We start from the raw sequence: 112438 nt of genomic DNA on the forward strand, positions 1-112438 counted from the left end.
ATATACAGAGCAATTGGTTGGTAATCTCAGAAGGGGAAGCATTAGCAGTTGGAGGGACTGGGAAATGCCTTTTACAGAATATGTGGTTTGAGCTGAATCTTAAAAAAAGCAAGGAAAACAGAGGCAGTGGTGGGAAAGGAAAGTTCCTCGCCATGGAGGAACAGCCAGAAAAAGGCAGGGAGATAGGAAATGGAGTGTCATCTTCGAGAAAATGCAAGTAGGCGGGAGCAGCTGGATCATAGAGTGTATAGAGGAGAGTAAAGTACAAGAAAAGAGGTAGAAAGGGGCCTGGTTGTAAAGAGCTTAAAATGCCAAAAGAAGATTTTATATTGAATCCTGGAGGTAATATTAGGAGCTGATGAAGTTTGTAGGATGGAGTGTGTGACATGATAAGATTTATGTTTTAGGAAAATCATTTTGCTAGCTGCATGAAGGATAAATTGGAGTGAGGAGAGACTTGAGGTAATGACCAATCAGAAGCCTATTTATTGTAAGACTCCAGGCAAACGATGAGGCCTTGAACTATGTGTAGTGACTAGGGAGTATAGGGCTGGTTACATAGTTTGCAGCTATGCATGGGTGGAGTGAGTTTCTATCTCCAACCTTTGTGACCCTATTTGGAGTTTTTTTTAGCAAAGACGCTGGAGGGGTTTGCCATTTTCTTCTCCAGCTCATTTTACAGATGAGGAGACTGAGGCAAACAGGGTTAAATGACTTGCCCAAAGTCACACAGCTAGTGAGTATCTGAGGCCAGATTTGAACCCAGGAAGATGAGTCTTCCTAATTCTAGGCCCAGCACTCTATCCACTGGGCTACCTATACTGCTGAAATCACAGGTCCAGACCAAAACTGATGAAATCTGAGATCTCTTCCATCTCACACATTCTATAAAGGAACAAAGGATACTCCCACTTGATCTGATATTTTCTCTCTAAGGCAATAAGCCAGTCTCTCGAAGATCTTCCTGTGACCTTGTGAGCATGTGTTCTGGGAGACCCTGTAAATCGTTAGAATTCCTGTCCCCCTACAGCATGCCCTCCCCTGCTCGCCCCCTATCCCCGCACCGGTGCCTCTCAGATGAATTCCTAAGGAACCAGGGAGACTGGGTCCCTACAACCCCGCCCCTAGCCCAAGCTCCCCCGAGTTGGCGGAACCCTGGTCCCCAGAAGAAGTTGTCTTCAGTTCAACCCGACAAAGCCCGGGATGGGCCCACTCTCCGGCCACCAGGGGGCAAGGGCAGACCACTATGCGCGCTGACTCTGCTGCTGCTACAAGACCCGATCTCCAAGCGCTGGTTCAGCCAAAGCTCGATCCTTCTCGAAGCCCAGGGGAACCCAGAGCAGCCCTGTTTTGTCCAGCCAGCCCTAGCAGTTCCAGGGGAGAGGGAGTCAGAGGAAGAGGAGTTTCACGACCCTCTCCCGGACAGTTCCCACTTAAGCTCGCGTCCCTTTTGCCCCGCGCCTTGCGCCACACGGGCTCCCTGCCTCTTTACCCGGTCTCATCTTTCTCCTACTTCCAGCACCCAGGGGCAGCTGGCAGGAAGACGGGAGCTCAGAGCTCGCCAGGGTGGAGAGGAAGGGGCGTCTCTGGCTGGGGACTCTGGCGCCAGCGCCTGATTAATATACTGTGAGACGGAAACCTCCTTTCCTGGGGAAGAAAGGATGGGGATGCCATGGGGATGCGAGGTCTAAGGGAAAGGTCAGACCACTGTTAGCTGGGGAAGGTCAGATCCCTGGGGGATTGAGAGATGAATGATTCCCACCATTCCCTCAGCTCAAGGCCACTTCCTTCAGGAGGCTCTTCTGGATTTCCTCCCATCCCCAAGCTGTTCTTCCTCCTTCAATTTGCCCGATAATAATTTTGTGTTTCTTTTATTTGTAAATATTGTATTTCCTGATAGACTGTAAACTCCTCGAGGGCAAGAACTGCTTCTCTTCTGTCTTTCCATTGCCAAGCACAATACCTGGCACACAGTAGGTGCTTAATAAATGCCCATTGAATGATTGGTTTTTCTGTATGCCTACCAGCCTGGAGGTAATTAATGAGTGGCAGGTACCACTAAACCTTTAACACTTTATGGTCTAAGACAGAGGTGTCAAATACTGCCAGGCCAGGGCCCTCAACTCTCCAGCTTAAAATGCAATTGGGAAATATTTAACAAAATTAATAAAAATACAACAAAACATAGATAATATTATAGTTTAAAATTAACATAATATGCTGCCTACAAGGATCTTTATTTATGGCTTAGTGGCCCTCATTTCTGTTTGAATTTAAAGGCCCTGGTTTACGATGCCTTTCAGCTCTGACACTCTATGTCCATAGGAGCAGAGATTTAGATCTGGAAGAAATCTTACACCCTGTCTAGTCAACTCCCCTCATTTTCCAGATGAGAAAACTGAGGCCCAGAGAGGACAACTTGACCAAGATCACATAGTTTGTGTCAAAGTCAGGATATGAACCCAAGTCTTCCTGTCTCCAAGACTAGCATTCCAGCTACACTAATCTGAGGTGTCTTTAAGTCCTGATGTTCCGTGTTCTAATCTCCCTTAAAAGCTTCAGTTCTGGAAATCCATGTCTTCAGGTCCCTTCCAGCTCTGACATCCTAAGTTCTAAGGTCCTTAGCAGCTTTGCCACCCAGTGTTCTGAGAGCCCTTCCCTCCCTAACATTCCGTGTCCTAAGGTTTCTTCCAGCTCTAATATTCTCATCTCTGGGCAAGGACCAACAAGTTATAAAGTCACACCCAACTCACTCTGAGAAAATGAGTCTGGTAGCTTGTGTGAAAGAATTGGAACGTGGCAGGAAAAGCCTTGGAAATAGAGTAATAAGACCTGGGTTATTACTTGTTACTTATAATGTATGTAATAATTACTTACTATGTCCAGACTATGCCATTTATCACTTTGTGTGATCTTAGGCAAGTCACTTTCCTTTTCTAGGCCTCAGTTTGCTTTACTTTTAGATGGACTTGTACTAGATGCTCTCTAAAGTTCCAGCCAGCTTTAACCTCTGTGATCTTATGACATTCCCTGCAAAGGAAATCAGAAAACAAAGACATCTGATGAAAGATAGTTCACAGGTTCTCCTTACAAAAGGGAATAAAATATTTGAAGGAGCTGGTTTCATCACGTCCACAAAAGCAAGAAGCAGCATCCTTTGGTCATCCACCCTGTAGTTCTTATGATGGACGTAAGCAACAAGCCGCCATGAAGAGGCAGCCAGGTGGAGCAGAGGATAGAGTGCTGGGACAACCTGAGTTCAAATGTGGTCTTGGATACTTCCTAGTTATGTGGCCTGGGACAAATCATTTAACCTGTCTGTTTCAGTTGTCTCCTCTGTAAAATGGGGATAACAACAGAACCTCTCTGTGAGAATAAAATGAGATATTTGTAAAGCTCTTTTTAAATCTTAAAACACCCCATAAATGCTTGTGATGATCATGATGGTGTTGACAGATGTGATCAAACCAACTCAGCCATTGTTCCTGGAAGGGGAAAGTCAGTCCATTCTCTTCTGGACCCATGGGTAACATTCCAAAATGCCCCTCCCTGGGATCCTACTAGACGTAGTCCCCTGTCTTTGCTTTGGGATTTCCATCCCCAGTGCTTAGCATAATGGCCTAGCACATAGTAAGTGTGGAATACATGTTTTGTTTTTCATTCCTCATTTATGTATTCATCCTTATTCAAAGTTATATTATCATAGGACCAGAGATGTAGAGCTAGAAGGGACTTTAGAGGTCATCTAGTCCAACTTTCTAATTTTACGGGTCAGGAAACTAAGGCCCTGCCCTGAAAGGTTAAGTGACTTGCCCAAGGTCGAATAGGTAATAACTGGCAGAACCTCTTTCTCTAGTCTTCTTTCACACAGCACCATGCTGCTTTCTCTGAATGATGCAGGGAAGTCTTTTTTTTCTTGGCTTTTTGGCTTTTTGGTGAGGCAATCAGGGTTAAGTGACTTGCCCAGGGTCACACAGCTAGTTAAGTGTTAAGCATCTGAAGCTGGATTTGAACTCAGGTCCTCCTGACTCCAAGGCTGGAGCTCTATCCACCTAGCTGCCCCAGAAGTCATTTTGTTGTGGTTGCTGACCTGTGTCGACTCTTTGTGACCCCATTTGGGATTTTCTTGCCAAAGATACTCAAGTGGTTTGCCGTTTCCTTTTCCAGTGAATGAAGACAAACAGAGGTTAAGTGACTTGCCCAGAGTCACAATTAGGCCCAGCACTCTACCCACTGATCCACCTAGCTGCCTCCTAGGCAAATAGGCATTTAATAAGAACTGGTTGATACAAACAGTGAATGTGAAAAGCAGGAGCAGGGGTGGGAAGCCTACGGCCTCAAGGCCAGATGTGGCCCTCTAGGTCCTCAAGTGTGGCCCTTTGACTGAATCCAAACCTCACAGAACAAATTTGAGGATTTTTTTTTTGCAATTAGAAATATTGCTAGGGTTTGTGTGTGTGTGTGTGTGTGTGTGTGTATGGTTAACTTTTTTTTTCTCTTTGAGAATAGCTTTAGGATAGGCTTTTAATAATGGAAGTATTGGAATTATTTTACTTATACTTGCCTTTATGCTATTTATCCTATTCTAACTTGGATTACAGTTAAATAATCTTACTTCTGCTAGACTGTAAACTTCTTGAAGGTAAGAACTGTGTGACAGTGAACTCTAGGGACCCCCTAGAGTGCCTAGCACAGGGGCTTACAGAGTCTTACATTTATTCTCCCCCATGCACTCCAGTAACAGTGACCCATTGGTTATTCGTCATACGCTTACCCCATCTCTAGCATCTCTGCCTTTCCCCTTGCTGTCACCAATGCATGGTGATGTTCTCTATCTCCAGCTCTTAGCTTCCTTGACTTTTTTAAAGACTCAGATCAAATCTGTCCTTCTGCAGAGGCCTAGAAAGGTAACCATAATTGCTAGTGTTTTTCCCACTGAGATTATCTTCCATATAGTATCAATACCTATATCTTTTCCCAATTATTTACATAATGTCTTCCTCATTAGAATGTGAAGATGTAAACTTTCTTTGTATCTGTGCCTCTTAGCATAATGCCTACCACAAGTAAAGGCTTAATAAATTCTTGTTGATTTGACTTAATAGGTAGATGCTCAATAATTGTTTGTTGAATTGGATCCAGTTGTTAAATGTGCCATCTAGAACAGTCCTTGGGAAGTCTGAACTTGTTATAATCTTTCAGGATGATTGCTACAAATTATCAGTCATCAGGTTCTGTGGTCAGACTACTTGAGGGCTCCCACAGAATCCATGTTCCATGGTTAGTTCTATGAATGGGTATAGACATTTCCAAATAAGCATATAGAACATATAGGTGATAGATAAATTAAAAAATTAAATTGAAACAAAGTATTAAAGATGGTTTTGAAAAATTGTAAATCTACCCTATAATTCAAACAGAACAAATTGTTCTGTGAAGTTTGGATTCAGTCAAAGGGCTGCGCTTGAGGACCTAGAGGGCCGCATGTGGCCTCAAGGCCACAGGTTCCCCACCCCTGACCAAGAGCAATCTGGCAGGTAGGAGAACCAGGAGAAAGAAGTACCTCAGAAGCCAGAGAAGGAAAAAGTATTCAAGAGGAGGGGATGGTCAACAGTGTTGTCCCCTATGCTTTCTTCCCCGCAATGGTCAACATATACTTAGAAATATTAGGTATTCACTAAGGGGAGCAGAGAGCCCCATGTGTTATAAAACTGACTTTTTAAAAGCTTAGTGTAGTGCCTTCTGGGATGGGATCTGGGTGTCCCTTGAGGTTCTGTTGTTGGCCCACTTCTCTCCACACTTTCTTCCTTGATGACTTCATTCTCTCCTATTGTTTCAATTATCTCCTCTACATTTAGATGACTTTCAGATCTACATCTCAGATTGGACCAAATGATATAATATGTGTAAAGCACTTTTCAAATCTTAAAGCCTATTATTATTATGTTATTATTTAATTCTCATCTTTTTTTTAAAAAATGGTTTTCAGTGAGAAATTATCATAGAACAAGTTACTCTCTTGCTAATATTCTTTTACATGTAATGTTCTATAGACTGTTGCCCAAGTATATACAATAACTACTCTTTTATAAATGAGAAAAGTCTTGGAATATATATTTATTTTCTGTAGGCTCACTGAAAACACCTTCTGGACACCTTCAGTAGCAAATGGGATGGCTAGGCTGGTATGTGCCTCATCCTGCTCCCAAATGGTTTTCTTCAGTTAGATCTCTACATTTTGAAATCTTTTCATTCAATGTAAAATGGAGATTATGTATATTCAACATGGCAATATCTATTTAAGGGACTGATTAACTTTTTATGGACTAGTGTTATAACCTGATGATTTCTATGTATAATAATACTCAGTTCCAACTGCTTGTTGAATTCTCAAGGATAGTTTAGGGTCTGAATTTCTAATATGGAGATTCATCTGTTAGCTTATGAAGAATAGCATGTTTCTGGTGTATAATATCGTCCACCCGATAGTATCTTTTTAAAAATTTATTTTGTTGGTATCTTTTTAATTTTAATTAATATTTTATTTTTCCCAATTACACGTAAAAACAATTTTAACATGTTTTTAAAAATTTTGAGTCCCAAATTCTCTCCCTCTCTTTATCTCACTTCCCCCTCCCTGACACAGCAAACAATTTGGTACAGGTTACACATGGGCAATTATGTGAAACATATTTCTATATTAGTCATGTTGTGAAAGAAAACATAGAACAACAAAATACACAAAAAAGTGAAAAATAATATGCTTCAATCTGCATTCAGACTCCATCAGTTCTTTCTCTATATAGCATTTTTCATCATGAGTCCTTTGGAATTGTCTTTGATCGTTGTATTGCTGAGAATAGCCAAGTCATTCACAGTTGATCATTGTTACAATACTGCTGTTATATGCACAATGTTCTCCTCGTTCTGCTCACTTCACTTTGCATCAGTTCATGTAAGTCTTTCCAGGGATTTTATTGTTATCTTTTGTTTTACATTTCCTAGATTTCCTCCTTTATCCCTCTTCTTTCCCTTCCCAGAGGACCATTCCTAAAGCAAAGAATTTTTTTTAAAGAAAAACAAGAGGAAAATATCAGCAAAATCAATTGATGCATCAAAAAACATCAGACAATATGTACAACGAATGTCCTATTCCCCAGGACTCTGGCCTCTGCAAAGGAGCAAGGGAAAGTATCTTCTTATATTGCTTCTCTGGGGCCACATGTAAGCTCTTTGTAATTTTGCAACCATCAGTTTTGAGCATATTGTGGTTGCTATTCTTTGCATTGTAGCCATTGTGCATATTGCTTTCTTAGCTCTGCTCACTTCAATTTGTATCAGTTCATGTAAGCTTTTCCATGCTTCTCTGTATTCATTATGTTAGTTGTTTCTTACAATACAGTATATTCCATTACATTCATATACCACACTCTGTTTAGCTATTTCCCAAATGATGAGCATCTACTTTGTTTCCAGTTCTTTGCTACCAAAAAAAAATGCTGCTATAAATATTTTGGTATACAGGCACACCCCATTTTATTGCACTTTGCCGATACTGTATTATTTACAAATTGAGGGTTTGTGGCAATCCTGCATCAAGCAAGTCTATCGGTGCCATTTTTCCAACAGCAGGTGCTCACATGGAGTCTCTATGTCACATTTTGGTAATTCAATATTTCAAATTTGTTTATTATTATTATTATTATTATATTATTATTATTATTATTATATCTATTATGATGATCTGTGATTAGTGATCTTTGGTGTTACTGTTGTAGTTGTATTGGGGCACCACAAACCATTCTCACATAAGATGGCAAACTTAATTGATGAATATTATGTGTGCTCTGACTGCTCCGCTGACCAACTATTCCTCATCTCTCTCCCTCTTCTCAGGCCTCCCTACTCTCTGAGACATAACAATATTGAAATTAGGCCAATTAACAACTCTACAATGGCTTCTAAGAGTTCAAGGGAAAGGAAGACTCAATGAGAACTTCATTGTTGTCTTATTTTAAGAAATTGTCACAGCCACCCCATCCTTCAGCAACCACTACCCTGATCAGTCAGCAGCCATCAATGTCAAGGCAAGATCCTCCTCCCTTACGACTCACTGAAGGCTCAGATGATGGCTAGCATGTTTTTAGCAATAAAGTATTTTTAAAATTTATTTTATTTAGACATAATACTATTGCACACATAATAGACTACAATATAGTGTAAACATAACTTTTATATGCACTGGGAAACAAAAAAATTCATGTGACTCACTTTATTGCAATATTTGTTTTACTGTGGTGGACTGAAACTGAACCTGCAGTATCTTCAAGTTATGCTTGTATAAGGAGACTTTTTTTTTGTCATTGATTTCATGGGGTATGAACTTAGCAATGGAGTCTCTAGTTGCATATTTCCAGAATGATTGAACCAATCCTCAAGTCCACCAACAATGCACTAATATGCCTATCTTTCCACAACCACTCTAACATTGATTATTCTCATTTTTTCTCATCTTTACCAATCTAGTGACTGTGAGTTGAAATTTCAAGGTTTGTTTTGAATCGCATTTGTGCTTTTATTAGTTATTTAAGGTATTCTTTCATGTGGTTGTTAATATTTGCAATTCTTCTTCTGAGGATTCTTTATTCATATTGTCTTTCTAGATATTTGATAGGTGCTAAATTTTTGCAACCTGCAGAGATATGTTACATAGTTTCTACTATTATTTTGCATAATCTTCATTGATCAATAAATTCAGGATCCTTAAGGAAACCTTTCGGCAATTTTTGGTGGTGATTACCTGTGATCATGAATTGCCATCATAAATCTCTCTATTTCTATCAACAAATCCACATGACTTGGCCATTTGTTCAATATTTCCTTGTCCACCTCTTATTGCCCATGGAGGGTCTTTTGATTCCACTCTTGGCTCTTAGGCATTTCATGGGCTCTATTCAGAGGTAAACTACTTCCTTTTACAATCAACAAACCCAGTGACCTATACCTGTTGCCAGTCTATACTATTGCGTAATAAAGTGATGGTCATTCCCTACAATATTTCGTTAAGTTTTTAAATTTGTTGAAAGTTAAATGAGTCAATTTCCTTTTTACTTTAGAATCACCCTGTATTTGGTTAATCCTGTACGTATTTTGTTAGGATACTTGACAAATATGTCGTGATCCATTTTGCTGTTCCGAAAGCTTACGTTATGACAAGTATCATGAAGGTGTTTATGGTTTTAAGTGCATTCTTCTAGCTTTGAGTTCATTAAGCTTGAGTTCAATGTACTAATAATTCTTTTGACATACTCAGTCATAGCTTTGTCCCTCATAACTTCAATACTTCACGTGTCTTACTTGGAGAAGACTGACATTTGTAAGTATTGCCTTAATTCACTGGTTCAATTTGACCTCCAGATTACTCTTTTTCTAGCCCTAATCTCTCCCAGGACCTCCCTACCACATCACCAACTACCTGCTGGTTATCTTCACCTGGATATCCACTGACATCTCAAACTGAACATGTTCAAAGTTAAATTCATCATTTCCCTTTTAAATCTGTCCCTTTTCCCAACAACCCAGTTTCTGTTGATGGAACCACCATCCTTCCAGTTGCTCAAGGCTTAAAACCTTACAGCCATTTTTGAGTCTAATCTCTTCCTCATTCCCCATATTAAATCAGACATAAGTCCTATTGATTTCACAGCATCTCTTGAATCTGTCCATTACTACCACTCTCAGTACTACTTACTTAATTCAGGACCTCTTTTCTTCAAGTATGGCTCTTTGGTTTTGCTATGGGAAAGGATTATATAAACACCCGTTTTTAGGGTAGATGTGATGAAGATAATGCACAGGGGTGAGAAGGCAGAATTATTCAACTCTTCTTTTGATTTTGCTTTCTCTACTATGAAAACCACTCTTTGAGTTGGAAAAAATAAATAAAGAGATAAGGGCACACCTCGATACTCTCAATGAATTCAAATCACCTGTTCCAGATAAACTGCTAATAGCATCCTAGAGTCCTGAAAGAACTGATAGGTGGTATTCCTGAGCCATTGTCAGTGAACTTTTAGAGATCAGGAAGAACAATAGAAATGCCTCCTAGGACTGGAGAAAGGCAAATGTCATCCTGGTTTTCAAAGAAAGGAAGTGTCTGCAAACTCTCGATTGGTGAGTTTCAATTCCCAGAAAAAAATTTAGAATACACTCAAGAAAGGTACAGTTTGTGAATATCTGGAAAAAGGAGTGATGTGTGTAACCAGGAGGCTTTATCAAGGACAACTCATGATAGGCTTTCTTTCTTCCTTCCTTCCTTCCTTCCTTTCTTTCTTTTTTCCACAGGATTACTAGAAAGATAAGTCAGTCTGGTTTTCTCATTTACCTATGACTTCTCCATGATCCTAGCAGATGACAAATTTTTTGTACTTTGCATAATTTCAAATTGTATTTATTTGTCACTTTCCCATTAAGTTTTCTCCATGTATCTATTTGATCTAGTTTGTTTAGCACTATATTTAACTGTTTATCTTTCTTTTAGAGCTGTCATATTCTTGTAGTAAGATATTGAAATATTCCATTATTAATCACTTATTTATTGCCTCTTAGAAAATGTCAAGCTTTTCTATTAACAATTTTACTGCTACATTATATGGTGCATAAATCTTCAAAATATTTATTTGAATGGTACCTTTGAAAGAAATATATAATTTCCTCATATTTTCCTTTTTAGAGTGTTTTTCTTTGGATTTAATTTTGCCTGATATAATCAGCGCCACTTCCTCTTTTTCAAACAAGCTATAGAATGATAAACATTGGTAAGATCTTTCTGCTTAAATTTACAGGAAGCCTCATTTACATGGGGGTTCTCTCAAAGATATCCACATCCAAAGTATTTTGTGGGTCAGTATCCATTCAAAACTTTATTGCATCAGTCTCCAATGACTTGTTTCTTGTGCCAACCAGAAGACATATTAGTTCAAATAGCATTGCATAATAGTGACAAAAAAGGTCCCCACACACATACAAATAGGTGTGCTCTCACAGAGGTTCATTTTGGGTTATTATTAAGTAAATGCTTACTTATTATTATGAGCTGCTAGTTGTGTAGATATCACATATTGCTGTGAATTTCAATAGCCTGCTGGTGGATCTGCCTGCCTCAAATCTCTCCCCACTCCAATTCATCCTCCATTCAGCCACTAAAGTGATTTTCCTAACATCCAGGTACAGCTATGTCACTTCTCCATTCAAATTCCAGTGGCTCTTTATCACTGCCAGGATAAAATAAAAATCTTTTTGGCATTCAAAGCTCTTCATTACCTACCCCTCCATACCTTCCCCATCTTCATACACCTTACTATCCCTCATTATACTCTATGATCCAGTGACATTGGCCTGGTGACTGTTCCATGAACAAAATAATCCATCTCTTGGCCCTGGGCATTTTTTGTGGCTGTTCTCCATGCCTGGAATGCTCTCCCTCCTCATCTTCTTCTCCTAGCTTCCTTTAAGTCCCAACTAAAATCTCATCTTCTACAGGAAGTCTTTCCTACCCCTCTTAACTCTAGTACTTTCCTTCTTTTAATTATTTCCTATTTATCCTGCCTATAGTTTATACATTTATTTGTTTGTATGTTATCTCCCCCATTAGATTGTAACTCTTTGGGTAGGGGCTGTCTTTTGTTTCTTTTTGTATCCCCAGTGCTTAGTACAGTACCTAGAACATAGTAGGTGCTTAATAAATGCTTATTGACTGACAGACTGATGCCCTTTGGTAATATCATCTGAAAAGCTTTTCTTTCTTCCATCTGTGTTAACATGGTCTCCTCTGAACTACTGCTCTTTGCTGCCATCTGCTGAGTTTCAAATGCTATTTGACCTCTTAACTATTAGAAGGAAGTATCAGCATTCATTTTTTATTTTTTTGCTCATTGCCCAAGGGGCTATTTCAGTTCTTTTGCTATGTAGAACCCAACCAGCTGCACCTAGCCAGCTGGCTATAGAGGGCATTAGACATTAAGGACCATCTTTTGTCCTTCCTCTGCATATACTTAATCTTCACTCTCTGGGCCAAATTTATCTCATTTCAGCTCCAGAACTCACATCTCATTGGTATCCTGGGGTGGGGGATGGGAAGAAGGGCTCCTTCTGGAGGATGGAGAGCTCCTCCCAGGACCTTCATTTAAGAAGAATACCCTGGCCAGTTCTCTATTTCCCACCCAGCTGCATTCCTCTCACTTCTCCATCACGCCCCACCCCTCATTTCAGCTTCCTTTTGTGTGTTGATATGTTATCTTCTTCCATTTGAAGGTAAGCTCCTTGAGGACTGGGACAGTCTTTGTCTTTCTTTGTTTGCCCAGTGCTTAGCATAGTTCGTGACATATAAAGTCATTTAATAAATGTTTATTAGCTGATTGACTGACTTGGAGTTACAAAATTCCCTTCAGTTCCTTTCTACTCCAGTTATAGCAATTGTAGTCCATGAAAATCTCACGCAGCAGAAAGGAGGTTGGGAAGAGCTGATGGCCCTTGTCTTATTTTCCTGTCATAACAAAGTTGCTGTCCTCCTTGTATCTACACACTATTCTCTGACTTTGCTACTCCATCTCTCACCCCCATATCTTTGCATTGGCAAATAACAAACATTTAGTAAGCACCTACTATGTTCCAGGCACTATGCAGATATATATGTAGATATAGTGTATAAGTATGTACATATGTATGTATGTGTATGAGCATATGTATATGCATATGTATGTATATCAATAGGGCAGACCAGAAGATGGGAGTATACTCTCTTGGATGAAACCTCTCTATAAGTGTATGATTCTTACCTCTCTACTATAAGTTCTTTGAGGACAGAGCATGTATAATTTTTTTCATATTTGTATCCCCAACTACCTAGATCCTTTAATGGTATAAGTAATAACAAGCTGGGACATAGTAACACACGTGTGTATATGTGTAAATAAAATTAATACAAAGTAATTTTGATGGGAGGCAGTAACATCTGAGAGGTCTGGGAAAGCCTTCATGAGAAAAGTGGTGCTTGAGCTGAGCTTTGAAGGACAGTAGAGATTTTAACAGGTGGGGAGGGATGAGGAAGAAAGTACATTCTTGGCGTGGGAGATGGCCAGTGCAAAAGTATAGAGATACCGGATGGAATATTGTGTGTGAAGACCAGTTTGGCTGAACCAAAGAGTACATGAAGATCAGATAAAATTCTATGTCAGAAAAAAAGAGAGAATTAATTTTGTTCCACCCTTCATGCTGTTGGTTATCAACATCAAGTGAAGTATAAAAGTATAAAAAAGTATACATATATATGTATATATGTATATATATATATACATATATATATGTATATATATGTGTATATATACATATATATGTATATATATGTATATATATATACATATATGTATATATATGTATATATATATATATGTATATATATATATAGCCAAAGATTTTTGTCACTGTCATGGAAAATGTCCTGCTCAGAGTCTATATGGAAGAAGAATTCCCTATGGATGGTGAAGTCACCCTCCAGATGCTCGTGTTTGCAGATGACATTGGGTTAAGTGCAGTGAATCCCTAAAGGGCTCCCCACCAAGATCCATAACCACTCAGAGATCAACCTAGAAATCCACATAGGAAAGACCAAGTGGATGGATGATATCTATTCCCCCAGATTTTGTGGTGTAGTCAGATTGATCAAATCAGTCTATCAGTACATATATCTTGAGCACTGCAGGTTAATGATGAGCCACCCCATTAAAACGTAAGCACTTTGAGAGAAGGAACTGGTTTTATTTTGTTTTGCTTTTATTTGTATTCCCAGAGCTTAGCACAGTGCCTGGTACATAGTAGGTGCTTAATAAAGGCTCATCGACTGACTGACTAATCGTAAATGTATCTGAGAAAGAGAACAAACTAGACCACATGTGGGAAATTACAAAGTACTTTCAACAATGCCAAGCTACACACTGTTGCCAAAATCATTCTTTAAAAAAAAAACACTAGTATTTCCTGGTTCTGATGAGTCAGAGGGCTACAAATCATGGAAAACCACAATATCAGAAAAGTCAAAATGGTGAATGACCCAAATTGCAATGGACAGAACGATGGTACGTGCAAATAGGCTGCAGCATCTCATCGACCATAACCTCCAGATAAAAAGTGGCCTAGAAAGATCATCAAAGACAAGAAAAGGAGGTGGACCAGACATGTAACAAGAGTGAGAGATAATAGCTCACTATAAGCACTGCATTGTATAGGTGAAATATTAAAAGAATCAGAAAACCCACAAGCACTGGGCTGATCTTTTATGGCAGACATATGAAAAGACATGGACAAGACAATGTGAAGCAATTAAGTACTCACATTGCTAACAGGAATTCATCAAAATATATTCTATCATCCCTTGCTTACTCTAACATTCTCTGGTCTGTGTTCTAAGGCCCTTTCCAGATCTGACCTGTTATGTTCTAAAGCAGGAGACATTAACCTTTTGGGTGTCATGGACTCCTTCTGATGAAACTTATGGACCCCTTCTCAGAAGAATGTTTTTAAATTGACAAAATAAAATATGTAGGATTACAAAGAAAGCCAATTATGCTGAAATACGGTTATCACAATATTTTTTTAAAACTGAGTTCATGGACACCAGGTTAAAAGCCCAGGTTCTAAAGTCATCCAAGAAATGGTCACCGAAGGGTCTCCATGCAGTAGCATGTGTAACCTCACTGCTATAATGTTCTTCCCTTGCTATTCCTTTCCTGGGTAGCCAGTAGACCAGGGGGGAATATCATCCATGGATGAAATATCCATATAAATGTATGATTCTCATCCCTCTACTAGAAGTTCCTTGAGGACAGAGCATGTGTAATTTTTTTTCCTATTTATATCCCCAATTACCTAGATCTTTTAATGGTATAAGTGATAACAAGCTGGGGCATAGGCAGGATCGTGTCAGAGCCCACTGCATTAGCTCTCAAGAGTGACTGTTACATTTTCAGTGTGAGCATTTATACATCCGAAATCAGCCAACATTACAAATCAAGGTTTGATTTATTGTTCTGTTGATTGTCTAGGCTTAAGAAAGGGATGGAGAAAATGTTAATAATGGGGATTAACTTAAAAAGCCCAAAGCCAGGCTGACTGATACCTGGGTGGGTTGGGGGCAATGTCAGAGGAAGGCTGAGGCCAAAGAACAAAGGAGGGGAATCCTGGGGCTGGCACAGTCAGATGACAAAGAGGAATAAAATTCTGTTCCTAATCGTGGAGAGTCCCCCTGGGGCTGCTTTGGTATAATGAACAGCACAGACAGCAGCCTGTCCTGCTGCATCAAGGAGAATAACAGTTTAACAATCTGATAATATCATTTTCCCCATCCCCCCAGGCATCTTCTTCCCAACGAGCATCCCAGATTCCCCCGGGGCTTGTGTGAAGCTACACAGCTTGGCCAGCTTGGGGGCAGGGGGAGTCAATACTTTCTGTAGAGGAGGAAGAGAAGACAATAGCACTAGCATCTCCTTTTACTCTTTTTCATGGTAAGGCAGAAAAGAACACTGTTCCAGAATCATAGGGCCTGGGTTCAAATTCTGCCTCTGAAAATTGTTACTTGTGAGGCTTGAGCCAGTGGCTTATGTACATTATGCATATAATATATAAAATACGTTGTAATTATATATTGTATAATATATTAACTTTATATATTATATATAATTGTATATAATATGTAATTATACTTTATGCACCTATAGTCCTAGGATCCGTTACTCACCCAGACACTTCATGTATTTTTATGGTTATTTGGAATGGGATTTTCCTTTCTATTTCTGCTTCTTAGATTTTGTTATTGTTATAGAGAAATGCAACTGATTTTTGAGGACCCTTTTGCTCATCTTAAGATAAGGGGTTTGAACTAGATGGCTTCTCTTGCAGCAGTAAATCTATAGTACTAGGATCCATCACTCACAAATTGAGGATGGCTGAGAATCTAGATTTCATTTTTTGATGGAAGAACCAGCCCACAATCTATATTTTGTTGTTGTTTTTCAGTTGTTTCAGTTGTGTCTGATTCTTCAGGACCCCATTTGGGGTTTTCTTGGCAAAGATACTGGAGCGGTTTGTCATTTCCTTCTCCAGCTCATTTTACAGATGAGGAAACTGAGGCAAACAGGATTGAGTGACTTACCCAGGGTCACACAGCTAGTTAAGTGTCTGAGGCCAGATTTGAACTCAGAAAGATGAGTCTTCTTGACTTCAGGCCCAGCAGTCTAACCACTATGCAACCTAGCTGCCCGCAGTATAGATGCCTCTCTGTTATTCTTTTCGTAGCCTGCAACTAATTCTTCAGAGACTGTGATACTCCATAACTTACAGCATGACCAGCAGAATATTGATGTTAAAAAAAGATGGGCCTTTGTTTCTTTGTCCCGCTTTTATTCTTTCTTCTAATTGGTTATTGATCTCAATCTATGAGCTAACAAGTCAATAGTAAGGCTGTATACAAAGTCAGCTGATTCAGAAACGATTCCCCCATCAGTAACCAGTCACTTCCTGCCCGTTCAAATATAATCAATTTTGGTTTTTCACGGCATTTGGCACTCACTGCATTGAGCACCTCCAATTCTTTTCTCATTACTTTGTATGTACCTTGTAATTTACTTATCTATGTAGGGCCTCAAAGCAGAATGTAAGCCCTTTGTGGGAAAGGACTAATTTGTTTCTGTCTTTGTACCCCAGTACACTGCCTGCTTTAGAGATGTTGGCTGAATTTTATCAGTCCTTCCATTTAGCTACAACTTCCTTTTATCTCCAGCTTTCATGTATAGGGAGAATGTCAAGATGAATATGGTTTTGTTTTTCCAGTACTGTGGTTCCTTAGGCACTGGATAAGGAGCTCCCATTTATAGTATCAACAGGTAAATTAATGTTCACAGACAGTTTAGAAACTATAGATTAGTAACCTCAGGGACCCTCCCCTCCCATTACTTTGATTTCATTAGCGTTGGGAACACCCGGTGAAGAACAGAACTTCCTTTCCCAGTTCAGATAAGAGCCATCTCTGCGCCACATGTTCTTTGACAGTTGCCTGGGGGAGGTGAAGCTGCTGGCCCAGTATAACAGGGAGTTTGTGACACAGTCTTCCTGACTCGTAAGCTAGCCCTCTGTCCAGGGTGCTAGGTTTCTTCTTCTCTGCCCCCTTTTCTTCCACTCTGCCACCATTCCTACAGAAGCAGAGGGGGCCATACTATACCAAGCACCATTTTGTATTTTTCTGTTTCAGAGTTTGCAAGGTCAATGAATTGGTGGCTACTGCCCTGGTGAAGGGCCTCTTCATACTTAGGCAGGCTGGCCCCAAGAAATAAGCTTGAGTGCAGAGCTCGTTCTGTCCTCAAATCCTGTACATCTTGGTGTTAAACCTCCCAGTGCTTGGACTCTACTACTCTCCTATTGTTCTGAGCGCCCCATTTTAGTAAGGACGTTAACTAAGGAACTGTGTTCAGAGGAGGGTAACCAGGAAAGGAAGGGAGTGGGAACCAGGTCTTTTGAGGATCAATGGAAGAATCTGGGAATATTTAACCTGGAGAAGAAAAGATTTAGGACAGACATTATCAGTATCAAAAAGTATTTGAGGGCTTCCCTTAGTCTAACATAAACCTGAATAGGAATTCCCTCTGATACACCCTCAGGATGTAGTTTTTCACCCTCCGCTGGAAGAGGATCCCACCAGCTCAGAGGCAGCACATTCCACTTTTGAAAAGTTCTTATCAACCATAATCTTTTCCTGACATCTCTCCCTAAATCTTCTTCAATGCCATTTCTGCCCTTTGCTTCGAATTCTATAGGATCATGGTTTAGAGCTAGAAGGGACTTTTGAGGCCATTGAGTCCAATCTCCCTCCCCTTTTACAGAATCATAGATTTGCAGCTGGAAGGGACCTCAGAACTCATCAAAGTCCAATCTTGTCATTGTACAAATAAGGAAACTGAAGCCCCAAGAGGTTAAGTAATTTTTCCAGGGTCACACAGGGAATAGTTAGTAGTGGTATGATTCAAACTCAGATCCTTTGACTCCAATTCATTGCTCTTTCCTCTATACCAAGTAGAAAAATGATTGTTAGATCGAAGAAAGACCCTCCTAACAATGAATTATCCAAATGTAGACTGGGGTACTGAGTTCTCCATCACCAGAGGCATCCAATCAGAAGCAAGATAACTGCTTACTGGAGCAAAAAGAAGCTGAGAAGCTAAGGCTGCTGGCAGGGCCCAAGGCCCCCAGGGAAATCAATGACCTTTTGGCTCACTTACTTCCTCACCATCTGGGGTCTGTCACTGAATTGAATTGCTCCAGGGAATGGAGGAGGGGAACTAGCCAAGCCTGTCAAGAGGGGGAAGGGTATAGGAAGGAAAGATGGAGAGGGGCAATGAAGAGGAAAAGATGGGGATGCCTGAGCAAGGAAAAAAAGAAGGGGAAAGGAGCCGGGGAATGGCATGGGGGGAGTGGGAAGGGGAAAGGGAAAAGGAAAAGAAAGGAAGAGTTGGATAATAGCCACCCAGATGGTCTCAACTCCCAAATTAGTGCTAATGCTTGAATCTCAACTAATTAACTCCACTAGAAGCCTGTCATTGACCTGGGGCTCCTGCTTTTAATTCCTAGGAGATACCCCTTGGATCAGGACTGACTTTCCCTTTCCCCCTTGTCTTTCTCCTACAAGCCCTAGGTATTAGCCACCTACTCCTTTCTGGCTGCCATTGTCTAGTCTAGTCTCTCCTCCCCCTCCCCACCCCCACCACACCAAGATCCTCCCTCCTAGGACCAGGAGCTCTTTAGGCTTCTCAGTTCCCTCCATGCTGTCTATGAAGCAGTACCCTCTCGAGACAGATTCTTAGAGAAGTTCTTGCTAATGCAAAGTTAGACTGCACTGAGAGACATAGTTTCTCAGGATAAGGAAGTGGTAGTCCCTCTATATTTTTCCCTGCTCAGAACACATCTAGAGGATTATGTTCAATTAAGGGCACCACCTAGACAAATCTAATTTTTAAAAATAGGCAAGAAATAAGTTAAGGTCCTGAAAAGAAGTTTAGAAAAGTTAAATATGATAGCACTTTAGTGATTATTGAATGGGGATAGAAAAGAATGTACATATTTCTCAGCTGCATACCTTTACAAAAACTGACCATGTATTGGGGCAGAACAAGCTCACAAAGAAATGCAAGAAAGCAGAAATAAACACATCCTTTACTGACCACAGTGCAGTAAAAATTACATTCAATAAAGGGCCACTGAAAAAAGGCTTAAAAATGAATTTGAGGTTTAAATAACTTAATCCTAAAGAGCTGGCGAATCAAAGAACAAACCAAAGAAACAATAGATAATTTCATTTAAAATAATGAAAATAATAATACAACAAAAACTTTGAGGATGCAATCAAAACAATTCATAGAGGAAAATTCACATCTCTAAACATATTCATCAACAAAAGACATAAAGAACAGATCAATGAATTGGTTGTGTAACTTTAAAAACTAAAAAAATGCAATTTTAAAACCCAATTAAACACATAAAGAGAAATTCTAAAAATTATTGGAGAAATTAACAAAATAAAAAGAAAAAATCCTACTAAATTAAAAAATAAAACTAAGTGCTAGGGTTTTTAAAAATAAATAAAATAGATAAACCATTAGCTAATCTGATTTTTAAAAAGAAAGGAAAACTAAATTACCAATATCAAAAAGGATTCACAACAGATGAAGAAGAAAATTATTACAAACTATTTTGTCCAACTATATACCAATAAAACCCACAATTTAAATGAAATAAATATTGTTTATATTTTCAAAAATATCAAATGCTTATATTAACAGAACAATGAATAGAGAATTTAAACGGCATAATATCAGACAAAGAAATTGAATAAATCTAAGTAAAGTCACAAAGGAAAAAAAGCCTAGGACTAGATGGATTTACAAGTGAGTTCTATAGAGAAAGAACGCCATAAATCAATATCTCTAATTAACATTGAAGCAAGAGTTTTAAATAAAATTTTAGTAAGGAGGCTACCACAACATATTTTAAAAATGATATGCTATGACTAAGTTGGATTTATACCAGAAATGTAAGGTTGGTTCAATATTAGGAAGACTATAAACATAATAGACCATATTAATAATAAGAATAACAAAAAACACATAATTATATCAACAGATTCAGGTAAGGCTTTAGGACAAAATACAATACTCATTTCTGTTAAATAAGTACTATAAAACATAGGAATAAGTGAACTTTTAATTAATGTGGTAAGTAGTATCTATTTAAAACCCAGAGGTAGCTTTTTATGTAATGGGAATAAATTAGAGGCCTTTCCAATAATATTAGAAGTAAAGCAAGGATGTGCATAACCACACTACTATTTCGTGTAGTGTAAGAAATGCTAGCTATAGCACTAAATTATGGGTGCCAACTTTTAAGAAGAGTGATAAGCTAGCAATCCCTCAATTGAATGTAAACTCCTTGAGGGTAGGGACTATTTCATTTATGATTTTGTATCTTCATTGCCAACTAGAATGCCTAGTACATGGTGGATGACTAATATACACATATCAATTGATTGATTTGATCATCCAGGGAAAGGAAATCAGGATAATGAAGGGATTGAGTACATCTCATTTGAGAATTGACTGAAGGAACTTTGGTTATTTAGCTCAGAGAAGAGACAGTTCAGGAAGAACATGATTACTGTTTTCAAGTTCTTGAAAGGTTAGAATGTGGAAGAGGTATTGAACTTGTTTTCTTTGGCCCCAGAAGGCTTAGGTTTGATGTGAGGAAAAACTTTCTAATGATGAGAGCTATCCAAAAGTGAAGTTGCTTGCCTTAGGAGGAAGTTGGTTTCTCCTCACTGGAGTACTTTTAAAAAAAAGTCAGATGGGCAATTATATTGTAGAGGGATTATATTGGGGGAAGAGGTTGTACTAGATGGCAGTTGAAATCTCTTCCAAATCCAAAATTCTGTGATTCTGAGCCTGACAGAGAGGCATGAGGAAGATAAAGTCAGAGATGGCACTATAGTCTCAAAGCCAGAGGTCTCCCTATATGTCATGAAATCTCTAATCTCTAAGATGAAGCTCAAAAGCCATTGGTCCAACTTGTACCTAAAGAAAGAATATCCTTTACAAACTTCCCAACAAATGGTCATCCAACCATCATTTGAAGAGCTCTAGTAATGGGGAACTGTGACCTCCATTTTTTCATTTTTTGATACTGCTCATTTTTTGAAAGCTGCTCTTTAGATCAAGCCTAAATCTTCTGTTCTGTAACCTCCTCCCATTGCTCTAATTCTGCCCTCTTCTATATGACAATCCTTCAAATACCTGAAGAGAATGATAATGACTTTATATCTTCACTCACCCTGACCAACTCTTCTCATCCCCATAACCCCAATATTCCTTCAACTGATCTTCCTGGAATAATGTTCTCCAACCCTGTCACCATCCTGATTGACCTCCTCTGGCCATATTCTAGCTTGGTAGGAGAGTGGGTAGGGGGTTGGGCTTGGGAGTCTGGAAGACTTGAGTTTAAATCCTGACTATATGACCTTGGGCAATCATTTAACCTCTCAGATTCAGTTTCTTCATAATGGGAGTAGAAACAACATGTACCAAACAGGGTTGTTGTCAGTTAAGCATTTATAAAATGCTTACTAGTTGCCAAGTAAGTGCTGAAAATATAAAGAAAGGCCAAGAAACAGTCCCTGTCTTCAAGGAGTTTACATTCTAATGGGAAAGACAGCATACAAATAACTAGGTACATTATAGATAGAAAGATAGATAGATAGATAGATAGATAGATAGATAGATAGATAGATAGATAGATATGGAAAGTAATCTAAGAGGGGAAGGCAGTAGCAGCTTGGGGAGTGGGGGACCAGAAAAGGCTTCCAGTAAACAAAACCCAGCAAGAGCTAGGAAGAGAAATTCCATTCAAGATAACTATAGAAGCTATAGATTACTTGGGAATGTATATTCCAAGATTCACCCAGGGACTATATGAATCTAACTATTAGACAGTCTGTGCAGAAATAAAGACAGTCCTAAATAATCAGAGAAAAATTAATTGCTCATATGTAGGTCTGGCCAATATAATAAAAATGACAATACTACCCGAATTAATTTATATATTCAGTGCTATACCAATCAAACCTCTAAAAGAAGGTTTTACAGAGCTGGAAAAAAATGATAATGAAATTCATATGAAGGAACAAAAAATCAAGAATCTCAAGGATAATAATGAAAAAAAAAGTATGAAGGGAAGGGGGTCTATCAGTACCAGGTCTCAGATTATACTACAAACCATCAAAAGGGCACTGGTTTAAAAAAGAGAGGTCCTTCAGTACCTAATCAGTTAATTAGGTATTGTTGTTTTTAGTCTTTCATTTTCAAAGAGGACCAATGACATCATGAGTGATGTCTTGACTTGCTCACGAATTGGATTAAAGTGAGGCAGAGCTGCACAAAGTCCTCAACCTCACTTTTCCTGAGTCATCAAAGGCCAATAGCAGGACAAAAGTCAAGATGACTGGCAATGGCCCAGCATGAAGTGGATGACCTTAGCATCTTTGATGTCTGACCAAGCTCTAAGCACTCCACAGGACTGCTTCAGCCACCCTCATGGCTGTTGAAACCAATTGTTCTCATCTGCCTATTGCACCAAGAGGAAATCTTCACATGCTCGGGGTGGACATCCCCCTAACTCCCTGACAGGTTTGAGGCCTGTCAGTTACCCTTAACCTGGTTTAGTCTGTCTGCTGAGATGGCCACACCCTGGTAATCAATTCTGTACACAACATACAGAAGCAAATATAATAGCAAAGTGTTTGATAAACCCAAGACTGCAGCTCCTGGGGGAAAATTCATTATCTGACAAAAACTGCTGGGAAAACTGGGCAGCAATCTGGCAGAAATTAGGTTTAGACCAATACCTCACACCATATACCCATATAAGCTCTAAATGTATACGTGACCTAAATTTAAAAGGTCACATCATAAACAAATTAGAGGGGTAAAAAAGAAATATCCTTTCAGGTCCAGAATATTAAAGGAATGAATGAAAAGAAATGCAAAAGAAGGTGGCCTGACCATACCAGATCTAAAACTGTATTACAAAGCAGCAATCATCAAAACTATTTGGTACTGGCTAAGAAGTAGAATGGTGGAACAATGGAATAGGTTAGGTACACACAAGACACAGTAATCTACTGTTTGATAAACCCAAAGATTCCAGCTTCTGGGATAAGAACTCACTCTCTGATAAAAACCGCTGGGAAAACTGTAAAACAGCATGGCAGAAGCTAGGCATAGACCAACATCTTACACCGTACACCATGATAAGTTCAAAATGGGTACATCATTTAGACATAAAGGGTGAAAATATAAGCAAATTAGGAGAGTAAGAAATAGTTTACCTGTCAGATCTATGGAGAAGGGAAGAATTTATAACCAAATAAGAGATAGAGAACATCACATGAAGTGGAATATTGATAATTTTGATTACATTAAATTAAAAGGGTTTTGTACAAAGCCAGTGCAACCAAGATTAGAAGGGAAGCAGAAATCTGGGAAACAATTTTTACAAACAGTGTCTTTGATAAAGGCCTCATTTCTAAAATATATAGAGAACTAAGTCAAAGTTATAAGAATATACGTCATTCCCCAATTGATAAATGGTCAAAGGATATGAACAAGCAGTTTTCAGGTGAAGAAATTAAAGCTATCTATAGTCAAATGAAAAAATGTTCTAAATCACTATTGATTAGAGAAATGCAAAATAAAACAACTCTGAGGTACCACATCACACCTATCAGATTGGCCAACATGACAAAACAGGAAAATGATAAATGTTGGAGAGGATGTGGGGAAATTGGAACTCTAATGCATTGTTGGTGGAATTGTGAATTGATCCAACTATTCTGGAGAACAATTTGGAACTATGCCGAAAGGGCTATATAACTGCGCATACTCTTTGATCCAGCAATACCACCCCAGGTCTGTATCCCAAAGAGATCATTAAAAAAAGGAAAAGGGACCCACATGTATAAAAACATTTATAGCAGCTATTTTTGTAGTGGCAAAGAATTGGAAATTGAGAGAATACCCATCAACTGGGGAATGGCTGAACAAGTTGTGGTATATGAATGTAACGGAATACTATTGTTCCATAAAAATGGTGAACAGGCCGCCTGGAAAGATTTGCATGAATTGATGATGAGTGAAGTGAGCAGAACCAGGAGAACACTGTGCACAGTAACAGCCACATTGTGCGATGACTGAATTTGATAGACTTAGCTCTTCTGAGCAATGCAACAATCTAAGACAACTCTAAAAGACTCATGAAGGAAAATGCTATCCACATCCAGAGAAAGAACTATGGAGTCTGAATGCAGATCGAAGCATACTATTTTCTCTTTCTTGTTGTTTTGGTTTTTTTTTTCTCATGGTTTTTCCCTTTTGTTCTGATTCTTCTTTCACAACATGACTAATGTGGAAATATGTTTAACATGATCATACATGTATAGTCTATATCAGATTGTATGCCATCTTGGGAAGGGGGAAGTGGAAGGAGGGGGAAAAATTTATAATTCAAAATCTTATAAAAGCAAATATTAATTACTTAACTGAAATTTTTTTAAATGTCCTTTTGGATCTATGTATAAGGAAAGAGTTCATGACTAACTAAATAATATCATGGAGCTGTTGTTTCTGAGGGCACAGTGAGGTATATCTGTAGTGGGACATTTGGAGGAAGAAGAGTTGAGATGGAAAAGAATGAGAGAGTGGGCAGCTGAGGTTGGGGGAGGGAGATTTATTCTTTGGTATTTGGAGGCTTATTATCATAGGGAGGGAAAGAGTAAGAGGGTGTGGGAGTATGCTAACCATTGAGGAATAAGTTCAGGAAGGGTAACAGTGAAGTCTACTGATTAAGGCAAGGGATCAGAAAGTTCAAAGTCAGCCCTCCATGTCTTAGCACAGCCCTTGTTGTGGCTCTTAGGGCTTCCTGAAGCCTAGTGAGGAGTCAAGGGATGGTGTGTTCCTGACTCCTCGGTACTTTTTTCCTTCCACACTAACATTCCTGGATCTCCTTCCCTTTGCTAAAGTCCCCAGCCTTGGTTACCTCCCAACACACACTCTTTAGGAAAGACAGAGGTTAATGTGGGGGGATAACAATGAGTCTCTGGATCCAACAGAGAATACAGATTCACTTGTTTCTCAGAGGAAGCTCCAGACAATCTGTCTCAGTAGCCTCCTGTTCCAAATGGGAAGATTATCTCAGGACATGCAAGATCCCTTTATGCCCAATCTACCTGTTCACTGACCCTTGAACCTGGAGAGATATATGCTAATGCTCTTTTCTCCCCTCCCCTGCCTCTGCATGCACGGCTCTATTGATGCTCTCCAGGCTCTGGATACCACTTTATTCTGGAATTTAGATCCCTAATCTGAGGCAATAGCTGGCATTATTAATTGACAATCACTTATCTCTGTGGATCAATGCCTCTGACCTCTGGCTGCCTGCTGCTCTAGCTGTGAGCAAGGTCTGCTCCTGCTCACTCCAGCTGTGGGCAGCTGTGGGCTCTAGTGGTTTGGAAGAATGGAGAGGCAGGGCAGGATGATAAAACTAATAGAAAAAGTTGTCACAGGGCATTGCTTAAGAAGCTCAGATCCAGATCTCAGTGAAAAGTCACTTCTCCCATGCCTCCTCCCCTATTTCTCCCAAGGACCTCAGGGTCTATTGTCCCCCAGTACAGTGTCCACAGTGCCAGCCCCTGAGCCCCCACATTTCTTCCCATGTGGTCTCCATCTCAAGAGCTGGTTCTCTGCCCAGAGCCATAGGCAGAGGCCAGGCCTCAGATGGGGAAGACACAGTCCTTGCAAGTTAAATGCAATGCAGGCTGGAGCCTGTCTTGGAGAACTCTGAGGAAGCTTGGGCAGTGGGGGCCAGGGTGATAAAACCTCCTTCTCTTGGACCTCTGCCGGGTGGACAACATTCTGAGTCTCTGAACACCCCCAATTCACATGCCCAGCCCAAATGGGCAAGCTAGAGCCAGGCTGCCCCTCCTGCCTGCTTAGGTCGAACAACCCCCACCCTGCCCCCCATCCTCCTGCCCTCATAGCTTCCTGGGCCTGTGTGCCTGGCTTTATGGCAGGAGCCAAGAGCTTCCCTGGCTTCTCTTTCAGTTTATGAATGAGCTTCTTGTTTCCCAGGGGAATTAGATGGATCAGAGTCGGCCACTCACAATGCGGCACATTTGTATGGCCGGGAGCACAGGGAAAGGCAGCAAGGGCCTGGGGAGACTCTAAGAGAGGTGTCTTCACTGAACTCTCCCCATCCATCCTTCACACTCCGCCAGAATAATCTTCTTTATGCATAGATATGGTCACATCATGCCTCTCTTCAATGCCTTTCAATGGCTCCCTATTGCCTACTGAGTCAAGTTCAAATTCCTTAACTGGCATTTAAAGCCTCTACAACCTGGAGTCAGAAAGACCTGAATTCAAATCCAGCCTCAGGTACTTGCTAGCTGTGTGACCCTGAGCATATACAGTGTGCCTCAGTTTCTTCAATAGTAAAGCGGGGATAATAATAGCGCCTACGTTCCAGGATTGTTGTGAGCATCAGATGAGGCAATATTTGTTAAATCCTGAGCATAGTGCCAGGCACAAAGCAAATGCTTGATAAATGTTGGTTCCCTTCCTTTTCCCTTTTCCCCAGATGACTTGCTGCCCTCCCACACATACCCTCTTCAGTCTCCCACTTTCCTGCCTCTGTGCCTGGAGTGCTCCAGCACTGCAATCTCTCCCACCACCTCTTGCATTCCTCCACTCCACCCAGACTCCAACAGCTCTCAGATCTCATCCCCGAGAGCTCCCCTCTACTGATGCTGAACACAATGTCTCTCCTATCTTCTCCGAAGTTTGCCACAATGTGCTGAGCCCCTCCCTTGGGTTCTCTTGACATCTCAAAGATACCGATGTAGAACACAGGGCTGGCTATTCACTGGGGATCCCTCGTTTTTCAGTTCAAATTTTCCTGCTCTTTAAAGTCCAAGTCCAATGCCAATAAGAACTCCTCCAAGAAGTCTTTTCTGGTTCCTTCAGTAAGTAATGACCTGCCTCCCGTGGCCCTCAAGTAGCACTGCACCTGTTCCTCTCTAATGTACATATTATATAGAATTTGTATTGTAGTTTTCTGAGTCACTTAGCTTTTCAGTGCCCCAAGCAACTCCCTAAAGGTGGATGTAAGCTGGGGAGAAATGTTTGTACTTCTGTGATTATTCTACTTTGAAATAAATATCCCTTTGCAAAACATACATAAATATAAAATAATATATGATATAATATAATTATAAATTATCTCTTATATAATATATATTAGTCACAATACCTTATATAGTATTTTATATAGCACTGCACTCTATGATCTGGCCAAACTGATCTCTGTTACACACACACACACACACACACACACACACACACACACACACATACTGCTCCATCTCCCACCTATTCACTTTTGTACTGGCTGCACCCTGTACCTGTACCTTCCCTCCTTCCCCCCACCTCATAAAATCCCCCTGTTATTTTAAGATGCAACTCAAATACCACCTTCCATGGGAAGCTTTTCCTGATTCTTCCAAGTGCTAGTGACTTCCTTCCAAAAATGCCTTATATTCCACTACTTTGCATTTATTTATATTTATTCACTCCACATGTAGGCTGTGTATATTTTTGTACATATTTGTCTCTCCTATCAGTATGTAAACTTCTTGCAAGCAAGAATTGGTTTAGTCTGTATTTATATACCCAGGGCCTAGCACAAAACCTGACTCGTAGTAGGTGCTTTGTGCATACTTATTGATAGTTCCTAAGGAGTTCGCAATCATCCTCAGTGGTAGGAGTTTCCTCACCAAGAACTCTCTCCTTCAATGAAGTCACAGATCCACCGCCCCCTAAAAAAAAAAATCATCTCTCTAACATCACATCCTTCTACTGGGAAGGCACTGCGGAAGGATGGGTCTATGATGTCAAGAGCCACCTTTTATCTAAACTTTCTATCTCCCCCAACCTCTAGCATGGGGCTCTGTACACACGCAGACATCTAATAAGTGTTCAAGGTACAGGAGAAGGGGAAGCCTCTCTCCATATTACTGCACATAGATCATAATAAAAAAATAGCTTGCATTTCTATAGCTTACAGTTTACAAAGTGGCTTCCTCACAACTCTGTGAGGTCAACAATATGCAAAGATTATTACCCCCATTTTACAGATGAGGAAAGGGGGTTTCTAAAAGCAGTAATGACTTGCCCACAGTCACATAGCAAGTTGAAGGTCAGGATCTGATCCCTGGGTATCCCCTCTGACTTAGAAGAAAATAGGAGCGTGCAGATTTCACATTGCAAGATTCTTGCTTGACTCTGGTCATTAGAAAACTCTGGGCAAGTGGCTATTTCCCTAGATTAAGACCTCGGAACACCAACTCATTCTTTCTTCCCTGATTCAGTATGAGGGACATAGGGCCCTGAGGGTGGCCCAGGGAACTTGAAGGGAGAGGGTCTAGGATAGATGTCCATACAACATGTTGGCTGTAAGTTTAGCCTCTGGGATTCAGTCCTGAGCCTTGCCACTGTCAGGATGAGAATCTTGTCTTCCCATACTATTGTCTTCACTGTCTTGCTTTTCCCAACTGTTGGGGTTTGCTTTTGTTTTTTTCCTCACTTGCCTTCCTCTATCCCAACCCAGGATATTACCGTCTTCACTGTAATCATTGACATCATCTTCCAGGAAGGCCTCTACATTCCTTCCACATGCCAAAAAATAATATCTCCCTCCTCTGAAACCCCAAACACTTTCTACCTCTCTCATGCTGCTTCTATTGTATGAATTAGGCAGATATCTACCCCAAACATGTGAAGACTTCCCCTGGCAGAGTGGGCAGATGAGAACAATTTGTTCCAATGGCCATAAAGGCAGCTGAAGCGGTGATATGGAGCACTTAGAGCTTGGTCAGACATCGCAGACGTCAAGATCATTTGCTGCATCCTGGGCTATAACCAGTCATCTTGATTTTTGTCCTGCCAACATCGTGATGTCATTGGTCTTCTTCAAAAACAAAGGACAAATAACACTTACCTCTATAAGTACCCTTCCCTATTCCATGGATTGTAAATTACTCAAGAGCAGAAGTGATTTGGTTATTAATTTTTGTCTACTCCAGTACTGAGCACAGAACCCAAACACAGGAAGTGGTTAATAAATGTTGATTGTTGAAAAAATCCATTACCATTTTCATCATCACCAGCATCTCTATCTTCATCACCATTGTCATTATAGAACATCAGAGCCAGGAAAGATTTAGAGATCATCTATTCCATGAACTTCATTTAATGGAGAAAGTATTGAGCCATATCAGTGGTCTTTGTAAGATTATGGAGCACAAGAAAAATACCACAGGACCAGAAAAGGACAAATGTCTTGATTTTCCACAAAGGAAATACAGCACACCTTCCAGGGCAAATTCTCCAACTACCATTCACAATGACAGAGCAAGTCTCCATCAAGAGGATGGCTACTTCATCCCTCAGGGTTTTAGGGCTCATTCTAAGGGGCTCAGGTTTCCAGTACTGTCACTCACAAGTCCCCTTGTATGTACTCCCCATCAGCCAAAGCTAATTAGTTTTTAGAAAAGGTATTTACTAAGCAGGTATAGCAAGGACAGTTGTTACAGAAACATCCCGCCAAGCAGGAGCACCCCCACCCCAGTACACACAAGATTCCTCAGGAAAGTGGGCTCAGATTTAGAGAAAATATGTGGACAAAAGATAAACTCATAGCTTCTGATTCCTAGACATTCTTTTATTTTTTTAATGGAGTCTTCTCCTTAGATGTAACCTTCTAGGCACCAAAGACCAGTGCTTTTGTAGAGACCTTTCCTCAATGTGTCTAGTTTGTCCTTCATGATTCTCTAAGCTCCAGATGCAGACATGGCCATCTGGGACCATTGCAGTTGCAGGGACACTGCTACTGATGCCCATGGGAATCCCAGATCTTCCAACCTTTTGAAATTCACAAGGCTGTCACTTTGACAGTAGGGGAGGGGGAGGAGGATGTAGAGAAGGAAGAGAAAAATTCATGCTTGCCTCCCCAGGGCAATTGCCTTTCAGAAGTTTTTTACCACTGGATTCAACAACTATTCAACTGACTGGCACTGGAATACACAACTTTGAACTAACCTGCCATGTTATACACTACTTCAGATTCTTTCAGCTAATCACAAGATATTTCCCTATCTGCTTTCATCTAATGACCAAAGCTTTACTCCTCCAAAATTTATTAAAGATTTGTTCATACCAAGTTTACACATTTCATTGATTGTTTCAATTCAGCTATTTGAGCCTTCTGTTAACTGGGGTGAGGGGTGTATGGAGTGTTCAGGGAGGACTAGACCCTCTGGTGTGGGGGCTTGCTGAGCCTTTTTCAGGGCTGTTCATCTACATTTGGTGTCCACCTATCACCCAACTCTCACATGTGGCTCCAAAAACTGTAGCATATGCAGCAGCTATACCCTGGTAAAACCATCTCAGCAGGCAGGCTAAACAAGGTTGAGGCCTCAAACCTGTCAGTGAGTTAGAGGGATGTCTACCCCAAGCATGCGAAGACTTCCCCTAGTGGAATGGGCAGATAAGAACAATTTATTCCAATGGCCATGAAAATGGCTAAAGCAGGTGCTGTGGAGCACTGAGAGCTTGGTCAGACATTGGAAACACCTAAGTCATCCACTGTACTGTGGGCCATCACCAGTGATCTTGAAATTTGTCCTGCCACTGGACTTTGATAACTCTGAAAGAGAGAGTGAGGTTGAGGACTTTGTGCAACTCTACCTCGCTTAAATCCAATTCGTGTGCAAGTCAAGAGGTCACTCATCATCCACTATTTTACCCCAACACCATGGTGTCATTGGTCCTCTTTGAAAACAAAGGACACACAGTGGATAGAGCACCAGTCCTTGATTCAGGAGGACCTGAGTTCAAATCCAGCCTCAGACACATAACACTCACTAGCTGTGAGACTCTGGGCAAGTCACTTAACCCCAAATGCCTCAAAAAAAAACCAACAACAGAAAACAAAGGACAAACAACAATAATTAGAGTGAGGTAGAAAGAAAGAAAACAGTCTTCAGACTTTAGGCTAGTGAATTTGAATTTGATTCCTTGCAAAATTCTACAGCAAATGATTAAAGGGATGGCTAATGAACATATAGAAAAACAAGAAGTGATCATAAAAAAGCAGTATGGCTTGAATAAGACCAGGCCATGTCAAACTAACTTTACTTCCTTTTTTACAGGGTTACCAGACTATTAGATAGGCATAATTTACCTATGTTTAGCAAAGCATTTGACAAATGCTCTTATGATATCTTTGTGGAAATGATGGAAATATGTGGGCTAAAAAGTAGTGAAGTAAGTAAAATCAGAATTGACAGGGACCTACAAAACAGCCATTAATGGTTCAATGTCAGCTTAGAAAATGGTCTCCTATTTTCTCCCCACTGCAATCCATTCTCTGTGAGTTTGCTACAGACTCAGTCTGACCATATCATCCCCCTACTCAGCAAACCCGAGTAGCTCCTAATTCCCTCTAGGATTAGATCTAAACTCCTCTGGATGCCATTTGCTGTTCTTTATAACCTGGCTCCTTCCTATCTTTCCAGTCCTCCCTCCATGTATTCCATGATCCATGCTCTATGATATGGTTCCCCACATACGATGCACCATCTCCTATCTCCACGCCTTTGTGAAAGCTGTTCCCCATTTCTGGAGTGTTCCCTCTCCTCACCTCCTTAGCTCTTAGAATCTTTGGTTTCCTTCAAAACTCAAGTAGAGTGCAACCTTCTTCAGGAGGTGTTTCCAAGTACCAACACCTGCTGGTACCTTCCCTTCTAATATTCCTTTGTCTACCTTTTTATGCATAATATACATGTATATGTATATGTATGTATGTGTGTGGGGGGGCAGCTAGATGGGCTGGGCAAGTCAGGAAGACTCACCTTCCTGAGTTCAAATCTGGCCTCAGACAATTACTAGCTTTGTGACCCTGGGCAAGTCACTTAACCCTGTTTGTCTGTAAAACAAACTGGGGAAGGAAATGGCAAGGAAACCCCAAATGGGGTCACAAACAGTCTGATATGACTGAACAACAAATATACCTATATTTAGTTATATGTTAGATCCAATTGTTACATTATCAGTATAAACATTTGCACCTCAGAAATCTGCAAATGCTACAAATTAGGATTTGATCTATTGTTTTGTTGGCTATCTAGACTTAAGAGAGTGATAAAGAAAATGTTAATATAGATTAAACTTAAAATTGTGTCTTTCATACATTTACCCCCCAGAAAGTCAGTTGTTAAACATTTACCGGTACACTCCTACCTACAGGTTTACATGTCATTCCCTTCATTAGAATGTAAGATCCTTGAGGGCAATGACTGTATCGCTTTTTGTCTTAGCTTAGCACTGTGCCTGGCATATAGTAGATAGGTGTTTAATAAATGTTTGTTGATTATGAGAGCCTCAGGGATCTGGGCATTGCCCTGTGCTGTTTAACATTTTTATCAATGACTTGGATGAAGCCATAAATGGAATGCTTATCAGATTTGCAGATGGTACAAGCTGGAAGAGATAGCTAACACATAAGATGTCAGAGTAAGGATCCAAAAAAAGAGCTTGACAGCCTGGGATACTGGATCAAACACAGTAAGAAAAAATTTAATAGAGATTTAGGGCAAGAAAAAAAAACAAACTACAAATACAAAATGGGTGAGGCATGGTTGGACAGCAGTGTGTTTGAAAAAGACCTAGAGGTTTTGGTGGACTGCAAGCTCAATATGAATGGAGAGAATGGGATATGATAACCCGTAAGAAAGCATATGCAATCTTGAGTTGTATTAAAAGAAGCCTAGGGAGGTGATAATCCCTCTGTACTTTGTCCTGGTCAGACCAAGCCTGGAATACCATGGTCAGTTCTAGGTGCTACTTTTTAGGAAGGAAAGTTATTAGTTGGAGTATATTCAAAGGAAGGCAACCAAGAGGGCAAAGGACCTCAAGATCATGCCACAGTAGGATAGGGAGAAGGAGCTGTTTTTAGCCTAGAGAAGAGACACGGAAAATGGCTATGTTCAAGTACTGTAAGGACTATCATTGTGAAGAGGGGTTAGACATATAGGACCATCAATTTAGAGCTGGAAGGGACGTTAGAGGCTAGCAAATTTAACCCCCTTATTTTGTATATGAGGATACTGTGGCCCAGAGAGTTTGAGTGACTTGCTTAGTGTCACACAGCTAGAAACTGGCTGAAGTAGAATTCAGAACAGGTCTTCCTGACTCTAAGTCCAGTGCCCTATCTCCTGCACCATATTACCTCTCCACTTCTGTTTGGCCCCAGAGGACAGAACTGTAAGCAAATGTTGAAAGTGGGAAAAAAGGAGAACTGAGGCTGAACAGAAGAAAAAACTTCCTAATAATTAGAGCTAACCAAAAGGGGACTGGTCTGCCCCAGTAGGTGATAGGTTCTTCCTCAATGGAAGTCTTCAAGTAAAAGCTAGTTGACCGAGTGTAGGGGATGTTGGAGAAGAGTTCGTGAGTTTGTACCATGCAGACTGGATTAGATGCTCTCTGGGGTCCTCTCCAAATCTGAGCTTTTTAGATTCTGGGAGTTCTAATTCTTCATTTTAAAGAGTCTCTGGCTGGACAGAGGTGCAATAAAAGATGTTTTTATTCTGGAGCATTAGAGATATGGTTCAGGGGTGAAGTAGCTGCTTGTCCCTGAGGTGTTTGGGAATTTGTTGGAAGGAGGAGAAGTAGGGCAATGGAGAGAGATGAAAGAAGGAGCCATTTAAGAATGGGGGATGGGGAGGAGGTGAACAAAAGGATAATTGACCTGAATGTTCCTAACATATTGGCCTTCCGAGTTGGGGCAGGGAGGCAAATTTTGTTTCTCTGTGGGATTCACAATCTCTCCCTGTTTTACCAGGGCTTAGGTTGGGACTTCAGACACTTGATCCCCAAGACACCTGCTGACAATGTCCCATACAGAGTCAGCCATGATGACCATATTCCTTGCTTAAGAACCCCTGGGACTTTGCCTTCCATCTCTCGCCAAGCCTTTGCCTGGGAATCGGGCTGGGGGCCAAGGCTAACAGTTTGGCAGAACTGGAGGAGGGGCAGTCTAATACAGCTTTTGTCAGGGGACACCCCCTTCTAGGGAAAGGATTTGGGAGCCTCAGGCAGCCCAGAAGAGAGTTCTGTGGTGGAAGGAATGGGTGATCAACACCCTCCTCAGGGAAAAACAGAGCCCTTCAGCAATCCCACTGGGGTCCAGCTTGTTGCTCAGGGACAAGAATGCGTCCAGCTATAGAAGGGGGAGGAGGGATGCTAAAACCTCTCAGATTCTCACACACCCAGTCAAATACCCTCCCTCACATATAGAGAGGACCACAAGCTCCCTTCTTGATCCAGATGGACAAAGGTAGGCACCCCCAGACACACATCCAGACTTCTATTGATTTAAATTTTTACAGAGAGCCATGAAGAGACCTCTAGAATCTTAGAATATCAGAGTTAAAAGACCATTGAATCTAGCCCTCTTATTTTACAAACAAGCAAACTGAAGCCAGAGCAGTTAAGTAACATACCAAGTTCAGTCACACGACTGGCAAATGTGGCTATGTAAAAAAGTCCAGACTTTGCTCCACACACCAAGGCAAGAGACAAACAACACTCCCCTTTTTCTCCCCAAAAAACATCCCCACAACACACTTTCTGACAAACACAGGCTTACAACCCACACACGCGTGCTCTAGCACCAATACATAACAAGACTTCTACCAACAGACTCACAGACACAATACGGCCAACACATATCCGTTTAGAAGAGGTAAGAATGAGGCTCCTTCGGTGAAGCTTGGGGCCAGTAAAAGTGAATGGGACCCTGGATTCTCAAGCTCAGTCCTCAGAGCTTTCTCAAGCTTGGCCTTAAGGTAGACACACCAACCCAACCACTCATCCCTCTCCCTCCTTTGTCCTTTTGCCTCCCTCCAACTCCTGGTAATTGGGCTAGGGAAGCCTGAGGTTTGGGTCTCAGCCCCTCCCGCCACATCAGACCAACTAGGGGATGGATTGAATTGGGGGATAGGGGTGGAGAAGCATATTCGGTCCTTCCTGATGGACAGCTGGGATGGGAGTGAGGGGGTCTCTCCATCACTCCCAGAGCATCTCCAAGAGGAGTCTCTGGACTGCAAGGAGGGAGGAATGGGGGTAACGAAAACAGAAGGAGGGGGAGTTTAGAATGGGGAAGGGGTGTGCGGGGGGGGCGTGCAAAACTGGCAACGCATGCGCAGTACAGACCCGAATCCTCCTTATAAAAAGGGAGAAGGCGAGGAATCCGCGGCGACAAACCCTGGACGCGAGGCCCCCAGCGCCGCGGCCACCTGCTGGGAGTGGGGAGTGCAGAGCTAGCTGACAGCCAGCTGGGCCCCGGGCGGGCGGACCAGCGGGCAGCAGTGCAGCCGCCGCGGGCGCCCCTACTAGGGCGCAGCCGGAGCCTGAGCCCCGGCCGCTTTGTGCAGGGCTCCCCTTGGCTCGCTTTTCTCCCCTCTTCCCTCCCCCCGATGCGGAGTCGCCTACCAGCCCGGGCGCCGCTCCGCCTCGCAGGCGCTGCGGGGATGTGCCGGCGCTAGGAGCGGGCGCCGCCGCCCCCTTGGCCCACGGGCGGCCGGACCCTCGGACGGCGCAGCAGGAGGAGCCCATAAGCAGGTGAGTGCGCGTCCCAGCTCTGGGCCTGAGACGGGAAGTGGGGGCAGACGTGGGCTGGGGGGGCGAGTGAAATACGTCCGGAGTCCCCCTGTTTGGCGGACAACGCAGACTCGGGCTCTGGCGCCCGCCCCGTCCTGTCCGCCGGCTGAATTCTGCTGGCTTTCCCGGACCGGATTAGGAGTGTTGGAGGTGGGTATTCTAGAAGTGGGCCAGCTGCAACCACTGACTCCTTCTCCTGGGACCCTGGGAAAGGGGAGTTGACAACTGACCCGTCCCTGGAGGCGACTGACTCCTGGGACCCGTCACTGGCGCTCTCCATCCCTATCCCTCTAGCACCCCTAACGTGTCTCCTTCTTAAGGAGAAGAGCTTGGGCCATGTGTTCTCTTCCTCCCCACTACCCTGTCAATGCGCTCAAGGGTCCGGGGCGGGGGGGGGGCGGCGGTATGAAAATGGAAAAGCCCGTCAGCTAACTGGGGTAGGAAGGTGGAGAGGAAGAAGAGTTTGGGAATTTGGGATTGTTAGAACAAGAACTGAGGGAGGGGTTTGAGGTCAGCGACTCAGGGAGTGGGGAACACGGCTGATTGCCCCAAAAGAGAGGAGGGGAGAGAAGGAAATATCATGGGCTGGGAACAAGGAGGGGAGGGGAGAACCCTGATTGAGGGCAACACCCAGGTGATCCAGGATCCTAGGTGATTTGGGTTAGGACTACATTCAAGAGACCCCGGAGTGAGATTGGGATTCGGGGAACAAGTGAGTGGGAGAACAGGTCAGACGTGACAGAACTGGACCATGCTAGCTTCCTACAATGGATTCTTCACTCTATTGCCTCCCTGGGTTAGGAGCAGGAGTTCCTTCCCCTGCCTACACCAAGGCAAAGGAGGAACTTTGAGGTGGTCTGTATTGTGTTCTGTGTGGTCCAGGGCCTGGCGAAAACACTCCTGGGATAGGGAGCATGGAAGAAACCTTTCTGGGGATGGAGGTGGAAAGTGTGAGGGGAGCAAATGGGAAGTGCACCAGAAACTCCTTCCTTTCAGGACACATCTAGCTGGGTGCCCTTCCAGCAGCAGCATTGGGAGCTGGAAGGACAGGTTTTCCAAAAGGAGAATCAGTCCAGACTGCCTCAGAGGAAATGGGAGTGAGACACTCTCCGGACGGTTTATAATGTATCCCTCCGCCTGCTCCCCTCTCCCCCTCTCCATTTCTCACCCTATGCTGTGATAGATATCGTGCGTGGAAGGCAGAGGTTGATGTTGAGGCAGGGGCAGCCCTAAAATACCAATGAGAAAGAGAGGGGGAAAAGAAGGGTATGAAAGGGCTAGCGAGGGGCTCAGGCATCGCCACCTGGACTCTTCCAACCATCACCCTTCTTTCTCCTTTCCTCCCCGCTGCCTAGACCAGACAGCTCTTCCACGGGGTACCCCTGACCAGAAGTCCTGGAGTGGACCGAGCCTGGGCTTTGTTCGCTTATGGGGCTTCCCTGGTGGTGTGCCTGCCTCCTGATGGTGGCTGTGATTGGAGGGGTGGATTCCTTAGACTGGGCAGCTGCTGCTTCGGCTTCTCAAGCCATTGCTTTTGGGTGAAGGAGGGGGATGGGATGGGGGGAGGCGGAAGAAGGAAAAATAGTGTGTTCCAGGGTATGGAAGAGGCTAAGTCTAAGAGAAGAGGTCATAGCTTTCAGCAGCCACCCCTTCTCTGAAGACATAGCGCCCTCCCTCCTCCCCTTCCGCACCCACCCCAGCCCTCCTGGTAATCTCTGCATGGCTGTAAGTGCATATATGGAATCACTGTATGTCCGTGTGTGTTAAAAGGAGTACCGTAGTAATAGTGTATGTGGTTGTGACTGTGGGTGTGCGACACTGCAGCCATGTCTTTGTGTGTGAGAGGGGATATGTCTGCTGGGGTGTGACTGTGTGTTAGGATGTGTGGTAGTGTTTCTTGTGTTGGAATGGACAGATCCCTGGACTTGGCGTCAAAGAAACTGGGTTTAAATTCTGGCTTTATTGCCTTCCTGACCTTGAGCAAATCACATAACCTCTTTGAGCCTCAGTTTCCCCATCTGAGCCTTTATATTCTCATGTAAAAATGAAAGGCAATTCTAGATCCCTTTCAGCTCTAAATCTCTCTGTGTCTGTATGTGTGGAATTATGTGTTTCTTGGCTTATGACTCTGTATGTGTATGTGAAGAAAATTATCCATGGGTTGTGACAATGTAATTCAATTGTGTCCAAGGAGAACTCAGAATCTGAGGGCCACATCTTTCAGCCTGGTATTTTCTGAAGTCAATTTGGCCCCAACATGTCCCTGGCTTTCCATCCCTTAGGGGTGACCAGTCCCACTTCCAGCATTTGTCCTGGGACCTTTTAAATGCCATCACCTGCCCAGCCTGGGGTACAAGGGATTCCAAAGGGACTATGGTAAGCTGAGAGAGATGGAGGGGATCAGGAATGTCTCCTCTCTATGCACCAGCCTGAAGATTAAATTTCCCTGTGCTCTACAGCTTGTACCCCTCTCCAGAGTTGATTCCAGCCCTTCCCTGCATTCTTTCATCAACACACATAAATACAGATGCAAAGAAAGCAGTATTCATACCTACAACTGCATACCAACAGAAATGCACCTTCCTAACCTCCTCCACAAAAACACATTAAAAAATATACTCTCACACAGAGACACATGGACATTCACAAGTGTTTCCCCAAAAAGGTACCTTATGGCACATACCCACACTGTAATCCCTTCCTTCCTCTCAAATATACACACCTTCAGAATTAACAGGTCAGGGAAACCCAGTTTAGGAGAGGGAGCTGAATATCTCCTCTAATCCTCCTCTCTTACCCCCACCCAACCCCCCAGCACTGTTATTTGCCCAGAATTGGACTGGATTCCAGCTGAGGCTGGTCTCTAGCTCCCTCTTTGCCTCCACTTGCATATGCATGAAGTCTATGCATTATTCATGAGATGACAAAACCCTTCACAGCTGTGAAAATTCACCAGGACTCTGGAGTGAGGGGTTATTTTAAGAGTGTGACTTTGGGTGACTTGTGCACTGTGTGTGTGTGACTGATTGAAGGTATGGGGGGGCACCACAGAATGTGGAAATGTGACTGTATGACTAACTGGATGATTCTGTGTCTATGATGTCAACTGAGTGACTGCCTGTGACTGGGGTGGGGTGAGGTGGGATACGACCCTGAAAGAGTTTGGCTGTGTGTGTCTGTGTGATGAGGTTGGAATATACTGGATGCCAGCATTTATTAGCACCTGGGGGAGACCCCATCCTACATCCCCATCAGTCATCAACAGCCTGACTCATTGCCTGCTTGCCCCTGGCCCTGAGCAAGATGGATTTTGCAAATTGATTTTCATTTTAAATGAGGATTAAAGAAACCTATGGGGACTCTTTCTGTAAAGTGAACACCTTTCCCAACTCCCATCATCACCACTTGTCTAGTAAAATCCTAACTCTTATTGTTGCGTTTCCCTAAAGCAAAGTCCACCTTCATTTTAGATTGGGAGAGGGGTGTGATTTGGGTCCAGATGGAGTCAAGTGCTGAGCAGCACCTTGCCAAGATCCAGAGGGAAGACAAAGAGAATGCACTATCCAGTGGGATGCTCATAGGTTAATAGTACTATAGTCTGGAATCTGGACTAGGGACCATTAGCACTGCAGGCACTCGTGTCAGAATGTCCACCTCCCATGCAGAAGTTAAAAAGGACCTGACTCTGGAGTCAGGGAATCCAGATTAAAACCTTATTTCTAATATTTACTATCTTGTGACCATGAACAAATCACTACAACTCTCTTGGCCTTTTTTCCTTATCTATAAAATGAAGGGGTTAGACTGGAAGTCCCCTGAGCTGCCTTCCAATTCTAGATCTATAAGCCTCTGATCCCATGAGAACTGGGGACATATAATGGAGGCAGGAGAGATAGAAGGGTTTGTGTTGGTGGTGGAAGTTAAAGGACTGTTCAGGTCCTTGGACTGCCAGTCTAAAGGAACTTGAACTTTATCCTGTAAATCATCAGTTTAAAACCTTTTGAGTATGAGGATCCTTTTTTAATGTCAGCATTTTTTTCTTTTCTTTTCTGCATCCTTCTAATAATGCAATAGCAACTGCGGTTTTAGTATCTGTTGATTGAGAAAATACAAAGTGGGGTCAAAGCTGCTTTGAATGCAGTAATACTTTTAAATGAATTTATATTTTGTTTAAAAGGCAACTACATGCTTTTGGAAAATAGCAATGCATATTTCTGTGAGACAGTCAGCTTATAGAAGGTAGATTTGCTTATTTATGGATTTGAATTTGGATTCAGGGAGCTCTTGCAAAAACTCCCCTGATCACAGGTTGGGAATCACTGCTGTGAGCAATGATCAGCCACTGTAGTTCCTCATTGATCTCTCCCCCAACCAAACAATCCTGCAGAAGTAATCAGATTTGTCCTAGAATTTCAGAACATAAAATGTCAGAGCTGTGAGGAACCTGACAGCATAGAATGTCAGAGTTGGAAATGACCTTAGAACACAGGATTTCAGAGCTGAGAGGAACCTGTGATGTCACCTAGTTCACCCCAATGATTTTTTAGATGAGGGAGCTGAGACCTGTAAAATTAAGTTTTATAAAGTGCAACTCTGATAATAGCAAATTCTACCCTGCCTGCTACAGTCCAGATTCCTTATCCTTATTTTCAAGGACTTGTACACTGAGGCCTCGACCTTTTACTTATAATCCATGCCATTGATACCTATGTTAATATCACAGCTCAGAAGTTCTCTTCAAGAGAAGACAGAAAGGACTTCCCAGCATCAGGTGCTCCCTCAGCACCATGGACAGGGTTCTTCTGTTTAGGCAGGACTGGCCACCTTCCCCATCCAGGAGCTATACAGTGATGTGCCATAGCAACAAGACCTACAGAAAGTCTTTCCCCTCTGTTGGGTGGTCTACCCAGTCCTGAAAGTTCCTTTCTCAGCACTTCCTCCCCTCAAACTATAACTCTGCTCCTCCATCCTGCCTCCTCCCCAGTGCCTCTTTCCTTTTTGTCAGACAGGGGAAGTGAGGCCAGTCTCAGGTGCTGGTTTCAAGGGAGGAGTCAAACTTCAAGGGACGAATCAAAGGATTGTAGACATATGACTGAAATCATAGATTTCTAGCTGGAAGGGACCTCAGAGGTCATTGAGTCCAAAAACTTCATTTTACCGATGAGAAAACTGAGGCCAAAAAATGTGAAGTGACTCGCTTGGTCACCCTAGGCTTTCCTGATTCCGAGTCTCATACTTTATCCACTATGGGGTCTGAGCCAATGCCAAATGCCTTTTTTCTGCTTTGGCTTTTTTTTTTAAGTAATTCATTCTCACTCAACCCACTTCCACTTGCTATGCCAACCCCTCCTACCTCACATTCTGAGTGCCCTCCCTTTTCCTATAGCCAGGGCAATCTCAAGGGCCCTCTCTAGAAGATGAAGGAGGGGGGCTAGTTATAATTTGCCCCTATATCCAGGTAAAATTCTGCAAGTTGGTAATAAACAGAGAGAAGCCTCAGAAGAGAAGATCCAGGAGTTCCCAAGCGGGGGTAGTGGTGGCAACTAAGAGTGGTTTCAACTCACCAATTACAAGTATGTGACCCTCAGATCTGACTATGGCATCCACCCCAAAGCTGACATGCCCTTGGACTTTTACCAGAGTCTAAATTGAAAGATCTGAACAGGAAGGGTCCTTTGAAACAAGAACATCAGAGCTAGAAGGGCTGTGAGAACTTGGAACCTAGAATGTCAGAGCTAGGCTGAGAGGCCATCTAATCTAGCTCCATTCCCCTATTTGAGAGATGAATAAATGGAGGCACAGAGAGGGAACATGATTTGCCCAAGATTCAATGGCAGAGCAGAGACCAGAATCCAGATCGCATGACTCTCAGTCTAATGCTTTTTTTTTCCCTTCCTGTTGAACCACTCTGACACCCTGGGTATTTAAGGCCAGGGTGGGTCCCTAGCTGAGGCAGATAGTTTAGACAGCAGAAGCAGCTGTCCTGGGTGGCTAGTCCCTTGTTAATTAAATGGATACCAGAAAGCAGGCTCCCTGGGGATCAGGGTATGGATAGAGAGGGGAGGATTACAAACCCTTAGTGTTGCCTGGTGTTATGAATGAAGGGAAAGTCTTTTTGTCCTATGAGACATTTCTTCCTTTTGTCATTCGCAGAACCCTGGAATAGAATGCTAGAATCTTAGATTCATGGAATAGAACCTTAGAAAGATGGAACCTTAGAATGATGTAACAATTCATTTGTTCATCAGCAGATGTTTACGAAGTCCCTACTCTATGTAGCTTGCTATGCTCATCACTGGAGCAGATACAAAGATGGATAACAATAATAAAGCATTTCTCTGGCTCTTTCAGCTTTACAAAGTGCCGTCCTTAAAATGATCCCATGAGGCAGGTCAGCTGAGTGTTAGGAGGAAACTAGGACCTAGCAAAGGAAGTCACTTGGCCAAGATTGCCAAGCTAGAGAGGAGCAGAGCTGGGCCTGGGATGCAGACCCTCTGACATCAAACTGATCTTTTTCCACTACCCTACCCTGCCCTTCAGGAACTTGTGGGGGTAGGGAGGAGATGGAGTGGGGAAGAGAGAAGGGAGTATTAGCCTTGTTGGACTCTACCCTGATCAGACCACACCTGGAGGCTTGGATTCAATAAGACCAACAATAATGATAGCTTTAAGGTTAGCAAAGTAATTTACATGTTACATCATTTGATCCTTCACAACAACCGTGCAAAGCAGGTGCTATTATAATCCCCATTTTTACAGATGAGGAAACTGAGGCTGAGAGTGTTTAAATAACTCGGCCAGTATCTCACAGCTAGTAAGTGTCTGAGGTGGGATTTGAACTGGGGTCTTCTTGCCCCCAGGTTTGTTGCTCTAGCTAGCCACTCCACCACCCAGCACCATTGGCATATCCTTTTTGGAGATATCCTGACAAATGGGCATGCATCCAGAGGAGTAGGATGAGGACAGTAAGATAACAAGAGATTTTGCTTAGATGAGGATTGGCCGAAGGAACTGTGAATTTTTAGCCTGAATAAGAGGCTTAGAGGGGACATGATAAATGTCTTCAAGTATTTGAAAGCTTGTTTTGTGGAAGAGAAATTAGACTCATTCTACTTGTTATTAGAGGGTGGAACTAAGAGCAAAGGGGGAAAAGTAGCCAAGAGGCAGGTTTGGGGCTCTCTGGAAGGAAAATCTTCCTAACAATTAGAGGCATCCAAAAATTGTGCTGGATTGCCTCAGGACGCAATCCGTTGTTCCCGTCACTAGAGGTCTTCAGCTGGACACTGATCACTCTTTGGAATTGTGTACAGAGGGTTCCAATATAGATTGGATCGAGTGACCTTTGAGGTCCCTTCCAGCTCTGAAATTCTGTGAGAGCTGGAAAGGTCCTTAGAACATGGAACATTGATGTTTGAAGGGATCTTGGAGACCAAAACTAGTCTAGGGATTCTCAAACTCTTTAATGTCACGGACCTCTTTGGCAGTCTGGTGAAGCCTATGGTGAAGCCTCTTCTCAGAATAATGTTTTTAAATGCATAAAATGAAATACATAGGATTACAAAGGAAACAATTATACTGAAATCCAATTATCAAAATTTTTTAAGTGCATGGACTCCAAGTTCAAAACCTCTTAATCCAACCACTTCGTTTTAGAGATGAGGAAACTGAGACCCAGGAGTACAGTGAGGCACTGACCCAAAGCCACACAGGGAGTTAGTGAGAGAGAATGAGCAAGAACCCAGGCCTCCTAAATTTTTTCCACTCTACCATCTTGTCTAACCCCTTTCTGGGATTAGGCATTTCTGAATCTGGAGCAGAATTAGTTTCTCTAAGGTTTTCTCTACTCTTCCATAGTCTTTGCTTATTCTCAACTAAGCCAGTCTCCCTCTTCCCAAGCAGGGTCTTTGTCGGCCACATCCTCTGTAGGGCCCTGATGAAGCAGAGACATTGAGTTCTGCAGCTAGCTAGGGGCTAGAGCTGGGGCTGGGACTGGTACCATCCATCTCCTGGATGGGCTGTCTGGTACAATGGTGCAGCTTTCTTTGAGGGCCAGTAGGGGGAATTTTGGGTCAGCTAAGTGGCACAGTGGATAGAACACCAGACCTGGAGTCAGGAAGACCTGAGTTCAAATCTGGCCTCAGGCAGTTACTAGTTATTTGACCCCAGGCAAGTCATTTAACCTTGTTTGCCCCAGTTTCCTCATCTATAAAATCAACTCGAGAAGGAAATGGCAAAATCACTCCCGCATCTTTGCCAAGAAAACTGCAAAGGAGGTCACAAAGAATCAGACATGACTGAAACAACTGAACAACAGCAAAGGGGGGAATTTTCAGAGGCACTTGCCTCCAAAACTGGGACCCTGGATGTGAGAAATCTTCAAGAGTCAGAAAGGTAGTTGAGAGGGGGTAGGAAAATGGTTTTCTGGCTATAGGGAGGATGTCATGACTTTCCTCAGGGCCCACCTCTTCCAGGAAGCCCATAGTGTTTATCTGAAGAGGGACTATGCAGAGGACAGCCACCCTTTTTTAAAAATAAGTTTTAATTTAAGTCTTTTGTTTTTGCATTGCCTAAAATTTCTCCTGTATTCCTTTTCCTCCTTCCTCCTAGAGATCCATTCCACATGACAATAATTTTTAAAAGAAAAAAATTAAAAAGAGAAAAAAATCAGCAAAATTTATCAATATACTAAAAAAAAAATCTGAAAACACACGTACTTCCTCCTTCATCTCTTTGAAAGAGCCAAGGGAGGAAGCACATTCACTTTTAAAGCTGGACTGATTCACTACCTCAAAAGGATTAGCAAAAACTCTAGGGTGAGCATTAACTTTAGGGCAGAGCATAGGCCCTTTGTCTATTACTCTGGGCAAGTGGAATCTGGGCTGGGGAAAGATTTCATGTAGGATTTCTAGTCTAGGTCAGCAGTAGTTTCCTTGACATCCCTTCAATCCCAGGGAACCTAGGTTGTGCCATCAGGAAGTTAGGGTGGAGGGTGGCATTGAATGGCAAAGTCAGGAAACCAAAAAAATTGGACACAAGAGAGAAGAAAGGGGAGCAGGAAAGAAAAAATATTGAGTCTCTGAAAGATACAAAGAGACTGAGACAGAGAGAGGCCAAGAAAGCTAGACAGATAGACCTGGGAAAAAATAAGAGAGAGATCCAGAAAGAAAGAGACCTAGATGATTAGACAAGGTATTTGGTGGGTTAGGGATGGAAAGAGAGACATTGCAAGGCAGATAATGGTTGTGGGGGAGAGTGGGAATGATGCTTCTCATTGCCCTGGGGATGGATTGTTGCTCATTATCTTGGAGAGGTGCATACACAGCATTGACCTTGGCAGTACCTTCCCGAGCCAGCTTGCTTGGAGTACAGTTTATTGAGACAGTGAGCATAGGTGAGATGGAGTGGATCGCCAGCTTCTTCTTGCAGAATATTTGGGTATATTCTTGGACCTTGGGAACCATTGTGTGTAAGTAGCCTAGGCCATGGGGGTTCCTGTGTGGGGACAAAAGGGTGGTGCTATGCCCTGGTTAGGAAGCCACTGCTACGTATGTGAAGGGACTCAGGGGTTGAGGAAGTGGGCTAAACCTTCAGGAATCGCTCTTGTGTCATGTGTTGAGTTTGAGGATGGGACTGAACCCTGAGGATCTGGGGATGGGATGTGGGAATTATTCCTTGTGTTGTATTGGGAAAAGGGAGAAGATGTACCTGGATGCATTGTAATATAAAATCCACTCCATAGAGAGGAATAGGACAAAGCTACATAAGGAAAGGAAGGTCACTTTGGAAGGTTATGAAAGGACACTAAGTCTCTAGGGCTGTACCTTAGCCCTAAAGAGTACATTTGGCCTCCACAATAGGACTTCTCTTGGCCTCATTTCACTAGGAGAAGGCTTGGATCCAGCCACCCCAGCCAGCCTATTGCTGAAAGGTTACTAACCAGGAGCTGAGATTGAGAGAAAGCTCATCTTTCCTCTTCTCCCCTCCTTTTCATTCCAGGTTCGGGATGGGGAGCCCATCTTTCTGGGCTGCCCGAGGCCTGCTGCTCCAGCTGTTACTGCTCTGGGCCTGGGGGCAGGGTAAGTCGGTACCTGGGGAGATGGGGAAGAACCAAGGGCAGGAAGGGGTGGGGAATCTTTGCCCACCTTCTGATACTCTGCATCTGCTCTCTCCCTTCCTGTGACATTCTTTTCTGCCTTGGGTCCCAAGCCTGGGCTCTGACTCTGGGCTGAAGGCTCAGGAGTGTTTGGAGAGCTAGATTTTGCAGAATTCCCCTCTCTACTTTAGAGGTGCTGTAGCCACTTGTCTGCCTGAGTTAATGACCTCCATTGCTGCCCACGTACCTTCCCCTATTCCATGATGGGATTTCAGATTTTGCCCCAAGTTCTTGCTTACACAGATCCTATTTATACCCTCTTTGCAATTAGTGTTCACATGTTGCCTCTTCATTAAACTGTGAGCTCCTTGAAAAAAGGGATTGTTTTTTTCCTTTCTTTGTATCCTCACTGCTTAGCACAGTCCTTAGCACAGATCAGGCATTTAATAAGTGCTTTTTGACCTGACTTCCCTGTCCCAGTCCACAAAGGTTCCTCTTTTGCTATGTCTGGACTTAACTAACCTGTGGTGAGGACCTCCTTCCCAATGAGCTCCCAGGCCTGTCCTCAGGAAGCTCATTCCTAAGGCTCTAAACTCCCATATCCAAATACTGCCCCCATTAGATGCCTATAGCTCCCACCATCCTGTCTCTTTGCTTTCATAGACTTCAGACATAGATATTGATTTACAAAGAAAGAAATAAAATGCTAGAAATGCTATATTGGCAAGAATATGGGCTGCTGTTAAATATAGACTGCATTCCTAACAGGAAAACCGTATAGGCATGTACTGAAAAATAATTGCACAAAATGACTGTACCCCCAGATTGGATTTACTTTGAAAGTTTCATGTGTTGTCTTGTACACATGTATTAACAGTGCTTTCTGTTCATACAAAGGTGGGGGTTTTGATGATTGAAATGAAAAAAACTCAGCTTGATTCTAGCCTCATTCAGGTTTTATACAGATCAGCTTTAGTGACAAGGGGTGGCTTGTATCAGGACTAATATAGTAATATCCCAAATTTAAAAGGAAATATGGAAAACTGTCCCTCAATATTATTTACTCTCCTGCCTGTTTTCCCTCCTAATCAGACTCTTAGCCTCCCTCTCGGGTGGGGAGAGGGAAATGCTCAGACCCGCCCAGCTTCAGGGAGGAAAGGAAATGACCCCATGAGGCCTCTGAAAGCTGCCAGAGAATATACTTATGCAAATCTATGCAAACTTGCACATGTCCTCATTAACACTGTCATGCACCTGATAGACCCTTCCAGTGAAAGCGTCTGAGGGCTTGGGAGACAGAAAGGGGGTGGGAATGGGAGTGGGGGTGGGGGAGGACACAGCAAGCGTACCAGGGTTCAACAAGCCTACTATGATCGGTTACTGCCAGTACAGGGTATGCATAAGAAAAGGGTAAAGCGCAGGGGATGGTCTTATTAATTCAATACATATTTAAGTTATCTTCAACACAGAGACCTGTATTGAATGCCGGAGGAGATATATAGTTCAGCTAAGACCTGGTCCCTGCCCTCTTAGAGCTTACGGTTAAGTGGAAGGGTGACATCCGCATAGATAATTTTGATAATTTTTTTAAAAATAATAATTTATAGGGCAGCTAAGTGGTGCAGTGGATAGAACTCTGGCCTTGGAGTCAAGGCAAGTCACTTAACCCTGAATGCCTCACCCCCCCCAAAAAAAAGCAAAAAACAAAATAAAATAGTAATTTACATATTAAATGATAAGTTAACCGGAGAAATGCAAAGTGCTTAAGAGCTCAGTGAGAAGGTCATTACTGACCAGAGGCATGAGGGCTTCAGGGAGGAGGTGGCATTTGAGTTTGGCTTTAAAGGACAGATAGGAATTTAACACCGAAAGGGGCTCGAATATAAGGAATAATGTGGATAAAGACACAAAGGGAGAAGAGCATAGTGTATGTTTGAGGTGAGGAGCTTAGAGTACTTCAAAGAATGTCAAATCTAGAAAGAAATTGAGAGCTTTTCTAATCTCATCCTTTCCTTTCACAGATATGAAAATATAGACCCAGAGAAGAGAAGGGAATTAGATTCAGAACCAGGTTTACTGGATTGCTAGGCCTATGATCATACACTGTTTAGACTCACAGGGTCTTGGTTTAAATTCTGTTTGCTATTTAATAATAATAATAGCTACCATTTACATAGCACTTATTAAACACCAGGCAGTGTGATAAGTGCTTTACAAATATTATCTCATTTTATCCTTACAACAACGTTGGGAGGAAACTGAGGCAGACAGCAGAAAAGTGACTTGCCCAGGGCCACACAGCTAGTAAGTATCTGAGGCCACATTTGAACTCAGTGCTCTAGGCCCAGCATTCTACCCACTATGCCACCTAGCTGTGGTTTATCCATCTGCAAAATGAGGTAATCCCTAAGGCCCCTTTCCGCTTTAGATCTGTAATCCTGTGATCTCTCTCCTCCACCACATGGCCTCATCCATGGGCCCCAGGGACCTGTCATCCAAAAAGTGGCATTTTCCCTTCTTCCTTCTCATGAGGTTATAGAGCCAAGATAGCCCTGACTTGGAGCCTTCATATGGCTCCTCTCCACCCAGTGTGGATGGCCCTGCTCCTTGGCATTCTCTCTGCTGGTGGCATCTGTCCAGCTGCTCATTATTGCATAAGCCATCAAGGAGGCCAATGTGGCTTCCAACCCACCCTGCCAACGGCTCAGAGAGGCACTGCCTGTGTGTTGACCCCTGATTCCACTCACTTAGCCTCAGCACTTTCTCTTCTCTGTTCCTGGTATTGGTCTGAAAGCCTCCTGAGCATCACCTCCTGCCCCTCTATCTTGGAATGATCGAGACAGGGGTGGGGAGCCTGCGGCCTCGAGGCCGCATGTGGCCCTCTAGGTCTTCAAGTGTGGCCCTTTGCCTGAATCCAAGCTTCCCAGAATAGTTTGAATTCAGTCAAAGAACCACACTTAAGGACCTAGAGGGTCACATATGGCCTCGAAGCTACAGGTTCCCCACCCCTGACAGGATGACCTTTCTGTGCAGAGTAGGACAATACTCTCATGGAGACAAGCAGTCTACAGTTCCTTCTGAGTTGGAAATGACTCTTGCTCCACTTTACATAAGCCAAAAACTAGGTCTCATCCCTGCATACAACTCTGTTCCTCTATGTGAGGTAGTCTGCAAAATATGGGGGTGGAGCCCAGGAAGGGAACTTCCTTGCTAAGGGGAAGTCCTAGACATTCCTAGCCTGGTCCCATGAACCCAAGGGACAGTGGGTTAAGGCAGGGTTGGCTCTCAGAACAGGACTGAAGAGATAGGTGACTGAGGAAGGGCTCAGAGAGGGTAAGCCTGTCCCCATATGTGTTTCAATGATCCTATGAAATCGGTTTAGAGCTAGATGCCTTAGAGACCATTAAATTCAACCTCCTCTTTTTAAATATGAAAAAACTAGGGTTGAGAGCCATGTCTAGTGTCACACAGGTAGTGTTTGAGGAAGAATTTGAGCTCTAGTCTTCCTGCCTCTAGGCTTAGCACAATCCACTATATGGCCTAGCTCTGCCTTACCAGGGAAATCTTTGACTGTGAGACCCTCAGAATTTCCCCCATTGGCCCAGGGGTCTTCTCTCCAACAGCCTTTAGCCCTAGTATCTTTGGGAATGGCCCCTAGCAACTTGCTGATGTATCTGAGTTCTGGGAAGAGAGAAAGGGATGTCATATCCCAAGAAAGGTCAGATTCTGCTCCCAACTTTGCCACTGATTCAGTGCGAGACCTTAGCTAAGTCATGCATGCTTCCTCTCCATTCCCTCATCTGTAAAATGAAGAAATTGGCCTGAGATCCCTTCCAGATCTGACATTCTTTGATTTAAAAATCAGATAATGCATGTGAAAACATTTTGGAAGTAAACACTTTGGGAACATTAAACCTTCTATAAAAGTGAGGTGAACCCCAATAAGGGCAGGACAATTGGGGTTTGTCCCTAGGACAAAGTGCTCACAGCACTTGTGTGGGTAGAAATAACTAATTTTGCCCCTAGTTATCCAGAATAATTAGTTAAAAATAGGAGGCTACCTATGGGAGCATCTTCTCCCCAACCCCTTCTTCCCAGGTGAGTGTGTGACTAGTTCAGCTGTGCCCTAGTGCCTCCTCACTCCCCAGCTGTCTTCTCTGCCTCTCCCTCACCCCTGCCCCATCAGAAGACTCAGATAACATCCTGGGGTTTTGACCCATATGGATCAATATCCTAGGACCTCTATCTCTTCACCACAGGGTCTTTGTGTCCTGAATTCCAAGGTCTATCCTCCCACTTCACTGACTTGGTCTTTAAAAGTTGATTCAAGAACGCTTTCTTGTTGCTTCCCCTGGGCAACAATTACTAGCCACAGATGTGAGGTTGGGGGATAGGATGGGGTTAGAGCTGGAAGGGTCCTCAGAGCTTATCTAATCCAGCCCCCCTCCTTTTACAAGTGAAGGGCTGACACCCAGAAAGATGATGTGACTCATCCAAAGTCATTGTGTGACTTCCTCCAGGAGATGGCAGCTCCCAGCCCCAGCCCTAGTAGCCGCAAAGTTCGTGAGGCAGTTAGTTCGTGCATGGGATAGAACGCTAATGCTGGAGTTGGAAAGTTCAAATCTATCCACAGACACACCTTAGCTGCGTGACCCTGGGCAAGTCACTTAACTTCTGCCTCAGTTTTGTTATCTGTAAAATGGGGATAACAATGACACCTACCTCCCAGGGTTGTTATGAGAATCAAATGAGATCATATTTGGGAAGCGCTATCTAAGCGCTGGCTTACTGACATTCAAAGACCAGCACTCTCCATTGTGCCATATTGTTCCTCAGGAAACCGCGCTAGGCTTGGAATCAAGGGTTCAAATCTCTACTCTGCCGCTTACTGGTTATCTGATCTTGGGCAAGTCACTTACCTCTCTGAGCCTGAATTTCCAGTCTGAAAAGTAATATTTGTAATATCTATGTTGGGCATGGATGGCCTGTGTGCTGTACGATGAGGGCAAGAGCCATACTGAGGAGATCACAGAGCCATAAAAGCAGGGGTCCCTCGCCTCTCTATGTGTCCCCCACCCCTTGGGCAATCACTCTGAGAAATACTGTGGATCCCCTTTCTCAGAATCATGTTTGCAAATGAATGAAATAAGGAAGGAAACAAAAAAAAATTTAATTTAGTATTTTATTTTTCCCCAGTTACATGTAAAAAATAACTTTTAACATTCATTTCTAAAACTTTGAGTTCCAAATTCTCTCCCTTCCTCCTTCCCCATCCCCCTCTTCTTGAGAAGGCAAGCAATTTGATATAGGAAACAAAAATTTATTGAGCACCTACTATGTGCTCACAACAACTCTGGGAAGTAGGGGCTATTTTGATCCTCATTTTATAGTTGAGAAAACTAAGACAGAAGTGAAGTGACTTGCCCAGGGTCACATAACCAGTGACTGTCTGAGGCTGATTTGAACTCAAAGCTTCCTGATTTCAGGCCCAGCACTCTATCCACTGTACCACCTAGTTACACAAGGAAACCAATTATACTGAACTGCAGTTTTCAAAATATTTTAAAAACAAGTTCATGAAATCCTAGGTGATAAACCCCAAGCTGATGAGGTTATTGGCATATACATACCACACCAGTTTATTGAAAGTGTTTTGTAAACTTTGCAATACCATGCAGATATGAACTAGCACTGGTAGTCAAGGGGGAAGGGAATAAGCATTTGAGCACCTACTATGTGCCAGGCACCATGATAAATTCTTTTTAAATATTATCTCTTTTGATCCTCACAACAATACTAGGAGATAGGTACTATTATTGTCCCTATTTAACAGATGAGGAAACTGAGGCAGACAGAGGTTAAGTGACTTACCCAGGGTCACACAGCTAGTAAGTATCTGAGGTCACATTTGAACTCAAGTCTTCACGACTCCAAGGCCAGTGTTCTATCCACTGTGCCACCTACCTGCCTCTGGTCATGTTATAAATATGTTATTAACAAGCACCTGGCATACTGACTTGCATGTAATAGGCATTCAATAGGGCTAGGTCTTGATTAGAGTGAATAATGAATCCCCTGAAGTCATAGCATGTATTTGAATTTGCACTATTCAAAGTTATAACTATGTAAAATATGGTTATTGGTTCCAGCTCGGTAAAAATATGCAATACTAATTTGAATAATTTGAACACTTCAGGGGATTTGTTATTCTAACAAATCAGGGCCTAGCTGTAAATACTTACTAAATTAAAAGATAGGGAAATGGTAAAAAAGATTGTTCAGTCATGTCTGATTCTTTGTGACTTCATGGGCAATATCACGCCAATACTGTCTATGGGGTTTTCTTGGCAAAGATGCTTCAGTGGTTTGCCATTTCCTTCTCTGGTGGATTAAGGTAAACAGAGCTTAAGTGACTTGCCCAGGTTCACACAGCTAGTAAGTACCTAAGGCTAGATTTGTACTCAGGTCTTCCTGAGTGTTCTATCCACAGAGCTCTGTCTACTGTGCCACCTAGCTGCCTCCCTCATGATACTTGGGGTCAAACCCTAGCGCCAACATTCTACTTTGGGCAGGTCATTTCCCCGCTCAAGGACTTGCTTTCTTTGTCTATAAAATGAGTGGGTTGGACTAAATGATTGCAAAGAGGCTTCCAGCTCTGACTTTTTATGTTCTGAGGGCCCATCTGTGATTCTTTGAAACTGATTTCTATCAAGTGAGGAAGAGGGCCAGGTGTGTAAGGCTAGAGGCAATGTGACAGTTGGGCTGAAGTACATGACCTCTAGAGTCTGTTTCAGTCAGATTAACATAGCTCTTGTTTCCTCTGGCTCAGGAACCCAGGATGGTGAAGAAGTGATCCGAATTCAGAAGGTGACCCATGGTACCATGCGGGCAGGACTGGCAGAGCTGGTGGCCCTACCATGCCTCTTTGTCCTCCGACACCCACAGGAGCCTGGCCCTCCGCATGACCCAGCTCGGGTCAAGTGGACCAAGGTTCGGGCTGCCTCAGGCCAGAGGGTGGAACTACCAGTCCTGGTAGCCAAGGACAACGTGGTAAAGGTGGCACGTGGCTGGCAGGGCCGGGTAACACTGCCCGGATACCCCCAGGACCGTTCCAATGCCACCCTGGTGCTGGGGCCCCTGCGGGCCAGTGATGCTGGCCTCTACCGCTGCGAGGTAGTGACTGGCATTGAGGATGAACAGGACCTGCTGCCCCTGGAAGTAACTGGTCAGTACCTGGCTGGGGGGCTGCGGGTGGCCATACTGGGCCTTTAGCATGGAGAGAGCTGAAGGTCAGACTTCACTGATTTCACAATTTTATAATGGGAGAGGGTGCTATATATAAGCAACTCATACACACATGTCATCTCAACAGATGCTGGAGTAATCCTAGTTTGGGAGGGGTTAATCAGGACAGGCTTCCTGGAGGACAGGAGAGTAGGCCCAAGTAGAGAGGTTTGCCCTGATGATGAAAATGATGATGACAATGACAACTGACGTAGATATAAGGTTTTAAGATTTGAAAAGTATATTATATACATTATCACTGTGGCCTCTTAGTGGGAGATGCCCTCATGGAACTGAAGGTTTGAAATGTCCCTTGTATCCCTGAGAGCCCTGCCCATAATGTCCCTCTTCCATCCATCCCTTCATTCCTCAGGCGTTGTATTCCACTATCGGGCTTCCCTGGGCCGCTATACCTTGAGCTTCCAGGCAGCTCGGGAAGCCTGCCGCCGCAACTCTGCTGTCATCGCTGCCCCCCGCCACCTGCAGGCTGCCTTTGAGGATGGCTATGACAACTGCGACGCTGGCTGGCTGTCCGATCATAGCGTCCGGTGAGTGGGCCCTGGGAGATGGGAGGGGATGGAGCCACTGATAGCAGGAGAGCAGCAACTTGGGTCAGCCCCTCAAAGCTGTGGGTGCTGCTTGGAGGTAGTGGCCGGGTGATGACTTTAGGGAAAGGGATGTTGGTTCCTAGAACCTTAGAATCTCCAAGATGGAAGGGACCTTAGGGTTCATGAGCTTGCTCATTCAATAGTCATCTTCTTCATCCCTCCCCCTACCTCTGTCCACCTACCTCAGGAAGGTGAGAAGGTGATTTGAGTTCCAAAGGGTATGACTGACCTTTAAGCCCCGAGACCTTCTCATGCCTGTCTCTCTTATTCCAGCATCCCAGGGGAGTGGGACACTATAGCCATTAACTTATTAACTGGAATTGGTCTTCTCTTAGGTATCCCATCACATTGTCTAGGCCTGGTTGTTATGGAGACCGGAACAGCCTACCAGGGGTCCGCAGCTATGGCCGACGAGATCCTCAAGAACGCTATGATGTTTATTGTTTTGCCCGGGAACTGAGAGGCAAGTATAAGACCTATCAATTCCAATCCAATACTTACTATTTCCCACCCTAAGCCCATGCCATTACTGCCCACCCTGTGTCTTTCCTTCCCCCTGCAACCCAGAGAGCTAAAGCAACCTACCAAGATCGAACATTGATTCTAACTCAGATTGCCTGGCCCAGCTGAGGTCCTTTACACTGAAAACTTCCTTCTCTGCCACTTCCCATACCACCTCTTCCATCTGGTTCAGTCTGGGAGGTCTGAGGGCCCAGGATGACCTTCATCTTCCTATTCTTCTGGTAGGAGAAGTCTTCTACGTGTCACCACCCAGTCGACTCACATTGTGGGGAGCCCGGGCTCAGTGCCAGAGCCAGGGAGCAGTTCTGGCTACTGTGGGTCACCTCTACTTGGCCTGGCAGGAGGGCCTTGACCAATGTGACCCAGGCTGGCTGGCGGATGGCAGTGTTCGTTACCCCATTCAGACACCCAGGCGGCGCTGTGGTGGTGAGGCTCCTGGGGTCCGGACCCTCTACAATTTCTCCAACCGTACTGGTTTTCCTGAACCCTCAGTCAAGTTTGATGCTTACTGCTACCGAGGTATGCATTCATTCAACAAACATGGCATTCTGCTAAATGCTTGGGCTCCACAGATGAAAACAAAATCAGAGGGATTAGAAAGGAGATGGGGACGGGGATTGCTCTAGTCCCAGGGCAAAGTCTTGCTTTCGTTTCCCTTCTACCCCTACCCATTTCTGCTGAAGAAGCAACTTCTAGACATCTGCTCTGGCTTTCTGCAAGCTGACAGATTATTGGGGCTACAATCCGTTATTTATTCAGCTGAAAGTTATGAATTTCCTCTCTAGATGGGCTAATGATTTTCAACCTGTTCCCCTAATTCAAGCCTGAACCCCAACACTATCAACTAGCTCTGAAACATGTGATGCTGGTCACAGTTCAGGACTTGACCAGAGAGTGCAGAAGGTTCATGGCAGCCCATCTCCACCCCTAGGAGCACAAAAACCACAACATTCGTCAGCTTTGTATCCAAGCTGGTTTACTGAGACAAAAGCCATGGCTTCAGAGACCATCAGTCAGTCAATCAGCAAATGTATGCACCTACTATGTGGTATTTCATCCTAACAGTGATAGGGAAGTATTGGAGTTTATTGAGTAGGGCAGTAACATGGTTAGTCCTGGAAGATCAATCTGACAGCTGTGTTGAGGTTGTACTGGAATAAGGAGAGAGTTGGGGTGGGCAGACCCATCAGCAGCTACTGCAATAGTCCAGAGGTGAGGTGATGAGGACCTGCGCCAAGGTGGTGGCGGCGTCAGAGGAGAGAATGGGCATATATGAGAGATGGGATGAAGGTAAAATCTATAGGCCTTGGCAAGAGACTAGATATTGGGTGTGAGAGATGGTGAACAGTTGAGGATGACACCTAGGTTGAGAACCTGGGGGATGGAAAGATGGTGATACCCTCAACAGTAATAAAGAAGCTAGGAAGAAGGGAGGGTTTGGGGTGGGGGTGGAGGAATAATGAGTTCAGTTTTAGGTATGTTGTTTTAAGATCTCAGCTGAATATCCAGTTTGAGATGTCCAGGACTGGGTCTTGTCCACCTCAGGGAAGGGAGGAAAAGGTTAGGGTTCCTTGCCTCCTGCTTGTCTCACATGTAATAGATCTTTCAGCAGTGACTGGGATGAAGGATAAGCATAGATTGGGGAACCTGGGAAATGTATGTCCATATAAGTTTCTAAGCTTCTCTGATCCTTTGTTCCACCCACTTCTGGGAGGCCTGTTGTGCTCAGAGTCACAGAATGTCTCAGGTGGTGCCATTAGACCTTAGACTATAGAATATCAGCTGATTTTACAGAGGAGGAAACTGAGGCCTAGAGAGAAATGATTTGCCCAGAGTCACAAAGCAAGTGAGTGATAAAACAGGACAAAAAATCATGTTCTGATTACTAGTCCAGGCTTCGATAATAATAATGATGATAATAATAATAATAATAGCATTTATGTAGAATTAGATTAGAATTATGTAGAATTACAGGTTTGTGAAGCACTTTACATATATTATCTCATTTGGTTCTTATAGCAACCCTGTGAGGTGCTATTATCATCCTCACTTTTACAGATAAGGAAATGGGGCAGGCAAAGGTTAAGTGACTTAGCCAGAGTCACACAACTAGTAAGTGTCTGAAGTGGGATTTGAACTCAGCGTCTTGCCTGACTACAGGTCCAGCATTCTACTCACTGTCCCACCTAGCTGCTCAACCTCTATACCCATGGCAGGTATGTCTGCAACTTCCTGAAGCAAGAGTAGCTGAGAGGCTCATAGGTTCATAGATCAGAGCTGGAAGGGGGCTTAGACCTTTGTCTTTTGTGTCTAGAGAGGTCTTTGTGTCTAGAGAAGGCAGACCCTGGACAGGCTGAGCACCCTTCAAAGTCAGCATGCCTAGAAGGGACAGCTGGCTTTGGGAACTAATCACTCTCTTTCCCCCTCTCTCCCCAACCCTGCACTGTCAGACTTGATTAAAGTGTAATTAAGGTTTATAATATACCTTGTCCTGGCTCCCTGATAAAGAACCTTCTGCCTCCTGAGAGACCCTCTTCCTCCCCCATCCATCCCCTCCCTTCATCTCCCAGCTGCTACCAATGAAGAGTCAGAGCAAGGAATCCCCATGAAATGAGCATGGGCTATGATGAGGTCACAGGGTCTAGAGAGAGAGGACAGGCCATTGTTGCCTCTGGCTGAGGAGAGGATGGGGTACCAAATGATCTCACAGGTTCTTCCCAGCCCTGACAGTCTAAGCTTCAAAGGCCCTCCCCCCTGACATTCTGTGTCCTAAGGGCCCTCCCAGCCCTGACATTCAGTGTTCTAAAGGCCCTCCTAGCTCTGACAGTCTATGTCTTAAAGACCCTCCCAGCCCTGACACTCTACGTCCTAAGGGCCCTCCCAGCCCTGACATTCAGTGTTCTAAAGGCCCTCCCAGGCCTGACATTCAGTATTCTAAAGGCCCTCCCAGCTCTGATAGTCTGTGTTCTAAGGGCCCTCCCAGCTCTGCCATTCTCTGTTCTAAGGTCCTTGATCTCTGACATTCCCTTCCATGGAATCCAGGCCCCAGCCTTCTCGATGTTCCCCTTCTCTCTCCCCTCCCTTTCACCTCTCAGCCGCCAGCAAGCACAGTCTCCACAGCTCACATTCCCTATTTTTGGCTAGAACAGAACATATTGGGACAGGATATATTTATCCCCATCCCCGCCTGCCTTGGGGGGATCCACAGGTTCCATTCCTGACTGGGTTGTTTGGGGGAGGATTATTTGGGCTGAAGAAGAAAATACTGTTCTGTCCCCACCCCCATCCTCTCCCCTACCTACTCCCCCCACCCCCAATCCAGTCCAAACTTTCATTCCTGCATTCCCAGTTTCTAAAAAGGGCACCAGCATTGCCCCAGTCACCCAGGATGGAAATGCTAGTGTTCCCTGGGACTTCTTCCTTTCCCCCATACCCCATGTCCAATCAGTCCCTGAATCTGTCAGTTCTCCCTCTGTAATATCATTTTCATCCATCCCTTTCTTTTCACCTCCTGCCCTTAAAGAGTCTCTGATCATGTCCACAGCTAGGAAAAATCAGAGCTGCTTCCATTGAATACAAAACCAATGCTTTCTTCATGGTAGCCAGTGTGACAGCTAGGTGGCAAAGTGGGTAGAACACTGTGCTTAGAGTCAGAAAAACTTGAGTTCAAATCTAGTAAGTGCATAGGGACTTACTGCCTTAGTTTCCTCATCTGTAAAATGGAAATAATAATATCACCTGTTTTACAGAACTATTGTAAGGATTAAATGAAATTATAATTGTGAACTGGTATGTAAATACTGACAGTTATAGCTGCTGAAGTCTTGGTGTTCCTGATTCTCTTACAGCCCATCACCCCACATCTCCACCCAGGTACCGAGATAACCCTGCTGCTGATGGGGAGGACCTAGAGGCTGTGTCTGCAGAGGATCTGCCCATCACAGGCCAAGAGAATGTCTTGCCCCTGGACACCCAGGAACCTCTGGTGTTCAGTGGGATCCCTGCTGATGAACAGTCCCAGGATCCCTCCCTGCTTCCCAATGAGGCTGGATCTGGAAAGGCAGGAGGGACCCCAGTTCCATTCCCTGGGACATCTTCCTTGGTCACGGCCAGGTCCCAGGGGCCAGAGGTGGCCAGACAAGAGGATCCATGGCTGAATATGGTAGACAGAACACCTATGCCCAGAGGTTTCCAAACAGAGACAGTCTTCCAGGAGGGCACAGAGACCCCACATTCAGCTGTGGTAGGGACAGACAGTGCCACTCCAAACCCCAGATTCGCAGAGGACCTTAAAGCCAAGGGGACTGTGCCTTCTACCACTGAAATGGGCATGGAGTCTGATGCCCAACCAGCAAGCAGCACAGCAGCAACTCAAGTGGGCACCACAGCCAGGAGGAGGGGGCTGAATGGACGGTACTTCCAGCAGCAGCTTCTGGAGCAAGCGACCTCCAGGATGGGGTGGGGCATCAGGACAGGCACAAGCCCCACTCCTCCAGGCACCAAGGAGGCCAGGAACCATGTGGAGTTGCCCCTAATCACAGCCACTAGGCCCATGCTGGGCCCCCAGAGCACTCTGTCCAATGAGGTGGACAGACCCCACTCTAGTGAGTCTCTCACCCCAACAGAGCCCTTGGAGGGGACCCTGCAGCTGGAAATTCTCCAGAACCCCTTGAGGCCAACACTATCCTGAGAAACCCTTCTAGGCAGCCCCATTGGGGAACCCCAGGTCTAAAGGGGGAGTCACAGAATCTCAGAGTCAGAGGGGAACTCGGAGGACATCCAATCCAACCTGATTGTACCTCAAAAAAATCTCTTCTCCAGCGTCCCCAACAAAGGGTCGTCCAGCTTCTCCCTAAAGACTCCCAGTGAGGGGGAATCTGCATCCTCCTGAGGCAGCCCGCTCCACTCTGGGAAAGTGCTAGTTGTGAGGAAGTCTGCCTTGGAAACAAGCGCAAACTTGTCTTTTTGCAAATTCCATTCATTGTTCTGCCCACTGGGGTCAAGCAGAAAAGAGTCCAGTTCCTCTTCTGAATGACAGTTCTTCAGACAGTTCTTCAGGGTCCCAGATCACCCTTCCCCTCTCCTCCTTCTCCCTCAGACTTCTCCTCTATAGGCCAAACACCCCACTTTTTTGAGAGCATCCTGCTCTGACATGATCTGGAAGCCCATCACCATCTCAGTCCCCTTCCTCAAGAGGCTCTCCAGTTTTCTCAACGGCCTGTCTAAAGGCCATGGGGGCAGGCAGAGTCAACTTCCCAAAGCCCCCTGAGTGCTCAGAATGGTAGTGAGGGGTCCCTGCAGTGCCTTCAGCCCTCTATGCACCTTGGCAGCTGTACTTTCTATTAGTTAGAATGAAGAACAGGAAAGACACAACCCCATCTGAGGGGAGGCCTCTTTTTAGAAGGGTTCTGAGAAATAGCATGTCACACTGGCAGGAGCCTTAGAACATAGTCTAAAGAATGTCAGGGATGGAAGGATTCCCTGAGATCATCCAGTCCAACCTTTTCAACCTGCAGAGGAGGAGAATGAGGTGCAGAGGGAGGAAATGAATGGTCCATGGTCATTTTGGTGCCTGGAAAGCCATGGGTGGAGGAAAGGATTAAATATGAAAAAGCTATCCTCTATGCTGGCATTGATGTCCCCATCCAACTAGGGAAGGGTTGGGTCTGGGGGCTGGAAAACCTTGATGCTGCTCCTGGCTCTGTTACCAACTTACAACATGACCTTGAGCAAGTCACTTTCCCATCTGTACAAAAGAGAGGGAAAAAACTAGACTGTCTCTACGGTCCCTTCCAGGTCTGATATACTGTGTTGTATCAAGCCTTTCTGTGCCCAAATTAAGGTAAGTGGAGGCAGAGAGGTCCTTTCCTGAGGGCACTTGTGAAGAGGGAACTTGCCTGTCGGCAATTGGTGGGGTGGCACCCTTGCCATGTCAACATCATCCAGATTGCCAGAGAAGATACTTCTATTTCCCAGCTCACCTTCCAGTGTCAGAGGATTTGACTTCTCAGGGGAGGGGTGGCAGCCCAAGCCCAGCTAATGCTTTATTTTTCCAACTAAAAATAAATGTTTTGTGGAGGTAGCTCATTAAAACTAGAATTGCAGATTGTAGCAAGCCATTAAGTTTTATAGGGGAAGCCATCAAGAGGACACTCCAGGGAGCAGGCACCTGCAGGGATATAGGGCTCACCTAATCCACTTGGCGTCTCCTCAACCAGTCACTTGTGAACTGTGAACTGGAATCTGGGCCTCCAGCCTGCCCCCCCCATCCACCGCTTCAAAGTCCTCCTCAACCACTTTTCCTTTAGGACCCTGTGAAGTACTCCTGGGTCAGGAAGCCTTGAGGCTTAGAGCATCAGTCAGGATACCCCATTTCTGCGATTTATTATTGGTAAGAGTTCTGGGCATGCCATTCTCTCTTTAGGCCTTCATTTCCCCATCTGTAAATGAAAGGGTTGGGCTACATGGTCTCCGAGTTCCCTTCCAGCTCTGACATTCTGTGCTCAAAAGCAATCTGGTGCAATGAAAAGAGTATTGATTTTAGAGTCGGGGGTTTGGAACTTGGAGCTCAGCTCTCCCACTTGTGACCTTGGACACTCTCTGGCCCTCATTTTCTTCATCTGTGAAATGAGGGGGGTTGAACTTGATGACCTGCAGCGTCCCCTCCCACTCTAAAGCTGGGATCCTAAGGTTCTCTGCAGCTCTGATATTCAGTGACCCTTCCCATCCTCAAATGCATCTGGAACCCCATGGTTCTGGATTGTTCTTCCAGCACTCTGCCCATACTTTTGCAGAGGGGAACTTGACCTTCCCGTATGCCATTTGGGTAAAGTTGGGAGGGAGCTGGGAGAAGAGGAAACCGTGGAAGAATTTAGGTCCTGGGGAGCTGAGAATCTAGGAGATGTCAGCGAAGGGTAGGTCTGAGAGAGACCTCGTAGGTGGAAGAGGGGACCTTCATTCCATGGCATTGGGCATGAGAAAGGAAATGCTTCTTTGGTCTTGGGTTGGAGGGGGAAAAGTGATGGGTAGCAGAGCGTAAGATGCATGTCTGGGAAAGCGAAGCCCCATTCCCACAGCTAAGCCCTGAGGAAAGGGAAGCCAATCAATGTTTTCCCCACCCCCTGAATCCTGCCCTATTTTGCCTTAGCCTACAGATGGTTTCAGTTCTCACCATAAAAGCCCGCTTTGGAGCTGGGATCCAAATGTCCTGAAAGCCAGCTCTCCCCTTCTCTTCCCTCCCTCACAGCAGACAGTGAGACCCTAGGGCAGCTCGTCTCCACTCCCCACTCCCTACTCCCTTTCAACCACAGCATACTGCTTCCATGGCAACCTGCAGTGGCCGGGATTGGGTGGTGCTCTCTAGATCTTCCAAAACCCAAAGCTAGCCTTGGACTTCTCATGGCCCAGTCCCTGGGGTGCAAGAATTTTACCTGGCATGAGGAGCCATAGAGACCAAAGGCCGTGGTCCTGGAAGGGCAGCTATTTAATCCCATTATTAAAAATAATATGAATAACTCTCATTGCTATAGCATGGGAGTTCTTAACCTTTTCTGTGTCTGTGCTTTTAAAGGCATAAAATACAATACATAGGATTACAAAGGAAATAAAAAATTAGAGAAAAGGAAGATGTAATTTTTTCCCATCCCAGTTCACAGGTCTCCTGAAATCTATCCACGGACCCTAAGGTAAGAACCCCTGCTACAGCACTTCCAGATTTGCAAAAAAAACTTTCTTAGAAATAAAGGCAACAAGGGGGCAGCTAGGTGGCACAGTGGATAGAGCACCAGCCCTGAAGTCAGGAGAACCTGAGTTCAAATCCGACCTCAGACCAACCACTTGACCCTTAGTAACTGTGTGACCCTGGGCAAGTCACTTAACCCCAATTGCCTAAATAAATAAACAAACAAACAAACAAATAAAGATACCAAGCACAGCTGAGGTAGTGCAAGGGTTATTGTTGCCATTTTACAAATGAGACTCAGAGAGATAAAATGACTTGCCCAGAGTTACATAATAAAAACGCACCAGGATTTCTTCCACTATGCCCTGTTGTCTGAACCATGAAAGCACCCTGTCCCCAGATCTTAGCTGGACTTAAAAAGAGAGGGAGCTCCCAGGAATATGGCTGAGCCAGCATAGGAAGGTTCTGGCCGAGGAGAAAATGGCTCCCTTGTGGTAGGGTCCCCATGACTGACAACCCCAAACTTTGACCAGTTGGGCATCTATGCCTCTAACCTGCTACGTGGTATTTTCATTGTAGGCTCTTCAGGAATCCAGAGTGAGGGAAGCCCACTGAGTCCCAACTCTGTGCCATCACCAGCCCCCGAGAAAAAAGAAGATGCCTATCCTGGGAGTCTGGATGGCGTCCATGACCCTGAACAGGGAACCTCAGGCCCCAACAAAGATTCCCACCTAAGCATGGAGCCAGGAGACCCTGAGGACTCTTCAGGGGAGACCCATGGTGGTAGGGACATGCCTGTCCTGGCCATGCTTCGGGCCCCCAAACCACCCTTAATGTCTCTGCCCACACCGACACTGGATACTTATCTCCCTGTCAGTGTCAGAGATGATATGGGGCTGTCTCTGTATGGTGGAACCACAGCTGCCCCAGAAGTACCCCACAGTCCTTTTTCCTCCTACACTCACTGGCCAATTGAAAGGAGAGACATCCCAGGAGAGACTGAGATTAAACCAGAGATAAATGGGACAGAGCCACCTGTACCATTCACATTACCTGGCCCCAGGCCCCAGGATAAAGGAGGTTTAGAGGCTGATTCTTGGTCCCTGACTCTAGGGTGGGACAGCCAGCAGCTTGAGCAAGGCCAAGAAGTTAGCCCAACTGAATATGCCAGACCCCATGAAACCTTGGGGCTAGGGACCACCTCACCAAATGGAGAAGACTGCCCTTCCCCAAGTCCAGGATCTGGTGTGTTGTTGCATCAGGAGCCAACTGCCCAACTTGAGACGCGGGAGGAGTCTAAAGGAATGGAGACATTTGGTTTCTACACATCCATTCCTTCTCCTGCTCTAGTCCTAGGAAGCCAGAGTCTACAGCCTAGGCCTGACCCTGAAGAATGGGCCAGGACCAATGAGCCTAAGTCTCAAGAGAAGTCTAAGCTAGCAACCTCCTTACCCCAGCCAGCTTCTGAGGCTGGGCAATCCCTTGAGCTGCCCTCCACTACCATGGATCCAGCCAGCCCAGACTCCCCCCAGGAAGGCAGCCCCTTGGGAGAGGTAGTCTTTTTGCCCTGGACTCCAGGAGCCTCAACTCTGGCCAAGAAAGATTGGGCTACCCCTGCCACCCCAGAGCTGGAGGGAGATGACACCTCTGGAGAGGGGCAGAAGGGGCCTTTGTGGGAGGCTTCCCACACCCAGCTTCCCTTCCTGCCTGGCCTACTGGAAGACAGAGAGCCAACCAGAGATACTACCCTTCACAGCCTTCAGGACCTAGAGATTCCTGACCCCCAGGAGGCTGGACCAAGTGCTGCTTTGGACGTAGGGGCTCAGACTCTCAGTGAGGCTGGGAGTGGAGAGGAGTCATCCGTGATGGGAGAATTGGAAAGTGGATCATGGGCCGGGGAGAACAACCAGAGTATTGAGGGAGGTAAGTACCAAACCAGAGACAGAAATAAGGGCAGCCCTCCCCAGAGGCAGGCAGCAAACTCTGTGTGATGGGCCCAAAGATATAGGGGGAGGAGCCCATCTGTGACCAGTTCTGGTTACAGTCCATCATCCTCTGGGCCTCTTTTGCACAGATCTAGCAAGGTGCATTTTTTGGGTTACTGGTATTTCTGATTCATTCATGCCACAGCTACAGAAGCACTTTGTGACCAGAAACAGCCATATGAATGTCAATCACTATTAACCCTGCACTACATTAGCTTCCAATTACCTATCATAACATGGAAGTGACTCTGGGCTCCCAAAGGCTAGGCCAGAAGAGCATAAGCCCTGATTGAGAACAGGGACTGGACCTGTCACTTCACTGACACAGGGAACTGCCTGGTTAGAAAACTCTCTCGACCAATATAGGTTGGCACTTTTCTGCATTTTAATATTAAAGAGGTGCCTAGAACAGAGACCTAAGTGACTTGCCCAGTTTCACAGAGGGCGGCTAGGTGGCACTGCAGTGAATGCAGTGCCAGGCCTGAAATTAGGAAGACTCATCTTCCTGAGTTCAAATCTGGCCTCAGACACTTACTATGCAAGTCACTTAACTTTTGCGTCAGTTTCCTCACCTATAAAATGAGCTGGAGAAGGAAATGGCAAACCACTCCAATATGTTTACCAAGAAAACACCAAATGGGGTCACGACAAGTTGGACACAACTGAAACGACTGAACACAACCAATTCCACAGGGTCAGGCCTTCAGCCTGTGTCTTCCTATCTTCATGGCTGGCTCTCTATCCACCATGCCACACTAAGTTTTGAGTAACGTATGGTATGTGCTGTGTCCAAGAAACAGCCCCTAGCTAAGTTCAGAGAGGTTCACCACCAGAAAGGCGAACTCCGGGTAATAGCATCTTTTTAGCCACATGAGCTCATGAAATCATCTACTAAGGCATGGAGGAGTTTTGGCCCAGTGCAGGTAAAGAGACTACCTATGCTGATATGACTATAGGTCCTTAAAGTACTGATGTGGGTGTATGAGCTTTGGCAATCAAGAATTAAGTTGGATTCTGAGTAGACCCTAGGGTTCTGGCCGGTGATCTCACTCTCTAAGCCCTAGAACCTTAAGCTCTTTTAGTCCTCCCACCGAGACGTCATTATCCATGATGTTCATCTTCAGGACCACAGGCCACCCTCTCTCATGTTCTCTCTCATCCTGGACCACCAAAGACCAAGACAACCATGACTGAGGCCATGAATAGAACTAGACTCCCACATGTTGGCCTTATCACAAATAGGTGAGGTTAGATTCCATGATGAACTAACTGATGAGCCTGCCTAACAATGGCCAGAACACCAACCTAAAAGAGGTATTGGGTCCTGATATATTGCCTCTCTGCAGTCGCTGCTACTGGGAAGAGCTCCTCAAGCCAAGGGCTAGGAATCAGAAGATTTTGAGTTTTAGCCCTAGGGTTTTGTCTAGTTGTTTTTTATTGTTTTTTTTTTTCCTTTAGGCAATTGGGGTTAAGTGACTTGCCCAGGGTCACACAGCTAGTAAATGTCAAGTGTTTGGTCTGAGGCTGGATTTGAACTCAGGTCCTCCTGACTTCCGGGCTGGTGCTCTATCCACTGCGCCACATAGCTGCCCCCAGTTGTTGTTTTTTAAAATTAATTTATTCTAATCAGCAAAAATCTGCCTTCTTTCTATTTGGTCCATTCTAATTTTCAGGGAGTTTGTTGCCTGGGCAAGGTTTTGAACCTCTTGTGCCAAGTTGCTAATTCCCTTTCCAATTCTTTCTTTCATTTCTCATTTCTTTTCTATTTTTTTTCCTCTAGTACTCTCATTTCATTTATAAAAAACATTTTAAACTCTTTAAAAAAAACTTTTGCTTCATCTTTTCCAGGAATTCTAGTTGAATTTGTGCCCAAGCTGTGATTTTCTTTGAGGCTTTGCTTGTAGATATTTTGGAGTCATTCTCTTCTGGGTTTATGTCTTGAGCATCCCTGTCACCATAATAGCTTTTTTATGATGGGATTCTTTTTTTGTTTGCTCAGTCATCCAGCCTGCTTCCTGACTTTTTCAAGGCTCTGCTCACTTTTGGAGGGAGTATCTGGGTTGGTCCTAAAGCTGTTTTCTTGGAGGACTGAGCATTGTGTCATTCCAGGATCTCAGGGACAGCTCAGGCTGGAGACCTGGCAATGTTCAGTTCTCCCATTTGTCTGATCCAGGGCAAGTTTGATCACTGTCCTCTTGGTCTGAACTTTGCAAGTTGCCAACCTGGGCTTGGTTTGAGCAGCAAGCCTGTGGGCTTGCCTCCTCTGGAGTTGCAGTAGATTGCTGTTAAATTCAGCCACTATCAATCAGCCAGCTGGAAAGCTCTACTGGTTCATAGTGACAGAACTAGTCTTCCCTTTGGTTTTGGATTCCTTCCTTGGTTATTCCTCTATAGACTTCAAACTGGGCTAAAGGTTGGATCTGAGACCCAACTCTGCTCCTGGAGTCCAAGCCACACAGCTGCTATTTGCTTGTGAACTCGCTTCTCACTCCATATGTAGCCTAGGGACTTGCCATAGCTGATCACCCTGGAGCACCATCCCTGTGCACATGGTCCTTCCTTAGCATGCCTTCGATCTGTGAGCTGGAACTAGGTAGTGAGCAGCAAAGCTGCCAGTTTGCACCTATGCTGTACCTTGCATGAGGTTAAGGCACAAGATTTGGGACCTTATCTTGCTTGAGCACACAGTTTCTGTCCTCCTTCAGCCCTTGGGCACTGGGATGTTCCACGTAGGTTTGCACTTCCAGCCAGACCCTGACCCCATTGTCCACAGTCTTCTCTATCTATCTATCTCTCTGCCAATCTGGACTAGAAAAATGACTCATTGTGATTTCTTTCTTGGATTTCCTAGTCAGGATTCAGTCTGATGTGTTTTCTAGATCTGTTTGGCAGAATTTTGTTGCGAAGGGTTCCTCAATGTACTTATTCCTGCTGCCTTGCCATCTTGGCTCTGCCTCTGCAGCCCTACTTCCAGTCCTTTCCTCACTGTGTGACCTTTCACATGTTATTTCCCCTGCCTGAGCCTTACTTCCCTTGTTCTATGGTTCAGATGTTTTAATTTTGGGGAGAAAATCAGAGATCTCTAAAGCTTGGAGTTCCTGAGGACCTTTGCCATCACACTGACTATTGGGTGGATACTAGATCTCAGAACTAAAAGGGATCTGAGGGGATCTAGTCCCACCACGTACTCAGCACAGGAAGTCTCTACACAGTATCTCTGACATCTAAGTTCTAGTTACAAGTAGCTCAGCATCTCATAAAGGCAATCCATTTGGAATCCCAAGGCTAGAAGGGCACTTAGAGGTCATCGATATGTGGACTGGTCTCCAGCTCCTTTACAATGCTGGTGGCTTTCCTATGGATGGTCTCCCCTTTTTTAGTATCCATCCTAAAAGAGGTACCTAGAACTCTACAGAATATTCCTGAAGCAGTATAACCAAGGAAAAATACATTTGGCCAAACTGGAAGTTTCTCTATTTTGTAGATCAGAATGTGACGTGGGTAACTGAGAGAATGGTGATGCCCTCAGGCATAGGAGGAAGGCTTAGGGGAAAAGATAACGAATTCCATTTTGGACATGTTGAGTTTACGGTGTCTACAATTTGAGTTTGAGATGTCCAATAGATAGTTACAAGTGTAATACTGAAGGTCAGCAGAGATTAGGGCTGGATAAACAGATATGAGAATCATCTTCAGGAGTGAGACAGGGGTGACCAGGAGATAGTGGCATCTGGATAATGTGAGTTGAAGAGAAGGGGAAAAGAGGGAGATCTCAGCAAATGGCTTCTTTTTTCCTCCAGTAAAACATGAGGCAAAATTTTCAGTTAAGAGGGTGGAAAGAGAAGAGCCAAGGGAGTTTTGAAGAGGAATAAGAGAAAAATTTGGAAGATCCCTGTGGCAAATGGGATAATGAATTGATCAGGAAAGTATAAAAGGATTGCCTTGCAATGGTGAGGGCCCAGTTTAGATTATGCAACAGCAAGTTGTAGCGGACCCAGTCAACATGGTTTCATGATTTCCTCCACCTTCATTCAGCAGCATGTCCATGTGACTACACTATTCTCCATCTTACATCTCTCTGTCTTGTCCATGTGAGAGACTTCATCAAATGCCTTACTGAAATACAGGTATTGACAGCATTTCCCTGATCTATCAAAAGGCGTTTATTAAGCAGCTACTGTATACAAACCAGGCATTGGGCTAAGCGCTGGAAATACGAAGAAAGGCAAACAAACCAGTCCCTGCTGTCAAGGAGCTCACAGTTTAAGGGGGAAACAACATGAAAATAATTATGTACAAACAAGCTACGTTTGAACTGGAGATAATCAACAGAGCACTCACATTAGGAGGAATCAGGAAAGGCTTCTTATAGAATGTGGGATGTTAGCTGGAACTTGAAGGATACCAGGAAAGTACGGAGGTGGAGAGGAGGAGGGAGAGGACTCTGGACGTGAGGGACAGCCAATGAAAACACTCCGAAGTCCGGAGATGGAGGGTCTTGTGTGAGGAAAAGACAGGAGCCCAGTGTTACTGGACTGAAGAATACAAGGAGAACAAGGTGTAAGAAAATTGGCTGAGTTCAAATCCAGCTTCAGACCAAACACTTGACACTTACTAGCTGTGTGACCCTGGGCAAGTCACTTAACCCCAATTGCCTAAAAAAAAAAATTGTAAAGGTAGAAGGGGACCAGGTTATAAAGGGCTTTGAACAATGAACAGGTGATTTTATATTTGACCCTGGAGGTGATAGGGAGTCACTGACGTTTATTGAGTAGGGGGTTACTGATATGGTAACTAGGGAAAAAAATTAAAAGAGAATAAGGCTAACCTGACAGGACCTGTTCTCAATGAAATTCTCTTGACTCAGTGATAACCACTTCCTTTTCAAGCTGATCACTCTTCGTACCTTTAATAATATGCTCAGGAATTTATAAGTCAGAGTAGTCAAGCTCACCCTGCCAGCAGTTTTTAGATCCTGCTCTCCCTACTTTCATAAATTAGGACAACCTTTGTCCTTGTCCAGTCCTCTTCTGCTCTCTAAGATTTTTCATAAATTACTGACAGTGACTCAGCAATCACACTCTCTAGTTCTCTCTGTGCTTTGGGCTGTACTTCATTTGTCAAGGCCTGAGGGGTTGGACTTTTCAAGGGCAGCTAGCCGAAGTAGGAGCTTGATGGAGTGAAAAAAGACCTGGATTTGGAAGTCAGAGAACCTAAGGTCAAATTTGGACATTTACTATCTGTGTGTTCTTGGGCTAGTTTCAGCCTGCCTGGGCCTCAGTTTCCTCCTCTGTAAAGTGGGAGGGTTGGACTATATGACCTCTAAGATCCTTTTCAGTTCTTAATCTATGATCCTACTATCTCCTTAGTTATCTTGAGGATTAATTCCGCATTAGTCATTTTTGTTCTGCCCTTTCTAGTCCAAAGAACACTCTCCTAAGCAAAGCAAACAAAAGCCAAATAAGAATTGGGCAGCTCTGCCGTCTCACTGGAACCTATTATTATCACCCTTTCTCCTCTGAACAATGGTCACATCTTTTCTCTGATCTCCTTTATCCCCAATATAGGAAAAAAAAAAAGCCCTCCAATCCCTCTTAAATGTCTTTACTTTCCCCACCAGCTTCAGCTCATTCTTAGTGTTAGCACCACTGACAGTGGTCTTACAAGACTGAGACACAATTTAGTATTCATCCTCTGTTACCTATCCTTGTCCTCATCCTCTTGGTGTGTATTTTAACAATAGAAGTAGGCCAGTGAGTTTCCTGTGTGCCCACACTGGTATTCTTTTTTTCTGTCTCCTCAGAATAGTTTCTCTTTGTATCTTCAGAATTCCATTCTTAAGTTTCTCATCCCTCCTGCAATGACTTTTTCTGTAGGATTTCAATCCACAGCATTCTGACTCTCTTTGAACCCTTTGAAGGTGTTCCAAGGGTGATTATCAAACCATGCCCAGCTTTCCTTTCCTTCTTTATCACAAGATTCTAAGTTTCAGTGGGCCCTCTCCTCCAAGGCTCCCCTCCTTGCTACTTCAGCACCTAGTTCCTCCTGATTATAGCAGATTAGGTCCAGAATAGAACCTCTTCCTCTTAGCTCCTACATGTTTTGAAGGATGAAATTAGCATTATGGCAAGCCAAGAATTTAATAGCTGCTGTGCTTTAGGCAAAAAGAGAACTCAAGCAGATGTTTGGATGATGGATAACCAAGTTTTGTGCCACTGTCCCAGATTTGTGATCTGTTTTCTGATGTTTCATCTCTTTCCTTTTTCTAGCCCTACAACACGGTCTCTTCTGTTACTGTTCCCTCAAATGCTCTGCCCCATGCTTGCTTCCCCATTCTACCTCATAGATTCCCCTACACAAATATATGGCATCTTCTTAATATACAGTGTTATTGAACCATTCCTGTTATCTATTCTGTTCCTTTTTAATAACATATCCCCTTCCAGAGCTCTATTTCAGGCATGGTTCTCATACCACCAAGTCTCAGCGATAACTTTGAGGTCAAATTTTTCCCTTTATATCAGGATCTGTAGTTTATCTTACTTTTTAAAAAACACTTAGTATTTTGTGTATGGACATCTGAGACTATGGTTTCTATCGCTAGCTCTTTTCTTCTATGTTATCTCCTACAGATGTCTGAGCAGCTCTCTTGCTTTTCTTCCCCATTGTGGTATCATCCCTCCCCCCTCCTTTTCAGCTTAAAATCCTTTTGATCAGATTTGCAAGACAGCGGGCAAATGCACTCTTACCAGCCCTTGTTAAGCACTTGCTTCTGATCAGGAGCTTCTTATTTCCAATTTTTAAGCTGTGGTCCAGAAATCCCAGTCTTGTCCTTAGATGCCATCTTCTTAACTGGCTGTTTACTTTCCAAATCTGCCTTTCTCTTCTGAAGTCCTTGCCTTTGATTAGGACCAGTAAGGTAAACACCCTTTATATCACATGATCCCTAGCAACGCTTTCTAGGATATCTTCTGGTAGGATCATTGTGCCTGTGTCAGTCACCAAAATCACGAAGCATTCATGAGGTCTGACAGGTATTGAGAAAGTCTTTATCATTTACTAAGCACTTACTGTGTGCCAGAGGATGTCATATTTGGAGTCAGAAGATCTGGGTTCATGTCCTTATTCAGCCACTTACTACATGTATGACTGTAAGCAAGTCACTTAACCTCCCTTAGTCCCCATTTCCTCATTTGTAATACTATTCTGTTTATCTTCTGATGCTTACTTCTCCCTTCCCCGTCTTCCACCACTCAGATGCCTTCCACCATTATCTCCTCATTCGCCTGTCTCACATAATGAAGTGGTCCTTCTCCTTGCCAAGGCAAACCTCTCCATATGCACAAATGAGCCATTCCAACAGATTGCCCCCCGCATCATCCCACCTCTCTCATTTATCTTCAATGTCTCCTTGTCTTCTGGCTGCTTCCCTGGTGCCTACAAACGCGCTCATGTATCCTCTATTTTCTTTTATTTTCTTTTTAGGCAATTGAGGTTAAGTGATTTGTCTAGGGTCCCACAGCTAGTAAGTGTCAAGTGTTTGGTCTGAGGCTGGATTTGAACTCAGATCCTCCTGATTTCAGGGCCGGTGCTCTATCCACTGCACCACCTAGCTGCCCCGTATTCTCCATTTTCAAGAAGCCCCCATTTGATCCTTCCCTGCTAAGCTATTTTCCTGTATCTGTCCTCTCTTTTATGGCTAAACTTCTCAGGAAGACCATCTGTGATAGGTGTCTCCATTTCCTTTCTTCTCTCTCTCTTCTTAAACTTTCTGGAGTCTGACTTCTGTCCTCATCATTCAACTGAAACTCTTCTTTCCAAAGTTGCTGGTGATTTTTTAATTACTACATCCAATGGCCTTTTCTCATTCTTCTTGACCTTTCTGCAGACTTCGATACTGTCAATAATCTCATCTTGATATTCTCTTCTCTCTAGGTTTTTATGTTAATGTTTTCTCTTAGTTCTCCTCTTACCTCTTGGACCACTCCTTATCAGTCTCCTTTACTGGATCTTAGTCTATGACAGGGACGGGGAACCTGCAGGCTGGAGGCAAGAGTCCTAGTCCTTTGTCATTCTCTCTAGCGATTCTTGTGATAAATTCGCCCTGGACAACTATGGCACCAATGCCCATGGTTGAGATCAATCTTTTTCGATCTTGTTTTTGATTCAGTTTAAGCCTGTCTTTAAACTAGGTTAACTCTCCTTTCCAGCTTAACGTGCCGTTTATGATAGCTAATATGACCTTGAGCAAATCACTTAAACTTCTCTTCTCTAGCCCTCACCTGTAAAATGGCTGGACTAGAGGATCTCTAAAACCTCTTCTAGCTCGAAATCTATCATTCGGTGATCCTATGCCTTCACAGAAGTCATTGGTTACAATATAGGACAGATACCTGCAGCACTCCACTTGAGACCTGCCTCCAAGTTAACTTTGACCCATTAATGCTCTTTGGGTCCATTTCCAAAGCCCCCTAACTGTATAATCACCTAGTCTACATCTTTCCATCTCATCCCCAAGGCACATTGGTAGTATCAGCTCCAATGGAGTTTATCTGAGGCATAATTGATGATATTTGAAAACTTTTTCTGACTTTGTTAAATGCCTTATTGACATGCCTATAGTTTGAACACTGTATTATCTTCCTCTTTTGGAAAACTGAAATGGTTGCTCATCTTTAATGGTGTGGCACCCCTCCACTACCTTTCAAAGGTCACTAGCATCAGCTCAGCAGTCACATCTGCCAGTTCTTTCAGTGGTCTGGGAAATAATTCATGTGAGCCAGGTGATCTGAACATTCTATTCTTGAGCAGCATTGTTTGTTAGAAAGTTCTTGTCTGCATGAAGCTGAAGCTGAATCTCTATCTGTTACCTTCCCCTGCCTGTCTTCCCCCTGGTTCTCATTCTGCCCGCAAATACCACATGCACCCATCTACTTCCTCCTGTAAGCTGGCAGTTACTGGAGTCATTTAGCTTCACCCGGGAAAGTACACTTCCAGCATAGAATGGATACTGCCCCACCCCATTCCACCTCTCCCGGTCCCCAAGGGGGTGATGGCCATCTCCTCGTACCAAGACCATCAGCACCCAGAGCCCACAGATGATGGGCCCCACAGCTAAGAGTCCAGGGGCTTTGACCACTCCTCACCTCACAGGCCTATGTTTGGGACAAGGACCTTTTGGGGAAAGAGAACCAGCTGCTCAAAACCACAGCTCAGCCTACCCCTCCACCCTCCTCGAGCCAGCAGGCAGCCTCTTGTCGTTGTCATGGCAACCATAGGGGAGTCTTGGCACTAAGCTTAGACGGGCATGGTAAAGTTCTCTCCCTGCCTACCCCCCTCAACCCTGAATGAAGGCTCAGTTAATCGTAATTAAAGCCTCCAATATAATCTTATTTCGAGCTTTCAAGCTCCACCCCCACTCAGGATTGACATGGGGTGCAGGGGGACAGCCAGGAGGGCAGTCCATAAATTCACCAAGGGCTCGGCCTGTGTATCTTCCTTTCCAAATAGGTATTCTTCCAGGAATGGTATCTAGCACTCAGACTTTGAGTCTGAAGCCCCCAAGGGCCCCTGTCTCCTTCTCCCCTTCAGAGTAGAGATTCTCCAAGAGCAGAGGTCATTCATTTTAAGTAGTCTGTCTAATCTGCTTCCATGAGGGCAGGGCCTGGGCCAACCCCTTAGACCAGGGACTCCCTGAGAGCAAGGGCTGTGTCACCCTCTCAGACAAGGTGCTTCCTAGGGATGGAGGCATGTTTCTCCCTCAAGATACAGACAACCACATTTTTTCTAGGCATGTTCTCTGCTACCATGAACAGAAACAAATTTCACCCTTCCCCCCACCCAACACACTCACACACACACACACACACACACACACACACACACACACACACACACATCAATCCTTATCTCTCAGGCTTCATGCTTGTGCAGAGTGATGACAGTCATACTTTCCTCTTAAGAATAGCTCTGGGCATAAATCATTCAGTGGTGGGTCAGAGCACTGCCAGTGTTTAAATGCTACTCTCCCTAGGGGTCAGTAGACAAATAGTTCCTCTTTCTGCCTTCTCCTTTCTCCCTCCTCCTTGAGTCTCCTGGGGTGAATGGGTCATGAGACCTAGGTCTCTGGAATCCCAGCCCAAGACTCCTGCTAACTAGCTGGGCCAAATGTTCCATGCATACCACAGGCAAGAAAATTAGGATGGAGATGGTCCCAGTGGTGATGAATTGTTTGGGGAGGAGGCCATAATCTGACCCAGAATCAGAGCATTAAAGAACAGCAGAGTTGGAAGGGATTAAAACACAGAACATTGAATGTTAGAACCGTAAATCATCTTAAAACGTAGAAAATCGAATATTACAGCTAGAAGGGACCTTAAATCATTCATTCAGTTAATTCATTAAGCAACTTCTCTGTTCAGAGCCCTGTGATAGGTACTAGATGACTTATAATATCTTGAAAGGACTCTAACATGACTCTCTCTAAAGTCACCAGTGACTTTATGACCATCAAATCCAATAGGCTTTTTTCCAAGCCTCATCATTCTGCACTTTTTTACACTTTTTTTGAGCACCCCCTCTAACTGAATATTCACTTCTTCTTTGCCTTCAGAAGCAGCACTTTCCTTTTTTTAATGATGTTTCATTTTTTCCAATTACATGTAAAGACAATTTTAAACATTCATTTTTATAAAATGTTGAGTTTCAAATTTTCCCCCTCCCCCCTCCATAAGATGGTAAGCAATTTGATATAGGTTATTATGTATGTAATCATGTAAAACATTTCCATATTAGTTATGTTGTGAAAGAAGAAACAGTTTGCAAGAAAATAACAGTTAGAAGCCACACATTCTCCTGGTTCTCCTCCTGCCTCTCTGTCCTCTACCACTTAGTTTCTGTTGTGTTTGGGTTTTTTTGTCCTTTTCCCAGACCCATTAAAGTGTCTATTTGCCAAAGTTCTGTCCTCGACTCTCTTTTTTCCTCCCTCTATACAGTCTCCCTTGGCAATCAGCTTCATTCCTACATCTTCAATTACTACCTCTCTGCTGATGACTACCTGATCTATAATATGTCTAGTTGTAACCTCTTTTCTGAACTCCAGACCCACATTACCCACTAACAGTAGAGGACATCTCCACCCAGATGTCTCACCAGCACCTCAAATTCAACGTGCCCAAAACTGAGCTCTTCATGTTTCCTCCTGAACCTTCTCTTCCTCCAACTTGACTATTTCTGTCAGTGAAACTACCATTCATTTGGTCCTGTGCATTCCTAATCTCAAGGTTATCACTGACACTTCCCTTTGCCTCACCTCTCACATCTAATCAGTTACTAGGTCCTATCAATTCCATCTCTTCAACATCACTTGCATTCCTTCTCTCTTCTATTCCCATGGTCACCATCCCAGTCATTCCCCTTTGCCTCCTAATAAAAGTTTTCATACCTCTACCTTTTCCCCCTCCAGCTAACTCCTTCATCCTGCTGTAAGGAATTTTGTTTTAATGCATGATTCAAGTTGCATTATTCCTCTACTGAAAAATTTTCTGTGGCTCCCTATTACCTCCGAGTAAAAGTCAAACTGTTTGCATTGAAGAGCCTCTAAAATGGATTATCTTTTTTTTGTTTTTTTTCTCCCTGATTAACATTATTTTTTGCAATTACATGTAAAGATAATTTTCAACATTCACTTTTATAAGATTTTGATTTCCAAATTCTTTTCCCTCCTTCCCTCCCTACCACCTCCCCAAGACAGCAAGCAATCTGATATAGGTTATACATGTACAATTATATTAAATATATTTCCACATTAGTCGTGTTGTGAAAGAAGGATCAGAATAAAAGGGGAAAACCAAGAGAAAGAAAAAACAAAAAAAAAGCTAAAATAGAACACTTCAATCTGTGTTCAGACTCCATAGCTCTTCCTCTGGATGTGGATAGCATTTTCCATCCTGAGTCTTTTGGGAATTGGATTGTTGTATTGCTGAGAAGAGCTAAGCCATGAGTGGGGAACCTTCAGCCTCAAGGCCACATAGGGCCTTCTAGGTCCTTGGGTGTGGCCTTTTGACTGAGTCTAAATTTTACAGAACAAATGCTTTTATTAAGGGAATTTGTCCTGTGAAGTTTGGATTCAGTCAATGGGCCGCACTTGAGGACCTAGAAGGGCCACATGTGGCCTTGAGGCCACAGGTTCCCCGGCCCTGGCTAAGTCTGTCATAGTCAGTCATCACACCATGTTGCTGTTACTGCATACAATGTTCTTCTGATTCTGCTCACTTCACTCAGCATCAGTTCATATAAGTCTTTCCAGTTTTTTTGTGAAATCCGCCTGCTCATCATTTCTTATAGCACAATAGTATTCCATCATATTCATACACCACAACTTGTTCAGCCATTCCCCAATTGATGGGCATCCCCTCAATCAAAATGGATTATCTTAACAGCCTTATCATGCATTATTCCCCCACACACATACTCTTTGCTACAGCCAAACTGTTACAAGTTGAAGACACTCCCCCTCCCAAAACTAAAACCCCTGAAACACGCCACGCACTCCCAGATTTCCATGCTTCTTTCCGCCCAGTCTATTCCCCAAGCTTCAAGTGCCTTTTTTCCCCAACTTTGTTTTAAAAGCCAACACAAAAATCTACCTCTTCCAACAAGTCTTTCCTGCTTTCCCTGGTTAGTAACTCCCTTCTTCAAACTTCACAAAGCACTTTGTTTTGTAACTCTCTAATGAACTTATCAGTCCTATGCTATAATATAGCTAGTTATCTGTCATACTCTCTGCTAGCCCATCCTCTCCATAAAGGCAGGTATTGTATCTTAGCTAAATTTTGCATCTTTCCCAGGACGAGTATAGAGCTCTGAAAACCATAGGCTCTTTTGTTGTTGCTGTTGTTGTTTTGGAGAGTTAAGTGACTCTCCCAGTGTCAGACAGCTAGTAAGTGTCTGAGGTCACATTTGAATTCAGGTCCTCATGACTCCAGGCATCACACTCTACCATTACACCATCAGCTGCCCCACCATAGGCTCTTAATAAATCCTACGGCTTAGTAACTGATGTACTACGAAAGCACATTGATCATAGATTTTGAACTGGAAGGGAATTTAGAAGTAATATAATCCAACACCTTCATTTTACAGAAGAGGAAACTGAGGCCCAGACAGGTTAAGTGGCTTGCCCAAGGTGATGGAGAGTGAGTAAAGATGACTCTAAAGTTATAAACATAGAAGATTGTTTGAATGGAAGGGGGTGCTACTGACAAAAACTGTCAGATTGAAAGGAGAAACAAGTCTGAGGAGAAAGGTAGTGATCTCAGTTTGGGACGTGATAAGTACATCTGTGTAGCCACTTCTAGAAGGTGGTTGGAGATGTGTGTCTGGAGTTCACCTGAGATGAAAGACTGAGATTAGGGAGTCATCTGGGAAAGAGGTGGTGGTCCAAGCTATGGGAATGAATGAGATTGCCAAGGGAGAAAGTAAAGAAAGAAGAGGCCCAGGACAGATCTTTGGGAAACATAGAGAAGTAGGAGGAGAAGCAGCAGAATGTGGTGTCTCTGAAGCCCTGGGATGAGAGTGTATCCAGTGGAAGCGAGTGGTCAACAGTAGCAAAAACTGCAGACATGTGGAACAAGGCCCTTGAGGAGATAGGAAGGAGTCCAGTCAAAGGCTCAGGCAGAGGGATGGGCTTTAGCAAGGAAAACACAGAATGCCAGAGCTGGGAGGGAACATAGAACACAAAATGTGACAGTTGGGAGAGCCATTAATATGTGTAATGTCAAAGCTGAGAGGAACCTTAGAACACAGAATGTGACAACCGGGAAGGTCATTAACATATAGAATGTCAAAGCTGGAAGGAACCTGAAAACATAGAATGTGGCAGTGGGGAGGGACCTTAGAACAGAAAATATCAAAGCTGGGAGAGTCATTAGAACAGAGAATGTCAGAGCTGGGAGGGCCCTTAGAACACAGAACATGGAATGTCGGGGCAGAAAGAGGATCTCAGAGATCCATCACTAATGCTTCTGGTCTCCCTGCTAAGCCGTCGTGGAGCAGGAAGGAAGAAGCAGTCTCTTGGCTTCGTGGCTGGTGGGATGGAAGGAAACTTAATATGGGGGAAGGGTGTGAAGCAACTTCGGGAGCTGCAGACAGTCTCTCCTGGCAGAAATGCAAATGAATTTGAAAATAGTAATCAGTGCTGAAAAAAGCGCCTGAGTCACTGCAGTTCCGTGGGCAGGTGAGAGAGGGCGGCTCCTTGAGCCGCCCACACGGGCCCATGCTTGCCAGACGCAGACCAGACGTGGCCACACACACATTTGGGCAGAAGTATGTGTGAGCACCAGGCCCTCTGAACATGATTTTCTCCAGCCTGCTTGTGCTCCAAGAGGCCTGTGTCCCTAGAGTAGGAGCTCTTGACCTTTTCCTGTGTCATGGACCCCAAGGGCAGTCAGTCTAGAGAAGCCTATGGCCCTCTTCTCAGAATCATGGTTTGTTTAAATAATATTTTCCTTTTCCCCAATTACATGTGAAGCCAATTTTTAACATTCATTTTTTGAAAATTTTGATTTCCAAATGTTCTTCTTCCCTCCCTCACTCCCCCCCTCTGAGATGGCAAACAATTTGAGAATCATGTTTTTAAACGCATAAACCCAAATCCGAAAGATTATAAAGGAAATCAATTATATTGAAATACAGATGTCATTGTTTCCCTGGTCCAAGCTGAAGAGAAATCCAGGTTAAGAATTCTTACCCTAGAGTTATCTTTGGCCAGAAACGGATGGCTGTATGGCATCTTGGAAAAGTACTGGATCCAGAGGCTGATTTGAAAGCTGCCTCCCCCTATGTGACCTTGAATAAGTCTCTTGTTCTCCTGAGACCCAGGTCCCTCCTTTGAGAAAAGGAGTTGGACCCCCATATTAAGGTCATGCGACCTCATGAAATTCCCTTTCGGGCTTCTTTGAGCCATGAATACACATGGTCACACCGTCACCTGAAGGGTCAGTCATACACACTCTCAATCTCGCACCTCCAGCTTTACCTGTTCACAGTCACGGCTCATACCCATCACCCTGTCACTGAGGCACTTTCACAATAACACTGGCCTCTGGGTGGCACTCTAGGGAAAAGAGCACTGGACTTGGAGTCAGGAAGACCCGAGTTCTAATTCTACCTCAGACACTTACTGGCTGTGTGACTCTATACAAATCACTTAACCTCTCTCAGCTTCAGTTTCCTCCTCTATAAAATGGGTATTATAATAATAGCACTTAACTCCCAGGATTGTTGTGGGGACCAAATGAGATAGCACAGGAGATGAGCCTTGCAAAGCTTAAAGTGCCACGTAAATGCCAGCTGGCATCGTCCCCCAAATCAGGGGATCAGGGAAAGCTGGAAGAATCTCCATAGTTGCCCCTATATCTCTGCAGACGGGGGCTGGGGGGCCTACTCTTGGTCACCAGCAGCCTCTTCCTAGCTATCGTTCTGTCCCTCTGAATCCCTGGATAAGAGGGACCAGGCTGAGCCATGCCTAACTTTGGAATCTCTTTCCTGTGCAGTCTTCACCCTTTTATCATCATAACTGACTGAAAGGGGAGAGAAATAGGGCTTGTGTGTTCTTGGCTGAGCCTCTAAGAGAGGAAAGGGCCCTGGTCAAGCTCTGCCTGCCCCGCTGTGCTAGGGAGGGTCAGCTCTGCCTCATATCCCACATGCCCCTATCCTGAGAGCAGGAGAGCATGACCCTGCCCTGAGGAGGGGGACAAGCTCAGTCCAGCTTGTCTCAGGAGAGTGTTCCGGGGGCCACAGCAATTTCAGACCCTCTTTCTGTGAGTGCTCAGTTCAACTTTTTCCCCACTCAGTCCAAAGGTGCTAGACAAATATGTCTCCCTAATATGAAGGAACTGAGCTGTTGGGGGCTGAGTTCCTCCTCCCTCCCTTCTGCCTCGATGCTCTTTGGGCCAGGCCAGGATGCCAATCCCCCCAGGGGAGAGATGGCTTAAAGTCAGACAACTAATTAGAGGAGTAATTGATGCCCAGGCTCATGCCATCTGCTGAGGCATCTGCAGAAGGAGAGGCAGCATTGGGACACTGGGTTGGGAGGGCAGCAGGAGAGCAGGCTGCTGAATTGGTTTGGGGGAGGAGCTGTCTATGCATGCTGGGCAGAGTGTGGACAATGGGGGAGGGGAGATGACAGGCCCAAATGTGTGGGATAGATGAGGCAAGGAGCAAAATAGAGAAATCAAGGAAGGAGGCCAAAAATACCTATTAGGGGCTGGATTAGAAATCCTGTCTCATTGCACCATCTCCCAGACTTTCCCAGGTTTGGTCACTGCCTCAGACAGAGCTGGGAAAGAAAAGGAACCCAGTTCCAATGTTCTTTTTGCTCAGCCCCTTACGGCTCTGACATGGTGCATTGTAAGGTTCCTCTGAACTCTAACATTGGTTCTAAGGGCCTCCTGACCCGTTGGGCTAGGAGTTATTGTGTAAGTGCCTAGGTGTGTGTGTGTTTGTGTGTGTGTGTCCATGAGACTGCCCTTGACAGCTGTCCCTAAACCCACCTCACCCAGGATGAGTTGTCACTCCAGATTCCTTCAGCCAACCCCCAGAGAGAGGCCTGATCCCATCCAGAATGACTGATAGCTACAGGCCTGTGCTTACGTAGACAGACACCCAGTGTGGCTACATACACATCTCAGTGGTCATCCCAAAGGAAAGGACATTTCTTCCTGCAAAGCTAACTTCAGGGTCATGATAGTTTTTGAGTATCTTTTCTCAAAAGGATGCTAAAGAACAGGGCACTGGTGCCTGATTGACTGAGGGCCAGCTGGGGTGGGAAAGGACTGAGAAAAGCAGAGAAAGATGACCCCCATTAACATTCCCAAGAGAAGCAGCATGGTACAGTCGAAATGTAACTGACTTTGAAGTCTGCCTCCATTTTCCCCATCTGTAAAATGAGCATGACAATCACTGCAGCACCCTTCATCGTAGGGTAGTAGGGAAGCTATAATGAGATAATTTCTTTAGAGGGCTTTGCAAACCTTTAAAATGCCGTTTAAATGACAGTTGTGTTGTCATTTATGATGGTGGTGGTGGTGATGATAATTGTATTTCCTGGAATCCAAACAAGACAGAGTTGGGAAGTTATCTTTAGAGGAAAAGAAGAATGCCAATCAGAAGGGCGGTGGGAATTGGGGAATAGGGCTGAGGGTTCTCTTCTGGAAAGGGGAGTTCATCTCAGAGTGGCATGTGCTCGGAATCTTCTAAGAGAATTTGTTTTGCTTTAGCTATGTGAGTTACAAGGGTTTGTGATCTTTACAAGGGTTATGAGTGTTTTCTTTTTCTTTTCAATGTGGGGGGAGTGAGAGAGGGAGAAAAAGAGAGACAGAGATAAAAAGAGAAAATAAATGCTTATTAATGGAAAATTTAAAAGAAGAAAAACAACAATCACCACCACCAGTACGTCCTTTCTTAACCCTGGCCCAAACTCCTGTCTCCTAAAATGTAAACTCCTTAATGGCAAAAATTCCTTTGTTGTATCCCCACACCTAGCACAATGCCTGGCACATAGTGGGGGGCTTTAAAAAGCATGTTGTTCAGTTCTATTGGGAAGAGGAGAAACACTTATCTCTCTCCTGACACCATCAGCACGTTCTGAAAAGTAATCCTGGACAAGAAGCTGGAACTGGGGCTGGGCTGAGATGCGCAGGCAGATACCTCCCCTCTACTCTCAAGTTTCTATCTTACAGCTCCAGCTAACCCCTGTGAGAACAACCCCTGTCTTCATGGTGGCACATGCCATGCCAATCATACCACCTATGGCTGCAGCTGTGACCAGGGCTTCACCGGGGAGAACTGTGAGATCGGTGAGTCTCCCTTTGAAATTCCTTCTTCTCTGCCAACACACAAACCTCCTGCCATCCTGAGGAAGGAGCCTCAGTACTATACCCAGGAGACTATGTGCAGTCTGAGGGGGAGCTGTCTTGGTGAATCAGAGAACCACAGACCCTTAGAGCTAGAAAGGGCCTTTTGAAAAGGCTTCAGGCGCAGAGAAAGGAAGCCGTGTTCATGCACACACAGTGTGTTAGAGGACAGACCAGGACATGGAGCATCAGGTCAGGGCTCTTTCTGCATCCCAGCTGTCTCTGAGCATTATCCACCAGCATGTAGAAAGATCATGAAGATAAGGAAGAGTTCGGCTACAGACAGGGGTGTGTTGGTAAACATTTAACAACCAGCTTGGGGGGGGACAGATGTACACACAATAATATTTTAATCTTAATCTGCATTATTAACATTTTCCCATCACTTTCTTAAGTCTAGACAATCAACAAAATAACAAATGAAGCCCCAATTTGTAATATTTACTGATTTCTGAGGTGTTGATACTCCCACTGAAAATTTAACAATTGGCTCTCAAAAGCCACCTCCAGGAGCACAACACTGGCTGCGAATAACTTGGGTTTTTAGGGATTGCAGAATCTGACATTGGGAGAAACCTTAGAGACATAGTTTAGTCAAACCTTCTCATTTTGTGATGAGGAAACCAAGAGAGGATGTGCCTTGCCCAGAGTCTTACATGGAGTAAAAAAAGCAGCCTCTGGATTGGAACTCCAGTCTTCTGAAAGGGAGCATGGTACCCAAGAAAGAGCACTAGGTTTGGAGTCAAGAAGGACCTGGGTTCAAATCCCAGCTTGGCCCTTTCCTTTCTGTATGACCTTGAGCAAGTCATTTCCCCCCATGTGAGCCTCAGTTTCCTCATCTGTAAAGTGAAGAATTTGGACTCCAGAGCTATGATTCTACAGCCTTTTCCACTATTATTTATGGGGACTCAGGGAACAAGAGGAGATGGAGCTGTGGCTGGCCCAAGTGGGACTGGAGAGGGCTACAGTGCAATCATCAGATCATGGCTCCAGTGATGGAAGAGACCTTAGTTGCCACTGAGTCCAAACCCCTCACTTTACAGATGAGGAAACTGAGGCCTAGAGAGGGGAAGGGTTTGCTGAAGATCATGTCAATAGTCAGGATTTGAACCTGGGTCCTCTGACTCCAAGCCCAACCCTCTGTCCCATACTGCTTCATTAGGCCTGGATAAATCAACCACATTTAGCATCAAGACTCTCAGAGGTGGCTGTAACTCAGTGCTGCCATATCTCCAAGGAAACCATCAGGAGCCTCATGCAGGAGTAGTCAGAGGGATGAAGGCCTGACTTATTGGCCTTTTCTGTGAGAGGGTGTAGGGAAAGAATTGTGCCTTGTTCTCCAGATTTTTGACCCTGAGGATGCTTGGGAGCCTGGGCCTGGCAGGACGAGGAGGGAGCCTGTTCCCCTCCCCCGCTGGAACAGAGACCAGGGCTAGACCTCCCTTAGGGTTCTCATCCCAGCTCTGCCACTACCTTACTGTGTGACCTGGAGTGGGGTAAGACCCTCACCAGATCTCAGTTTCCCTATCTGTACAATGATGGGATTGGAGGAGATGGTCTTCACTGCTAACATTCTGTGGTTTTGTGATTCTATACATAACCTGGCTCCTGCCTCATCTGGAGAGTCTGGGGAAGGAGTGCATTAAGCAAACTCATACACCTTCCTGCCTGAAGCCTGCATTGGCCCCTCCTTCACCTCTCTCCTGCCCCCCCCCCCCAAGCTCAGAGCCTGCTTATTCATGGCAGCTCTTGTGGGGCCCTAATTAATGCTAATTGCTGATAGAGCTGCCTTCTCCATCTGCTGGAAAGCCACCCAGGGGGAAGGGATAGATTGCAGGGTCACGGTCTCTGCTTTTGGCATGGCTCAGAACCTGGGGGCTGAAGGGAAGGGGGAGGAGGCTTAAGGGAGGAAAGGAGGCTGCATTTTGAACCTGACACCATCTCCTCCCCAGATATTGATGACTGCCTGTCAAGCCCTTGCCTAAACGGGGGCACTTGCATTGATGAAGTCAACTCCTTTATCTGCCTGTGTCTGCCCAGCTACGGCGGAAGCCTCTGTGACAAAGGTGAGATCATTTCTTTGTCTCTACCCCAGGAGGGGAGAGGAGAGGAGCCCCACCAGTCCAGGCTAGGGCCTGGGACTCCCCACCCCCTCCATGTGGGGCACACCTCTCCCTATCCCTGGTTTCTCAGCCCCTCTGCAAAGGGAGTAAAACTCCATACCCGCTACCCCATCTAGTGCTACCCTAGACCTTACTAAAAGCAGCCCCAAACTGCCTTTACTTCCTGGGGCCCAGAAGGGATATTCTCAGTATGGCCATTGCCTCTGGCTGAATATAAAGGAGAGAGGATAAACTGGGGGAAGGGGGTGTCAGGGAGAAGGGAAAGGGAAATGGCCTAAAATGGGGGAGTTCTGAACCCTGAATGGTTTCCCTTTGAGCACCTCCATTTCTCTCTGACACAATGAAGTGATGGTGGGTCATTGAGAGGCAGGTGGGCTCATCAAAGGGGAGGGGTTGTAGTTGGTAGAGACAAAGGTTCACTGATGAGGAGGGCGTACAGTGCTCTGTGAGGGAGATGGGACTCGGTGAAGGGAGTAGGGTATCCCATAAGGGAGACTGGGACTCTGCAAGGGAAATGGGGATCGGTGAGGGGAACTGGGGCCCCATTAGGGGGTAAGAGTTTAGTGAAAGGGCTGGGGAGCCCAGGGAAGAAGATAAATGCTCGAGGAGTTGGGATGTGGAGCTCAGAAGGCAATCAGATGAGTCCGTGCTTCTAGTTCCTGCATGTAGAGAATAGGCGTCTCTTTTAAGAAGAAAGTAGCTGTTGGGGCAGCTAGGTGGGGCAGTGGATAGAGCACCGGACCTGGAGTCAGGAGGACCTGAGTTCAAATGTGACCTCAGACACTTGACGCTTACTAGCTGTGTGACCCTGGGCAAGTCACTTAACCCCATTGCCTGGCCAAAAAAAAAAAAAGCAGAAGGTAGCTGTGACTCCATGTCCTAGTCCCAAAAACAGGCCATATAGTACAGTGGGAAGAGCTCTGAAATGAAATTGAGGAAACCTGGTTTCTAGTTCCAGATCTGCCCTTAGCTACACATGACCTTGGAAAAGTCTCTTACCCTCTCTGAGCTTCAGATTTCCCCTCAGCAAAATGCAGAAGCTGCTCAATGCTTGTCTCTTTTAGGGGTGACCTCCAAATCTTTTGATCCATGACTCTCCCCACCCTTGCCCCCTTCAGGAGTCCCGTGATGCGAGAAATATCCCAGCAGGAGGAATTCAGTATTTTAAGTTCCCAGGCTTCTCTGGGTCATTGAGAGGGGGTGGGATGAATAGAAGAAACTGAGCCCTCAGGTGCTGGAGGAGGGTGGGGCACGGGCCTGGAAATTCCAGTGGTTGCTGATAATTTGGAATGGGGCCTTGACTCCTTGGAACCCAAGCTTTGTGTAGGTTTAAGTGGAGAGGTGGGGAGGTGGGTTGGCTGAGGTCATAGAGGTGAAAGAGCAGGTGCTCAGGGACTCTAAGAATCATCCCTTGCCTCTGGCCCCAGACACAGAAGGCTGCGACCACAGCTGGCACAAATTCCAGGGACACTGCTATCGGTACTTTGCCCACCGCCGGGCCTGGGAGGACGCAGAGAGAGACTGCCGCCGCCGAGCTGGCCACCTCACCAGCATCCATTCCCCCGAAGAACACGGCTTTATCAATAGTATGAGGCCAGGACGTTAAGGCTGGGAGTGGGGAGGAGGGACCTGGGTGGGACCCAGGAGATAGAGGATTAGGTTGGGAAGACCCAGTCAGGTCCAAGGCACTTAGTAGCTGTGTAACTCTGGATCAATCAGACAGTGTCTCTGTCTGAGCCTCAGTTTCCCTAGCTATAAAATGAGAGCACTTGTACTTCCTGCCTCACAGGACTATGAGAAAAGGGCTTTGTAAACCTGAAAGCACTATAAAAGCGTCAGCAGTTGTTGTTACTGTGATTGAATCCAAGGACCCCAATCCCCTGGGACAGTGGCTGCTGGATGTGGGGATATGGCCCATTCATCAATGGTCTCAGCACAGACTCTCCTTGGGTGGTGGGATTCACAGCAGCCTCTAGTCTACCCACCTTGGGGATGGTGGGAGGAGAGGGGATCCCACTGGCCTAGACCCCCAGTGATGGCCTTCTTCCCTCACTCCTTGGGCTGGGGCACTTCTCCCCTCAGGCTTTGGCCATGAGAATACCTGGATTGGACTGAATGACCGCATTGTGGAGTGGGACTTCCAGTGGACTGACAACACAGGCCTGGTGAGCTGAAGGAAGGGGAAGGCAATGGCAGAGATACAGTGAGGTCTGGGTCCCCTGACTTGGCCCTGGGTAGAGGGGGTTGAGTCTGAGTTTCCCTTGAGGTATAGGCCTGAGAGTCAAAAGACCAGTTTCAGTCTTAACTGCTGCTAACCTGCTGTGTGACTTTGGACAAATCATTCCCTCCCAGTTTCTTTATCTATAAAATGAAAGCATTGAATGAGGTGCTGTCCAAGTTCCCTTCAAGAGCTAAAATTCCTAATGGGAGATTGGCCCCCTGAGCTGGTGCTGATTCCAGTCCTAGAGGCAGAGAGAGACCATGGCCTTTCTCTCCCCACTCCAGAAAGCTAAGCACTGACCAGGGAGACCCCAAGTCCAGCAGCACCCTGGGGAGAGGAATCCTGAGCCAGAGGATGCAAAGAACAGAAAAAATACTGCTCTTTATACTCCTTCACCAAGACAGAGATAGGGCTGACATTCTCCCTTTCCTCTGACCCAACAGCAATATGAAAACTGGCGAGAGAAGCAGCCAGATAACTTCTTTGCAGGTGGGGAGGACTGTGTGGTGATGGTGGCCCACGAGAGTGGTCGCTGGAATGATGTCCCCTGCAACTACAACCTTCCCTACGTCTGTAAGAAAGGCACAGGTAACAGCAGCCTGTCCTGGCGGAGAGACCTTGGGAAGCTAAGGGTGTTGGGTAGGGCAGAGAAGTGGCGAAAAGGGTGTACTGGGGGGAAGAGAGAGAAAGAGAGAGAGAGAGAGAGAGAGAGAGAGAGAGAGAGAGAGAGAGAGAGAGAGAGAGAGAGAGAGAGAGATGAAGAGAAGGAGAGACAGAACAGAAAGAGAGAGATGGAGAGAAAAAGAGAGATGAAGAGAAAGATGGGGAGATGGGGAGAGAGAGAGAGAGAGAGAGAGAGAGAGAGAGAGAGAGAGAGAGAGAGTGAGAATGAGAATCTGATAACCCATGGTGGAATACAGGGAGTTCTGGCCTGGGGGTCATAGAACTCAGGTTATGATCCTACCTCTACAATTTCAGGTTATGTGGCCTTGGGCAAGTCTTTTACCTTCAGTATGTGTCACTTTCCTTCCCTATGAAATGGAGTGGTTAGACTGGATGGCATCTAAGGTCATTGAATCACAGAATGGCAAAGACTTTCAAAGCCATGTAGTCCAACCACTCCCATCACCTACTGCATTACATATCATTCTAAATGTCGACCCCAACCATAAACTGACCCCACTCCCATAGCATACCGAGGGCCTGCTGAGTTACATCCAAGCTGAAGGTTAAGAAGTGTTTGCATATGTGAGTGGGTATAGGTTGTGGGCGAGTGGGTGGGATGGATCACAGGGATTAGGAGGTTGTCATAAAAATGCTGAATTCTGACCAGCAGAGGACAAATACACACAGAAGTACCTATCATAGGGATGTGTGGGTATGGATACAAACCTAGATATATGTATCTGTCATGTCATACAGATCAAAGTTTAGCTTATGTCCACAAACCAAAGGTAAAGCATTCTGTTAATCTGTTCCTAAGGTTAATGGTCTTAAGTAAAGATCTTAGCCCTGTTTAGAGGCCACTAGTCTATACCTTCTCTATTCTAATATTCTATGTTCTAAAGTTCCTTCCAGTTCTGACATTCCCTGTATTTACATCAGAAAATAGCAAGTCTAGAGAAGGGAGCAGGTTGCTACTAAGGGAGATCTTTTCTAGACCTCATTACTCCATCATGGAAGACTTCCTGTTTGAGAGTGGAGTCTTCTCCCCTTGCCCCCATAACCACATTCCCCTTGACACATGGCATTTTCATTTCTGGGCCAGCCTGATCCCAGGCTTGTCCTCTGACCCATTCTGACTGGGTGCTGGCCCCTGTGTCCTCAGTGCTATGTGGCCCCCCTCCAGCGGTGGAGAACGCCTCGCCGGTGGGCCCTCGGAAGGCCAAGTACAGTATCCACTCGAGTGTGCGCTACCAGTGTGACAAGGGCTTCACGCAGCACCACGTGGCCACCATCAAGTGTCACAGCAATGGAAAGTGGGAGCGGCCCAAAATTGTCTGCACCAAACGTAGGTGACTGCCCCCCACCCTCTCCCCAGCCCTACCCTAATCCATATAACCAGCCTAGCAAATAGTGCCACTTCCATGGAGACTGAGAAAGGCATGGAAAATGTGGATTTGCTTTTCTGTTAGCAGTCTAGGTATTTAATAAATGCTTGTTGACTTGACTTCTTGGGAAAAGAAATGGAATAAACCAACGTCGATGGGGGGAAGGTGTGTGTGAGGGGGTGGTCTTGATCATCTGTGAAGCTGCATTATTTTCTCTCTGCAATCAAATAGGAGATACCAGTAAGAGAGATGTTCTCAATGCTGAAGCCAAGCTGGAGTGCTCAATATGGGCACTTCCACCACTCATGCAAATCCCACGCCAACCACACCCTCTCCTGGGTAACTCTGGTCCATGTGCTCCCAGAAGTCTTCCACCTGAGCCATACGTTGGTTGAGCTCCAAATGAGATAATAGATTAAAGCTCTTTGCAAGCTCTTGCTCTGTCTCTGTCTGTCTGTCTCTGTCTCTCTCCCCCCATCTGTCTGTCTCTGTCTCTCTCTCTGTCTCTTTATCTCTCTCTGAGTCTTGCTCTCCATCCATATACATATATAATATGTATATGTATATATATATGTATGTGTATATATACATATATATAAGCTATTGTTGTATTATTATTATTATTATTATTGAGGGAGCTAGATAGTATAATGGAGAGAGTGTCATACTTGGAGTCAGAAAGACACAAGTTCAAATCCTGCCTTAAGACACTTCTAGCTAGCTGTATGACCCTACACAAGTCACTTAGCTTTTCTATGCTTCATTTTGCTCATCTTTAAAATGATGGACTTGGGCTTGGTGGCTTCTAAGGTCCCTTCTTACTCTAAAACTCTGATCCTCTGCTCCCCAGCTCTTGCCACAGCTGTGACCTACTCATCTTCTTTCCCATTCTTGTAACATTCTTTAAAGCAGTGATATGGAACTCAAATAGAAAGGAGACCGTTAATCCTTGCATAAGGATCCCTGTGGGCCACATATTGACTTAGCTTTAAAATGTAATGTTCTCTATGTTGTGTTTTTATTTATGTGTTAAATATTTCCCAATTACATTTTAATCTGGCTCAGGTCATGCTGGGGAGTGTGTCTTGGGCTACGTGGGCCACGTGTTTGACACCTTGGCTTTAAACCACTGCTCTTGTGCTGTTCTCTGGAAAGTTTGCAGCCTCTCAAGCTCACCACATACACTTCCATTGCCCTTGGGGCGACTGCAGCTTTAATTCTTGGAAAACTGTAATACTTCATGCCTCACAGTCATATAGCATGACTCTTCTCTAGGAGAATTTTATTTTGGAAAAGATGGGCTGATGTTCCAGGGAGAAGCTTGGGTCTTTTAAAAGACCTGCTTAATTTCCCAAAAATATTCAGTTTGCTCTCATCCTCTTCCTTCTCTTCTTCCTCTTCCTCCTCCTCCTTTTCCTCTTCCTCCTCCTCCTCTTTCTTCTCCTCCTCTTCCTCTCTTTCTCCTCCTCCTCCTCCTCCTTCTCTTCCTCTCTTCCTCCTCTTCCTCTTCCTCCCTCTCTTTCTCCTTCTCCTCTTCTTTCTCTTCCTCACTTCTTCCTCCTCCCCTTCCTTGCTTCTTCCTTCTCTTCTCCCTCTTCTTCCTCTTTCTCTCAATTCCAGGCCTGGATTGGCCCATTTCTATCCAACGTAAGGAAGCAGTGTATTTCAGCAGTAAGAGCATTGCTCTGGAATCAAAATCCCTGGGTTCAAACCTTGCCTTTGCAGCTTGGAATGCTTGCCCTCCTCCTGTCAGTCTCTTGGCTTCCTTCATGTCTCAGCTAAAATTCCACCTTCTACAAGAAGCCTTTCCTGATCCCCTTTAATTCTAGTGCCTTCCCTCTGCTTATTACTTCCAATTTATCCTGTCTTTATCTTATTTGTATAGAATTGTTTGCATGTTTTCTACCCCATTCATGAGCTCCTTGGGAGTAGGGATTGTCTTTTTTTTTTTACATTTTTTAATTTATTTCATTAATTATTTCCCAAATGACCATGTAAAAAATTTTTAACATTCAGTTTTTAAAATTTGAAGTTCCAAATTCCCTCCCCCCTCCTTGAGAAGGCAATATCAATTCTATGTATGAAGTCATGAAAAACAAATTTCCATATTAGCCACATTGCAAAAGAAAACCCAAACTGAAAAGAAGGAAGGAAGGGAGGAAGGAAGGAAGGAAGGAAGGAAGGAAGGAAGGAAGGAAGGAAGGAAGGAAGGAAGGAAGGAAGGAAGGAAGTTTTAAAAAATATATTTCAATCTGCATTCGGAGTTCATCAGTTCTCTCTGGAGGTGGAGAGTATTTTTCATTGTGGGTCCTTTGGAATTGTCTTAGATCATTGTATTGATCAGAATAGCTAAGTTTTTCACAGCTGATCGTCCTTATAATATTGCTGTTACTATGGACAATGTTCTTCTGGTTCTGCTTACTTCACTTTAAATGAGACCACATAAGTCTTGAAGGGACTGTCTTTTGTCTTTCTTTGTATTCCCAGTGCTTGGCCCAGTGCCTAGCACACAGTAGGGGTTTAATAAATGTTTATTGACTGACTTACTTCCTACCTATATGACCTTGGGCAAATTACTTAACTTTCCTCATCTTTATCTGAAAGGTAAGGTCCCTTCTAGCTCTAGCGTATCATCCATCCAACTATTTGCCAGTGTCTTTGCAATAGTCATTCTTTATCCACTTGGTTTTTTCTGTGTTGATAGTTAAGCTGACCCCCTTTTAAGTGATTTCAGATCTCAGTTAGGAGGCTGTACAATGCTGTCTCAATGTCATCCAGAAACAGGAGCCTCTAGTCAATGTCACCATCTATAGAAAACCCCTCTCCTATTTGGACCGGGCACTGGACACCCTCCAGGATGGTAACAAATATCTTTGGTAAGCACACAGTTCCCTGTGTGACACTCCAGGTGATATTTATAATCAAACGGTCATCAAACAAAGTTATCTCTGTCACATCTTTTAAGAAATATTGAATGATTTTGACAAATGCACAGGAAACACTTTGTTGGACGAGAACCTTCAGAGAGGTGCTTTGCTATCTTGGATCAAATGCTGTTTCTTTCTAGTCCACAAACAATGGGGCCAGGGAGCGCTGCACCCTTCAGTCAGCTGTGACATGGTAAAGATGTGGGTGTAGAATAATCATTTACAAAAGCCTGCCAGGTTCCCTTCTCAGACTTTCATTAGGTGCTTCCTCACAGCATGTATAGAATATGGCCATCAAACTTTTTGTAGAAATGGGAAAGTAGGCATATGATCAGTAGTCATTGATATGAATTATCTTGGTCACTTCTTTTGATAACAAAAATTGTCATTATTTAAATTATGAAATTTAAATTATTAAATGTAAATTAAATTATTAAATGTTATTGTGAACTTTAAATTCAGTTGTTTATATTTACTTTGATCAATCACCAAGCATTTTTTAAATGCTCACTATGTGCCAGGTACTCTGCTAAGCTCTGGGGACATAAGGAAAGGCAGAAATGATCCCTGCCCTCAAGGAGCTTACATTCTAATGGGGAGAAACAGCATGTATATATCTAGGCACGTACAAGATATATAAAGAGTAGATGAAAGGGAACCTTAAAAGGGAAGGCTCTAACAGCTGAGGGACCCAGGAATAAACCTCCTACTGAAGGTGACATTTGAACTGACACTAAAGAAAGCAGGGATCCTAGAAGGCAGAGTTGAGGAGGGAGAGCATGCCAGGCAGGGGGGAGCTTCTGTACTTTAGGGATCCCTAATTTCATTGATATGTGTGCTCCTTCCACCAACACAGGTTCTATACCCTCTCTGGCTTCATAGACAGCCTTTAAAAGATCTTGCATCCAGAAACATTCATCACCACTTGGCCAACCTAAGTGATGAATTTCTCAGAAGTTAGCCAGGCTGGTCCTTGGACAGCAGACATGTTATCTGTCGCCAAGTCCAAACTCAAAGTTTTTCTAGCTTGGTTGGACCTGCCAACTTCTTTGCAAACCTTAAAGTTCTATATAAGTGATAGCTGTTGTTGTTGTCATCATCGTCATGATCATTGTACTTGTTATCATCATCACTGTTGCTGACATAACCTTTAAGAACCCAGGGCCACATCCACACCACGATGAGGAATCTTATAGATGTCATCATCATCATCATAATCGTCATAGAGGTGGTGGTGGTGGTGGTGGTGGTAGTAGTGGTGGTAGTAGAGGTGGTAGTAATAGAAATCGTAGAAGTAGTAATAGAAGTAGTAGTAGTAGTAGTAGTAGTAGTAGTAGTAGTAGTAGTAGTAGTAGTGTAGTAGTAGTAGTAGTAGTAGTAGTAGTAGTAGTAGTAGTAGTAGTAGTAGTAGTGGTAGTAGTGGTAGTAGTAGTAGTAGTAGTAGTAGTAGTAGTAGTAGTAGTAGTAGTAGAGGTGGTAGTAGTAGAAATAGTAGAAGTAGTAATAGAAGTAGTAGTAGTAGAGATAGTAAAAGTATTATTAGTAGTAGAAGTTGTAGTAGTAGTAGTAACATTGATAACATTATTCCCTTCATCAAAAACAGTCTATGTCCACTCCATCTGGGTTCTGATATCACAGTCCCTGGCATACTATATGTGGAATTAGAAATCATAGTAAAGAAAAAACAAACCCAAAAAAAGACTTTTGTTGTTATTGTCGATTAGTTGTGTCAAATTCTTTATGACCCCATTTATGGTTTCCTTGGCAAAGATACTAGAGTGGTTTGCTATTTCTTTCTCTAGCCCATTTCACAGATGAGGAAACTGAGGCAAACAGGTTAAGTGACTTGCCCAGGGGTCACACAGCTAGTAAGTATCTGAAGCCAGATTCGAACTCAGGTCTTCCTAACTCCAAGGCCAGCATTCTATTCACTGCACCAAAGACAATAAGGACAGGTGAATTAGCCCAAGTATATACACAGAGGAGGTCCATTCTGGAAGCATCGAAATTTGGAGAGCATTATCAAAATGTATAGAGGCAGCTGGGTGGCACTATGGACCTATTGCTGGGCCTATCATCATGAAGACCTCAGTTCAAATCCAACCTCAGACACTTACTAGATAGGTGACCTGAGGCAAGTCACTAAACCTCCCTCAGCCTGAGTTTCCCCATCTATAAAAGGAAGATAACAATAGCACCTGCCTGCCAGGGTTGCTGTGAAGATCGAATGGTAAAGTGCTTTGCAAACCAAATGCCAGCTATTGCTGTTTTTCTATCAAAAGGAGAGTACCAAAAGCTTGTGGGAAGAAATCAAAGACATCATTATAATTCCTCAAGAGGCACTCAGGAGAACACCACTAACTATTGACCTATATTTATTCCTGCTTTCCCATCTCTAAAAACCTTTGAGAATAATTTATACATATACCAAGGGTATACTTGACAAAGTTAGGAGAAAGAAATAGGTAGGGTTTCCTAGATGGTATTCTAAAGCAACTTTACCATTATACAATTGACTGAATGGTACATATCTCACTGTGCTCATTCATTGTTTGTTAACCCAATGGAGTAAAATACAACCTCAGAGACTCTCTTCCAACAAGGTGTCTCCCAAGAATATCTCAAAATCATACATGATTCCTTGAAAGATACAAAATCAGACCCCTCTGATTATTACTATCAAGCAGAGCATGAAACAAGTAGATGTGTGCTTGCTGAGGGTGTCTGCCAACTTTGTCATAGAGGATGTCCAGCACAGTCCAAATAGAAGAGGCAAGGTCCTCCAGATGCTTCTATTTACAGATGACGTTGGGTTGATTACATCAACCTTGGAATGTTGCAGAGCTTCCTGCATGAGATTCATAATCACTCAAAAGAGTTCGTCCTAAGGATTCCCATGGGGAAAAAACCAAGCAGATGAAGAATGGCTATTGTCCTGTCACTGTTAGACAGTCCATTGAGCTGGTCCATCAGGACTTGTCTTTAGGATGGAGAGTGCAGAACGACAATGAACTGAACCCAAAACTGAATAGGAAGAGGAGAGTAGCTGGATTGCTTTGGGGATATTTGTGAGGTACTTTTAATGATTCCAGATTTTTTCTTGAAACAAAGACTTAAGGGGCAGCTAGGTGGTGCAGTGGATAGAGCACCAGCCTTGAAGTCAGGAGGACCTAAGTTCAAATCTGGCCTCAGACCAAACACTTGACACTTACTAGCTGTGTGACCCTGGGCAAGTCACTTAGCCCCCAATTGCCTAAAAAGGAGAGAGAGAGAAAGAGTGAGAGAGAGAGGAGAGAGAGAGAGAGAGAGAGAAACAAAGACTTAAACACCCATTCTTCATAGGGTCATTAACTTAAAGCTATAAAAAAAAACCTTGAGGGGGCAGCTAGGTGGCACAGTGGATAGAGCACCAGCCCTAGATTCAGGAGGAACTGAGTTCAAATCTAGCCTCAGACACATAACACTTACTAGCTGTGTGACCCTGGGCAAGTCACTTAACCCCATTGCCAAAAAAAGAAAAAAACCTTGAAGACCACATAGTTCAACCCTTTTGTTTTACAGATGAAGAATAAGGCCCTGAGAAGTTCCATGACCTCCCTTAGGCAACACAGGCAGGAAATAGCAGAGCTGGGAATTTGAACTCAGGTCCTTTGACTCCAGATCCATCATGCCTCTCATTGTACTGCTCTGTCTCCTACAAGTCATGAAATACCACAGTATGTGAAGAGTCAAAGTTGTAGGTCTCCCAAAGGCCAGTGGAGGGGAATGTGGTTAGCAAGAGCAAGCTGTAGCATATTTTCAATCATAGAAGTGATATAAAAGTGATATATGACTTGCTGGGGCAGCTAGGTGGCGCAGTGGACAGAGCACCAGCTCTGGAGTCAGGAGAACCTGAGTTCAAATCTGACCTCAGACACTTGACACTAACTAGCTGTGTGACCCTGGGCAAGTCGTTTAACCCCATTGCCTAGCCAAAAAAAAAAAAACCCAAAAAACTACACACACACACAAGAGTTATATGACCAGAAAATGAGGTGTGACAGCCAAGTCGCAAGAGTGAGGGATAGGCAATGGATCTACTCAACCTCAACAGAACCAAAGGAACCAGACCCTCCCACCTTCAGCAAGTTGGATAGATCATTGTAAAGAATTTAATGGAGGATACAGATAGATGTAGGCAGTTAGGTGGTGCCATAGTGCACAGAGCACCAGGTCTGGAGTCAGGAAGACTCATCTTCCTGAGTTCAAATCTGGCCTCAGACACTTACTAGCTTGTGATCCTGGGACAGTGATTTAACCCTGTTTGTCCCAATTTCCTCATCTGTAAAATGAACTGGAGAATGGCAAACCACTCCAGTATCTTTGCCAAGAAAACCCCAAGTGGGTCACAAAGAGTCAGACACAACTGGAGAACAGCTAAATAAGAACAACATTCCCCCTTCAATTAAATTTTTTTCAACGATATGGGGCAGTGTTGGAGCGGGGGAGAGTAGTATGTGCTTAGCTTACCTTATCCACTAACAACTCTTTATTCACATACAGAGCAAAAGTTAACTTCAGGCTAGCCCCCATGCGAGCGCTCAAAGAGTCTAAATTCACAGGGTTTGAAGTAAAGCGTTTTGCCCGCGTTTGTTTCTCTCTCCGTGTAGCTCGTAGGTCACACCGCCTACGGCGTCATCACCACCACCACCAGCAGCATCACCACCAGCATCATCACCACAAATCCCACAAGGAGCGGAGAAAACACAAGAAACACTCCAACATGGACTGGGAGAAGGAAGAGGAAGACAACTTCTGCTGAAGGACCACTAGGACAGAAGAAGCACAACCCCGGTCCCCACTCTGACAGAACCCTCTTTCCTAACCATCTTTGTAAAAAGCCCTCCATCCCTGTTTCTCACCCCTACAACGTTCTCCCATGTATTTGAAACATGGTCTAGCTCCCAACAGACCTCTGGTTTGATGTCCTAATCAAAGGAAGAACAATCAGGAAGGGTGTGTTACGCTTTGGTTTAACCTGCTGCGCTCACAAGGCTGACTGTTTATTGGAGGTGAGGGAATTTGGCACATGAAATTGCGTTTGAATTTACTTTCATGAATTCCTTTTCCCCATTGACCACGAATAACAAACGCACTGATGTGCCAGTGGCCCTACTCAGAGCTGAGACTTTACCCAAGATGATTATTCTTGGGAATAGAAGGATAATAGAAATACATACATGACTTTGTTGACTGTTCTCCCTCCTTGTGGACATTGGCTAATGTTAGATCTTTATGACATGACAGCTATCCATGTGCACTGCACACCTGTGTGCATGTGCTTCCTATTTTGGGCTGAATGTAAGATTCAACATTTTTTTTTAATCACAACCTCCCAATTCTTGTAGTATATCACACCCACTTATCCATATCCATACCCACTCAGTTACTGAAGAACTCTTAACCTTCAACTAGGATGGGACAATACTTTTAGAATGTCATGGGGGGTGGAGTAGATTTGTAGTCAGGGTTGACCTATATTCAGAGCAATATGACAGGTGGCGGAAGGAGGTTGGGTCAGATGGCCTCTGAGGGCCCATTCCAACTCTGAGATTCTATGATTCTAAGGCTCAGATACTAAAAATTCTGACATGTTAAGATCCCATGATTCTGAGACTCTCTGGATCTATCATTCTGAGATTATTTGATTCTCAGATTCTGTGATCAGGAGAAGCTTCTATTATTCATACTAAGAATCTAGGATTCCAAGTTTTTAAGATTCTATGCTTCTGAGACCCTATGCTTGGCAGGATAACAGGATGGCTTGGATTGGCAGGGTCCTAGGTACTTCATACCTCTCATCTTCAAGATGCCAAGCCTAGGGGATCTGGACAACTAGCCAGGCATAGAAGCGCTTTGCCAGTCTGAAGAGGGGGCCAATTTGTATACATCTCTACCCCCATTCCTCCATAGCTCAGGCATTGATAGTCTCCCAGACTGAATCTTCACCCCAGGCCCTTCCTTATCCCCTTTCTAGCTGCCCCCCACTCCCCACACCACCACTCTCCCCAAATCCCTTCTCCTACCCTGCGCTCATTTCCAGCAGCTGGCTGGTTGAATAGAAATGCATAAAACTCAAAGTAGCAACACCCACCTGTGATCGTATTGTAGAAAGGTTTGCAGTATTAAAAACACACACACATACACACACACTTTTTTAAAAAAAACAAGTTGTTGGGTTTTTTTGGTTTGTTTTTTAAAACAAAGAAGTGAGAAAGAATGAACGTTTCTCTGTGTCCAGAGAAGCCCCCATTCCACCCCCAAACTCCGTTCCTGCTTTTAGCTCAGAACCATAACAAACAGAGCAGTGAATTATACCCAGTATGAAAGTGAATTTGGGGCAGCAGACAAGTCCAAGTACCTCAGCCTGGGAAACTGTCCTCACTGAGTCCAGCAGAGGACAGCACCCAACCTGCAGTCTGGCTCCCTGTCCAAGTCAGCAAAACAATACAGGGTATATTGTGGCTGAAAGACCAAACATAGGATGGTGGCCCTAAGCTGGTAAAAAACAATGAGCAAATCCAGTATTCTGGGTTCTGTTTATATTTCCTGGTTTAAAAAAAAAAACAGCACATTTTTTAAAAAAACTGTAATGAAAGACTAGGCTTTGATCATAAGTTTTACTAGGGGGAAAGCCTAGGTTCCTAATAGGAAAATTTGAACACCATCACCTTTATCACAGGCAGCAGTAGGCTCTCAGGAAGATGGGGCATTCATTAAACATTGGGGTGTGGGTGTTGGGGGTGGCGCTCATGATACCTACCCCTGAAGGGGAGACAAAGATAAATAAGACATGGTCCCCCACCTTCAGAGACTTACTTGACAACAGAAGTGCAAACAGGACTCTGATTTGGGACTTTTCTCTTTATTTTTTCCTGCTGTGGACGGACATTAGCTGTCGTTCAGTCTTTAGTGGTCTTATCGAGCCACAGTCTGGTGCTGGTTTTGTCCTTTTCTTCCAAGAGAGTCTATAAATTTCCATTCAAAGCCTTTTCTACATTTAAATGAGGCCGGGAAAGGATGCTCGTGATTGTTCGCCTACCCACCTTCCCTTCTTTCCCTTCTCCTTGGACTTTCTGTAGCTTTGGGCTCTTCTTAGCCACAGCCTCTGGTTTTTCGGCTGCCATCTCACAGCCCCTTCCCTGCCAGTGTTGGGGGAGTATCTCTCTCTCTCTCTCTCTCTCTCTCTCTCTCTCTCTCTCTCTCTCTCTCTCTCTCTCTCTCTCTCTCTCTCTCTCTCTCTCTTTCTCTCTCTCTCTTTTTTCTCAATGGGGTTATTATCTTTATACGTGGATGCGTGGGTGTGCCTGTGTGCGTGTTTGAAAAGCTTTGGCCTCAGCTGGTTTTGCTGTGACTACAGTATTCCGTAGGCCTGTGGTATCTGACACTGTGCATTGGTGTGCTCTCTTGGACATTTTAATAAATTTTTTTAACAGTTCAACTCACTTGTCGTCTTCTCCTTGCCTGTGCAGTCAGGATTGGCAATCACCCTCTTAGGGGTTTCTGGGGGCTCAGCTTGGTCAAAGTCCCTCAGGTGCCTCAGCATTCAATATATTAGTCAAAGTACACTGGAAAGGGTTCTGGATTTGGACTTTGGAGATTTGAGTCTGTACTGACTATGTGAACTTGAAAGCCATTTCACTTTTCTGAAATTCAACCTGCAAAAAGGGATAATAATACTATATGACAGAGGGGTTGTAAGGGAAAAGTTTTATAGTCCTTAAATAGACTATATATAGGAGTAAGTAGATATAATAATAGACTATATAGTAATATATAGATGTAGCTATAAAAATGAGTATTCATAATAAGCTATAATAAAGACTATATAAATATAGTCCTTCTATAGAAAAATGAGTTGTCACTTTCATGTTATTAGTCTGAACAGGCTAGATTTGCTTCCCAAATTTGCCTCATGTAAAACTACATTGCAACTGGATTCGTGTTCTTATTCACTTTTCTCATCACTGCTTGCTTTGTGACAAAGAAGAGTCACTAATGATAAAGATGAATAAACACAAGTGTCTTTATTTTAAACAATTGGATCCATGCCTGCTAGAGTGTAAGCTCCTTGAGGGCAACTGCTTGTTTTGCTTTTTCTTTGCATCCCCAAAGCTTAGCACACGATAAACAGTTAGTGAATGCTTGATGGATGCTGCTACCTGGCAGAGGCCCCAGCCACTGACACTTACCAGCTGGATGACTCTTGACAAGACACTTCACCTCAGTCTCCCTCAAGTTTCTTACCTGTAAAATGGAAATAATAACAGCACTTACCTTCCAGGGTTGTTGAGAGAATCTTCGCAAACCTTAAAGCGCTCTATAAATGTTAGCTGTTATTATCGATTGATTGATTTACCGAACATCTAGTACCAGTACAACATACCAGGCTGGGAAAACAAAGGAATTTGTGATAAAAAAAGAACTACTACTCTAGACAAGAGAATAAATCATTTAAAATAAGCAAGTGAAACAATGAAACCTAGAGAGTCACCACCTGACTTATTTAAATGAATATATGCATAACTTTAGTTGAAAAAAAAAAGAAACCTTTTAAAATATCCCCAATACATGTTTTTTTTTTGAGACAGGCTCCATGGCATAAGATTTTGGTGTTTGAATCCAGCCTCTGGGATTATGGACAAATCATTCATATTTTCTGAGCCTCAATTTCTTCATCTGTAAAATGGGAGTGAAAAGGCAATCAGTATAGTACAGAGCAAGGCTGTCAAACTCAAATAGAAAACGGACCACAAAACCATGTACAAGGATTCTTGTAGACCATATAATGACTTAGTTTTAAATGTAATATTATCTATGTTGGATTGTATTTTTATTTATCTTGTTAAACATTTCCCAACTACATTTTCATCTGGTTCAGGCCACACTCAGGAGAGTGCTGAGTGTTTAACACCTCTGGTACAGTAGATAGAGAGCCAGCCTCAAGTCCTGCAGTCCTGGGTTCAAGTTCCACTTCTTCCTGCCACATGACTATCAAGGCCCCAGGGAACTTTAAGAAGAAAACTTGCTGAGAAGGTATAGACCTTCCTTGGCAAAGGGAGTCCTTTACCAGGAACTCCCTCTATGGACAAAATCCCAAGCCTTGGTACCTGCTTCATACCAAATGAGAAGATCAATCAATTAATCAACATTTATTAAGTGCCTACTACATGCCAAGCACTACGCTAAGTGCTGGGGATAGAAAAAGAGGCGAAATAAGATTAGAAGGAAGGTAGAACATTGGGAAAGAATTTTTACAACCAGTCTCTCTGATAAAGGCCTCATTTCTAAAATATACAGAGAATTAAGACAAATTTATAAGAACACAAGCCATTCCCCAATTGATAAATGGTCAAAGGATATGAACAGACAGTTCTCAGATGAAGAAATTAAAGCTATCTATAGTCATATGAAAAAATGCTCTAAATCATTATTGATTAGAGAAATGCAAATCAAAACAGCTCTGAGGTACCACATCACACCTATCAGATTGGCCAACATGACAAAACAGGAAAATGATAAATGTTGGAGAAGATGTGGGAAAATTGGAACACTAATACATTGTTGGTGGAGTTGTGAAATGATCCAACCATTTTGGAGAACAATTTGGAACTATGCCCAAAGGGTTACAAAAATGCGCATACCCTTTGATCCAGTAATAGCACTTCTAGGGCTATATCCCAAAGAGATCAAACAAATGGGAAAAGGACCCACATGTACAAAAATATTTGTGGTGGCAAAGAATAGGAAATTGAGAGGATGCCCATCAATTGGAGAATGGCTGAACAAGTTGTGGTATATGAATGTAATGGAATACTATTGTGCTATAAGAAATGATGAACAGGCTGACTTCAGGAAAACCTGGAAAGACTTATATGGTCTGATGCTGAGTGAAGTGAGCAGAACCAAGAGGACTTTGTACACAATAACAGCCACATTATGCGATGACTAAGATTGTTAAACTGAACCCTTCTCAGCATTACAAGGATCTTAGACATCTCCAGAGGCCTCGGGATGGAAAATGCTGTCCACATCCAAAGAAAGATCTATGGAAGTTGAATCGCTATCACTTATTTTTACCTTCTGTTGAGTTTTGTTTCATCTTTCTGATGGTTCCTCCTATTGGTTTTAATTTTTACTTACAACTTCACTAATGTGAAAATATGTTTAATAGGAATGTAAATATAAAGCCTATATCAGATTGTGCGCCGTCTTGGGGAGGGTGGGGGGAGGAAGGGGGAGAAAAATTTTCAACTCAAAAGCATATGGAAGTGATTGTTGGTAAATCAAAATAAATTAATAAAATTTTTTAAAAAGCAAAAAAAAAATATTGCCAGGCACACACCAGAGGCATGTTTAGGGGGCAGCTAGGTGGCTCAGTGGATAGAGCACCAGCCCTGAAGTCAGGAGTACCTGAGTTCAAATCCGGCCTCAGACCAAACACTTGACACACTTACTAGCTGTGTGATCCCGGGCAACTCACTTAACCCCAACTGCCTAAAAAAATTAAAAAAAAAAAAGAGGCAAAAGACAGTCTCTTCCCAGTAGCTCCAGGATCTAAATACAGTCACTTGCAAACCTTTAAAGCACTAGGAGAAATATTAATTATTAATAAATAAATTAATAAAATAAACGTTAAGGGACAGCTAGGTGGTGCAGTGGGGAGTCAGGAGGACCTGAGTTCAAATCCAGCCTAGCTGAGTGACTCTGGGCAAGTCACATAACCCCAATTGCCTCATAAAAAGAAATGTTAATTTGTGCAGAGGGGACCCTAGGCTCTCGAAGTCTCAGGCAGATGCTACAAAGCTGGAAAGGATTTGAATAAGGGCCCAATGTTGGACTTGGTGTCTACTGCTTGGGCAGCCAAGTTAAGTGTAAAGGGACTCATCACCCCAAGGTTGGTAACCAGGGGCTGACCCATTTCAGAATCATTGAATCTCAGCAGAAAGCTTCCCTCTTTGACATCTCTGATAAGGGGTCCCCAAGCATCCCCTTGAAATCAGCAACTATAGAGGAATCTGCTGCCTATCTGTGTCACGTTTCCTCAATAAAACAGAGATGTTTCCCTAAATTATTTAACCTGATAACCATTACCGACGTCAGATGATTCAGGTGGGGACTGAGACCAGTAGAAGAGACCTTGAAGGTATTGCTAAGGTGTATGAAGTCTTGGACAAAGAATTGAAGACTTCATTGTTGTATGCCTGTGAAACCTTGACAGTCTGCCTGCGCCATGCCAGGAAACCAAATCACTTCCATGTGAATTGTCTCAGTAAGACTCTGAAGATCAACTGGAAGGATAAGGTATGGGACACTGAGATCCCTTCTCCAGTTAAACTGCCGAGCATTCAAACTCTGCTACAGAAAACACAGCTCTGATGGGCTGGCCACCTTGTTCAAATGCCAAACATATGTTTGTCTAAAAATCTATTTTATAGAAAACTCACGCAAGGTAAGTAGTCACACAGAGGTCAGAAGAATCAGTAGAAGGACACTCTCAAGGTCTCCCTGAAGAACTTCAGAATTGAATGTGAAACGTGGGAGATACTGGTACAGCGTGGCACGCCCGGCATCAAAAAGGCACTGTGCGATATGAGCAAAGCAGAAATGCAGTAGCTCAGAAGAAACACGAGATGCACAGATTTAGAGCCATCTCCCTTCCAAACGTTCATGTGGATTATTTGTGCCAATCTGTGGTAAAGTCTTCCAAGCTCACATTGGTCTGATCAACCACAGTCAGACACACTGTACCTTGAGTCCAATATAGTGATGTCATTTTGGTTCTCTTTGAAAACAAAGGACAGCAACCAACCAACCAATGGAAGGTAGAATTCAGCACAGAAAGATCTGGGAAGTAAATAACTGGCTAAGAATATCTCGACTGAGAAAGGGATTTGGATTTCTGGGCCGCAAATTAAGACCTAGGAACAATGAATTCTCAGCCAGCGATGAAGTGCCCCCTAACAGAGTCTAATAAAAATACATTTGTTTGGAGTCTTGTGAATTTAATCAAAAGAGTTTTGAAATGAAAAGGGACAAGAGAGGAAGAAAATCACTAACATGGATCTGACAAGTTTGGTACCCCAGAGAGGAGCAGGCACATCACAGGAGGAAGACCAGCAAAAGAGGACAAGTAATTCATTGCAGACAACAGCCAAGAAAAGAAGCAGCAAAGAAATTTCCATTTAGGTACAAATGACCATAGTGTGGGTAGTTAAAAGTATGAACTAGAGATTTCAATGCCAGGAGTTCAATTTAACCTCATGGACACAAGGTGGGATAGGACTTGTGACTGGAATTTGGGTCAAAATAGATCAAGGGGTGCGTATGGGTAGAATATTAGGAATATTAACAGGAATTACGAAGTGATGTGAATAGGAGATCTGTAGAAAACGCCAATGCTCCTAGTATCTCCCCTTTCCATAATATTAAAAATTAATTATGTGTTATCAGAAAGACTTTTAACAGACAGCACTGGGGAGATAAGAAAACAGGCTGAATTTTCCCTTACTTTAATACCTCCCAGAGCCTCCTTTTTCCTGGTGCTAGTCCATACCTCAAAGGGGTCAAGTTAGTTTGGGAAATGTGCTATATCCAAGGAGATCTAGAAACAGAAGCCAATCCTGCCTCAGATCGGAAGTCTATTCTAATGCCATTCTTTCTCAAGTAGGAGCTCAAGACTGCCAATGGAGGTTTTGGCCAGCTCACGGCATGTAATTAGCACTTTGATGTACTATGGCCTGGGATAGCCAACCGAGAGGCTTTTATTGACTTGCAATGCTTTACCTAAAGTTTAGCTGGGAGCTAAGTGTCCTGTTACCAAAGGAACAGTGTTGGAACCCTTGGCATCACTTGTGGTCTCAGGAGATCTCAATGCCACCCTGCAAAAGGAAAACTAAAGTTCCTGTGAAATGCTACTGGGCATAGTTTTACATTACTGTGAGAGGCAGCTAGGTAGTACAATGGATAGAGTACCAGGCCTGGAGTAAGGAAGACCTGAGTTCAAATCCAGCCTCGAACACTTACTAGCTGCATGATTCTGGGCAAATCACTTAACTGTTATTTGCCTCAGTTTCCTCATCTGTAAAGTAGGGACAAGCACCTACCTTGCAGGGTTGTTGTGAGGAATAAAAGAGATAATAATTGGAAAGTGCTGAATATAGTGCCTGGCACATAGTAAGCATTATATAAATGGTAGCTATTCTTTTTATTGCCAGAAGTATAGCGCTCCACATCAATCAAAGTGGTCTATGCTGGTCTACACTCTCCCATGAACAACCTTGCGGACTTTTGAGCTTCTGCATCTTGGATTAAACTTTTCACTCGGAATGTCTTCTGCCCTCCTTTATGACTGTCTAACTTCTAGCCATCTTTTAAGGTCCAGCTCAAATTCGACTTTCACCTTTAAACCTTCCTTAATAATCTCTGCCTAGTTGTCAGATGAAGAAATTAAAGCCATTTATAGTCATATGAAAAAACGCTCTAAATCACTATTAGAGAAATGCAAATCAAAACAACTCTGAGGTACCACATCACACCTATCAGATTGGCCAACATGACAAAACAGGAAAATGATAAATATTGGAGAAGATGTGGGAAAATTGGAGCACTAATGCACTGTTGGTGGAGTTGTGAAATGATCCAACCATTCTGGAGAGCAATTTGGAATTATGCCCAAAGGGCTATAACAATGTGCATACTCTTCGACCCAGCAATAGCACTTCTGGGCTATATCTCAGATAGATCATACAAATGGGAAAAGGACCTACATGTACAAAAATATTTATAGCAGCTCTTTTTGTGGTGGCCAAGAATTGGAAATTAAGAAGATGCCCATCAACTGGGGAAAGGCTGAACAAGTTGTGGTATATGAATGTAATGGAATACTATTGTGCTATAAGAAATGATGAACAGGCTGACTTCAGAAAAACCTGGAAAGACTTATATGGTCTGATGCTGAGTGAAGTGAGCAGAACCAAGAGGACTTTGTACACAATAACAGCCATGTTGTGCAATGACTAATATTGATAGACTTAACCCTTCTCAGAAACACAAGGATCTAAGACATCTCCAAAGGCCTCATGATGGAAAATGCTATCCACACGGAAGAAAGAACTATGGAGTTTGAATACAGATTGAAGTATACTATTTGCTATTTTTTTTCTTCTGTTGTATTTTGTTTCCTCTTTCTGGTGGTTCCTCCTATTGGTTCTAATTCTTACCAACAACATGACTAATGTGAAAATATGTTTAATAGAATGTATATATATAGCCTATATCAGATTGCATGCCATCTTGGGGAGGGAGGTGAAGAGGGAAGGGGAGAAAAATTTAAAACTCAAAAGCTTATGGAAGTGATTGTTGATAATGCAAAATAAATTAATTTTAAAAAATAATAATCCCTGCCTAAAGTGAATTCTCATTTTTGAGGCCTCCTCTAGCACTTACCTCATTTAGTATAATCATGTTCTGTCTGGCACGGTATTATTAGTTACCCTTTTAATGTGTATCATTCAGTGCCCTAAATTAAATTCTAAAACTCTTGAAGGAAGAGGCCCTGTCTTACCATTTTTATTTTCCCCATAGCACACAGAAGCTAGACACTCAATTCATCTGGATCACTGCTTACCAGGGATATGGTAAAGAGGATTCTTTTCCAAGTATGAGTTAGACTAGGTGATCAACTCTAAAAGTATGTGACTTATGAATACTAAGAAGATATACTCACATGATGAGATCTAGAAACATTAGAGGAGAAACAGTAGAGAGCATCCCGGGTGAAGATCAACAGAAGGAGAAAGAGAGGTGAAGCTGCTGTAAAAGTATATTCTACATTCCACCTGAACAGATGGAGGAATTAGATGAAGAGTTTAAGAAACATATCATAAACCTGATACTGACCCAGAGGCATGCTATGGTAATGATGGCGGACTTCAAGTACCAAGCCATCTGTTGGCACTCTCTCTACCAAAAGCAGAGGAGTTGATAAATTTGTAATTCACTTTGGGAAAATGTTCATCTTTCAGTATTTGGAGAAACAGGATTCTGACCAACAAAGAGAAACTAGTTACCAAAAAAATAGAAAATAGAAAATAGAAAAGACAAGAACCTTAGGAGCAAATAACCATTCCATCTTGAATCAATCCAACCAACATGAATTTATTAAGTGCCATCCTAGAGTCTGTGATAGAGAAAGAGAGGGAATCTCGCTATGTGTGGCCTAGTATGCTCCCTAAATTTTGAAAGAGCAGATAGTTCAAGGACAGGATAGGTCATATCCAGTAGCCTAATATGTTGAAGAAGTAAACTCAAGAGAGAGATGGGTCACTCTCAAGAATGAAACTGTGAATCAGAAATATTTCCAGTGAGTAGAAAAAAGGGGAGTTGGAAACCCAAAGCACTCCTTGACGGATGGATTTAAAGAGAGGTTAAACTATCAGGAGGTAATAGAACTGTAATAGCTAGCATTTATACGATGTTTGAAGGTTTACAAAGTGCTTTACATACATTACCTCATTTGAGTCTCACAACAACCCTGTGAGGTAGATGTTATTATTATCCCCATTTTATAGATGAAGAAAGCAAGGTAAGCAGAGAGTGACTTGCCCAAGATCACACGGCCAATAAGCATCTTTTGCAGGATTCAGACTCGGGTCTTTCTGACTCTAAGTCTTGATTGTAGTAGCTACCTACCACTAGCCATTAACCTGATCCTATTCAACAGGAAGATGATTCTCAGGGGTCAAGAAAACCTGGCTTCCAATCTCTACTTACTACGTGACCTTGGCAAGTCACTTCACCACCTGGGCCTGAATTTCTTCATTTGAAAAAGTGAAAGGCTTGGACTACATGACCTCTGAGGTCCCTTCCAGGCCTAGATGTAGGGTCCTATGACCTTATGAGAGGACACATTGGGGAAGGGTCAGGACAACTTTCTGTCTTCCAGCTCTACCTTTCTTTGAGTAGTGTTGCCATCTCGTCACCCTAGGAGTTCTTAACCTGAGGTTTCTGAATTTTTTTTTGCATTTGGATAACTTGCATGTCAATATACTTGGTTTCTTTTGTCATCCTGTACTTTTTATTTTATGCATTTGGGAGGAGAGGGAATAAACATTTATACTGCACCTACTATGTGCCATGTACTATGCTAATATGTGCTTTACAAATATTACCTCATTGAACCTTTGCAATAACCCTGGGAGGTCGGTGCTATTATAATCCTCATTTTACAGTTGGGGAAACTAAGGCAGACAAAGGTTAAGCGACTTGTTTAGGGTCACCCAGCTATTAAGTGTGCCTGAGATTGGATTTGAACTCATGTCTTCCTCACTCTGGGCCCAGCAACCTGTCTACTGCACCATTTAGCTGCCATTTAAAAATACTATTCTGAGCAGGTGTCCATAGGCTTCACCAGACAGACTGCTAAAGGGATCCAGGACACAGAGAAGTGGTAAGGACTATGCTATCCACATCCAGAGAAAGAACTTAATAGTCTGAATGCAGATGGAAGCATACTGTTTGTTCTCCTTTTCTTTTGTTGTTTTGTTTTGTTTCTTCTTTCTCTTGGTTCCTCCCATTAATTCTAATTCTTCTTTATAATGAAACTAATGTGAAAATATGTTTAATATGAATGCATAGGTAGAGCCTATATCAGATTGCACACCATCTTGGGGAGGGAGGAGGGGAAGGAAGGGGAGAAAATTTGGAACTCAAAATCTTATGGAAGTGAATGGTGAAAACTCAAAATAAATAAATATATTTTTAAAAAATAAATAAATGGTAAAGACTCCTAAAGTGATCAGTGCAGATTTACCAGATTACCAGATTTACCAGTGAAGATTAGTGCAGGATAGCTCTGTGGCCCCGTCCTATCATCTACCCTGCCTCCTCTCTGGATCTGCTATAATTCACTGAGCCCTAGTCAGATGACCTTGGTAGAACAAGGTCACTCCCTACAGTAACAGACAGAATGTTCCTAATTACATATTTTACGATTTGCATTAAAATGGTGACAGCAATGAAATAATATGTAATATAACTCCTGTTCTGGCCCCACATCTTCTCTAAGCCCCAGGCAGCCCCCCGACAGTGCACACTCCGAGTTCTAGAAAAGGCATATGTCAGCTTGCTCAGCCCTTCTACACAGCCTCTCCTTTGGTGAGTAAGCAAAGGCATAGATGGAAATACAACACAGTACCCAACTGATGTTTAACTTATGCTAGCCAGGAAGGATGCTCATTAGATGAAGAATGAGAAACCCTGGACCTGGGCCTCAAGCTCCTCACCACACACAGCACAGGGCTCCCACATGGAGCTCAGTGTGGGATGAAGCTCAAACATCCAGGCCTTTGCTCTTTGGTGTCCTGCCCCTGATGGGCCCCTCCGACCACTTTTCACCACAACAGCTCATTGCTTGTAGACTAGGGGAAAGAGGCTTCAAGGCAGGCCCCAACCAGGAGGACTTCTCATCATTTAGCCCTTGACCCCTTTGGTTCAAATTTCTACAGGCCAAGAAGTGTAGCAGTTTAGTTGACAGAGTGCTAGTCTTACAGCTAGTTAAGAGAATGCTAAAGTCGACTTGGTGCTAGTTGGGAGAATGCTAAAGACCTGAGTTCAAATCCTGCCTCAGATACCCGTTAGCTGTGAGCCTCTAGGCAAGTCATTTCACTTCTCTCATCCTCAGTTTCCTGAGGATAATTATAGCACCTACTTCACAGGGTTCCTACAAGGATCAAATGAGGTAACATATATAAAGTGCTTTACAAACCTTAAAGCACTATTAACCACTAGCTATTGTTATTTTTCATCACATCCCCTCTCTCCTATTAGGTCCTACATCTCTTTCTCAGCACCTTTACTTTGCCCTATCTCATCACCTCTGTTTGCACACCTCTCCCTGACTCACCACCTGCAGCCGAAGCTCTGCCATGCCCACATTGTGGAGGACAAAGGGCTAAAAGAGAAGAGGCATCCTACATGTATAGAAGACAGAAGCAAAGATGAGTAACTAAGGATGAATATCAAAGAGCAATAGAGGGGCAGCTAGGTGGCTCAGTGGATAGAACTCTGGCCTTGGAGTAAGGAGGACCTGAGTTCAAATCTGCCCTCAGACACTTGACACTTACTAGCTGTGTGACCCTGGGCAAGTCATTTAACCTTGATTGCTCACCAAAAAAGCAAAAAAAAAAAAAAAAAGCAATATAGTCCTGTTAGGATTGTAAAAACCCATGACAAACAGAGAATAAATTTTAACCGTAGCTTCTATGAAAAAAAGTCAGTAGACCACAAACTCAACATGAGTCAACAGTGTGCTATGGTGAACAAAAAAGTACTTTGTCTGCTTTCACAGGCAGAGGGTCCAGGATTAGGAACCCCATAATGCTGTCTTCTCTGCCTTAGGCCCTGAAGTGGGACACACTTGGGAAAGATGTCCAGAAGTACCCAAAGTGGGTGATACCATACCCTGGGGGCACTGGAACTATGGGGGGGGGGTGTCAGCAGTAGCCTCAGGTGCAATTGGGGGGGGTGTTAAAATAAAAATAAGAGGGCGGTGGAAGCATAAGGAAAGAAAACAAGAAAATTATAAAAAACCATTTGTATGTGTTTCATCTATTGTGTAACAGAGTTACAGTCGTAGTGATTACATTATTTTCCAAATAACACACAAAATGCAAGTTATAACCCATCTGTGGTCAAGTCTGTCAACAGGTCTTAACAAGCAAGTGTCAGCAGATGAGTGTGTTATGTATTGTCAGGAAATCCAGCATGCACTGGTATGAATATGTGTGTGTAATTACTTGTTTACAATATGATACTTTACAGTTACATGATGCAATATTGCATCATCAAAATTTCGATGCAGGGGAAAAACATAAATTTACAATAAATTGTTAAATTTAAGGTGCATCATTTTTAAAAAAAATATATATATATATTTTTAAATGATGCAAGTTTAAAAAACTGTTAAAGGATTAAAAAAAAAAGTAGATTTCTAAAGGGGTGCTGAGTAATTTTTTTTGAAAAGGGGGCAGTAGGCCAAATAAGTTTGGAAACCTCTGATGTAGACAAAGTAGAGTGTGTCCAGAAGAAAGTGGCTAGGATAGCAGGACTGGAGAACATGCCAGATAAAGATGTGGCCAGTGGATAGAGCATTGGGTCTGGAGTTAGAAAAACCTGAGCTCAAATTCAGCCTCAGACAGTTACTAGCTGGGTGACCCTGGGCAAGTCATTTAACCTGTCAGCCTCAGTTTCCTCATCTGTAAGGGGATAATAATAGCATCTTCCTCCTAGGGGTTTTGTGAGAAGCAAATGAGATAACATGTATAAAACTCTGAAAATCTTCAAGAGCTATAGAAATGAAAGATGTTAATATCTATTGGAGGAATTAGGTATGTTTAGCACAAAACAGTGGAGACTTAAGGGGAGGGCATCAATATCTGAAGGACTGACAGGTGATTGCTGGACTTGCTCTGCTTGGCTCCAGAGGACAGAACCAGGAACAACGGGTGAAAACTGGACAGAGGCAGGTTGTTTATTGTTGCTGTTAGTAACAATAATGACTTATGTTTATATGGTATTTTAGAGTTTCTTACAATTTCCCTCACATCAACCCCATGAGGTAGGTTAAAAGTATTATTACAAGTTATTATAAGTATTCCTTATCCCCATTTGACAGATGAAAAAATTGAGGCTCTGAGAGATTAAATGACTTGCTCATGACCAGTTAACATAGGTTTGATGTGGGCTTCAGACCCAGGTCTCCCTTTCCAATGCTGTATCCACTACACGGTTGTCATTTGTGTTCAAAGTAAGGGGAAAAAACTTCCTAACAATTAGATCCAAACAGTGAAATGGTCTGCCTCCAAAGGTAGTACATTATTCCTTATTTAGGGTCTTCAAACAGAGGCTAGACTTGGGCATGTTAGGAAAGGGATGCTTGGTCAGGTCCAAGTTGGGCTAGCTAACCTTTGAGGTCCCTTCCAGCTCTTACAGAGGAAATTCTGTGAATTCACTTTCATTTCCTTTAAGTATTTCAGTAATCTTGTGTATTTTTTTTAGTAAATGCACTCAAAATTGTATTGATTTCAGTTTAAAGGTGGGTTCTATTATCAAGGGACCCCTACTTTCAGACCAATACAGTAATCTTATTTATCTTTGCCCACCACTCCCAATTAAATCCAACAAACTTTTGTTAGCTGCCTGCTTGTGTTGGTAATATGAAGACACAAGTAAAACAGTCCCTGTCCTCAAGAAGCTTACATTCTCCTGGGAGGGATATGATATGTACCCAGATAAGTAAATACAATATGAGACAGAGACAGAGAAAGGGAAGGAGGAAGGGAAAAAGGGACAGAGAGAGGGAAGGAGGAAGGAGGAAAAGGGGGAGGGAGAGAAAAGGGGAGGGAGACAGAGAAAGAGATGGAGAGACAGAGAAAGAAAGAAAGAAAGAAAGAAAGAAAGAAAGAAAGAAAGAAAGAAAGAAAGAAAGAAAGAAAGAAAGAAAGAAAGAAAGAAAGAAAGAAAGAAAGAAAGAAAGAAAGAAAGAAAGAAAGAAAGAAAGAAAGAACATGGACTGGAGAAATGAGGGAAGGCCTCCCAGTGGAGACAGCTAAGCTGAACCATAAAGGAAAAGGAATCAGAAGGCAACATTTAGCAGGAAATGCATCCTAAGCATTGGTGATGGCTCATAGGAATGCATACAGGTGAGAGATGGCATGGGAAGTCTGGGGAACAGCATCTAGTCCAATTTGGCTGGAATGTAAAGTGCACCATGGGGAACAGTGTGAAATAAGACTGGAAATGATGCTTAATAATGACAATCCCTCCCATGAATTGAATGGAATGCAATAGGGGCACTAAGTGCTTTTCTCACATCTCAAGGAGGGAAGCCCACTAGGTGTTAGTATCCTCATTTTTTAGAGGAAGAAAGTGGGGCCCAGAGAGAAGTGACTTTCCTAAGGTTACATATGGAATCAAAGCAGGAGCTGGGACTCAAAACCAGGCCACCTGACTGCCACCAGGGCACAGGCTTTGCCTTCCTGATTGAGATAAAGATCACAGCTGCTATGTCA

The 112438-nt window shown here is 43.8% G+C and overlaps 1 protein-coding gene across 1 annotated transcript; it reads left to right on the forward strand.

Moving 5' to 3' along the window:
• The first annotated feature begins 35497 nt into the window (after positions 1–35497).
• NCAN (neurocan) lies at positions 35498–98808 on the forward strand. Its single transcript, XM_020969422.2, has 15 exons — positions 35498–35879; positions 45915–45994; positions 52841–53236; positions 53669–53843; positions 54239–54366; positions 54651–54944; positions 58274–59029; positions 62686–64029; positions 81833–81949; positions 83959–84072; positions 85557–85715; positions 86212–86294; positions 86794–86938; positions 88179–88361; positions 95978–98808. Exons 2-15 carry the CDS (start codon positions 45922–45924, stop codon positions 96127–96129), a joined length of 4119 nt encoding a protein of 1372 aa, XP_020825081.1. The 5' UTR covers positions 35498–35879; positions 45915–45921; the 3' UTR covers positions 96130–98808.
• The last annotated feature ends 13630 nt before the right edge of the window (positions 98809–112438 follow it).

The sequence above is a fragment of the Phascolarctos cinereus genome, unplaced genomic scaffold, assembly GCF_003287225.1.
Source record: "Phascolarctos cinereus isolate Bilbo 61053 unplaced genomic scaffold, phaCin_HiC Scaffold_4;HRSCAF=312, whole genome shotgun sequence".
Lineage (NCBI taxonomy): Eukaryota > Metazoa > Chordata > Mammalia > Diprotodontia > Phascolarctidae > Phascolarctos > Phascolarctos cinereus.

Bases quoted from the DNA above. Each gene is read 5' to 3' on its own strand.
- NCAN (XM_020969422.2), top strand. From the start codon at position 45,922: ATGGGGAGCCCATCTTTCTGGGCTGCCCGAGGCCTGCTGCTCCAGCTG. The intron at 81,950-83,958 runs GTGAGTCTCCCT...TCTCCTCCCCAG, and splicing joins CGGGGAGAACTGTGAGATCG to ATATTGATGACTGCCTGTCA. The intron at 84,073-85,556 runs GTGAGATCATTT...CTCTGGCCCCAG, and splicing joins CGGAAGCCTCTGTGACAAAG to ACACAGAAGGCTGCGACCAC.